This window comes from Cervus elaphus, chromosome 23 (genome assembly GCF_910594005.1).
Source record: "Cervus elaphus chromosome 23, mCerEla1.1, whole genome shotgun sequence".
In the NCBI taxonomy this organism is placed as follows: domain Eukaryota; kingdom Metazoa; phylum Chordata; class Mammalia; order Artiodactyla; family Cervidae; genus Cervus; species Cervus elaphus.
Window position 1 is genome coordinate 72996071 of NC_057837.1, and position 128819 is coordinate 73124889.

The following is a 128819-nucleotide window of genomic DNA, read 5'->3' on the forward strand; positions in this document are numbered from 1 at the left end:
TACATGAGAGATTCAACACTTTAGTATTAAATAGGCCTTGTGTTAGATGATTTTGACCAACTCTAGGCTAATGTAAGTGTTCTGAGTACATTTAAGGTGGGCTAGAATGGCATCGGAGAAGGCAATGGCACCCCACTCCACTACTCTTGCCTGGAAAATCCCATGGATGGAGGAGCCTGGTGGGCTGTAGTCCATGGGGTCGCGAAGAGTCGGACATGATTGAGCGACTTCACTTTTCACTTTCATGCTTTGGAGAAGGAAATGGCAACCCACTCTAGTGTTCTTGCCTGGAGAATCCCAGGGATGGGGAAGCCTAGTGGGCTGCCGTCTATGGGGTCGTACAGAGTCGGACATGACTGATGTGACTTAGCAGCAGCAGAATAGCATCAGGGCTTCCCAGCTGGCACTAGTAAAGAATCACCTACCAATGCATGAGACAGACGTAAGAGACGCAGGTTCGAACCCTGGAGGAGGAAATGGCAACCCACTCCAGTGTTCTTGCCTGAAGAATCCCATGGACAGAGGAGCCTGATGGGCTACAGTCTGTAGGGTCGCAGAATCGGACATGACTGAAGTGACTTAGCATGCATGCACACAGGATTGCATCACCGACTCAATGGACATGAATTTGAGCAAACTCCAGGGGACAGTGGACGTCAGAGGAACCTGGTATGCTTTAGTCCATGAGATTGCAAAGAGTCGGACACGATTTAGTAACTGAACAACAAAAGCTAAGCAAGTATGTTTTCCTTGTGGCTCAGCTGGTAAAGAATCCACTTGCAATGCGGGAGACCTGGATTCCATCCCTGGGTTGGAAAAATCCCCCGGAGAAAGAAAAAGCTACCCACTCCAGTATTCTGGCCTGGGATATTCCATGGACTATATAGTTCATGGGGCTGCAAAGAGTCGGACAAGACTGAGTGACTTTCGCTTGATAGGTTAGGTGAAATAAATACATTTTCAGCTTCAATTATTTTCAACTTATGATGGATTTATTGGGACATAGCCCCACTGTAGGTCAAGAAAGATGTGTATGTACATACACAATATGTATTATGCATACCTTCCCTTCTCCTCACACTAATTATGTGTATGTATTTTCAGAGGGGTCACCTTAAAATGAACAAATGCAGAGCTGACAGCGACTTTTCAGATAATGGCCAAGAAGTGTGAACACTAGTTGCGTGACTTTGTCTGGTTCAAGGCGCTTAACCCCTTTGTGCCTCGGCTTTCTCTTCTGTAAATGGGGAAAATAGGATGGTTTCATAAGATGTCGTGAGAAATAAGTGAACCAGTTTATACGGACTAGTCGTTGCCATTGTTATTTCAGAAGAACATTTTAAAAATTTCAAATATTTATTTTTATTTGTCTGTATAGGCTCTTATTTGTGGCATGTCGGAGCTTTTTTTGCGGCATGTGCAATCTAGTTCCCTAATCAGGAATGGACCTGGGCCCCCTGCATTGGGAACATGGAGTTTTAGCCACTGGACCACCAAGGAATTCCCCAGAAGCACTTTTAGAGACGATCCAAACACTGCAGGCTTCCTCCAATGTACAGATGAGGAGTTTGATGGTCCAGAGGAGGTAAGTGAGAGGGGCTTTCCTGGTGGCTCTGATAATAAAGAATCTTCCTGCGTTGCAGGAGACACGGGTTCGATCCTTGGCTTGGGAAGATCCCTGGAGAAGGGAATGGCTACCCACTCCATATTCTAGCCTGGATAACAGAGGAGGTAAGTGAACTTCCTGTATTTGTTTTCTCTGTTAGGTAACTAATTACCACAAACATAGCAGGTTGTAACCACACTTTTTATTGTCCCACAGTTTCCATGGGTCAGGAGTCCAAGCACAGCTTGGCTGGGTCGTCTACTGAAGGGCTCCCTAGGCTGTCATCAAGGGGTCAGTCCGGGCTGCAGTCTCTCCGAGGCACATGGTTGTTGGAAGAATCCATGTCCTCGTAGCTGTAGACCTCATGGCAGCTTGCTTGTTCAGGGCCAACAAGGGAGCATCACTCTCTTCAGGAAGGTTCCAGACCCTCCTTTACATATCTTCAACTGTTTTCCTTTAGCCACGGACTTTATTGTCTGAATATTTGCAACTATTATTCTACACACAAATTTAATTTCTTACAAAACTCTATGTTGCATATTGGTAGGTCACTTCACTCTGCATTTTATGCCACATTTCCATCAAGTATTTCCCTGAGTCAAAATCTGCCTGGTTGTGGTGGTTGTCGTTCAGTTGTTGTTTCCTCGCTCAGTTGTGTCCAACTCTTTGTGACCCCAAGGACTGTAGCCTGCTGGGCTCCTCTGTCCGTGGGATTTTTCAGGCAAGCATACTGGAGTGGGCTGCCGTTTCCTTCCCCAGGGGCTCTTTCCCACCCAGGGATGGGACCCACGTCTTCTACATTGGCAGGCGAATTCTTTAGCGCTGAGCCACCAGGGAAGCCCAACATGGGAACTCTGTGAGATATTTATGTTGCCATAAACTCCTAAGTTTAGGGTAATTTAACACAGCAATAAAAGATACAGGGTCTCTAGAGCCTAGAACCTACCTAACCCAAAAGAAGTGCTCGTAATGAGAATAAAGTGCCACTTATGGAGCGCTTCCTAGGTAGGTTCTGACCTACCACCCCAGAGGATGCTGGAGACCAAGACAATGGCTAATGAAGCTGAAATCCAAATCCTGGGGGGTCTGACCCAATCTCACACTATCCAACCTAGCCCTGCCACACTTGACATGTTCTATATCTACTCTATGGATAGATATAGCCACCAGCTACATGTGGCTCTTGAGTACTTGAAATGTGGCTGGTGCCATTGAGGAACTGAATTTTAATTAATTTTAACTTAAATAGTTGCATATGACAAATGACCACTGGATTGGATAACACAGATAAAACAGATGGGAGGGCTTCCTGCAGGATTCCAGTTGCAGACTTCCCTGGTAGTCCAGACTCTGAGCTTTCACCGCAGGAGGCATGGATTTGATCCCTGGTCAGGGAAGGTCCGCATACCACACAGTGCAGTCAATAAACAAATAACAGATTCCAGTTGCAAGTGCAGAGACCCACTCAAGCTTCATGGGCCTCAGGAGGGATCTGAAACCAGACTCCCTACTTCAAAGGGAGTGCAGCCTGAAGGGGCCCTGGGTGACATAAACTCTCTGATGGGCAGTGATGAGAAACTCCAGATCTTGACTTCAAATCCCGCCTGTACCGTTGGTAAGCTGTGTCTCTTTGGGCAAGTTATTTAACTTCTTAGCTGCAGTTTCCCTATCTAAAAGATGGAACTACTAATGGCACCTACTTTGTTGAATTATTGTGAAGATTGAATGGGTGCAGGTATAGAGGACAGAATGGGTTCCTGGCACGCACGTTTGTGATGTGAGGGTTTCCTTCTACTACCAATTCTTTGCATCCTTTCCTTGACCCCAGTGAACCACTGGGCCATGAAGCACCAAAGGAAGACCACTAAAATTCAAGCGTGACATGCACTTGGACTCGAAGTGCAAGTCCCGGCATGAAGGTTTACTTCTGCACAGACAAGCAAAGTTTGGGTTGCCCTCTTGGTAAAAAGGATCTTACCCACCTCAAAAGGGGCTTCCCTGGTGGCTCAGATGGTAAAGAATCTGCCTGCAATGTGGGAGACTTGGGTTTGATCCCTGTGTTGGGAAGATCCCCTGGAGAAGGGGATGGTAACCACTCCAGTATTCTTGACTGGAAAATTCCATGGACAGAGGAGCCTGGCAGGCTGCAGTCCAGGGGCTGGCAAAGAGTAGGACACGACTGAGCAACTAACACTTTACTTCTCAACCACCTCAGTGGGTTGTTATGAGGATCAAGAGAGGTGTCAATGCGATCTGTCCAGAGACCACCAGCTATGATGCCCAGAGGCCAAGGAGGTGACGTGGATAAAACAGATGGACAGACTGGCAAAGGAGAGAGCCTGCATCTAAGTGGGGACCCGCCCATATGCAACTCCCCATGGTTACTTGAGTTGCCAATTCTTGATTTCTTCCCTCCCACAAGAAAAACAGGGAATCTGGATTTTTATGGTAAACATCCTCACTTCCATAGTTGGCAAGGAATCCAAGGATTTCTGTGTTTGTTTTTTAAACATGGGGCCGCCTAAACAAATCTCCGAGGTAGGCAGGCCATGGCCGCAGGCCACGGTGTGCACGTTCTGACTTTCTTCCCTCCTTTCCCGGCCCTTTCTTGGCTTCTTATATATCTCTGCCTTCCGGGGTCTGGCAGCAATTATCTCAGGATCCGCTGAGATCAAGGGAAAGGATGACGTCTGACGAGCTTTGAAATGATGAAGGCAGGCGATCTAGAAAGTACCAGGTTTTATTATCTTTTTATCAAAAAATCAGTAACAGACAACAATGTGAGGTGCTCACTCCCAACATGGCCAGAGGAAAAGGGATATGGGGGGAGGAAGAGGACCCAGCCAGCTGGGACCCTGGGGTCACAGAAGGGGAGGGAAGCAAGGGGTCAGGAGATGTGGCCTGGCCAGCCTGAGCCACTAGGCCTCTCCTCTCTGGAGAGGATAAGCCCCAGAGCCAGGCCCTGATCAGCCCTCCCCATCCCACTTTGTCTAGAGGGACAAAGGTCATCCTAACCAGGCTGAGCCTGTGACTTATTAAACCAGTTTAGTTCTCGAGCTATGCTGTCAACAGATGCTAGTGGGCTCTACTTGTCTGTCTGGTACACCAGCCACCTGCCCCACGTGGCCCCTGAGCACTTGAAATGTGGATCAGTATAACTGAGGAATGAACTTTAACTTCCTATCATTTTAACTGATTTCAGTGTGGCCAGCACTTGCCATGTTGGATAGCACAGCTCTCCGATCTTCTCTTAAATTTGGAGATCGCCAATGAAGGTACCCCAGCTGGGCTCAGAGCAAAAGCTAGAGAGAAGGTTTCCAGCCCAGTCGGGAGAAGGCACCAAGAAACAGGACCAGAAAAAGAGGCAAAAATCCACTCAGCCCCGCAAACATTCACTCACCACTCAACCACCCAGCCAACTTCACACAGGAATATATCACACTATTTCCTGAAAAAATATATTTATCTATTTTTATAGAACCAAGGAAGAATAATAATATATTATATGAAAGAGACACAAATATCCCACCATCCCCTACATTATAGTTTGGGATCTGCTAAAAAAAAAAACTATTTCAGCAAAAGCTTCTTAGAGGAAGCAGCTTCAGAAAGGGCCAAGGGTCATAAGCAGGGAAGTAGGAAGAATTAAAAAAAAAAAGCATGGGGAAAAAAAGAAAAAAGGCAAAAGAGGGAAAGAAAGGCCCTGTCTGAAGCTATAAATAGTAGTAAAAAAATTAATAAAAATTATATCTCCAACTCTTCTCTCATTTTCGAGTAACAAAAACAAAAACACCATTAAATACAAACTTAGCAGGTACTGTGGAAAGGTGCAAGAGGGCAGAGAAAGCCTTGGCTTCTGTGTACTCTTGCCCACAGAGAGAGGCTCTGTACAAAGGAATGAACTATTAAAAAAAAAATACCCCACTAAAAATAGACTTAAGAATATTCTACAAATCTGATTCAGGATGAACTTTCAGCTCCTCCCCCCAGATAAAAAAGGTTGACTTCCAAAAGTCACTTGGAAGAGCCTAGAATGTCCCAAGGTGTACCAGACTCCCACAGTGTGGTTGCAGGTGCCTTTGATGGACACATCTCAAGGTGCAGATAGATGGTTCTGGTTCCTTCTCCCAGCTCCTGGCCGAGGGGCCAGGCTGTGGAAGGGGGACGGGGCAGGGGGGGCGGGGAAGGCTGGCAGGTGGGGGGCTGACCTACAGCAGGACTCGTACAATAGCTTAGAAAGACTCTGGATCAGACCTGTTCAGTACAGGCTCTAAGCTGGGCCTACCTAGATTCTAAATGGGAAGGTGAGGAAACAGATCCAACCCCAGACTTGCCTTGAGAAAAGCCAAGTTTAACCCCATTTTTCTGCTGGGACTGTGGAGGCCCAGAGAATCAAGAGGCAAGCAGGAACAGCAGAAGGTGATGTCTCTTCTGACACTGAAACTGTAATCGGAGCGGGAGAGGCTGATAGATCAGGACTGGGTTGCCCTCCCCCTCCCCGAACATCCACCCTTCAAAATCCTTCAGCGTCCCTTCCCCCTAAAGTCCAAGTAGGTGCTCCAGGGGAAACTTCAGGCGTAGAACTCATTGGTGGGGGCTTTTTTGTAGATGGGTTTCTTGCCCAGGTCGTAGCTTCCCTCATCCTTCTTCTTCATGCGGTACACGAGCAGCAGGACGAGGAAGATGGCAAAGAGGATGCCCACGACACCGCCCACGATCAGAGCTGCAGAGGAGAGAGGCGAGCAGCGAGGTGAGAGCTGGCTGCCCGTCAGGCCCTCAGGGTACATGGTCACTTCTGCTCGGTCGGTTCTCTGACCCCCGGACACCCTCACCATCACCCCCAGGGGCATACTCTGCTGATGCCTTACTGAATTTGATCCTCCCTTGCCACCTCATTCATGAGAAGGCAGTCACTGTAAAGCACTAAAAAAACCACAGAACCAGAGTGACAAAGGCATCCGTCCAACCCACATTGCTGGAGTCCAAAGCCAGGTTCTTTCCCAACACGAGGCCAACTCCCCAGCAACAGCTCAGCCCTGAGCCAGGAAGCAGAAAAATCGCAGGCTGTGGAAATCCCCCTAAGACCTACTTACCCCACAGTTCTTAGCATAGGGAGCTCTCCAGCTGACCTTGTATGCACACATCCCTGTGCAGACCTACACTTATGCCGATTGGGTGTACACACTCTGTACACACATGGGTATATGCTACTATACACAGTTATAACATGCGCATGTGTCCACACTCCTATGCTATAAAGAATTACCCATGTGGTTTGGGACTTTCTGATGGTCCTGTGGTTAAGACTCCCTGCTTCCAACGCAAGGGGCACAGGTTTGATCCCTGGTCAGGGAATTAAGATCCCACATGCCGATAAAGAACATTACAGCATACTAACACATATATATGGAATTTAGAAAGATGGTAACGATAACCCTATATGCAAAACAGAAAAAGAGACACAGAAATACAGAACAGACTTTTGAACTCTGTGGGAGAAGGTGAGGGTGGGATGTTTCAAAAGAACAGCATGTATACTATCTATGGTGAAACAGATCACCAGCCCAGGTGGGATGCATGAGACAAGTGCTCGGGCCTGGTACACTGGGAAGACCCAGAGGAATCGGGTGGAGAGGGAGGTGGGAGGGGGGATCGGGATGGGGAATAAGTGTAAATCTATGGCTGATTCATATCAATGTATGACAAAACCCACTGAAATGTTGTGAAGTAATTAGCCTCCAACTAATAAAAAAATTAAAAAAAAAAAAGATCCCACATGCCATGTGAAAATGAAACTGAAGTTGCTCAGTTGTGTCCGACTCTTTGCAACCCCATGGACTAATGTAGCCCACCAGGCTCCTCTGTCCATGGGATTCTCCAGGCAAGAATACTGGAGTGGTTTGCCATTTCCTTCTCCAGTGTGGTGCAGCAAAAAAAAAAAAATTATACACGTGGTTTATATCCCCACATACGAAGCTCTGTGCTTAAGGCTTACATTCTATTCTGTCTCTGCCACTTACTGGCAATAGGATCTAAATAATCAAGTTCCTTCATCTCTCTCATTGTAAAATGGAAACAATAGTACCTTTCTTATAGGTTTGTCCCTAGGTTGAAATAAATCAATCCCCTTAAGAGAGCTCAGAACAATGTATAGCATATGCTCAATATTCATTAGTTGTGACTTTCTGTGGTTTGTATCTGTGTCCCTGCCACCCTGAACTGTTCTGGCACAACAGTGGGTGCTTAATAAATGATTCCATTTGGCTCAGAGAGCAACACTGGCCAAGAGCAGATGCGGGTTTCTCACATCGTGTGAACATATGCTCTCTGTATGACCCCAGGCAGCCTGGAGGGCTCACTCCTGTTTGTTGAGGGGGCAGGGATGTCTCCTAGAATCCTCCCTGTGACAGATTGAGTCCCCTAATTCGGTCTTAGCCTAAGAAGATTAATTTTCCGCCCCTGCACACACTCCAAATCTACGCACAGAATGGGAACGGGGTGGCAGGGGAGCCAAGGAAGGTCCTCTCTTGGTTGAGACGACGAAAAAGCAGCAACACAGTGCCCCCAGGAAATACCAGAGAAAAGACACGGACCATCAGGTATCAACCCCCTCTTCCCATTTCTATCACCTCTCCCTCTGATGTCTGTTCTGTTAGACCCTTGGTCTGTGCTGGGAGTCCCCAGAAGCTCAAGGCTCAAGGACAGTCTCAGAAGCAACTGTGGTCCTAGGTTCCAATGCCAGGTTCACCACTTGTCTGGTCTTGTGCCTTTGGATAAGAGATAAGGCTTCTTGGAGCCTCATTTTCCTTATTTGTAAAGCATAGATAACCATACGTGTTGGATTGGGGTGTTGTGTGGACTCAATGAGGGGGCGTGTGAATCATACGGCACATGGCAAGCATTTGATAGACTCCCAGGTTCTAGGGTGGTTTTTCTTTTGGCTGTGCTGTGCAGCTTAAAGGATCTTAGATCTCCCACCAACGATAGCACCCATGACCCCTACAGCGGAAGTGCAGAGTCTTAACTGCTGGGCCACCAGGGAATTCCACCCCCCGCCACCAGGTACTGTTTTAAAAGCTACTGGAATGGAGGAGCTCACTCCAGCTATCTCAACAATGTAACTTTTCACATGAAGATCTCATACACGTGTCATTCTCCACTGGAAGTATTACGAGATGACCGGTTCTCACTTGCTATGTGACCTAAAGCAAGTGGCTTGCTTTCTCCAGGCCTGAATCGCCCATGTTATAAGAAACAATTACTTGGACTACCTCAGTGGTTTTTACATTTTTCTTTAAAAGCAGTAGAACCATTGTTTGGTGAAAGCAAAACCTTATGCTAATCCCACATCCACCAACTAAAAGTGAAACTCTGTGGGTGAAGAAAGATGGGCTGGGTTTTACCTCGAAAAGACTTCCACCAAATAGTTTGAAACTTACAAGACTCAAAGGTCTCCAAGGGCCCTCTAGTTTCCCCACCCCACCCACATCACACAGAAAGTTAAAAGAACACTGACTCAGGGACCTGGAAGCCAGAGTCAGGACTGAGCAGGGCCCACCGGGGGTTATAACCTGCAAGATGCAGGCAAGCTCCTTTATCTGTCCCGGAGGGAGGCAGGACCCAGGGCTCTTTCTTTGCACCTACAGCCTCAAAGCTGCTGGCCCAGCTGGTTGCCAGGAGACAGGAGTAAGCCAGCCTGCACCACGGTGCCCCCCCTCACTAGGCTGGTTCATCCAGACTGGCCCTTGACCTGTAAAAAACCTAGAAAGGGCTAGAAAGGGAGTCCCCTCTGAGAAAGTCCCCAACCCAGTTTTGGAGACCCCCAAAGCTGCCAGGGAAGAAGAGAAAGAGCCAGTTACCACCCCAGCCGAAGGCCCCATAGTCAGGCTAGACAGAGCCATCCTTGAAGTCTCACCCTGCGACACATCTTTCCCCACACAGCACATTAGTCAGGAAACCTGTGACTCCCACTTGAGGCCAAACATACTCTAAGTGTTGGTTTCTTAATCTGGCACAGGATGTTTCCCTGCGGGCCACCTACTACTTGCTATGCTATGCCATATACTATACTATACTATATACTATGGGGCTTCCCTGGTAGCTCAGCTGGTAAAGAATCCGCCTGCAATACAGGAGACCCCAGTTTGATTCCTGGGTCGGGAGGATCCCCTGGAGAAGGGATAGGCCACCCACTCCAGTATTCTGGCCTGAGAAATTCCATGAACAGAGGAGACTGGCTGGTTACGGTCCATGGGGTTGCAAAGGGTTGGACATGACTGAATGACTAACACACACACCATCTACCACTGGGAACCGTGCAAACGAACATTTTGCAGTCCTCGCCAAGTTATTTTAGATTCTATTTTTCACAAAAAGTTATTACAGCAACCGAAGGAAGTAGCACGGTGCCCGTTTGCAGATATGAAAACTGAGGCTGGACAGCATCTCAGCCAAGGTCACCAGGCTGCCAGGTGACAGCAGGCGGAGGGGAAGCCAGCCCAACTCAAAGGAGCCTCTGGGTTTAAAGGGGAAGTTTTCACGGGAAGTTTAACTTTTAATAATTAACATCCCAGGTGCCAAACCCAGGCTGGGAAAGTGCTTTGTAAATAGAAAAGGATTTACAGCAAGTGAAGAACTCAACATCTATTATTTTCTTAGCCTCTGATATGCAATTCTTGCTCTCGGTCCGCCAGGCTGCACACATAGTCAGAGCCACCTCTAAGGGGAAGGGTCATCCTTCAAGGCCCCAGGATGCCCAGTGGCTGCAAGGAAGGGGTACCAAATCACCTAATGGGCTAGAGCAGGGGTTCCCAACCCCTGGGCTGGTACTGGTCAGTGGCCTACTAGGAACCCAGCTGCATAGCAGGAGGCGAGCAGCAGGTGAGCAAGCGCAGTTTCATCTGCCCGTCCCCATCACCAGCATTACCACCTGAACCATCGTCAGCCCTACCCCATCCCGTCCGTGGAGAAACTGTCTTCCGTGAAACTGGTCCCTGGTGCCAAAAAGGTCAGGGACCACTGGGCCAGAGGCATCCAGTGCCTGCAGCACTGTCCCTGCCCAAGCCCTCTCCCCTTTTGAGGTATCTTGTGGGAAGCCTGGGGCCTTACCTGCCAGCACCTCTGTCCTCTCAAAGATGTTGCTGCCCTGGGCTGTGCTGGACATGGACACCTTGTTGGACACATCCTCGTCCCCATCAAAAGGGGAAGACCTCTTGGGGATAACTTCATTCTCCTCCAGTTCCTTGGGTTCGGTGGGAACTCGGCTCCCTGTCTTCTCAGGGATGTAGTTATCTATAGGGACCTGGATGGTGGAAAGGAGAAGAGACCAACAGTCAGTGTGGTTTGTGGGGAGGGGATCCAAGGCAGGGGGTAGGGACATTCAGCCGGGTGGGGAATGGGTTCTGCCTCTTGCTGGCCAAACCACGTGGTCCTAGCGCAGACATCAGCAACCACCCCTCAACAATCACGCTGTCAAATCCTTACCCTCAACCTTTCTTATGTGTGTTAATTGTTCAGTTGTGTCTGACTCTTTGCGACCCCATGGACTGTAGCCCACTAAGCTCTTCTGTCCATGGAATTCACCAGGCAAGAATACTGGAGTGGGTTGCCATTCCCTTCTCTAGGGGATCTTCCTGACCCAGGGATTGAACCTGGGTTTCCTGCATTGCAGGCAGATGCTTTACAATCAGAATCACCAGGGAAGCCCAACTGTTCCAGTAAATCTATCCCCAGTGGGGAATGAATAGTGTGACCAAGGGCACAGGGAAGCAGGTGTTCTAGAGTAATACCCCGGAGGGTAGTTTGGCAAAACTGTAGAAACAGTTTGCCCTTCAATGCGGCAGTTTGCCTCTGGGACTCCGTCCTAAGGAGCTAATGTGTAAAAGACGCTTGGTATACTGTTGTTGTAGGATGTCAAAAAATCATAAAACACTTTCCCATAGATAAGGGCGACTGGGTGAACTCTGATTATGAAGGTTATAAAAATGAATAGGAGAAACAGTGAGTTATGTGGGGAAATACTCATGGTCACTGTAAGTGAAAAATACAGTACATAGGACGGTATGTGTAACTTGATATTAATGTTGGGAAATACCTAGAAATGCACACAAAAATGAGGCTGGAAGGACTGCCTTGGTGGTCCAGTGGTTAAGATTCCGAGCTTCCAAGGCAGGGGGCCCCGAGTGTGACCCCTGGTCAGGGAGCTAGATCCCACCTACTGCAACTAAAGACCTCACATGATCCCAAGTGCCATAACCGGGATCCAGTGCAGTCAGATAAGTAAATGAAATAAAAATTAAAAAAGCTAAGAGACTGGCAACACATCCAAGTCTTTATCACTGAGTGATTATCCCTACAGAGAGGAAAGTCTACCTGTGACCCTTAGCTGTGTCTGTCCCAAGAGTTCAGGGCCACAGATAAAAGCCTTCTTGCAGAATGAGGTCAGACCCAAATTTATTCTGCTTGTCTCAACAGGTGCTGAGAGCTGGAGAGGCCAAAGTGCGGAGCTACTTACCAAGGGGTGCATCACTTCTGGGAAGATCCGGGTGTCCTCTGAGTCATCTGTAAGGTCAGAAAGGCCGTGTGAGTGTGAGGTCGGTCACCCCCAGGTCGATGACCCTTGCAGCCGTGGCTGGCGGGAGTTCTAATTCACAGTCGGCCCCCAAATGCTCAACAGGTGATGGGCATTTGTCCGGCATATGTCCGGCAAGTGGTCATTCCCACACCAGTCTCGGTCATCTCATCTGTAAAATGGAGCTCCTGAGACCTGCCTCCCTGGTTCTTTCATGGGAATGCTGAGTTGGTCACTGGGCAGATGTTCTGTCAGCTCCAAACCCTTGCTCCATATAGATCCCAGGACCAAGAACATCACCCAGGAGGGGTTGGAAATGCAGAATTTCAGGGGCCACTAAATCAAAATCTGGATTTTTACAAGATCCCCAGGGGATTCATTTGAGAAGACTCTAGATTGCAACAGTAAATATTAGAAATTCCAATATGAATGTATTTACTGAGAACGTGGTAAGTGCCCAGGGCTTTTAACTCAGTCTAATTTCCACAATGGTCATTTCTGTTCCCATGTTACAGATTAGGACACTGAGGCTCAGAGGTCACAGAGTGGCAGTTTGAACTCAGGATTATGTGATTCCAGAACTCAAACTTCAAATTGTTACACTACCCCACACAGAGGAGGGAGGCTTTTCAGTAGCTCTGTCTAGCCTGGCAGCCAGGGCCAAGAAGTGACCAAGAAAGACACGGGCCCCTGGCCCTGCCCCAGGAGGCCCGTTCACTGACTCCCAATCCCATCCTTGCAGAAGCAGGGGTTGGTTCTCGGTTCCCACCCGCCCTCCCCACCCTGCCCCCAGGCTCCTGCGCAGCTCTCTTGTTTTTTCAAAGGAAGGAAAACAGGCCACAGTTCAGTTCTCCTCCTAACGCCCACTCCCACCCAATCCTGTCCAAAGGCGGACAGGTTCGGACTGGTTTTCTACTACAAATGGACTCGGAGCAACAAACAACTCACCCGGAAAGGGTCTCAGGGATGGGTTGATCCAGTTACTTTTGTCCCCCCACCTTTTTTAATGGGGAGGGGGGGGACAATAGGAAAATTCAAGCCCCAAAGTGGGGTCACCCTTGTAAAAGACAGGTTCCCTGCAGCCTTGAGCCCCAGGCCGGCTCCCTACTTTCTCTGTACCTAGATCTCCAGAGCCAGACAGCTCAAAGTCATCGGATTCCTGCCCGGGCCCCCCGACGTCCTCGTCGTCTGGTAAGTCTCCGGAAAAGTATCGGCCTTCTAGGAGGTCTTGAGGGTCGATGACCTCAGTTTCTCGGATCTAGGGTGAAAACAGAAGACACATCAGCCAGTAGCCCCCCAGTGCTCTTTAGCAGCCCCCGAACCCTGCAAGGCAGTGAAGCGAGCTGGGAAGGGCAGCTGGGGTGCTGGAAGGGCATCAGGCCAGAGCCTGGAAACCTGGGTCCCTAACTTGCTGTGTGACCTTAGACAAAACCCTTTCCCATTCTGGGCTAATAAAAATAATGAAGGTGGCGTAATCAGAATATAAATATGCTAGGTACCCTATACTGAGCACTTGCTATAGGCCAGGACCTGCTCGTAATAACTCTAAAGACCAGTCTTCCACCTCTGTTTTACAACCGAGGAAAACTGGGCCCTGAAGACATTAAGTCATTTTCTTTGAGTGACTCGTGGGAGCAGACGGAGTGAAGACTGACTTCAGAGCCAGCGTTCCCCGTCCACGCTCCGGGGTGCTCTGATGCTGTCACTGCTGATTCACCCACGGCGGGGAGAGGGCTGCTGGCTCTGGTCTTGCCCTGACCCGGACATCTTTCCCAGCTGAGTCAGACCAGGCTGGGACAGGCAGTGCTGGCTCACTCACGTCCCAGGACAGCCTCGGGTCAGGGCGCTGCCCGGAACCTGGTGAGTCAAGCGTACGTGAGCACACTCGTGTCTTCAGCCTTCCAAACATCTCCCACGGAGCCATTCTGCAGCCGCGCGGTGCGGAGCCCCGTCCCTGCTCTCATGGACTCCCCACTCCAGCACCCCTAAGTACCCCTCCGCTGCCACGTATGGGGGCCCCAGCCGTCCCCAGCTAGAGTCTCAGATCCATCGCCACCGAGAAGCTTTCACAAGGAAAGTACGAAAGATCCAGGAAGGCAGAGAGCTTGCCCCAGGACCTGCAGAACATCAGCCACCCTGCTCCCAAACCCGCAAATTAAGCTGAGGGAAAACAAAGCTCCTTCTAGAGAGTCAGAAATACTTGGGATTTGCACCACCCTCCCAGCTAGCTTCTGGGCTGAGGCTTTGTCTGCCCACAAGAACAGCAGCCCTGGGGCAAAGTTCATTCTTTCACTAATGAACTCAAATATTCAAGTGACTACCATTTCCCGGAAGAGTCAGGGTGGCGAATAAGGTCAATACAAACCCCTTGCCCCAAACATTCTTCTTCCCCTCCAACCCCCTAATTGCCAGGCGTGTGGAGGCGGGCAGGGTCTGCTCAGAACCGCGGAACACCAGCTGGAGGCCAGGGAGGTCCTGCCCTCCCATTTCACAGAAAGGGAAAGAATCTAGGCCCTCCTACAGCGACTTGCCTAAGGTCACACGGTGAGTCAGCTACACACTCAGAGAGGAAAGAGGCCAGGCTCCGTGTCTGACTGCCCCACGCTGTCCTCCACCCAGCGGAGACCCGCCAGTGACAGAGCAGGCCTGGAAAGGAACATCCATCCCTAAGACAAGGTCACCCTCTGTGGGAGAGGCCCAGGCTTCCGGGGAGAGGTGGGTGGAACCGGACCTTTGGGTCTCCTTCCACCCTGTCTGTGTCTGTGTGGGGCAGCTGGATTCCCGGGAGGGAGGTCAGGCTGGGAGCGAGATTTCTCCCCTCCCACCACAGAAGGGAGAATCTCCGCTGAACGCTTGGTACACATGGGGGTGGGGAGCCAGAAGGGGTTAAACCCTGGTGAGGGATGACTTCATGACTCGGGAATCAGGAGCTGGGGAGCTGCTGGCGCTGGAATTCCAGCCCCCGCACAGCCCGTGCCTGTGGCTTTAGTTTGGCAGCTCCAGAAGATGGCTCCTCTGAGGTTGCGCAAGCTGCCTGCACCTAGGGCGGGGTCCCTGTGCTCCCATCCGCATCTCCTGCCGCAAATTCCCCCAGGGGTGGCGGTCGGGGGTTGGGGGGACGGCGGGCGGGTGGTGGTGGTGCAGAATCGGAAACGGCAGGATCTAGGCAGCTTACCAAACTAAGCACTTAACTTGAAGTAGGTCCTCCTCATAGCTCTTATTTGCTGAAACACTGGGGAGGGGGAAGGGGTTGGGGGGATGCTCAGAAAATTGAAGTCACTTGCTCAAGATCACCCAGGCAGAAAGTGGCCACTCTGGACCGGAACCCAGGCATAGGTCACCCGAGCCTTTAGCCACATACAGATCAACACACCTATAAACACACGGGTACACGGAGTGTCCGCCTACCTCGCCCAGGATGGAGCCTTGTCAAGTGGCAGTCAGACTCAGCCCAGGAGGAAAAGAAGGTAGTTTGGCCACTTGCATATGGAGCCTGGAGGCCAGTCAGAGCTCCACGTTCTCAAGATGGGGGCTGGGGTCCCGACACTGGGCTGTTTCAGGCTGGGCCCTTCCCCTACCTCCTCATCCCGGAGAGCCACGGCTGATTATTTATGGATCCTGCGTTTCTCTTAGTGGGTGAAAGTACTGAGGAGTGTTTCAAAACCACCCCTGGGATTAGCACGTTGATTGCTGCTAGTGGCTACCTCTGATTTACATCAGGGAATGAAGACCAAGTCACAACAAAGCTGAAACCTAGATCGATTCCCAGTTCAGCTGCCTTGGGAGTCACCGGGTCATCCCTAAGGTTCATTATTTTAAATCTGTTTTTTAATTGGAGGAAAACTGCTTCACACTGTTGTGCTGGTTTCTGCCATCCAACAATGCGAATCAGCCATAATTACACATATACCTTCTCCCTCGAACCTCCCTCCCCTCCCCAATTACAACCCTTTTATACCAGGTTCCTGGAGAGCATAAATGACTTTACTTAAGGTCACACCAGGAATGGTTCAGGTCTCGTCAGATCTAATCACACAAGGATTAGATCCTATCGGGTACCCATCTTGGCTCTGAAGGCACAGGGCTGGGGACCTCCCTGGTGGTCCACTGCAGGGGGCACCGGTTTGATCCTTGGTCAGGAAGAAAGGTCCTGCATGCCTCGCGGCTCGCTAATAAAATCCAATCCTTCTCCAACTCTAGAAGTGGTCCTGCTCTGCCCAAGACCCCTAACAAGAGAGAAATTCCCAAGAGGGCAGAAGTCCTAAGACTACACCAGCAAGGCAGAACCATGCTCCCTGGGACTGTGGGCAAGCATCCCTTTATGTGAGTGTGTATGTGTGTGCATGTGAGTGTGTGTGTGTGGAGGCCAGGTGCCAACAGCCCTCCCTTCCCCCACCCTCTTTTCAGACTAGGCCCATTCAGTCTGGGGTGACTTTGAAGAACCAGGCCACCCAGCAGCCAGGCCCCACCCTGACCAGAGAAGGACCCCACCCTGTTCTTAGCTCACCCCATCGTTACCTGGGGAGCGGGTGTCCACACGTGTGTGCACGCACAGGCACCCTCCCTGGGCCCTCGGGTCTCTCTGTATCCTTGTCCTGCTTGTGCACACACAAGAGCAGTCAAGAACCGAGTAAGCAGACCCTGGTGGGCACCTGGATGCTTCCTTAGACTCCCCATAGAGAAGAAGAAGGATAGGGATTTCCCTGGCGGTCCAGTGGCTAAGACTCCGAGCTCCCAATGCAGGGGGCTCAGGTTCAACCCCTGGTCAGGGAACTTTACGTCACAACTCAGAGTTGGCATGCCACAACTGAAGATCCCGCAGGACACAGCAAAGATTGAAGATCCCACATGCCACAACGAAGAGCGGGTGCAGCCAAATAAACAAAAGAAAGGGTAGGTGTATTTTGTGCTATTGAGACTAACGCCTACCAACAGAAGGTTGCTGAGGCCCTAGCCCAACCATCTCATTTTATTACACAGCAAACAGATTAAAAGATAAGCACCCTTGCCAAGGTCACCTAAACAGAACTGGACTTAGAACCTAGGTCTCTTTAAAAAATGTTAAAAGAACCTAGGTCTCTGGGCTTCTAGGCTGGATTTGTCTTCCTTTCCCACTTCTAGGTCTCCCCCAGTCTTCCCTAGAAGTCCTAGTCATGGATGCACAACAGAAATCAACATCTGAATAAGCAGGCACCTGGGGTTGGGGCTGTATCCTTTCTGCTAGAGGTTTCAGGGCATGGCAACCCACTCCAGTATTCTTGCCTGAAGAATCCCATGGACAGAGGAGCCTGGTGGGCTATAGTCCATGGGGTTGCAAAGAGTCTGACACAACTGAAGTGACTAATCACACACGCAGAGGTCTTAACAAATCCACGGCATCTGCTGCCACTCCAGCTGTAACCCCCATCCAGTCCTGAGGTGATGGGCATGAAGCTAGGAAAGTCGCCAACCCTATTGCAAAGTCTTGCAGCTTCAGTCCCCCGGGAAAAGCACAGGGGCTGGGGTGACCGCAGTATCCTCGACACGCTGGGCACCACGCTGGGTTTCCTCTGTCCAAGCTCATTTGATTGGCACAACAGCCTGGTGAGGTGCTCTACCCGTGTGGCCGGAAAGTGACTTCCCCTTGAGTCACTTGTGTGAAGTCACTCAGCTAGAAAGCGACAGAGCTGGGATTCAAACTGAGGAGACTGAGTCTTCGCCAGAGCCAGACTTCTCACTGCCTCCCACGTTACCCCTCTCCACCCCGTCACCACCATCCACAGCACCCGCTGCCAGGCCAGGGCTCCACGGCACCCCTTCCCTTGCCCAGGGAGTCAACAAAGGTAAAAGTGATACTGCTCACACAAAAGAAGAGAGACTTTGGCTGGGGCACTGGGGAGAAGTTCAGGGTCAGAACTTGCTTAACTGTGAACTGGTGGGAGGCAAAGAGGCGAGTCTCCCCCTGCCTGTCTCTTCCCCAGGGAAGGAAGTCACCCCCAGGGGTCAGGGACATGCTTCTTCCAGGGCGGGGATGGGGGGGAGGTGAGATGAGAAGGACAACTAGGCAAGTTAAATTCTGGAAGAAGTAGGAATGCTGAGGACCCTGGGCCCTAACTGCAGCAGAGGGGTCCTGGCAGGCCCCAGAAGGGGCCACTGATAAGGCACGGTGGTCCTCTCCCACCCTCCTTCAGGACGGTTAGATGTCCCCTGGAATGAGCAAAACCTGGCTGCCTCAATCTGGACTCAGCATCCTGGGAGAAATGGGAAGATCCACCACCAGCCTGACATTGACACTGAAGTTGCTCAGTCATGTCCAACTCTTTGTGACCCCATGGACTGTAGCCTACCAGGCTCCTCTGTCCATGGAATTTTCCAGGCAAGAGTACTGGAGTAGGTTGCCATTTCCTTCTCCAGGAGATCTTCCCAACCCAGGGATCAAACCGGGGTCTCCCGCATTGAAGGCAGATGCTTTACTGTCTTGAGCCACCAGGGAAGTCCCAGCCTGGGGACCTGTAAAAGCAGCTCCAATAGCAAACCACAGCCCTGCTGCTCCCTCACTATACCAGCCTGGGCATTTAATTTCACATCTTGAAGCCTCAGTTTCCTCTTTCTGTCACCAAGGCTAGTAAGTACCACCTTGCAGGAGGATGAGATGAAGTGAAATGCGTTAGGGGTATGCAAACGACCCAGCACATGGCCTGGTACACAGCAGGTGCTCAATGAATAGCAGCTATTATTAACCCCCATCTGCCTTCCTTCCAGCTGAGGGGATTAGCGCTCAAAGGGTCAGAGACTTGAGTGAAGTTGTAGAAGTAGTTGCATTGCTAGAAAGAGGGTGGTGGATGGACAGGGAGGTGCTTTGCAAACTGTGAAGGGACATGCCCTATAACATGTATTTCTTGTGCTTCTGAGACCAGAGACTTGTGAACAACCAATCAGGCCCCTTGAGAATGTGGAAGAGAGAACGGGCCAGATACGGGCAGAGACCTGTGCAAGCTCCCACAGCTTGAAGCACCTGCACTAAGCAGAGAGAGGCAGAGGAGAGAACATTGTACTTTTCCAAAAGAGAAAATGGCAGTGACCAGAGACACTTGAAACTCAGCTGAGCCTCTGAGTCCCCAGAGTATTTCCTGACCTGCCTTGAGGATGAAAAAAGTATCTAGGAGATTCGAAGATACCACCCACCACCAATACAGGATCTGGTGTGCTGGTCCGGGAAGGGTTAAGCCAGGTCTGGGGATGGGAGTGGGGGTGGGGCGGGGGCTCGAATGTCCGCCCTGCCCACTCCAAGGTCGGGTTACTCCAAACACAATCGCTCAGGAGAGAAGCCAGGCCTGGCACTGCCAGCGGCTTTTTCACCAATGTCCCCTCCCCCCCACTCCCAGGGCAGCCCATTCCCAGAGCCAGGGTTCCAGGACTGAGGGACGCCAGCTGCAGGTGGGAAGGGTAAGGGTCAGGGAAGCTTCTAGAGCCTCTGGACATCTCCCTGCCAGAGGTTGATGCCGTGGCATCCCTGTCACTAACAGCCAGATGATCTTGGGAGATTCCCTCTCGGGGCCTCGGTTTCCCCAAGACGGTTCTCAAAGAGACAAGCCTTCCTCTGTCTGCAGGCCTGGTAACCAAGCTGGGCACTGTTCCGATTACCGGTGGAGATGGCCGGGAGGGGGCCGGCTCCCTCAGGGGCCGAAGAGACAGAGGTGCATTGAGGCCGGGCTTGTAATCTAGCAGCGGATCCCAGGTCCCCGCTGGATCTGAGGGCGGCCCCGTAAACATAGCCTCCCGTGTTCTCTAGAGCCAAGCCGACATCTCCTCGTCTCGGCCAATTAGGTCCGCCCTGGGTGCTGGCTTTCTGCCCCTTCCCAGCCTCCCCACCGCCTCTCAGGGAAGCCACTGCTCCCATCAGGTCAGCCGGTCCCACAGACAGCTCCTGGCCAGGCTTCCCCAGGGCCAGGAGTGTCCCAGCCGTTGGCCACCTCTGCCCCCATGCCCCGAGGTGGAGTAGTACAGCCAGTCCCCACAGGCCGGGCCCCACCGAGTCACTCTTTCCACACATACCAGCCGATCCCTGCCTCCCCTTTCCATTACCCCAGGTGTCACCTGACTAGCAACCCCTGCCGCTGTGCCAGACAAAACTGGGGCAGCCGAGCTCGGGCCCGAAGCGGGGGGGCGGGGAGGTGCAGAGGGAGGCAGCGGGGAGCGGGTGCTGACCCGGGGCGGGCCCACGGAAGGCTGAGGCTGGAAAGATCTGATCAGATCACAGAGAGATCTTCTGGGGATGCCTGGAGTCCTAGGAGAGGGAGGAAAAGTTCTGGACCCTGAGAACCACAACCACTGGGTTCTCATTTTTCAACCTGCACCCAGACACCGCCTCTCCAAGCCGCCCAGGTTAAGAACCCTCATCTAGCCGCTAATAATAAACTAAACTTAAGCCAGATCTTTACACAGTTCGCCTAACGCCAGTGATGGCCCGGGAGTGACACACGTGTTTTCTAGACACTGGGGCTCACACTGGCCCAGCGACTTGTGTGTCGCGGGCTGAGCCGCAGAGCTGGGTTTCTGACTGAAACATACCCATTTTCCAGTCATCTTGCCTCCCGGGGACAGGGCCCGGAGGGGGCGCGCCCAAAGGTCACCCGTGAGTTAATAACAAACCCGCCCAAGAAGTCAGGTTTATTGAACTCAGGGTTAAATTAGGCTCCAACTGTTGACACATGCCTTCTCCGCGCTCCCTGGGCATCACGCGGTGAAAACATCTGAAAACTGGCTTTCCAGAACACTGTACCTTTTCTATCCACCATCGCATCCCCTCCCCCCACAAACACTATTTTTTTGCAATTCCCCTGGCCTCCGGACTGGAAACAACTCCGGCCCTCCTCTTACTGGACAAGGCTCCGCCAGGACAGAGGACAACTCCAGAAGTTCCCAGCCCCCTGTCCCTTCTCCCTCCTGGTTGAAAACTGCTCAACAGGGGGGTTCCCACTGATCCCTGCAGGAGGGGTGGGGCAATCAGGAACTGGTTCTTGTTTAAATATCAGCCCATCCAGTAATGAGCAAAGGGCCCACTTCTAAGACAAACAAATAGGAGATTTGGGCTCTGTTGGCCAGCCCCACCCTAGACTCCTCCCCACCCACCTTGCAGCTGTTGGGGGGAGGGGAGAGAGCTTTCCAGGGGGCCTCTGGGGGTGGGATCCTCAAAAGGAAAGGGCCATCTGGCATCAAGGCGGCCTGGGCAAAGCTGGGAACCGTAGCTAAGAAAGCCTCCCGTTTACCAGGCCAGATCTAAGAGCTTCAGTTGCAGCCTTGTCATCTTCAACAAGGCTCTCTACAATCCCGTTCTTACAGACCAGAGAGCTGAGGTCCCAAGCCATGGAGCTAGTAAGAGGGGGCCTTCACAGCTCTGGAGTCAGGTCTGCTTAACTCCAAATCGGTGTTCTAAAGCCCTCCGGCCAGCAGCCAATCCCAAGAAGCAAGAGGGCATCAGAGAATCCTGGGGTCAAGTCAAGTCTGGACTCTACTTTGCTCCATAAACTCAGACCAATTGCAACCTCAGTTTTAAGGCTGGGGGGCAGAGCGCTACACTCTCTGCAAAGGTCTCTCTCTATATATTGTTTTAAGTAATTTTTTAAAAATTGAAGTATAGTTGATTTACAGTGTATTAATTTCTGCTGTACAGAAAAGTGATTCAGTTAAATATATATATATATATATATATAATATTTTTTATGTTCTTTTCCATTATGATTTATCACAGGATGTTGAATATAGTTCCCTGTACCATACAGCAGGCTCTTATCATTCATCCATTCTATGTGTGATAGTTTGCACCTGCTAACCCCAAATTCCCAATCCATCCCTTCCCTCCTCCCTCTTTCCACCTTGGCAACCACAAGTCTTGCAGAGGACAGTTTGGAGAACTGGCTGAACTCTACCCTGTCAAAGTCCACAGCTGGGCAAGGCCCTGTGAGGGTCTGGGGCCTAGGGCTCGTATTTTCTGTATGTCTCTTCAATGCCCTGGACACTGGCTTGACTATCCTTAATAGCCCTTAAAGGGGGTGCCAATTCCAACATTCCCAGGAGGCCGAAAGGAAATGGGGGTGACTCAGGCACGCCAGCTACGGCTCTCCTCCAGTGACTCAGAGTCCTGTCCAGCCCCTTCCCCCAATTTTAAGTAGTCACTTGAAAATCACACCCACCAGTCCGGAAGGCCTAAGAGAGCTAGGAGCCAACTCCTCCCTACAGGGAACTGGGGCATGAAGCCCAGCCTGGCTCCCCCAGCCCCTCATTCAGGCCGGCTCAGCACTCCAAGTCCTTGGAAGAGCCTTCTGTTTCTAGGAGCTGGCGATGGCAGGAGCTGAATGTCTCCACCACCCGCCTCCCCAACGTCGCTTCTCCCATAGGCTCTTTACCAAGGAGGCTGAGACAGCGTTCCCTGTTCCCCACCAAAAAGGACCCATGAGAGGGTTTTGGTCCAACCTCCTCCTTCCAGAGTTGGGGACACTGAGACCCAGAGGGCATGGGTGCTCAAGGTCAACCAGCGATTCAGAAGGAGGGACCCAAGGCATCTGCCTTCAAAGCCAGCCAACTTCCTCATGTGCCATGTTCTCCGAGGACTGCAAATCAGACAGCCTGTGTGACCTGAAAGACCTGGTTCAGACCTTGGCAGGCCCCTCCATTCCTCTGAGCATCACTTTCCTGTCAAAGTGAAGCTAATGATACCTACCTCACAGTATCACGGGGAAGCATCCGTATCAGTAAGAAACAACCTCAGTGCGCCTTTTAGCATGAAGTTACAAGAACATATTTATTTATTCAGTCATACAGACATTTCCGGGCCAGGTATTTCACTGAAAATCCACATAGCAGGGTTCCTGTGTGCGTGGGTGGAAGGGGGGAGGGGATGAGGGCTCAGAATTTGATGGAGGATGTTAATGCTCCTCGTGAACTATAAGCCTCTTCAAGGGAGCGAATGCCTTAGATGTCTTTATGGTTCCCACCACCCTTTCAAAGTGTAGGTACTTAATTATTAATAGACTACCAAGCTGGAAAAGGCTGTCTATTCAGTTCAAATTCCATTTTACAGAGGGAGAAAGAGACCCAATCTCACACCCTTCAAAGTAAGACTCAAATATTTTCCTATCATAGCTCTCTGGGCTTCTAAGAATTCCAAAGTGCTCTCTCTGGCCACTCAAGGGTCCTAGACCCCCCTGGGCTTCCGTTCCTACCCCCACTTCTGTGCAATCAAGGAGAAAACTCTCAAGAAGACCAGAAAGGTCTCTTAGCTAAAGTACATGGGGTGGGTGGGGGGCACTTCCAGAAGTGACTGGGCCAGGTGCCACGTCTATGCCCCTGGGCAGCAACACCACTGGCAGGGGCGGGTGGTGGGGGTCCCATGGAGGCTCCCAAAACAAGGCTGCCTTTAATTGGCCAGGGAGGGAGTGGCAGGAAGGTAGATCAGGGGAATGCTTCCAGCTGGACAAGAAGAACTGGTTTAGGCCCGCAAGCCCCGCCAAACACTGAAGAGGCCCTGGCTCGGGCTGGGTTCCCTTCCCCAAACCTGTGGCACCGAGGGGGACATGGTGGGTGGCAGGGGGCAGACCCAAAATTTGCAAAGTGGTCCCAACGGCACTATTGGAGGGGGACGACAGGGCAGAGATTCTGATGGCCTGGGAGCTCTCTGCTACCCCAATACGGTACCACTTTACCACTTGTAAAGTAGGCATAATATAATCCCCACATGCTAGGCCTTTTATGAGACTAAAATGCACCAGGACTTGGTCTACGGAGAGCACTCCATAAATGACAACTGTTATCAGCCCCACCCTTCTCCCTGGGCCTCAGTTTTCTCTGCAAAAAAGGAAAGGGCTGACCACCAGATTATCTCTGTGGTCCAATCCAACCGTGACTAGGTCTGATTTTTCCATCTACAGCCCTGGGAGGAAAGGGACTGAGAGGGGAGATAAAAGGGGAAGCCCTGTGACCCAGTTCGAGGTGGAAGACCTTGTAACATTAGCCAGGAAGGGAGTGCTGAGGTCAGGGTGGGAGAGACGGACACCTCTCTCAGGAAGCAGCTGCCCAGGGCTCACTTCTCCTGCAGCTCAGGGGTCACCACCGGCCCTCCCCCAAACCACATCCTTCTGACCGCCCCCAGGGCACAGCTGCCTGCCTCTCTAGCCACACCCCCCGCCCCCCACCACCTGCAGGCTTGGCAACCCCTGAGCCAAGACTGACACGTGACTGTCCATGCAGTGACCTTTCAACCTCCAGGGTCTTTTCCTTTTTCCCCAGTCCACTCAGGCTGGTGGGACACGCCATGTCGTTCCTTCGGAAACCTCCACCGCTGTGACACCAACACATCCTTCAGGGCCTAGTTTGGAGCACTGCATGGGGGAGCAGCAGGCTTGGGTTCGAGTCCCGACTCAGCCACTCATCTTTTGACAAGTTTGCTCTTCTTAGTTTGGGGAGGTCATCACCTTACTTGGGGCCTCGGTTTCCTTTTCCCTCTGAATTCTCTGTGGCTAGCTGGCCCCAAATCTTTATCTTCTCTAAACTAGTTTTGAGGATGGCGCACAACTGCAGCCACTCAAAGTAGCATCAGACTACACATCAAGATAGGAGCAAAAGATTTAAGAAAGGGACTTGGAGGCCTGGCTGCCTAATTTGCATCTGACTCAGCCCCTTATCAGCTGTGTGACCTTGGGCAGGTTGGTTAACCTCTCTAGCCTCAGGACCAGTTTAAAACAGTAAACACAAGGGCTGAACTAAACTAGTTGACAGAGCCATTAGAACAGCTATCAGAATGCTATTAGAACAGTTCCATAAGCACTGAAGGCTTGCTCTCATCACTCAGGGCTGCAACTGTTATCTGGGGGGTGGCGAGGAAGGGGGTCCTGCATGGGGAGGGTAGGTATAGCTCAGGATCTCAAATGAAGCTTGCCAGGCAGAAAGGACTCATTCTAAGTCATCCCAGAGAAATGGGAGCCCCACTGAGAACTGATATTAAGATTAAATGCCACTTGCTCTTCCCAAAACGGAGGTTTAAGGGTACCAAAGAGGCCAGGCTTGGGGTGGGGGGGGTGGTCAGACAGCCTCTCTCGGAAATTTCTGTGGCCCAGTTTCCCAGAGGAGATGGCCTCCCTCCTTCCCAACTGACCGCTGGGGTGAATGGAGCTTCTGGTGGGCCCAGGGCTTTGGACACTATGACAGGGACCAGTAAGTGCAGTAAAGGACCAGTAAGGAGGTTACTCAAGGCTCACGGAGACCTTCTCTTCCCCCAGTCCCCCTTCACCCCACCCAAAGGTGAGTGCTTTGGGCTTCCCCAGCGGTCAGATCGGTGGAAATAAACGCTCTTCTAGCGGAAAGCAGAGGCTCAACTCCTGGTGAAGTTAGGAGCCTACACAGTCCCTCCAGTCTGCCCCGGAAAGATCAGAGTCCCAACTTTGTATCGACCCTATAGAAGCACTGCTCACCTCCCATCCCAGTCCCCCAGACGCTTTGGGACTCAGAAGAGGGCAGGGCCTTGCCCAAAGTCACAGGCCAGTGGCAGCGCTGCGGCCAGACCTGAGGTCAGGGCTCAGTCCTCTACCCCGGTGCGTGAAACAAGGCCCCTCAGAACGCTGCACCCCTCCCCCTTCCGAGTACACGCAGCCCCCCTTCATGTCGAGGCCATCTCGGATTCTGGAGGGCGCGGAGGGGGGGTCAGGGCGCGAGCCTGCCCTAGGATCACCGGGGAAGGGGCGAGAAGGTGAGGGAAGGCGAGGTGACACCAGCTTAGTCACGTCCGAGCCTGAAGCCAGCGGCGGGGCTGAGGCCAGGGGGAGGCGAGAGGCTCAACAGGCTGGGGAGGCACCGTGCGCAGAGGGGTCACCCACCCCTCCTCGCCCCGGAGCCTCCCTGGGGCCCCAGGGCAAAGTTTCCAAAAAAGTTTCCCTGGTCTAGTTGGGGACGGCGCACTACCCCGATTGCCCGCCCCTGGACCCCACCGCAGGATCCCAGAACAAAGAAGATACCGGTCCGCCCCCCGCCCCCCGGCCCACCTCGGGGATCTCCAAGCACCTACCGACTCGGCGGCGGCGGCGGGGACGCCCACGAGGAGCAGCAGCAGCGCGAGCAGGCGGGCGGGGGCCATCGTACCGCGGTCCGCAGAGGGCGCGCAGGCGGGTGGCCAGGCTGGCGCGCGTCCCTTCTTATAGGCGGTGATCGGCCCGCCCCCCGGCCCCGCCCCTGCCCGCCCCCACTGCCCGCACCCCGCCCGGAATTCCCCCGCGAAAGCTGGGCCTCCGGGGTGCTGCTCCTACCCGCCCCGTTGGAAACCCGAGGGACCCGCCCCGTGGGCGCGGGCAGCTCAGTCCATCCAGTCTCTGGCCTCTAGCAGCCCCGATCCCCGATTCCCTGCTAGGTAGGTGACCCGAGAGCGCTATACATAAACCCATTTTACAGTTGGGGAAACTGAGGCCCACAGACCGGAAGGAGTTGCCCAGGGCCGTGAATTTAGATCAGCGCCCTTCCAGATGGGTACATTCCCCTCCGAGAATGGGCAACAATCGCCGGCTGTTTCCAGACTGGAGTCAGCAGGCACTCTTCTGTAAAGAGGTAAATGTTTTAGGCCGGGATGGTCTCTGTCACAATTACTCAAACTCTAGCTTTGCAGCACAAAGGCAACCTTAGATACTTAAAGGAAAGAGAGTGGCTCTGTCCTGATTAAACTGGACTCTGAAATTTGAATTTCATATAATTTTCACGTGTCATGAGATAGGATTCTTCTTTTGATTTTTTTTTCTTTCCCAACCATTTAAATATGTAAAAGCATTCTTTAAAAAAAAATAAAGGTTTATTTTTTTTTATTTATTTATTTGCACACGCTGGGTCTTGGTTGCGGCTTTAGTTGTGACAAGCAAACTCTTACCTGCACCATGTGGGATCTAGTTCTCTGACCAGGGATGGAACCCAGGCCCCCTTCACTGGGAGGTCAGAGTCTTAGCCGCTGGACCACAGGGAGGTCCCTGTAAAAGCATTCTATGGGGGCTGAGCATAAACAAGCTAGGGGTGGGCTTGTTGGTCTTAGGGTGGCTGACCTCTGTTTTAAGGGATTTGTTTTCTTAATATTGAACGTCCTAAAAAGTTTGATCTCTTTGAGAGCTGTTTGGCAAGTTCATCTTTTTAAAAAAAATATTTATTTGCTTGGCTGTGCAAGGTCTTAGTTGTGGCATGAAAAATCTTTAGTTGTGGCATGTGAGCTCTTGTGTGCTACCTGCTCAGTTGTGTCCGGCTCTTTGGGACGCTACGGACTTAACTGAGGCGTATGGGATCTAGTTCCTGACCAGGGATCAAATCCAGCCTCCCTGCATTGGGAGCTTGGAGTCTTAGCCACTGGACCACCAGGAAAGCCTCTGGCAAGTTTATCTTAATTCTCAGATCCCACCTTTTGTATAAGACAGTTTCATGTTTATACTACCCCCTGCATATCCTCCTTACTTTCTGTGTGTGTGTATGTATGTGTGAGGAAGGGTTTAGTAAAATCCTCTGAGGTCCCAAGTACAAGTACTGTTGGAATTATTAGGGGGAAGTATCATATGACAATCAAAGTGCCAAGGGTGACATATACATACATACATATTTGTATACGTATATACACATATATATATGGCACATGGGACTTCCCAGGTGGCGCTAGTGGTAAAGAACCTGCCTGCCAATGTAAGAGACATAAGATACATGGGTTGGATCTCTGGGTGGGGAACATCCCCTGGAGGACGGCATGGCAACCCATTCCATTATTCTTGCCTGGAGAATCCCAAAGGGTCGCAAAGAGTAGGACACGACTAAAGCAACTTGGCAGGCACACCTATGGCATATATTTATATCTTTATGGCATATATATATATATATCTTGTAACGATATACATACATATAATACATATATATCTATCTTTCCAAGACTGAAGCATGGCTTCAGAAGCAGAGTATTTGGCCTCTGTTGGCATATAATGAATTCATATACTTTGTGGAGAGTTAGAAATAACTTCCTTTTTTCCATCCCTTAATTATTATCAAAGGATGAAAAATCTTTTTGAAGCAGAGAGTCTTGACAGTAAAGTAAGCTTCCAACGCAGACCATGTTTTTCTCTACAGATTTAAAGGCCAGCAATTATTTTCAGCTCTTCTCAATACTCTTCCTTAGGATTTGGAAATAGACCAGGAAAATAAATGACTTTTATGTCAGAATAAGAAATCCTTTTGCAAGTCAGATGGGTTTTGCAATCCTTGATTTCCACAGAATGGAAGGGTAAGGTCTAATCTAGTTGTCAGTAGATAGATCATTAAAAATAATTTTTTCACTATGCAATTTCAGTTACCTGTCATCGCATTGCTCTAACAACACTCCTTTTGTTCCCACCATCTTCATTAAGTTGAAGGTTTCTCAGCACTCACTGCCAGCCCTGTGCTGGTAAACGTGTAACAATACGTTGGGGGAGGTGGGAAGTGCTAACTTGCACCATTTGCCAATTTCTATGGTGTAAATACTCCCCCTGGGCTGATTTCAAGCAACCAAGGTGATATCACTGAGTTGGTGACAGATAAGCAGCTTTTCCACCACACAAATACAATAGAGGCAGATAATATCAAGAGCGTAGATAACAGTAAAATGTAGGGAAATAATTAGTAAGTGATGAGTGTGCTGAGTGCCTATTTCCTTTGTCTTTAACACAGATCATTTAATTGCAAGTTCATATAATTTAGTTTTTAGGAGTCATTATGTGAAACAACTACTCAAAAATTCCCCCAAACTGAACTGGTACAAGCTGGCTTCAGAACACCACTTTGACAGCAAAACAAAACAAAACAACATGGGAAAAAAAATTATTGCAAAAAATCTACCTCATTCTAGCGCAAGCAACATTCATCCAGGAATATGTGACTCATTGGCGGGGGTGGGGGGAACCTTCCTTTTTTATTTTTTCAGTTAAATAATTATTTATCTAAGTTTGTAGGAGTGGTTTCATGAGTGTATACATGTGTCAAACTGTGTGCTTTAAATATGTCATTTATTTTATGTCAATTATAGCACAATTAAGGGTTAAATTTTCTCCTCTTTTAAAAATGGAAATATGTGTACCTTTTTTTTTTGGCCGTGCCAGGCGGTATGTGGGATCTTAGTTCCCTGTGTGTGTGTGTCACTTCAGTCATGTCCTACCCTAGGGATTGGAGCCCACCAGGCTCCTCTGCCCATGGGATTCTCCAGGCAAGAATACTGGAGCAGGTTGCCTTGCCCACCTCCAGGGGATCTTCCCAACCCAGGGATCAAACCGGCATCTGGCTGCATCTCCTGCACTGCAGGTGGATTTCTTTACCCACTGAGCCACCTGGGAAGCCCTTAGCTCCCTGTCCAGAGATCAAACTCATGTCACCAGCACCAAGTGTAACCACTAGACTACCAGGGAAGTCTTTATATTGTTTTGATCAATTGCATTTATATGATAATTGTAATAATAGAAAAATTAGTGCCTAGTGTTAAAGTCACAGAAAGTAAATAATGATCCAATTTACATATAAGTAAATATATATGTGCAGAGAATTATGATAAAATTATCCATATGTCATTTAAACATAAAAAATACACTGTTGTAAAATATTGCGGGGGAACACGGAATAAAAATTTGAGTTCAAGTAGAAAAAGGAATGATGTAAAATTGCACTGTTAGAGAAGCTTGTTCAGTTTTTTTTTTTTTTTAATTTGCCTGTGCTGTGTCTTAGTTGTGGCACTCCAGATCTTAGATCTTTGTTGTGGCATGCAGGATTTTTAGTTGCATCATGCAGGATCTAGTTCCTTGACCAGGGATCAAACCAAGACCCCTTGCATTGGGAGCATGGAGTCTTGGCCACTGGACCACCTCGGAAGTCCCCACATATATATATATATATTTAATAGATGGTTGTAGCTATCAAATTGCTAGGGTACTTAACTGGATACACACACTTAAGAATGATATAACCATTTCTTTCTTAAGGTATGAATTTACAACATGTTGGAAATTACAACCTTTGTAACTATGCAAATTTTTGATGAACAAGGTTAGCTGTCAACTGAAAAATATGCCAGGAAGTACATAGCTTTTCCATTAGAAAGTAACTAGCAGAAGAGACTGAGGCATGCTAAGTTGAGACAGTTAATGGAAGCTCTTCTATAAATCTACCCTAATCTTCTGATATTAAGAAATTAATCTCTGCTTGCCCAAGTTCTTGAGAATCTCCCTGAAGGCATCCAACATGTGTGAATGTAGTAATTTGTGAATTTGTAGGATTTTAACTTGTGTTTCTTGGATTGGGGCTAAAAGTACATGGATGGTCCCTACTTCTGTTGAGTATGTGTCTCCGTGTAAAGTTTTCTGGGGCATGTAATTTCAGAGTTTCTCTTCAGATCCACAAAGAAGTCCTGACCCTCAAAGAGTTAAAAGCAACTTGCCCTGAGCCCCTTTAAAAAGCTCTAACAGGTTTTTTTTTTTTTTTTTCTTGGCTCCTATAAATCCAAATGAAGTAGTTTAAGGTTTGTAGGACCAAAGTTCCCAATTCCCTCTTCTAGACAGAGACATCAAGCTCAAGAAACTACAACCAATTAGGTCATTAATGGCCCACCTCAAATGCCTTCTCCTCCAGGAAGCCTTCTCAAATCCCTCACTCTTTCCTTCTAGCTCTCATCTCTCTTTCCCCTAAGACATCGTGTAGTCCATCTGTCTCTCTCCTTGAGCAGTCATCCCTTTCTCGCTCATGTTATAGTTAGAAATTAAGAGTCCAGGCTTCAGGCTCAGAAAGATCTGGGCTATAATCCTGGCTGTGTGACCTGGGGCGGGGCCTTTTACCTCTCTCTGTCCCAGCTTCCTCATTTGTAACCTGGGAGTCCTTGTGGTTTCTTATATCATGAGTGTTGAGAGTATAGTTCTTAGCACATACCCTGCATAGAGATGTTACCTGTTGTTATGACTACAGAGGTCTCCCTCTGAGAATCTCAAGTTGAAAAGTTCCCTCCCCAACAGCTCTTCACACACAGTAAATAACAGGGACTCATATCATTATTTTCAGACCATCTGAGAGAGTGAGCCCTGGGGCCTTGCCTCTCCCAGAATGGCACCAACCTTCCCTGGTCTTTGCTCCATGCAAATCTCCCTTCAGCTCCAGATAATGATGGCCTGGCGTTTCCAGAGGCTGCATGGAATGTCCAGCCACTGCCTTGCATAACCACAGAAACTGGGAACACTGGGTTCAGAAGGACCCTCCCAGTCCATTCATTCCAACAGCATCCCCATTGTGAGACAGGTGAACCAAGGCCGGAACAGTGAGTCAGCATTCACAAGTTATTTTAAAGACTTCTCAAAACAGCCCTCCCCTTTTTCAGTCCCTCTTTCTCCTTGCCTTCCTTTATTTTTTGTCGTAACACTTCCCTTACCGGACATCATATATTGATCCTTTTTCTTGTTTATCATCCACTTCAATGCCAGACATTGAGAGCAGGGAAGTTGTCTTGCCCACAGAGAGATGCCTAACCCCTCGCCCAGGATCTGGAACAAGTGGATGTCTGATGACACTGTGCTGTGTGGATAAAATGATGAATGCCATTTGGCTGTTTCTCTGTAGGGGCTCAGGCATAGAAATTCACTCATTTGGTCATTTGTCCAATAAACATCTGATGAACATCTTCTATGTGAGAGGCCTTTTGAAAAATCAAGAGATCCTGTCCCTGCTCTTAAGCAGCTCCCTGATTAGTGAACAGTAGCCACCAGGTGCTAAGAACCTACTGTATGCCAAGTTCAAGGCTGGCAACTTTATAGCCACCTTCTCCATGTTAGCACAATGCTTCTAAGTGCAAAGCACAATACTTTACTCAGGACTCCTTAAGAAAAAAAGGGCTTGGGGACTGTTAGAAGGATATAGGTGGGCTAAAAACTAAAACTAAAAGGAAGATATCAAAAGTGAGATGATTCCAAGAGCTGGCAGACTGATCTCCAGCTCTTGAAACCCACCCAGTATTTATTTGAGGGTATCTCTTCTTCCTGGAGTTATGCCGCTGTCTCTTTTACAGACTTACTGGCTCTGTCTTCTGTGCTGCATTTGGGGGACAGCCAGTCTGATTGGCTTGGCCAGTAGCTTTCATTGTCTCCTTCAGGTCAGACCACTTCTTGGATTACTAACTGGCCTAGAGGGTGAACACCATCTAGCGTCTATCGTATCCTAAGCAAAGGGTATGTTTAGTTAAAAGGGAGGTAGAACATCATCCTCACCCTGACCCTGTAAAGTAATATTACTTCTATTTTACAGAAGACAGGCTTAGAGAGGAGAAATGACAACAAAGATGTAGCAAAGCTGCCTTGGCTGACCTGCAAATCCAGCATTGAGAAATACATGCTATCGTGGATTGCCCCTGAGATTTGGTGGTTGATATGCAGTAACAGCTAACTAATACAGGATTGAAGTCAGGTTTCTTTGATTCTGTCTCACTGTGTTGTCCCACTGAGTTTTCAGCTCTCATTCCTGTTCTCCCCACAAAATCATCTTTGAAGTATCTTGTCTTCAAAGGAGCAGAGGGGAAGATGCTGGGAAAGAGATTGGGAGATTGGTGACTGGTCCCTGAGAATTTCCGGCATAATAAGTTTGTGCTTTTCCTGCAGTCCCCCACTCTGACAGCTGAAGAAAAGTACAGATATTAACAATTCCAACATTCACAAAAAGCTATGTAGTTCTTCAATGAGATTTCATCTTAGTTATTGCATCTATGGGCTTCCCTGGTAGCTCAGCTGGTAAAGAATTCACCTGCAATGCAGGAGACCTGGGTTGGAAAGATCCCCCAGAGGAGGGCACGGCAACCCGCTCCAGCATTCTTGCCTGGAGAATTCCATGGACAGAGGACCCCGGCAGGCTACAGTCCATGGGGTCGAAGAGTCAGACACAGCTGAGCGACTAAGCGTAGCACAGGACAGCACAACACATCTATAGGCTTTCCCTGGTGGCTCGGACAATAGAGAATCTGCCTGCAGTGCCGGAGACATGGGTTCGATCCCTGGGTTGGGAAGATCCACTGGAGAAGGAAATGGCAACACACTCTAGTATTCTTGCCTGAAAAATTCCATGGACAGAGGAGCCTGGTAGGCTACAGTCCATGGGGTCTCAAAGAGTCAGACACAACTTGAGAGCATCTATACACCACAACCTGTCCTAGAGGGTACCTATGGCTGGTGTTATTACAACCATTTAAAATAAGAACAAAAGCTCAAAGAGATGACGAGTTGCCCAGCTTGCAGAGCTTCATTGAACCCAGATCCTTTGGTTTCTAGCCCTGGGTTCTTTTCCATCACACCCTATTGCTTCTGAGTCCTTGGTAGAGAGCATCCTCTGGGCACTTAGATGTGGTTGGCACAGTGCTACATGATTCACACCCCATAGCGCCGAGGGCTGGAGTGTAGTGGAACAGGGTGCTTCCAACCTTAGCCTATCACTTCCCTTCACCTATCATTCAGCTCAGCTTTCCACTTTCTCCCATCTTTCATTATTCCCATGCGGTCCTTTCCCCCAGCCTCTAGCTACATCTGTTCAAGGCAGAGATAGCACAGTTATTTCCTAGATGCCACAGCAGTCAGAATCTGCTCTTTGCAAACAGCCAACGCTGTCGGTGCAACAGAAGGTTACAGGGCAGTGAGGTAAAGAACCTCTGGTTGAAACCTGGCTTGGCCACTTGATTTATCACATGGGCGATTTTTACATCCCATGTCTCAGGTCTGCTTTCTCCTTCAGTGAATGAGAATTAACGTGTGATGACACAGGGGCTGTAATAAATGTGCTGATGCATCCTTGTCCTGGCTAGCACCACTCATCTTTCAGGGCTACTCCTTTCATTCTACTTCCTCAAACAGACTTCCCCCGAGGCCAAATTATGTTCCTGCCCAAATTCTTTAAGTGACTTCCTTCATTATATTCACTGCAGTTTATATTTATTCAATTATGTCTTTTAAAAAATAATTTCATTTATTTATTTCTGGCTGCGCTGGGTCTTGGTTGCTGTGTGGGCTTTTCTCTAGTTGCAGAGAGCAGGGGGCTACTGTCCAGTTGTTCAGTTCAGTTCAGTCGCTCAGTCGTGTCTGACTCTTTGCGACCCCATGGCCTGCAGCACGCCAGGCCTCCCTGTCCATCACCAACTCCTGGAGCTTACTCAGACTCATGTCCATCGAGTTGGTGATGCCAACTCTCTAGTCGCGGTGCGTGTGCTTCTCATTGCCGTGGCTTCTCTTGTTGTGGAGAACGGGCTCTAGAGCACTTGGACTTCAGGAGCTGTGGCTCCTGGGCTCTAGAGCACAGACTCAATAGTTGTGGCATACGGGCTTGGTTTGCTCCACGGCATGCGGGATATTCCTTGATCAGGGATGGAACCCTAGTCTCCTGCACTGGCAGGCAGATTCTTCACCAATGAGCCACCAGGGAAGCCATATTCAATTACTTCTTGATTTTCCTGCTTTATTGTGTATCTCCCCTACTAGATCAGAAGCTTCCTGAAGAGAGGGACTGTCTATTTTAACCACTCGACCACAAGGGAAGACCCAACTATGTCTGTTTTAAATACCTAGAAACTGGAACTTCCCTGGTGGTCCAGTGGTTAAGAATCTGCACTTCCACGGCAGAAGGATGTGAGTTTAATTCCTGGTTGGGGAACTAAGATCCCACATGCCACAGCCAAAACAAAACAAAACAAAACAAAACGAAACGAAAACAAAAACCCAGAGGCTAGCACAGTGCCTGAAATATAGCAAGCACTCAATATTTGTGAATCTGTCCCCCTTTCCCCGTTCTTCCCACCTACCTCCACCAAGCAAACCTGCTCGCCTCCTGGGGGGTTGTAAAGTGAAAATAAACTGTAAGCCGGCGATCCTTGGGTGAGGGTGATGGTGTCCCCTCCGTCCCCACCTTTGTGCACTCTGATCCTGCTACACGGGTCTCTTTGCTCTCCTGTGAATATGCCAGTCTCATTCCTGCTTCAGTGCTTTGCACTTGAGTTCCCTCTATCTGGAATATTCTCCCCAGTTGGCTTCCTCCCTCGCTTCCATCAGATCTCTGCTTAAACGGCACCTCTTTGGAGCCGGCAGGAGCCTGGTGCGCACCACGCAGTGAGTTCAGCAACAGGTTCGAAGGAGTTCCTCTGTGACCAGGAGTACACTGATGACGAGAGCCTGCCAGAAAACCCTGCAGCCTTTAAAGAGAAATACACGGAGCCCGACCTGAACAATCAGGGCGAGACTGACCTGATGTCTTTAAAGAGGATGGATGGTGGAGAAGCTTGGGGTTCCCAAGACCCACCTGGAAATGAAGAGGATGACCTCAGAGGTGACAGGCGGGGTCGGCCACACCATCTCTTGCCGAGACTTTGTGAACATGATACTGTCATGATGCTTGAAGGAAAAACCAATGAGAGAAGCCCCAAGCCAGTTGGCCCCCCTCCAGAAAGAGACATTGCCAGTCTGCCCTGAGGACCCCTCCTGGACCTGCCTCCCCCTCCCCCGTCTCCTTCCTCCCGTCCCCATCTCACTGCTGTTCTTTACTCACTGTGATGTCTTATTCATTTTTTTTAATTTTAAAAATAAATGCCACCTCTTCCGGGAGGGCTTTGCTGACGGCCATTTCTGAAGCGATTGTTCTCACCCTCCATCCTCTACTATCTCTGTCCCCTGACCCCTGTTTTTCTTCAAAGTGCTTCTGACTGCTTGATGTTACATTTTATATTGTTGGTTGATTTGTTTATTGTCTGTCTCCTACATGAGAAAATAAATTCTGGGAGGTCACAGATCTTCTCCCTTTTTTTAAATGGGTACTTTTATTTATTTATTTATTTTTGCCTGTGCTGGGACTTTGTTGCTGGGTGGGCTTTTTGCGGTGCTTGGGAGCTACTCTCCAGGTGCCGTGCAAGGGCTGCTCATTGCGCTGGCTTCTCTTGTTGTGAAGCATGGGCTCTCGGGTACACAGGCGGCAGTAGTTGCAGCACATGGGCTCCATAGTTGTGGCTCCCGTGATCTAGAGCACAGGCTCAATAGCTGTGGTGCTCCAGTTTAGTTTCTCCGCAGCACGTGGGATCTTCCCGGATCAGGGATTGAACCTGTGTCTCCTGCATTGGGAGGAGGATTCTTTACCACTGGGCCACTGGGAAGCCCCCAGAACTTCTCCTTACTCATTTTGATCATTTCTATCTGTATACTCAAGAGTTTTTTTTTTTTGCACATAGTAAATGCTGAATGAAATTTTATTGAATAAAAACATCTTTCGTCCTTAAAGCCCTGTATCCTTCAAGGTCAGAGCAAGGAGCAATTTCTAGGGAGGGGCAGAGAGTATAGAACAGGGTGGGGTCAGAAAACCTGAAGGGCTGGGGTGACTGTTTCAGAAAATTTCAATTCTCTGCAGGGTGTCTTTGAACGGGGTAACCAATCCCTGGAAAAGAGCTCTTTAAAAAAAATTTTTTTTTATTGATGGATTGATTTTTGACTGTACTGGGTCTTCATTGTTGCTCAGGCTTTTCTCTAGTTGTAGTGAGCATGGGCTATTCTCTAGTTTCTCTGTTGGAGGTAGCTTCTCATTGCAGTAGCTTCTCTTGTTACGGCTCTGCTGCTGCTGCTAAGTCACTCCAGTCATGTCCGACTCTGTGTGATCCCATAGACGGCAGCCCACCAGGCTCCCCCATCCCTGGGATTCTCCAGGCAAGAACACTGGAGTGGGTTGCCATTTCCTTCTCCACGTCACGGCTCTAGGGCACAGTAATTACAGCGTATGGACTTAGTTGTTCTGTGGTGTGTGGGATCTTCCTGGACCAGGGATCGAAACCACGTCTCCCACATTGGCAGGCCGATTCTTTAACACTGAGCCACCAGGGAAAGCCCTGGAAAAGAGTTCTTGATTCAAGAGAAACAACACCCTCTGCTTGGAGGCCCAGTCACCCACTGGATTGCTTGACATGGTCCATCCTTCACAGAGAGGTGATCTGTACAAAGCACTGACTGCAGAGCACGAAACACAGAAAACCAGCTCCCCAGCTGCCTCTGAAGTAAAGAAGTGGAAGGCTGGAGTGGAAAGATGAGCACTCCAGAGGGTTCTTTACTCTGATCAGTCCAACTGACAAGACCAACCACATCCCAGCTGTGTACAGAGTTGTGTCGCTTCCTTCTCTGAGCCTCGGCTTCCTCATCTGTAAAATGGAGAAAATGTGTATACCTACCTCCCGCGGCTGTTGGGATAATGAGATCAAGTGAAAGCTCTACTGGTCCAGTGGTTAAGACTCGTGGTCTTAGTGGTTAAGACTACGCACTTCCAATGCAGGGGGCCTAGGTTCGATCCCTGGTCAGGGAACTAAGATCCCACATGCCGTGTGGTGCGGCCATAAATACACAAATAAAAATGAAAGCTCTACATAAACTGCAATGTTCAGTGCACTTTCTATTGTGCACTGGGAATAGGTGTGTGTGGAGTCAGCCTGAGCTGGGCTAGAGTTCGTGTTCTACTGTCACTGGCAGTGTGGTCTTGGGTAAACAGGGTCCTTTTTCTCAGCCTCAGGCTCTTCATCTGTTAAGCAGGACTACTCATTGTCTCTACAGTTCACAGGCCTGTTTTGGAAATCAAGCAAAGATTAAATGAGAAAATATAAGTGTCTGGCATACAGTAGGCGCTCAGCAAACATCCTTCCCCAGCAACAGAGGCACATGCAGCCCTTAAAACCCTGGAGGTAACAAGGCTTTCTCAAATCCAGAAGAAAAAACAAGCAGGTGGTGAACGAGCCCTCTCCGGTTTCTCTTCTAAGAGAGTGACTCACTGGCCAGAGTCCAGGTTGATCACTGAGGCAGAGGACAGACAGGCAAACACTAGCCTCCCACATGGAGTTTCCCAAATATGCAAGCGCAGAGTTGCATAACCTGAGACACTTGTCTCCCTGAAGTGTTTTCCCGCAAATCTTCCCTGAAAAAGATCACATGCTCAGGGGCTGTAGGGCAGCCTTGGGGAGGAAGAAGGGAGAAAAGGGGGGGGGCTTGGAGACCTCTGGGGTGGGGTGGGATTAGAAAGAGAAGGTATCACATTTACTGAGCTCCTACTGTATGCCAGGCACCGGTGCTCCCTCGGGGCTCACTCTGTCTGTTATCTACTTAGATCTTTGCCATAAATCTGGGAGAACAGCTTTTACCACTCCCACATTCCAAGGGAAGAAACAATAACAATAATTAATATCGCTGATGTTTACAGAACACTGACTACGTATCCGGCAGCGGGACACTGCCTGGCACACATCTGATTCTAAGGACAGCCCAGCACGTGAGTGCTATTCGGACTCCCATTTCACAGAGGAGGACACTGGGACTCAGAGAGATAACGTAACTTCCCCAAGGTCACCCAGCTAGACAGCAGGAGACCTAGTATTCAAAGACTACCAGAGTTTCAAGGTCCACAGACCTCTAGGAGGGCACTTCCCGAAGGACTGACAGAGGTGGGGCTGGAAAGTGGACCCCAGCAGGAGTCGTCCTTGGGTGCCCACAGTGGGGGCCCAGTGTGGGAGTGACATCAGTGACCAAGTGACCAGAGGCTCTCTCTTCCTCTGGGCCCAGAGGACAGTTTGTTCCAGCTCGTGGCTATTTGTCATTCTGCGTCTGACCGAAAAGTTTAACATTTCATTCATAAGTTTGGAAACTACAAACTTGGCAGTGTGGGAAAGGTCCTTGGAGATCAGCTATTTTAGTCCGTATTACAGACTTAACGGGGGGGGGGGGGGGGAACCCCTGAGGCCCAAAGGGAGCCATGGATAAGGCAAGGTCACAGCATAATTTTCTGTTAGCAGGAGAATTAGTTTGAGGTCAATGACAGATCATCTCGTTGTGTAATGATCAAATGTGAGTGTACCTCTGAATCACCTGGGGAGCTCTTAGAGGTTCTGGAGATTCAGACTTCCGTTGGCAGCAAGGCTTGGGGATCTGACTGTATGTGTCCCTCAGGTGACTCAGATGGCACAGGGCCATGGACTGTGTTTGGAAGTTGGGAGTCCAACATCCTCCTTTGATTTGACAGTTTGGGATACTAAGACTCAGCATGGGACTTGCCCAATGTCACGTGGCAAGTGAGCCGGGCCTTTGCACAGGCTATGCGGTCTGAATCCAAAGCTCATTCTCCTTTTCCAAGCCACCTATAGTCAAATTCTCAAAATGAGCCAGGAAGCCTGGCCAATAGTATGACTGTGGTTTTCCCCAGCTCTTGGTTTCCTTCTCATACCCAAATTACGACTTGGGAAGGTGCCCGTTTCCGGGGCTTGGAGAGGGAGGGATTCAAGAGCTGAGATTCTACAGGGAAAAGAAAACTGCAAGAGGCTGTTCAGCAGGTCCACGGGGGTTTCCCAATGGCGAGCTCCAGGACCCAAGGATGACTCAGACACCAGCTTCATTTTCCATTTCAGGAGAAAGGGGAGGGAACGCCTTCCCTCCATGGGAGGAGACAGAGTGGAGAAGGCCCAGTTGTCACTTGAGGGGGCCCGACTCAGGAAGAGCCACACCACCCAGCACTCAGAAGAAAGAGGAAGCTGCCTACCAAAACCAAGTTGAATCTCTCAGGCATTTTTCTGGTACCTCTGCTTCAATCTCTTTTTAACCCCACACCCCAGAACCACTTAAGCCTAGGGATTCACTGCTCCTTTTCCCCCTTCCTACCATCCCATCACATATTTCACGGTCTCCTTCCTTCCTCCCTTTTTATCGATTTATTCGTTTCACTTTATTTTTGGTTGCACTGGGTCTTTGGAGCTGTGCATGGGCTTCCTCTACTTGCTGTGAGTGTGGGTTACTCTTCGTTGAGGTGTGCAAGCTTCTTTTTATGGTGGCTTCTCTTGTGAAGCACAGGCTCTAGGGCTAGCCGGCTTCAGTCTTGCGGCACACAGGCTCACCAGTTGTGGCCAGTAGTTGTGGTTCACAGGCTTAGTTGCTCTGAGACACGTGGAATCTTCCCTGACCAGGGATCAAACCCGGGTCCCCTGTGTTGGCAGGAAGATTCTTATCCACTGTGCCAATAAAAAGGAAGTCCCCTTTCTTTCTCTTTTTCTTTTTTAAAAGTCTGGAATGGTATCTTGGTATTTGGAGTCAGATGTCCTGGATTTGAATCCCAGCTTGACCTCTTATGAGCTCTGACCTGGGTAGAGTCACGTCCCATCTTGGAACCTCAATTTCCTCACCTTTAAAGTGGGGGATAATATCTACCTTCTCTGATTATATTATTGTTGTTATTATTATTCTGACCATTGTGGGATCTGAGTTCCCTAACTGGGATTGAACTCAGGCCCTTGGCAGTCAAAGTGCAGAGTCCTAACCATTGGACTGCCAGGGAATTCCCATATCTTCTCTAATTATGAGGATAACACAAGATCATATGGATTCTTAATAAATAGAAGGTGTTTTCTCAGAAGCACTAGATCATGTGAGTCATTAATAGACCAGAGAGATTTGTTGAGCTGAAAAAGGTGCTTAAAAGAACAGCTGAGCTGGAAAGCACCTCAGAAATCTTTGAGCCTTAATGACTTCCAAACCAGAGTCCAAGGGAACTGTTTACAATATTTCCAAATGATAAGGGAAGTCACACGTCTACTTTTGATAGAGTCTCAAGTTTCTTTACCTCTGTCTGGAATTGGATCAAGTCAAGGTGATAACATGGTTATCACATGCTGTTCAGAAATTCTGATTGGCAAGTTACATGGGTCTTTGAAAAGTTTTTTTTTAATGTGAAAATAATTAGCAGAGGGTAGATTAAATGATGGAAAACATTAATCTTGTCTAACTCCTCATTTCATAAACAGGGAAGCTGAGGTTTAAAGAAGGACGTGACTTGCTAGTCACCCAGCTAGTATGGCAAGCTCTAGAAAACCTGAATTCTTTTCCTGGAACCAGTTACTTCCCTTCTTTCCATTCCAGAGGAGAACCTACGATCAAGAAAATCAAGGGGGATTGGTTGGCTGAGGCAGGAGTGAGATGACTCATCAACTTGCTGTTGCCCTTTCTCTATTCTTGACTTATTCAGCAAATATTTACTGAATGTCCACACTGTTTGGACTCAGAAGAGGTTATAGAGGAAACAGTTATGGCTGCAGACAGTGTCAGGATCTGCTTCCAGGTATGACTTCAGAACCTGGGCCTCCCCCCCCCCACCCCCACCCATTATAAATATAAATGGATAAACAGCTATAACTGAATATCTGCCTTATAAAACCCCCACTACTGTGTCTTCTAATATAGCTAAGTTGGGTCTGAGGACAAGGACGGTCTCATTTTAACATGTACAAATCTTCCTGACACTCAGTAGGGCATGAAATCGGTGCTGTGGTATTGGAAGCACCTGAATTTTATTTTATTTTTTTTGCTCCTGAATTTTAAAACAGGTTTTTTGTTTGTTTTATTTTGGCCATTTCATGTTTCATATGGGATCTTAGTTTCCGGGCCAGTGAACTCCTGCCCCTTGCATTGGAGGCCGGGAGTTTTAACCACTGGATGACCAGGGAAATCCCCACCTGAATTCTAACTGCCACTAACTCTATATCTTTGAGACAGTGATGTTGCTTTCCTTCTCTGGCCCTTAGTTTTAATTATCTATAAACCAGAAACAGTGGCAAAATCATGTGTGGACTTGCTGGCTCGTTCATTTCAAGCGAGAAAGATGATATTGGGAGTTTAGGCTGAAAACGGAATGGACGTTATCATTTCGTTAACTCCCAAACATCTTTACCTCTCCCTCGGCCACTCGTCAACCGTCTGCTTTCGTCGCCCTTTTTTTCACTTTTATTTCTCAACATTCTCCTCTAGAGGGCAAGCAAGCTCTACATTCTGTTGCCATACTTCCGTTCGCCTTCATTGTTTTCTTGCGCGCATGTGCGCACTTCATTTCCGGGCTGACCTACGTTCGTTTGGTACCACGCCTGCGCAATCTCAGCCCCGCCCCCCTCCACCCCGGAAACGCTTCCGCTACAGCCTCTGCAGCCGGTGGACCTTTGCCTCTCTAGGCCGGTAGGGCCTCTCCTCCATGGTCCTGACTGTCAGCACCGTTTCGGTAGCCAGTCGGTGCGGCTGGGCCGCGCTCGGACGCCTCGGATCCTCGAGACCGTAACCGGTGAGTGAACCCCACAGGAGCTCGAGGACGAGCGGGGCCCGAGCAAGCTGGAACGGGCAGGGTTTCCCCTCACGCTGGGAATGGGTCTGTCCGCCCCGTCCTCCCTCCCGCTCCCGGAATGGGCTCGCCGCCTCCATCCCAGTCCCTCCTCCCGGGCGGGGCGACGTTGTCATGGTGACGGCGGGCTGGCTGAGGCCAGGCGTGTGTCCTCGCAGGTGCAGGGGCGGCCCGGGGCCCATGGCGAGGCGGCGGCGCTGACCCGGGCCCGGGCAGCAGCCGGGCCCCGGGGGCCGGCATGGCGGGCCAGTTCCGCAGCTACGTGTGGGACCCGTTGCTGATCCTGTCGCAGATCGTCCTCATGCAGACCGTCTATTACGGCTCGCTGGGCCTGTGGCTGGCGCTGGTGGACGGGCTGGTGCACAGCAGCCCCTCGCTGGACCAGGTGTTCGACGCCGAGGTAGGATCCCCGGGCTGGCGTGGGCGGCGTTTCGGCCTCACCTGGTGGTCTGACACTACCAGGCTCTACACCTGGCTGGACCACCTGACACTGAGGAAGTGACTTCACTTCTCTAAGCCCCAGGATCTCGGGTGCCAAATTGCGGCGAGGGGAATGGGTAAAAGAACATTCGTGGAGGTATGGTGGGAACTGCCTGGACTTTGGAGTCAGGCCTCTGTTTAAGTTACACGTACTAGCTGTGTGACCTGGGGCAAGTATTGTTCTCTCTCTGAACATCACTTTTCCTGTCTGCAAAATCATGAGACCGCTAGCAGGGAGGCCGTGGATTGCAGTACACAGAGCCTGGCTTTGGATTCAGAAATGCTTAGTGTCCAGCCTTTCAGCTGTGGGACTTTGGGCAAGTTGCTTCATCTTTCTGAGCCTGTTTCCTCTTTCGGAATAAAATAATCCTCAGCAAAATGTTATGAGACCCAGAGGGGCCTGGGAATAAGAAAATGCTTTGCAACAGTGTAACGGAGGGCAGAGAAGTGTAAGCTTCACAGAGGCAGATGTGGTATGTAGTATTAAGCCCAGTTCTTGGAACCAGGAGATTTGGGATGGAATCTTTCCTCCTGCTTATCCTCTGTGTAGCCGTTGGGCAACTTATTATCCAAAAAGAGGTAATAGTAAGCGAGTTATTATCCAAAAAAGGTAATGACAACAATAATAATAATTTTATGAGGTTATTGTGAGGATACTATGAGATAATGAACATCACTCTTGCATGCTGAAAGAGTGTAGATGTTCGGTATTTGATAGTACTGTAACAATAGTGGTGGAAGCTGCACACCCACCAGTTGCCTAGTAGTATCCTCTTAGGAGCCTCTGTCCTCCTGAGAAGGAGATGTGGAAATCTGAGGCTTTGTTGAGGAGCTGTCTCAACACACTACCTGAATTCTAGACCGGTAGTTGACAGACCTTTTTGTAAAGGGCAAGATGATAAAGATTTTAGGTCACAGCTACTCAGTTCTGCCATCATAGCACAAAAGCAGCTCTGGACAATACTAAAGTGAATAGGTGTGACTGTGTTTCAATAAAACTTTATTTACAAAATAAGTGCCTGGCCCCTGGGGCCATAGTTTGCTGAGCACTGTTCCAACTTTTATGCCGTTTACTTACTGTGTCACTTTGGACAAGTTACTTAACTTCTTTGGATTTTTATTCCTTCTTTGTAAAATGAGGATGGTGATCCTTTCCTGGCTACTGTGAGGGGTCGGGTGAGATACAGTGATGGATGTCTGTAAAAGCAGCTTGTTAGAAATAGGCCACCATACAGACGAAGTGGCGTGTTAGCTTCTGTGGTCCCGGCATGATGTTTTTTCCTTGGAGGGGGGTCCTGGAGCCTGGGGCTCTGTCAGTTTTCTCCTCCAGCATATTTCCCTTTGTGATTTCCCCCTTAGATCCTGGGCTTTTCCACCCCTCCAGGCCGGCTCTCCACGATGTCCTTCGTCCTCAACGCCCTCACCTGGTGAGTATCACTTTTCCTATCCAGCTTTTGGGGTCTTAGCGCTGGAACTAACTTTCTAAATTCGGACCTGACACAGGCTGGCACTTGATCCTGGGTAGAGGTGGACTAATGTGGGTGGCAGAGACCAGTTCTGGGACTGGCTCCATCATAGGATTTCTTCCACCACTGTTCTGACTTAGCTGGAAAGTTCTTATGTCACTCTGTGCATGCTGCCCCGGGACAGCTTCCCTCTCAGATCACTTCCCTGATGTGGAATGAGGGGAGGATTGGACTGGGAGTCAGGAGCAATGGATTCTATTCTTGGCCCATGTGCCATTAGCCAGGTTCCTTCCCTTCTCTCTGGGCATCCGGTCCTCACTTGTACGCTGAGGACTTGGACTGAGAGGCAGTTTAAGCGAAGTGATTAAGAGCTTAGGCTCTAGAGGCTGACTCACTTGGCTTTGACTCTCAGCTCTACCATTAGTCTAGTGACTGTGGACAAGTTAATCTGTCTAAGCCCCAGTTTCTTTGCCAGTAAAATGAGGCTAATAATATTACCCACCTCATAATGGTAAGGGTTTCACGAGTTCATTCACGGGAGGTACTTAAAACAATGCCTTGCCTGTTGCTGTTCTTGACCTTTCGCTGGAGGGTGAAACTGGTGGGGTGACTGTGACCTGGATTTGGCTCCCAGATATGTTCTGTTTGACTTACCCAATTGTCAACCCATGCAGGGTGTTTAAGATTTTTTTTTCCACTTAATTGAAAATCAGGATATTTTATATTAAAAACCTAGATTTCTGGTGTCTCTTAAGAAAATGGGATGATCAGTTGATTCCAGGCCAGCCTTCTAGCCTGGGGTTTGTCTTGCTGCTGGCCCCACTTTAGATGGAACATGTCTGCTTCGTGGTGCCACAGCCCTCCCTGGTCTCTCGGAGCCCCTTGAGCGGCAGCTGCCCTGATCATCACGCTCATTCTTCTTCCTCCTCCCCCGCCTGACTCACTCTCAGCACTCCCCGCCGGGTTCCTCTGGGCATCTGACAATGTAACCCCTGCCTCGCACTTCTCTCGCTTGCTCCTGACCCCTGTGCTGACATCCTGTGTCCCCACACTCCCCCAGATAAGCTGATCGAAGGCCAGGACAACCCAGTGACAGCTCACTGCCGTCCTCTCCCCACAGTGCCCTGGGCTTGCTGTACTTCATCCGGCGAGGGAAGCAGTGTCTGGATTTCACGGTCACTGTCCATTTCTTTCACCTCCTGGGCTGCTGGCTCTACAGCTCCCGTTTCCCCTCGGCGCTGACCTGGTGGCTGGTCCAGGCTGTGTGCATTGCGCTCATGGCTGTCATCGGGGAGTACCTATGCATGCGGTCGGAGCTCAAGGAGATCCCCCTCAACTCAGCCCCGAAGTCCAGTGTGTAGTGTCGGGTCCTTTGGACACCCTGCTGGGCACTTGACCACCCTTCCAACCCCTTGGGCTGCTCGGACCACCAGATGAGGTCCAGCCCAGGCCTGAGAGGAACCCGGGAAATGTGAAGTCTTGGTTGGTGTTGGGGAGAGAGTGAGGCCCCCGTCAAGAAGGTGGGTAGCGGGCAGGATGAGAGCTGCAAGAACCACTTCTGTCCACAGAAGCCTTGGTGTCTGGGAGGTCAGCGTGGGCACCTCTTTCAGGGTCATAGCAGAATTGGAACCATGTCATTCTTGAGCCACCATACCTGTCACCAGCCTGTTATTTTAAAAAGGAAAAAAAAAATCAAAGATATCTGATCAGAGCAAACCACTCTTCTAGCCATCTGTCTTACCTCCTGGGACAGCCATTACATACCTTTGCCACGTTGCCCTGACTGCAGCTGTTCAGTTGGAACAACCCTTGGTTTCTGGATCCAGAGCCACAGAAAGAGATGTAGGTGCCCAGTAAGTAGCAGGCTGCTGTCAGGCAGAGAATGGCAGGTGGAGGCATCAAGCAGGAAAAAAAAAAAACCCCCAAAACGCACAGCCGGTGTCCTGCTGCACACACACGCGCACACACCCCTGAACCCGTGACTGTCTTCCGGTTCTCTCTGCTGGGTCCCCACGCTGCTGCCGGCTTTCCACATAGCGGGCGGAGGACCCAGAGAAGAATCCCAGCATCGCTGTCCGTCTCGTGTTTGACCTGGCGTCACAGCCTGTTCTCTAGGAATGACCGGGCTTTCCGGCTCCCACAGACCTCCGTTCTGGCGGTACTTCCGTCTTCCCGCCTTATTTGGAATCCCACAGTGGGAGGGAACCGTGAGCGCCCAGACCCAGGGAGCCCAGCCTTGCAGCTTGAGGTGTACTTGATTGTACCATAGGAGATAGGAATTTGCTACCAAGCTGTTTCTTAGAGGTGGAGTGTCCTCTGTGAGGGGGCTTGCAGCTGCCCTTCCTGTGTACATAAATACAGTATTTTCCACGGTTCTGCCTGTGCTTTATTTTATAATGCCATGCTTGGGACTGGGAGGGGTCAGCACAGTCAGACATTCATGAGAGCCAGGAGCTAGAAAGAATTATTAGGCCACCTTTTTTTTTTTTTTCCTTCTTGAGCCCAAGTGTTCCTCCAGTTGGTTAAAACATGGAGTGCGGGGAACTCCTGTGTCCCAGCCCCACCTGTAGCCTTCTCCGCTTCACCTTGGTGAACCACCATGACTCGGGATGCCTTTCCCACTTGCCAGTGATTTCTGACTGTGCCCAGTGAAACTTCCTCACGGAAACCTAACTGCTGCTCCCCGCGGGCCCTCCGCAGCCTCCCTGAGCGAGCTGACGAAGTTCCTCTTTCAGATTTAGGGCTACAGATGGAAACTTGTGCTGTCTCCCCCAGAAGCCTTTCCAGCCTCCTGGCTGCCAGTCCTGCAGGATAGGCTGGAGGCTGACAGGATGAAAGCTGAAGCGTGAACATGCCCAGGCAGAAGCTGGGCAAAGGCTTGGGTGAAGCGCCTAAGGCACAGGGCGCCCTGGCCAAGCGGGGAGGGAATGGGTTGTTAATGGGCCTCTAATCCTGGCTGCAGAGTCCACGAGGTGAGACCGGGCTGAGATGGCTTCCCCTGCATCGGTAGGTTTCCCCCAGACACCAGAGACTACAGGCAGGTGACTCCCTTCAGCGGAAAGCCTCAGAGCCCTCACATCACGTGGCCGGCTGTGGTGGCACCCGTCTTTGGGACTTTCCCACAGGGCTTGTGATGCCGCACGTCTTCTCTGATGACAGGTCTCTGCCCCCAGAGTGTCAGTTGAATCTTTTTTGGAAACTGCCCGAAGTCAGGGGAGCCAATGTGTTTTTTTTTTTTTTTAAATAATATATGAGTAAGCTGCAACTTGACTAAGATGTTGATGAATTCTAAAGTGACAAAGCAGTGTCTAGAGGCAAGTTCCAGAGAGGAAGTAATAGCATCCCCTGAGTACAGGAGATGTCCAACAGTAGACTAAGTCTGTACGTCTCCTTGCTCACTTAATCTCCCCAGCAACCCTCAGAAGTAGGAAGTATTCTGACTTTCCCTGACGGTCCTGTAGTTAAGACTCTGCACTCTCAGTGCAGAGGGCACGGGTTTGATCCCTGGTTGGGGAACTAGGGTCCCATATGCTGCTTGGTGTGACCGACAAAAAAAGAAGAAGTAGGAAAAACCATCTGTGTCTTACAGATGAGGAAACTAAGGAACTTGCCCAAGGTTATGTTAGGGGCTGGCCGACCAGGATTTGGGTTTCGGTATTAATTAATAAACTCATTCTGAAGACATTAATAGTCAAGAATGTTTACATTCTTATTGGTTAAACAATCTGTACTTTGTACTTTCTCATCCTACTGTATTGTTGTAAATACTAAGGATGTAAAATGCATTGTAAATATTACTTGTTTTCCAAGAAAAACTAATAGGCAGTACATTAAACACGGCCACAGATTTTCAAGTGAACATGAGGATGTCGGAAATGTTTTTATTTCCAAAGGATAAAGAAGAATACCTAGATCAGAAAGTTACCTCCACCCCCCACTGAGTCGGTGTAGCTCTTGACTTTGTAGGGGTGTGATGGCTAGACACCCCGTTCTTCTCCCCGTTCACTACTCAACTCCAGCTGTTTGGAGAGAGAAGTGGAAGGTAGGACATAGTGGCGCTCACAGACTGGTTTATGACCCGAAAGAAGGGTGGTAGGGGAGACAGGGGTGTCTGACTCCGAGGCTGCCGCCAACCCCTCGTTCTGGGTAGGCCTGTCCAGATCAGAGCCAAACGGGGGCCAGAATGGCATGGGGGGGAGAGGGGGCAGGGAAGCTCCAGGTCCCCTTGAGTCTTATGGGAGGGACAATTTAGACAGGTTAGCTTCCCCTGGAAGGTGAGTCTGACACTGTCTTCAGTGACTCCCCGGATCAGGGTAGCTTCCTCCTGGCATCCCCAGAGGGCAGTTGGCATGTAGCCCAGGGACCAGAGAGCCTTAGGGGCCAGGGGAGTAGGGGCCAATTCTGGGCCCAAAAGAGAGGGGCCTTGTGGAGGGGGAATTCAAAGCTGCTGCCTTGGGGGGCTTCCCTGGTGGTTCGTGACTGAGACTCCATGCTCCCAAGGCAGGGGGCTCAGGTTTGGTCCCTGGTGGAGGAGCTAGATCCCACATGCTGCTAAAGACCTGGCTCGGCCAAATTAAAAGTGCATATGTATTTTTTAAAAGCTACTGTCTTGCTTGAGGTTTTCTGTAGGAAAGTAGCAAAGGGTGATGAAACAGCCCTGAGACAAGGGGGTAGAGAGAGCGAGCTGAGAGCTTTAATCCTTGTCCTGCCTACCTGGCCAAGCCAGGGAGAATTCTAGGGGCCTGATGTTAGAAGACTTTAGAGAGCGGCTGTGGAGTGCCCGGTTAAGTCCTGGAGTCCCATTGCTACCTGTGAGACCTTGGACAAGCTACTTAACCTTCCCTGGGTTGAACTTCGTGGGTTTTTGTGAGGGTTCAGCGAGATGTCATATGTAAAGCACTGTGCCTGTGTAAGAAGTGATTCATGAATCTGAACAGTTAGGATTAAGGCACCACGACCCCTTCCCATTTTACAGAGGAGACCCCTTTCTTCGGAGCCTTGGCTGTTAGATGGGGGACAGGCCTGTGCCCATAAGTACAGCAACAAAGCACTGAGCTGCTATGTGCCGTGGGCTGTAAAGTGACACATTTCTAACTTAATCCAGTGACGTTGGCACCATTGTTTTCCCCATTTTGCAGACAATGAAACTGAGGCTTAGGAATAAATAGCTTTCCTCAGCATCAAACAGCTGATGAGAAGCCAGGCCTGTCTGCCTCAGCAACCTCGTCCCCATTTCATATTCCAATCATGTTTAAATAGTTCATGGCCCACATTGGGAGAAGGGCAGCCTCCAGGATCCAGATGCTATTTTAGCAAAAGGTTGTGAACTTGAACATAAGGTTGGCTTTTTAAACAAGCAGCTGGTTCCCTAAAGGTGGGCAGTTAGCCAACTGCCCATAAGTGAGAAACAGGGCCAGTACTGGCCTTGGGGCTTTATTATGGCACGGAGGCATGGAAAAAAGGCCAAACGTTCAACATCCCGCAAGCTAATTTCAGCTATATCAAGCCTGATTTGCTCAGAGCCCTCTGGAATGGCTCTTAGTATTCCTCTTTTTATAAACAGATGAAATAGGCTCTGAGAGATCATGTGACTTGTTACAAATTCAGACACTTAACATTTTCCCCTAGTTAACTGTTGGGTAGCCGTTTCTCCTATAGTCAGTTTATCTCCGAGATCATTTGCAGCATCCTGCCCAAATCAGGATCAGGATCTAACTGATCCCTGAAGAGGAGCCTCAGGTTGAGGTCGTTAAAGAAAAGGAGAATGGTAGTGGGGAGACCCTGGTTCTGGGATCATGGGAGGCGGGTTGCCTGAGCCTAAATGCCAGCAGGTAGAAGGGATAAGGCTCCAAGGAGCGAACTGCTGGGAGTTATTCACATGCACGAGGCCTGCATCCTGCCTCCCCCTGCAGCACACTGGCCACACTGGGTCCCAGCCAGCCTAGGCACACAGGCTCCTGTCTGCTCACTCGATGGCCTCTCCATGGGCCAGTCAGGCCCAGCTCTAGCTCCCAGTTGGGCAAAGCAGGAGTTGCCAATCTTCCTTAGGCTCAGGGCTTTTCATCCCCTACGTGGGGCTCCCTGGGGGAAGATTGGAATGAAGATTAGCATAGCCCCCCTTGCCCCCAGGGTTGGTTGGTTGATTTGGGAGCTTGTTGCTCTGATTGCTTGCTGATAGCCCACTGGACAGAAGGTTACTTGAAGTTTGACAGAATGGAAGGCACTTGGGAGGAAAGGTTGAGTAGAAGGTTGATGGGATTGATGATGCTGGGCAAGGGAGTCGAAATGGGGAGTACCCAGGAGTCAGGCTGGATTGTGGGCTGAGTGGGTGTATAGCTTGAGGTGGGGGTTGCAGGAATGGAAGGTGCATGGAGGGAGAGGGGCGGGATGCCCGGGACGGGAACTCTGCACCTGGTGACCACAGGTGGAGGGCAGTGAGGTACAGAGTGGTCCCATGCCAGGCTGTCTGCGGTGGCTTGGTTTCTGCTGATGCCCACCCCAGGGATACTCAGTCATGGTGCTGGGCCCCAGTGGGGAGGAGGGGTGTGAACCTGTGGATTCAGTGGGAGCCTCTCCTGTCCTTCCCCCTCCCTCCCAATCTGAGGGTCTCCATCACTGCCCTGACTCCCTGGGGGTGGGGTTGGAGGCTCTGCGCCCCTCGGTGGCCCTGCTGCTTTCCCGAGGGCGCCTGCCTGCCTCCAGGGGCAGATAGGGGATGACGGTCTTCATCCAGAGAAAGCCTGGGCCCCCTCGGTTTTCCTCTCCCTAATGGCACATTCAGGGCCCTGTGGCTCCTACAGACAGCGGGGGTGACTCCGACCAGATGTGGGGTTGGAGGATGGATGTGCTGTGTCTGTTACATGGGAGCAGTGAGACAAAAAACCAATTCCCAGCCTGACTGGTGCTTCCCGTGACCCAGGAGGGGCACAGTTGGCATTTCCAGCTGACATCTACTGACATCCGGCTGTGTGATATTCAGGGCATAACGCACGTGTTTGACGGGCTGGATGCTGTGTTGTCCCTTTTCCCCTTCGGGAGGTGGAATGGGGAGCAGCCAGGAGATCTGGTTTAGAGGTCTTACTGTGCCACTTCCCAGGACCGTCTTGGAGCCGCAGTGGTTTCCTCCTCTCCTAGCCTCACAGGGTCATTGTGAGGCACCCGCCAGCCAGGAAGCACGCAAACGTTCCCCTTCTATGACTTCATGGAGTGCCAGCTCAGGAGGCCGGCTTGCGGAGTGGGGGAGGGGAACAGCCCACTGGCTTCTTTGTTCCGGGTTCTACACTGACGTCAGGGACCTGGGGATAGACTGAGATTACCCTGAAGTAGTGGTTCACACCCCCACCCCCAGCCCTTACCTTGTTGGAGAGACTTTCCTCCATCCTGTCCAGCCCCAGAAAAACAGGCAGAGCCAGTGGCATATAGGAGATTTTATTTGTAGACTCACGAATTCTCCCGCCCTTCCCTCCCGGTCCATGATTGTGCCATCTCCCGCACACCTCGGGCTCCCGGGCTCCCGTCCAAGGTCACACCTGCGAGCAGAGACCTCAGCGTCAGTCGGGAGTTAAGACCGCCCCCAGGGGGCGCTGCGGGCCAGGGAGAGGGCTCGGGGCCCGGGGCGCTGCGGTGTCGGGCCCATAGGAGATGCCAGCTTTGCTGATGGGGCAGCCTCCTTTCAGCTGGACTCCCAGGCCCCTCACCCTCTTCCTTTCTTGGAAACTCAGCGAAGGGGCTGAAGTATTTCTTTTGTTAAGGAACTTTTTGTTCAGAGTAAATCCTATTTGTGGTTGGTGGTGGTGCTGGTGGTGCTTTAGTCCCTAAGTGGTGTCTGACTCTTTAGGACCTCATAGCCCACCATGCTCCTCTGTCCATGGTCTTTCCCAGGCAAGAATACTGGAGTGGGTTGCCATTTCCTCCTCCAGGGGATCCTCCCGACCCGGGGATTGAACCCAGGCCTCCTGCATTGGCAGGGGACTCTTTACCGTCAAGCTACCAGGGAAGTCCAAGTCTTATTTGAGGCATGAATAAATACAATAGAGTGTAGATCAAAGAGGGGATGGGATGCAGCAGAGCCCTACTTGACCTCTCCCTCTCCCCTCTTCCCCCCACATTTGGAAATCCTTGGACTCATTTCTCAATGAGATTCTGAACCACAGCAATTTGGTCCCTCCCAGGCCTCTAGGCAACGGATACCCCGCCTCAGGACCACGTTCCCAGTGTCGTCCTCCTCCAGAGTCCCTGCTTGGGTCCTGAGAGGCCCACTGCCCTGCTGCATGGCTTTGGTCAACGGCTTCCGCCTCTCTGGGCTTCCCTCTCTGGGCGGAAGATCGGGCCTCCCAGCACCGCCAGCCACAGCCCCCAAGACTCTGGACCCTACGTCCTGGCTCTGGGCCCAGCTCGGGGCCAGCGTTCCACCCTGGCCTGGCGGTGGTGGTGTCACACCTTGTACAGATGGACCATCGGCAGCTCCAATGATGCCGAGCAGAAGCGGGTGCAGCAGCGCTTGACCCAGCGCAAGGCGGAGGATCTGCACATCACCCGGGGCCCCGGGAGGTGGACTCGTGTGGGCAGCCCCTCAAACCAGACCCGCTGGTTCGCTCTTTCCGGCTGTTTGGCACCCTCTGTGGGAGTTCTGCCCTGGGGGGTCTTCAGGAAGATGACTCGGGGGTCCCCAGTGGGTGGCTGCCCTGTCTGGGCTCCGGGACCGGTGGTCAGGCTGTGACCCTGCGATGCCATCGGGGCCTCAGGCTCCATCTGCTCCTCTTTCTGTGGCATAGCTTCCTGTGCCCTGGGCCTCGGCCCCTCAGGTTCCTCAGGCTCCTCAGGCTCCTCAGGCTCTCCTGTGGGCTTTAAGTTCTTGGAGTCCAGTTTCTGGTAGGAACACCCAGCCTCCTCCTGGAGCGCTTTGTTATTTTGTTCCACTTCATCACAGACATTGTCGTACCTGGCCGGGAGAGGAACAGTGGTCAGCAGCATAGGACCAAGGCTCTGGTCCTCCACTAGCCCCGAGACACCTGCGCTGCCGCCGCCTCAGGGGGCCGGTCAGGAAAGCCACGGAGAACCCGGAAAGAAGCTTCTCCAGCACTCAGAGGCCTTTGCCTGGGGGCAGGGGACGCGGTGACAAACGCTGGCAGAAGGGACGTGAAAGGCTAGAAAAGCCTTTGGCGACGGCTAGTAGTTAGGACACTAGAAACGCGTCTTACCTGCATCGGCCCCTAGATTAGGGCTCTGCCTGTCTGGATTTCAGTTGACAGAGTGGACTGGTCCAGTTTTTTTTTTTTTCTTCTTTTTAATTGTTTTCTTGTTCCAAGACATCTTAGAAAGTAGCTCCAGTGACCCCCCCCCCGCCCCCCATCCCACCTCACTTCTGGAGGGGAAGGATAGCTTCCTCTCAACAACACAGTTGGGGCTTGGGGCCAGTTAGGGCTGGCTCTGTAAAAAGGGTTGAAAAACTCTGGGCCTGATGATCCTGACCCTTTGGACTCGGTGTTTCCTGATCTCCTGTATCGAGGGAGGAACTTGGAGGAAACCAGAGTGGGGAGTTCACCAGAGGTGTTAGACTTTCCAAAAGGGTATCTGTCACAGACTGAAGTCCTCTGCAACCGTGGCCGCCCCGTCCTAGCTGAGCACGGTGTGGGGAGGGAGAGGCCTCACGCTCAAGGTTAGACAATACTGAGGATAGTCACGGCCACCACTGTTCGGGGGCCCACCTGGTGTCAGGCCCAGGACCCTCACCACAGTCCTGCAAGGCAGAAGGCGGCTTGGAAGACACAGGCTTTGGAGACACACTGCGGTTCAGACTTGCTTCTGCCTCTTACCGTCTGTGTCATTTGGGGCAAGAAAGGTGTCCTGTCAGAGCCTTAGTTCCCTCATCTGAAAACTGAGATATTTCTGTCTACCTAGTAGGGTTTTTATGGAGAGTAGATTAGGTGGGGAAATGCTCTGCAGGGTACCTGGCCCTTGAGGAGTGAAAGTGAAAGTCGCTCCGTCGTGTCCGACTCTTTGTGACCCCATGGTCTATACAGTCCATGGAATTCTCCAGGCCAGAATACTGGAGTGAGTAGCCTTTCCCTTCTCCAGGGGATCTTCCCAACCCAGGAATAGAATCCAGGTCTCTTGCCTTGCAGGCAGATTCTTTATCAACTGAGCTATCAGGGAAGCCCTTAGCAGGTGCCTTATAAACGTCAGCTTTCTTAGCATCCATGTGAAGTGGGAGGGAGCTTGGCCTCAGCAGGATGACTAGTCTGTGGGTGGTGATGACTTGGGAGGGGCAGGAGGAGGGCCCGCTTGCTCAGAGCCCCAGGTGGTAGTACCATGACTGGATGATTATGACCATGCTTATGACAACAGCTCTGATTTCAGCTGGGAACAGTTTCAAATCCTAGCTCTGCCACTTAGCAGTTCAGTTAATGGAACAAGTTACAGCATCTCTTGAGCCCCAACTACCCATCATTAAAACAGGGCTACTAAATGACTCCCTTTCTCCCAGAGCCTTGTCAAAATGAGGGTTTCTAAACTCCTTAGCTCAGTGCCTGTTCCTAGTAAAGACGGCTATTGGGCCCATGATGGGGGCCATGGGCAGGCCAAGCTCACCCAGAGGAGATCCCCAGGATCTTTGGAACCCTGAGCAGTGAATTCCAACACCTTCTGGCCAGGTTATACAGTTCTTGGATCCGAGGGTTCGAGCTTTTGAGCAGCTTCAAGAGCGACAAGTGTTTTAATACCTGCCAGGATGAAGAACCAGAAAAAAAAAAACAAACCAAACAAACATGGAAGCTTCAGCTTTCTTGGGATAGCCTCCCAACCCCCACCTGGAGCTTGGCTCAGCTCAGCTCAGGGCGAGGCCGGTTGAGTCCTTCCGGCTCCCTTGTGGCAGCCCCGAGCAGCAGAGTGTGGGGGCTCAGGCTCTCTTTATGGGCACCCAAACGAGGCGTCTCACCATTTTAAGTCGGTTCCGCTCGATTACTTTGCTGACAGGCTGATGTATCTTGTCCTGTGGTTCCTTAGCTTGCATCTGACAGAGAGAGGGAAGGAGCCGGGTGGGGGGAAGTGCTAACACAGGATGAGCCCCTGAACGCCCAGTAATGCCTCTCCACTGGGCTTGGGTAGACTGCGATTTTTGTCACCTTGGTTTGGGGTGGAAATGGGGAGCCCGTTCTGACTCTCCTGACCCCCCTTCACCTTTCCCCCTCCCCCTAGATGGAAAGGCCCCCACCCTGGGCATGGTTGGACACTTTGTTGAGACCTCCACTAGATCCAGTCCCAAGTCCAACCTTGGAAACCTTATTCTTGGGCCTCTTCTTTGTCGATGGACGCATGCTGGAGCTGTGGCACATCCCGGCCCTGCCTGCGCCCTGTCTGCCCCCCGCTCAGCCCACACTCAGGCGGGGCGTCAGGATGCTTGTGCTGGTGCTCCCAGGGCGGGGGGCTGTGACATCACTGAAATGTGTGACAGTGGCGGGGCTGGGTCTCCAAGGAGTGTGTGTGTGGCAGGGGCGGAGGGTGAGAGGGTGACTCCTGTCTGTCCAGATACCTGGTGGGTGCCAGGCAGAGGCATATGCTGTTACCCTCTCCCTGCAACGTAGGAAGATTCCCCCACCACCTTTTTTAAATGACGAAATCAGGGTTCAAAGAAATTAAATAATTTACTCAAGGCCAACACAGCTGGAGAATGGTGGAGCTGGGAACATAAGATCTGACAATCAGCCCATGAAACCTGGTTGTCAACTGTGCTCATCTGTTCATTCATGTCATACATGCTCGTTCATGTGTATCTGCTGTGTGTCCGGTGTGTTCTAAGTGCTGGAATAAAAAAAATTCTGCCATCAAGGAACTTACATTCTAGTGGAAAAGAGACAGTATGTGTTCTTGTAAAGATTCAATAATGGGCTGTCTGAAACAATGTATATGTGTGTGTGAATGTGTGTTTATCATAAATTTTACCAAAAGAAATATAAAATAATAAAATTCTACAAATACTCTATTGTGAATCCCGTAGGGCCAGTTTACTCTTAGAGTAAACTTTTCTCAAATTTTGCCTAACTCTTTCATCCACAGCCAACCTATGGTTGTAATTGATGGACAGATGTCATTCCAATATGAATGTTGACGTTTTCGTTCATACTAAAGAGTAAGAAGAAAGTGAAAAAGTGGAAGAACGAAGATGTTGGAATCCATTTCTCAATGATCTGATCGACTTGCTTACTGTCACTGTTTTCAAATACTGGGAGTATATTTGCTCAGCATCTTTTGGTTGTGTCTGGCTATTTACAGTGTACAGGCATACCTCAGAGAGATGGCGAGTTCAATTTCAGACCACTGCAATAAAGTGAATTACCAGAGTCTTTTGGTTTCCCAGTGTATATAAAAGTTATACTATACTATAGGCTATTAAATGCGCAATAATAGCACTATGTCTAAAAAATGTGCATACCTTAATTTAAAAATACTTAATTGATTAAAAAAACCCTTATCATCATCTGAGCCTTCAGTGAGATGTAGGAGTAACATCAAAGATCGCAAGTCACCATAACAAGTAGAATAGTGAAAAGGTTTGGAACATTGCGAAAATTACCAAACTGAGGCACAGAGACATGAAATGAGCAAATGCTGGTGGGAAAATGGCACCGACAGGCTTGCTGACCACAGGGTTTCCACATCCCTTCAGTTTGTAACAACCTCACTCTCTGTGAAGTGCAGTAGAGTGAAATAACTTGAGATCTGCCTGTAACAGCTACAGACAGGACACATTTACCTTTAATCCACATTGTTAACATTTCCTCCATGTGCTTTGGCCACCTGATGTGCAAAGTCGACTCACTGGAAATGACCCTGATGCTGGGAAAAGATTGAAGGCAGGAGGAGAAGGAGGTGACAGAGGAATAGATGGTTGGATGGCATCACCAACTCAGCGGACATGAGTTTGAGCAAACTCAGGGAGATAGTGAAGGACAGGGAAGCCTGGCATGCTGCAGCCCATGGGGTTGCAAAGAATCGGACATGACTAAGTGACTTAACACCACCAATGAACATTTCCTCCATGGTGTTCTAGACCAGAGGTTGGCAATTTCTTCTTTAAGAAGCAAGATAGTGAATATGTTAAATTTTGCAGGCCATGTAGTTGCAACTGCTCAACTGCTCTTGGAATGTGAAAGCAACCACAGATAAGGAAATGAGTGGGCCTGACTGTGTTGCAATAAAATTTATTTACAAAAATAGTGGGCCGGATTTGGTCCAGGACCAACTCCTGGCCTAGACAATCAGTAAGATAATAAACCAAAACCTGATTTGTTACATTTACTTATTTCTGTGGTGTGAATACTTCAGCCTACCAGCGTGATGTCACTGAATGCAGATTTGAACAGAAAGGCAGTCACCTCCGTTATATATTACATATTTCTACCATATTTCTACAGTTTTAAGATTCCCAGGATCATAGATAGTAGCAAAAGGTAGTAAGAAACTAGGAAGTGTTGAGTTTGAGCACTTTCCATCTTTGTTTTTAATATCATTAACTCAATGAAGTTAGTATGATTTAAGTTTTAATGATCATGTTGCATAACAACCAGCCAGTTGAGTTCCTAAAAACGTCATATGCCTCTGTGAGCCCTCACGAGTCAGCTCCAGCATGCTCCTGTGAGCGTTAGATGGGAAGAAGTGCGTGGGGAGGAGTAAACAGGTGGACGGGAAATGGAGAACAAAGGTGGAAAGTTTGCTGTATTGAAAGGGATGGGGCTTCCCTGGTGGCTCGGTGGTGAAGAATCTGCCAGCCAACGCTGGGGCACGGGTTCGATCCCTGATCTGGGAAGATCCCACGCGCCTCAGATCCCGTGCAGCACAACTCCTTTACCTGTGCTCTGGAGCCTGTGAGCCACAACTACTGAAGCCGGCACGCCCTAGAGCCCACGCTTCACCACAAGAGAAGCCGCTGCAATGAGAAGCTTGTGCACCGCAAGTAGAAAACTCGCCACAACTAGAGAAATGCCGGTGCAGCAACGAGGACCCAACACAACCGAAAGGAAGAAGGAAAAAGAAAAAAGGATGAACACTGCTATATTTGAAATGGGTAACCAACAAGGTCCTACTGTACAGCCCAGGGAACTCTGCTCAATGTTACGTGGCAGCCTGGATGGGAGGGAGTTCGGAGAATGGATACATGTGTGTGTATGGCTGAGTCCCTTCGCTGCTCACCTGAAACTGTCACAACATTGCTAATCATCTATACTGCAATACAAAATAAAAAGCTTTTTAAAGAATGGAATAGGACCCTTTCACTGACAAGGTGAGATGTGAGGAGAGACCCGAAGGAGGTGAGGGAAGTGGGGAGAGGTAGTGGCAGAAGGTGAGGGCAGAGAAAGTCCTGGTGGAGGGGCTGGGACAGATTGTGGGAGATTCGAACAACTCAGGCTGCTCTGAGTAATCTGCCCACCTGGCTGCATCTGAATAATCGGAAGAGCTTGTGACGTACAGCTTCTCCCTCACCACCCACTCAGTCGGCCAGTTTGAAACCCAGCAAGTGTGGGAACCAAATCCACAGCATACCCAGATGGAGGGGTGTATATGCACGTGGGGTGCTCACCTCTGCCTTTTAGGGGAGGTGGACCAAGACCGGACTACTGCATAGCTTCTTTTTTTTTTTCGGTTGTCAAATAATCCTTTATTTTTCTTTTCCCTTTGCAGTTCTTAACTAGCTGGGCACTCCACAGCATCACTGTTGATGTCATCTATGATGTCATGAGGGTGGCGGCCATCAACATTGCAGCCCACAGACTGGGTGATCTCTTTAATGGTTCCAGAGAGTTCTCTAGCTAGAGACTGATGCCACATCTGCTGGGCAATGTTGACGATCTCATCAAAAGTGATGGTTCTACTGTGCTTAATGTTTTTCTGCTTCTTTCTGTCTCTTGGTGGTTCCTTGAGGGCTTTGATGATCAGGGCAGAAGCAGAAGGTACCACCTCAATCTGGGCCTGTCTGTTCTGAATCAGTTTCACTGTAATACTCAGACCCTTCCAATCACCAGTTGCCTTGGTAATGTCATCACCAACCGTTTTTGGAGACAGACCCAGGGGGCCAATCTTGGGGGCCAGGGCAGATGTGGCGCTGACTTCCCCACCAGTGCACCTCAGGTACACGACTTTGATCTCGTTGGGGTCACACTTTGGCAGCATGGTGAAGGCTGCTGAACCCGGATTCGGGACAATTGAAGAAAGTTGCACCTTTGCCTCCTCTGAGCCGAAAGCGGAAAGCTGCACAACTTCTTATATGGCCATGCCCTTTCTTATTAGGGTGGAGATGAGTGGGTGGTAAAAACAAAAAAAAGATGCTGTGGACCAGAGAAGACACGAGGAGGCGACTTTGGAGGGAAGGCAAGGCGAACACCCCACCCCACCTCTGTCTGCCTCAGCCCTCTCCCGGCTCCTCTGCCTGCTCGGGCTTCCTTCTCCCTGTCAGCACAGTCTCATCTCTTCCTGGACTCTGGTGGGCTCTGGTGGGCTCTGGTGGACTCTGGTGGGCTCTGGTGGGCCGCATCAGGATCCTCTGCATCTGCCACCTGGGCACCAACAGCTGGGGCCCTGCTGTCCACTGAGCTGGGGGAACGGTCCCTCCAGAACATGGGCTCCTCAAGGGCAGGGATTTGGGGCTCTTCTCTTTATTGCTAACCCCCCAGAGCCTTAGAAGAGTGCCTGGCTGACAAGAGGTACCCACTAAGTATTTTGTGAAAAAGTGAAAATAAATGGCATTCTTTATGATAAGGGTAGTGGTGAGCGGACTGCTGGAACACTAAGGAGCAGCGTGGGGAGGCCAGGGAAGTCTTCATAGAGATGGTGACAGATAACAAAGGCAGAATAGGGTCGCCAGGCAAAAGGCCGTGGGGCTCGTGGATTTGCAAATTACAGGTGTGGGAGGGAACTCGGAAGCAGGGCATGTGCTGGAATAGAAGGTAGGAGCCAAGAGGGGCGGTGGCCAAATCTAGGGGAGTGAGCCAGCTCCCCTAGGCTGGCTCCATTACAGGCTGAGAGGCTTGGAGCTGGTCCTGAGGGTCAGGGCCTTGGGAGTGTTCCCAGGCGACGGGGCTCGAGTGGGCCCTGGCGGCTGGCCCGGCTGCCTCTGCATTCTGTTCCAGCCGGTTCTTTTCACCGTCACTCCCTTTCCTCCCTTTGGAAGCTTGGGGGTGCATCCCCAGGGGGGCAGGAGTTTTTCTCCGTGACCAGATGTCGTACCCAAACAACGTCTCCTAAAGCAGCACCCCATATTCAGTCTTGTTCATCTCTTCTATTTGCTTGGTAAAAACCATTTATGGGCAGAGCGATACCCAAGGACACGCAGCTGGTCAGCCTTCTGGATCACATCCAAGGCACTTCAGTGAGAAACCACCACTCTCTTTTTTCTCTTAGTTGTGGTAAAATACACATAACATTGACCATTAATCATTTTAAGTGGGCAGTTCAGTAGTGTCCAGTACTTTCACATTATTATGCAACTATCACCACCATCCGGCTCCCAGACTCTTTTCATCCCACAAAATGGAAATTCAACACCCGTTAAACAACAGCTCTCCATTCCCCAGCCCCCTCAGCCCCGGCAAGCAGCATTCTACTTTCTGTCTCTATGAATTTGCTCCAGGTACCTCATGTGAATGGAATCACACACCATGTGTCTTGCTGTGATGGCCTATTTCATTCAGCATAATGTCCTCAAGGTTCATCATGTTACAGCTTGTGCCAGAATTCCCTTCCTTTAGGGCTGGATACTATCCTCTTGCAAGTATAGACCATATTTTATCTGCTCACCCATTGGTGGGCACTTGGGTTGCATCCACCTTTTTGGCTTCCGTGAATAATGCTGCTGTGAACGTGGGTGTCCAAATATCTCTCTTCTAGACCCTGCTTTAAATTCTTTTGAGTATAAACTCACAAATAGAATTGCTGGACCATATGGTAATTCTAATTTTAATTTCTTGAGGACCCACCATAACTTTTTCTATAGTGGCTGCACTATTTTACATTCCCACCAACATTTCAATTTCACCACATCCTCACTAAGAGTTGTTATTTTTCATTCTTCCTTCCCTCCTCCTTTTCCTCTTTTCTTCCTTCCTCCCTCCCTCCCTCTCTTTCCTTCTCTCCTTCTTTCTTTCTACAACAGCTCTACTAGTGGCTGTGGATCTAGTCTTTTTTGTGGTGGTTTTGTTTCACAGAGTGTGTTAGTTGTTCAGTTGTATCCGACTCTTTGCGACCCCGTGGACTGTAACCTGCCAGGCTCCTCTGTCCATGGAATTCTCCAGGCAAGAATACTGGAGTGGGTAGCCATTCCCTTCTCAAGGGAATCTTCCCCACCCAGGGATCAAACCCAGATTTCCTGCATTGCAGGCAGATTCTTTACTGTCTGAGACACCAGGGAAGCACCTATATATGGTAAAATTCACCCTTTTTAGTGTACAGTTCTATGGTAAGTGCATGTTATTGTACAAACACCACAGTCAATGTGTAGAACGGTTTCATAACCTCCCTAAATTCTCTTGTATAATTTATTTGTAGTTAACTCCTTGTCCCACCCACAACCCTGGCAGCAACGGATGTATTTTCAGTCCCTGTAGCTTTACCTTTTCCAGAACATTATATAAATGGAATCCTATAGCTTGTAGACTTTTGAATAGAATTCATTCACTTAACACAATGCATTTAAGATTTACACATGTTGGGTATATCAGCGCAATATCTCAGCCAGGAAATTGATGTAAATACAATAGACAGACCTAACTCAGATTTTGTCAGTTTTACACGCGTTCATTTGTGTGTGTGTGTTCCATCACCGTGAACATCTCTCTTGTGTTAATCTGCCCCTCTCCCCACAATCTCATGCCTCATCCCTAGAAATCACTGATCATTCTCCATTTCTGCAATTTTGTTGTTTCAAGAATGTTATGTGAGTAGGATCCCACAGTATGTAACCTTTTGAGATGGACTTTTTTCGTTCAGGATAATGCTGTGGAGACTCATCCAAGTTGTTGCAGGTGTAACAGTTCCTTTTATAAAAAGAAAAAAAAATTACAGATTCACAGAAAATTCCCCAAAAATATAATAGAGGTCCTGTATCTCGTTCTCTCATTCCCCACCCATGAAGGGTAACATCTCGAATAACTGTATTCCAATGTCAGAACCACTTGTAGATCCATGTAACCCCCACCACAATCAAGATACAGAAGTGTTCCATCATCCCAGGCTCACAAATGCTGTTTATAGCCACGCCCACACCCTCTTTCCTCTGACCCCTAACCCCTGGCAACCCATCTCCATTTCTATATTTTTGTTATTTCAACAGCATTATACTATATAAATGGAATCATACAGTATGTAACATTTCAAGCCTGGTGCTTCCCCCCCCCCCCGACTCAAAAGAATGCTCTTGATATCCATCCAGTTGTGTGTATCAATAATTTGTTCCTTTTTGGCTGAGTATTATTCCACAGTATGAATGTGCCGTGATTTGTTTAACCATTCACCCACTGAAGAACATTTGGGTTGTTTCTCTTTTAGGGCTGTTACAAATAAAGCTGGCAGGAGCACTCATGTACAGGTTTTACAGGGACATAGTTTAATTTCTCTGTAATAAATGTCAAGGAGGATGATTGCTAGATCATATGGTAAGTATGTGTTTAGTTTTTCTAAGGAACCGCTGATCTATTTTCCAGAGGGACTATATCGTTTTACATTCCCATCAGCAAGGTTTGAACGGTCTAGCTTCTCTGCATCCTGACCTGCTTTTAGTATGGTCACTAACTTTTAATTAACTGGTATAAAATGGATGCACAGTGCTTTTAATTTGCATTTCCCTACTGGCTATTGATGTGGAGCATATTTTAATTGTTGCCATCTCTGTATGCTCTGTGGTGAAATGTCTGTTCAAATCTTTTGCTCATTTTCAACTGGACTGTTTGTTTTTTCACTGTTGAGTTTTGAGTGTTCTTTATACAGACTAGATGAGTCCCTTTGTAAGATGTGTGATTTGCAGATATTTTCTTCCCACATCGGTTTACTTCAAACAAACAAACAAACCTGTTTTCCCCTTGTGATGAGAACTCTTAGGATTGACCTCCTCTCTTGTATTTATTTGAGTGTGCCGGCTCTCCATTGTGGTACATGGGATCTTTTATTGGCGGCACGTGGGGTAAAGTGGAAGGCAGAAAACATGCCTGGGATCTAGCTAAAGATATTCCCAAATCATGTGTTAAAGGTGCAACTTGCTGTCTTCTTGCTGCTTATAGTAAAACACAAGAGGTGGTAGGGAAATGGCAGCAGTTCTCAAGTGAGCATGATGGAGCCTCCCGGGGAGACCTTTGTCAATGTCTGGAGACATTTCTGGTTGTCAGACCTGGAGAGGTTGCCACTGGCATCTAGTTAGTAGAGGCTGGGGATGCTGTTGAATGTTCTATAATGGGCAAACCCCTCTCAACACCACCTCCTCCCTCCTGGGACTTCCCTGGTGGTACAGTGGACAAGAATGCGCCACCAATGCAGGGGACATGAGTTCCATCCCTGGTCTGGGAAGATTCCGCATGTCATGAAGCAACTAAGCCCATGGACCACAACTTCTGAGCCCGAGCTCTAGAGCCAGGGGGCCGCAGCTACTGAGCCAGAGTGCTGCAGCTACTGGAGCCCACACATCTAGAGCCCATACTCCAAAACAAGAGGAGCCACGGCAAGGAGAAGCTTGTGCACTGAACTGGAGAGTATCCCCTACTCACTGCAATTAGAGAAAGCCTGCAGGAAGCAATGAAGACCCTGCACAACCAACAAATAAATAAAAAGAATTATCCTGCCTGAGATGTCAATAGTGCTGAGGTTGAGAAATCCTGAGCTAAAAGGAAGAACTGTTAAACATGAAGGAGCCAGGACTTTGTGGTCGAAAATTCTCAGCCCCTCTACCTGGCAAATGATAGTAAAGCTAAAGAATGGTTTCCCAGCAAAGCTCAAATCCACAGCAGCACCAGAAAAACACAGTCAAAGGAAAGTGAGAATGTAACTATCAAATCTTTTGTGTGCATCTCGGGAAGATTTCAGGCAATGCAGCAGAGTAGTCTTCAGTCAGATAAAAGACCTCAAAAGAAATGATGGTTGTGCCTCACAGATGCTCTGAATCAAGCAAGAGGAATCCTAGAAAGCTCAAGGGTGTTGACTGTCAGCCAATTCAGCAGAAGCCTAAGAGAGAAAGGCTTATCTCAGAGGAATCACAGGCATAGCTTTTGTCTAATGGCGTGGACCTGAATAAGACTCACAGTGACCCACAAGATCTTAAAAGGATTCTATATCCAGAAGTATTCTCACTCGGACTTACAGGGTTAAAGAGAACATAAAATAAGGATTTCTGGTTCTGAACAAGATGAAGTAGATGTATTCCTCTCCACCCACCGCCCCCCGCCCCCCATTGAGTGTGCACATGCTGTCATGTCCGACTCTTTGCGACCCCATGGACTGTAGCCTGCCAGGCACCGGTGTCCTTGGATTCTCCAGGCAAGCATCCTGGAGTGGGTTGCCATTTCCAACTCCAGGGGATCTTCCTGACCCAGGGATGGAACCCAGGTCTCCTGCATTGGCAGGTGGATACTTTACCACTGAGCCACCAGGGAAGCCCCACCTCTCTCACTAAATGCAGTTTAAAATGCTGGGCAGGCTATATGTGAGACAGCAAAAGAGACACAGATGTAAAGAACAGTCTTTTGTACTCTGTGGGAGAAGGCGAGGGTGGGATGATTTGAGAGAATAGCACTGAAACATGTATGTTACCATATGTGAAATAGATCACCAGTCCAGGTTCGATGCATGAGACAGGTGCTCAGGGCTGGTGCACTGGAATAACCCTGAGGATGGGATGGGGAGGGAGGTGGGAGGGGGACTCAGGATGGGGGACACATGTACACTCATGGGTGACTCATGTCAGTGTATGGCAAAAACCACTACAATATTGTAAAGTAATTAGCCTCCAATTAAAATAAATAAGTTAATTAAAAAAAATGCTGGGCGGGGACTTCCCTGATGGTCCAGTGGGTAAGACTTCGCCCTCCCAGTGCAGGAGGCCCGGGTTCGAGGCTTCTATTCGCAGCCTTTTCAAAGCATGTTGAGCTTTCGGCACACTCTTCCTGAGTCTAGGTCGGTCCACTGCTACTCCCACACTTCAGAGTGCTGTTACAATACCCAAATCCCCAATACCCAAATCCCCACACGTGTGAATTTAGCAGTTCAAAACAAGAAGCACTTATCATCCCAAAGGTTCTGGCATCAGGAATCCAGGACGGCTCCAGCTGGGTGGTTCTGCCTCAGTCACTGCTGAAGTTGCCGCCAAGCTACTGGCCAAGGCTCCAGTCATCTTAAGGCTCCGCTGGGGCCAGTGAGTCAGTTTCCATGATCACTCATGGATTGCTGGCTGGCCTCTGTCCTTCACTGGCTGTTGGCTGGAGCTTCAGTTTCTTGCCTTGTGGGCCTCTCCATAGGGCTGTTGAAAATATAATAGTTGGCTTCCCCCAGAGTGAGTGATCCAAACAACAGAGAGAATACACACCCATGATGGAAGTTGTGGTCTTTAAAAATTTTTTTATGGACATGATGTACCATCTGCCGTGTTTTATTGGTCACATAGAATAACTTTGATAGCGTGCAGAAGGAAGCTATACAAAAGTATGAATAAACAGAAGGCAAGGAACATTGGGAGCTTTTTTGGTGGCTGGTTGCAACATCTCAATTTTATTCAATCAAGATATTTTTCTAATTTCCTTTTGGACTTTATCTTTGACTCGTTAAAGGTTATTTGGAAGTCTTGTGTTTTATTTCAAGTATTGGGGTGTTTCCCAGATCTCTTTCTGTTGTTATTTATATTTTCATTCTTTTATAGTCACGAGATATGTTTTTTATGATTTAAATTTTTTAATTTGTTGAGGTTTGTTTTATGGCCCAGAAGATGATGTATCTTGGTGAATGTTTTTGTGCAGTTGAAAAGAATGTTTACTCTGCTGGTAAAGTGCTATAAAAATGTCAATCAGAACAGCTAGTTAATAGTGTTCCGGATTTCTGTATTCTTACTTTTTCTTTCTGTCTACTTGTTTCACTGATTACTGAGAGAGAAGCTTTGAATCCTCTAACTGTATTATGGATTTTTCTTTCTTATTTTAGGTCTATTTTTAGCTCATGCTTTTGAAGCTCTGTTACTAGATGTACACATACACATTTATGATTGCTAAGTCTTCTTGCTGAAATGAACAACCTTTTATCATTAGGTAATGTTCCTCTTCATCCTTGGTAACAATCCTTCTTTTGAAGTCTGCTTTTTAAAATTGTTATTTATTTATTTATTATTTTTGGCTGTGCTGGGTTTTAGCTGCTGTAAGCGGGCTTTCTCTTGTTGCGGTGTGCAGGCTTTTCATTGCAGTGGTGTCTCTTGCTTCGGAGCACAGGCTCCAGGTGCGTGGGCTTCAGGAGTTGCAACACGCGGCTCAGTAGTTCTGGCCCATGGACTTAGGTGCTCGGTAGCATGTGGACTCTTCCCACACCAGGGATCGGAACTTTAGTGTGCCCTGCATTAGCAGGTGGGTTCCTATCCACTGCACCACCAGGGAAGTCCTCTCTACTGGTATTTAATATTTTTTTGGATTCTGTGCATTTCTTGGCTCTGTGGTCCTTTCATTATTTTTGGAAAATTATTGACCATTATTTCTATTAATAGTGTGTGTGTGTGTGTGTGTGTGTGTGGGTGGGTGGGATTCAAATTATGCTGGTGTTAGCTTTGGATCTTCCAGGCTTTTCAAAATACTTATTTGCCTGCACCAGGTCTTACTTGTGGCACTCAGGATCTTTGATCTTTATTGTGGCATTCGAGATCTTTAGTTGCAGCATTCAAACTCTTAGTTGCAACAAGTGGGATCTAGTTCCCAGACCAGGGACTGAATCCAGGCCCCCTACATTGGGAGTGCAGAGTCTTAGCCACTGGACCACCTGGGAAATCCCTCTTTTGGGTTTGTTTTGTTCCACTCTTTCCTGTTTCCATTTGGGTAGTCTCTCTTGACCTATCTTAAAGTTTACTGATTCTTTCCTCAGCTGTGTTGAGTTTACTGATAAGGCCTACAAGGGCATTCTTTGAATCTGTTACATGTTTTAAAAATTTCTAGAATTTTCCATATGACTCCTTTTTATACTCCTCTCTGCTAACAATCCCCTTCTGTTTTTGTAGGTTGTCCATATTTTCCAACACAGTCTTTCACATCCTGTTTTAGTTGTTTAAATGTTCTGGCAGATAACTCCAGAGAGTTATCTAAGTCTGGAGTCTGGTTCTGTTGATTGCTTTGTCTCTTGACAAACAGGGTTTTGTTTTGTTTTGTTTTTGTTATGTTCCTTTTCATGTGTGTGTTATAACTTTTTTATTTCTGAACATAATGTGTAGAACAGCAGAGACTGAGCTCAGTATTAAGATTGCTTGGAAATCTTTATATCTCTTCTTCTTAGGCTGTTAGTGTAGAGAATTGAGTCAATCTTGTCAGGAGTCGAACAAAATTTGGTTTTGGTTTGTTTTATTTGTTTCTATGATTACTTTTAGTGTCTGTGACTCCCATAGATTCTATCCTCTCATAGCTGCACCGGGCCTTTAGCAATAAAACTTGTAGTTGAACTCTTCTTACCTGTTTGCATGGAGACATTGCTTTTCTCCAACTTCATAGGTGTGCCAGTGCCTGTATCCTACTTCTTGGAGGTGACTGCCCTTCTTTGGAATAATTCAGGTTAATCAGTTGCTTGGCAATCTCAGCTCACTGATGGGGTCAACAAAACTAATAATTTTACAATTACCTAACAATTAAAAAAATTGTTTTTAGTGTGGTAGGATGCTCTTCCCAGCTTTCAGCATCCTAGATGGAAGCCAGAAGTATAAGCCATCTACTCTCTCACTGCTCCTTTCAACTCCTGCCGTCCACCCTTAGGTCTGCTGCCTGGGCCTTCCTTGCGACTTATTCCCTTTCAGCTTCAGTTCAGTTGCTCAGTCATGTCCGACTCTTTGTGACCCCATGAACCGCAGCACGCTAGGCCTCCCTGTCCATCACTAACTCCCAGAGTTTACTCAAACTCATGTCCATTGAGTCAGTGATGCCATCCAACCAACTCATCTGTCGTCCCCTTCTCCTCCTGCCTTCAGTCTTTCCCAGCATCAGGGTCTTTTCAAATGAGTCAGTTCTTCGAATCAGGTGGCCAAAGTATTGGAGTTTCAGCTTCAGCTTCAGTCCTTCCAATGAATATTCAGGACTGATTTCCTTTAGGATGGATTGATCTCCTTGCAGTCCAAGGGACTCTTAAGAGTCTTCTCCAACACCACAGTTCAAAAGCATCAATTCTTCAGCGCTTAGCTTTCTTTATAGTCCAACTCTCACATCCAGACATGATTGCTGGAAAAACCATAGCTTTGACTAGTCGGACCTGATTGGACCTTTGTTGGCAAAGGCCCTTCCAGCTTAGCCCCTAAATTATTTCTAACCTGGATGTTTCCCCCGCCTCCACCCTTTTATGTGGCAAATACCTGGCAAACAGAAGGGACAGAGAGGTTCCTGATCTGTTACCATGCTGGGGGTAGCTCAGAATAATCCATGCATTCCTGTTCTCAAGGATAGGCCTGAAAAGGGGGAACTGAGCTCTTAGCCACTGTACTTTTGACTTGGCCTCATTCCTCTGTGCTCGAAACTGGGACCAAGTATCTACTCCATCCATTAATGAGTGAAACTGACCAAAATATTTCTTGGAAGATGAAAACTGCGACAGGATCAAAGGGGGACAGACTGCGAGTCGGGGTTTTAAGCACAGGCTGTGGAGCCCTGTGCTGTGCTGTGCTGAGTCGTGTTCGACCCTTTGCGACCCCTTGTACTGTAGCCCCCCAGGCTCCTCTGTCCATGGGATTTCCCAGGCAAGGATACTGGAGCAGGTGACCATCTCCTTCTCCATGGGATCCTCCCCCAGGGATTTAGAACTCATGTCTCTTGGGTCTCCTTCACTGCAGACGAATTCTTTGCTGCTGAGCCACCCTGGCTTTGAATTCCTGCTCCATCACTCAGTTGGACAAGTCCCTTCACCTTTCTATGTCTCAGTTTCTGTACCTGTAAAATGGAAGTGAAAAACAGCATTTACCTCTTATTATTAAGAGGTTTAAAAGAGTTAATACATGCAAAGCACTTAGAACAGTGACAGGCACATAATAAGCTCTGTAGAAGATTGAGCATACTTCCTATAATTTCAGAAATTCGTGGAAGAAAGCAGTTGCCTCTGTTTCTCAGGAGCGATTACAATCAAAACAGCTAATGTTTACTGAGCATCTCCAGAGTGCCGAGCCCTGCACTTAGCATTTTTTATGAATTATCTCACAGGAGGTAGGGATTAATTATTCCTACCTAATAGGCAAAGAAAGCAAGGATCAGAGAAATTGTTTACACAGCTGGCTAGACACCAGAGCTAGGTTTACAACTCAAGAGGGCCTGGTTCCCAGGCCTGTGCTCCTGACTACTGCACTTGTTGCTGGCCACAAACTAGTTTCCTTGCTTGTAAAATAATGGGAAAGTTGCCTGCTGTATTTATTTCCCAGGATGGTTTGGAGATCTCAGTACAATAGGAGAGGCAGAACTTTAGGTATTTGTACAGAGTGCTGGCCCCCTGACAGAGAAGCCTGAATGGGTCACAACTCTTCACACCCGCCACCACCCCCACCGTTCCGCTCCAGCCTACTGTATGCCCTTCCCCCTCTTCTCCGCCAGTTGAACTCATTTAAGACTCAGCTCAGACACCAGCACCTGCATTTCGTTCTGACAAAGGAGGGATTTAAGCTTAGATATCAGCACCCGGATTTCATTCTCACAAAGGGTGGCGCAGCAGACCTGTGTGTTTCTTAAACATTTATTTATTTTAAATTGAAGGATAATTGCTTTACGATATTGTGTTGGTTTCCGCCAAACATCAACATGAACCAGCCATAGGTATACATATGTCCCCTCCCTCTTGACTCCCCCCTCCCTCCCCACTTCACCCCTCTCAGACCTGCGTGTTGAAATGACCGTGTGGGTCATTGGTTAGTGCTCTGGACTCTATAGTGATGACTCACTGCTGCGGGGGACGGAGCGTAGCGGACCAGAGAGAAAACCAGAGAGAATGGAGCCGCGCGAGGGTTGGTGGTGGAAACGGAGACGAACGGTGTATTGCGAAGATTATTTGGGAAAGAGAATCGACAGTTAATGGAGATGTATTTTAATGTAGGCAGCGGAGGACAGGGAGAAGGCAGGGATGACTCCTAGTTTCTGGCTTGCTCGTGGATGTTTGCTGAATGAAGGATCGAGTAACCCCACGGCAGAAGCATCTCTGACCGACGGCCCCGCACCCCGAATCGGGAGGTTTCTGGATCTACATGCGGGCGCCGGGTGGAAGGGAGGAGGAGAACGAGAATGAACAGAGAGCCTCGGTCCAGGAGGAGCGTCTGGCCCTAGTCTGAGCCGGGAGGCACCGCGAGAGGGGCAAGCCTTTCCCCTCTGGGCCCACGGTTTCCGTCTCACTCCTCCACCCGCGCCGGCCGGGACGTGCAGCGCCCCTCTCGGCACTCTGGAGGAGTTGGCTCCCCGCCGGCGTCTGGGGGCGCGGCGCAGCGGCCCACCCCTCCACCCCCGACCCGCCCTGTCCCGGCGCCCACCCCGCCCAGTGCTCTGGAAAGCTGGGCGGCGGCTCTGATCGTCCCGGAGCCAGGAACCGTGGGCTGTGGGGGTGAGTCCCAGGGGCAGGGGGCCCCTGCCGCTGTGCACCTGCCTTGATGGGCGGCCGCGGGTCCCCAGACCCTCTTCCCGCGCGAGCGCCTTCTCGAAGGGTGCGCGCCTCAAAGTGCGGAGCGTGGCCGAGGGTGCCGGGGAGTCCGGGTGGCGGCGCGCGGAGGTTGCGTCGGGGCCCCCCGGGGGGGGTCGGGGAGCGGCGGGGTGCGGGGGGGCCGTGTCCCCGCGGGCCGGCGGGGCGCAGCAAGTGTCCGGGAGCGCGCGGAGCCGGGCGGAGCATCCAGGGGGCCCGGCGAGTGGCGGGGCGGAACGCGTGCCTGGAACTTTTTGCCCGCCCTGGAACTGCGAGCGCCCGCGCCCGTGGGGGCTCCCGGCGGCCGCCCGGCACCCGGCGAGGAGCGCGTGTGCCCGCCGCCGCCCCTCCCCCACTTCCGCCCGCCACCGCTTCCTCGTTCCCGGCTCCCGGGGCCCGTCCGTCCCCGGGGAGACCCGGCGGCGCAGCCCCACCCCGGTCGGCACGGCCCGCTCCCACGCCCCCGCCGCCGCCGCCGCGCCGGAGCGGACAGCCTGAGTCAGCGGGGGCGCCGGGCGCGGCAGGTAGGGGCTCCGCGGGGCGGGCGCAGGTGCCGCGAGAGGCCGGGGGTCGCGGGGGGGAGGCGAGCGCGAGTGCAGCCCCCGGAGGCCCCCCTCCCTCTTCCCCGCTTCCCCCAGGGTCGCGGCGTGTCCCCTTTTAGGGAATTCTTTCGCTCGCTCTGACTCCACTTTGGGTGGGGCAGGACCGAGAGGGAGCTCTCTGCACCACGGGCCGGGCCTCTGGCCGCCTTCGACCCCCCAAATCTTTTCAGCTCCCTCCACCCCTCTCTCCTGCACCTTCAGTTACGTAAACAACCCCCTTCCCTTCCCCGGCGCTTAGCTCCGCGGCGCCCCAGGCGGGCAGCCCCCTCCAGTCTCCGGGGATTGAGGGGGCGAGAGGGAAAGAGAGGGGGGCGTCCCGGAGCCCGTGGTCCCCTCCGGTTCCCCAACCCTCTGGCTCGCCCTTCCCCTCCCCCGCACCCCCGCCGGAGCAGACAGCCCCAGGGGCCCTGGGTATTTTTAGCGTTGTGACCTGGGCGGCAGCACTAAGAGCCTTTCCCAGGAATCAGCGTCAGTGTCTCCCTCCTCCGCTGCCAGCTCTGGCCGCATGGTCTCCCTCCACTTCCTTGGCCCTGCCTGGCCCCTCTGGGGGTTTGGATCGCTCGTGGCCCACCCTTAGCGCCCAGTGGACTGGCCAGGATCTCGGACATGCCGAGTCCAGATGAGGCGGGGAAGGCAATCTGCGGAGGATGACGATCTGGTCCTCCAGCTAGCTACTGCCTTGCCTCCGGTGATGGGCTCAGGAAGTGATGCGGAGCGAATCGGAGTGAAGGGGGTTCTGGAAAGCTCTCAGCACGGGGGGCTAGAGGGCCTGGGCTGAATCGCACCCTTCCAGTTGCTGCTCGCTGACTAGTGGGGAGATCGGCCAGTGAGATGTGTCAGAGGAGAGGAGCGCAAATAAAGAGCTGTGGGAGGCAGAGAAGGATGATGTCCTCTAAATAGCTGGGGACCGCAGAAGGTTTTTACAGAACACCCTCAGGAGCTGTGCCTTGTGTTTAGAGGCAGGTAGGAGGACGATGCCATTTTCCGATGCGGAGACTGAGGCTAGAAAGATGTCTTCCTTAAGAACAGAGCCAAGTCTAGAAGTCAAGTCTGTGACTTAAGAGCAGGGTTTGGAGGGGATGCAGGTGATAGTGTGTGTATGTGTAGAGAGAGAGAGAGGAGGGGGATGCTTTAGCTTTTGTCTGGGTTTTAAAGGATGGCGGGGGAGGGGGGGAACCGGAGTCGCAGCACTGGAGGAAGGGACCGTCCTCTCTGAGATCTCTATTCTGTCCTCTCTCCCCGCCTTCCGAGGAGAGGCTGGGTCCATTAAGTGGAAAAAATGCCTCCCCCATTTGAGCTGAGCCAGCCCCTCCAGCCCCTTTCCGAAGGGCATGATCCTGAGACGTGGCCATTGGCTGTGTTCCCTGAATACAGAGGAGCCTCTCTTGCTGTGCCTGGAACTAACATCCCCTTTGTGGAGCTAGGGTCAGCCCTGCCTCTGCGTGAGACTTGAACTTTGTGGTAGTGGATTTTGTTTCAGGGAAGGGAAAGAGGGAGTCGAGTCCAGGAGTGTCCAGGCTGCAGCCAGAGGCCCCACTGCTGGGATCCTGGCTGCAGGGGGGCTCCCCAAGCCCAGGCCCCCAACGGAGTCCCCTCTCCGATTCACAGCTCTCCTTGCTATTCCAGGAGCTGACATGGACCCAAATCCGCGGGCAGCCTTGGAGCGCCAGCAGCTCCGGCTTCGGGAGCGGCAGAAATTCTTCGAGGACATTTTACAGCCCGAGACGGAGTTTGTCTTCCCCCTGTCCCACCTGCATCTTGAGTCACACAGACGTGAGTTCTGAGTCCTGGGAAAAGGGACTGGGACGGGGCAGGGAGGAAGTCCTATAGTCCTGGACCTTGGTCCCTCCCCGATGGTTTTCTGGGCCATTTAAACATCTATCTCCAGACCTGACAGATGTCTCTGACCATCTGATCAGTGTTGGCCTGGCTCCTCCCAACTTGCCCCCTTCTTGATCTGCAGCCCCCATAGGTAGTATCTCATCCATGGAGGTGAATGTGGACACACTTGAGCAAGTGGAGCTTATCGACCTGGGGGATCAAGATGGAGCAGACGTGTTCTTGCCATGTGAAGACCCTCCACCAACCCCCCAGACATCTGGTATGCCCCTCTGCTTTGGGCCCGTGGGCACTGGTTGGTCAGAGCTGGATGTCAAAGCTGGGTGGGGGAGTCTGCACGGAGGGGCTGGCGTGGGCTCTTCCACCCACGAAGCAGCTGCTTGTCCTGATTTTAGGGAAGCTGACCTTGGGGGAAGCTGGGTTACAGATTCCTAATCCAAACCTCTCAGCAGGCCCAACTAACTGCCTTAGTCTTTGTCAATTTTTTAATTTGTGAAATCAATGTAATTAGTTAACATAATTAATAAATAATGTAAAAATATGATCTTTAGACACCTGAAGCAGTTTTAGTCATCTTCATATTTATTTAGCACTTTATTAGGTTTCTAATACCATGCTAAAGAATTTTACATGTATTATCTCAATCCTTACTATGTCCTATTAGGGCTGGTGGGATTATTCCCATGTTATAAAGAAAGACATTAGAGGGACTTCCCCGGTGATCCAGTGGTTAAGACTCTGTGCGTTCCACCACAGGGGGCATGGATTTGAACCCTGGTTGGGGAACTAAGATCTCACATGTCATACTATATATATATATATGTATATTTATATATACATGAAAGAAGGATTTTAGACTCAGAGAAATTGTCACAGAGCCAGAAAGTGGAAAAGCTGGATTCGAACCGTGGCTGTCTTGATTCCAAAGCCCACATGCTTAACGTGTAAGATATTAGTGGATACTGTCTTACTTAAAAGTGCTGCTATTATTGATGGCATATTATGTGCCAGACATTTTTTTGTGTGTGCGTGCCAGACATTTTATAAGCATTCTCACATTTTGTCCTGAGAACCCCTCTGGAATGTTGGCGCCCCTATTTTACAGAGGAGGAGCAGAGTCCTTGAGAGGGGAAGTGACTTGCCCAAAGCTTCTCAGTAGCATGGAAGTGAAGTGACGTATCTAGAACTTGAACTTGCAACTTGATTGATTCCACTCTAGAGCTTAGTGAAGTGAGGGGAACTGGGAGCCAGGAGACTGGCGGGGTGACTGGCCAACTCCCTGAGCCTCAGTGTCTCCTGGCCACATCCTCTCCGAGAGTCCTCTGAACCCCTGTTCGTGGCCATGACCGGCTCTTCTCTCTGGGCAGGGGCGGACGACTGTCCTGAGGAGCCGAGCCTGCCAGTGCCCACGCCAGACCGGACGACATCTCGTACTTCCTCCTCGTCCTCCGACTCCTCCACCAACCCGCACAGCCCCGATGCCAGTGACGGCGGAGCAGACACGCCCCTGGCACAGTCTGACGAGGAGGAGGATGGAGGCCATGACGGCGGGGCAGAGCCTGGAGCCTGCAGCTAGCAGTGGGCCCCCACCTACAGACTGTGTGAGCTGCCTCGTCTCCACTGGAGACCCCAGGCCCGGCCAGAGCCCTTCGGAGAAGACCAGACTCTTTACGGCAGTAGGCACCAGGGGGAGGAAAGGAGGGTGGGATGGTGTGCCTTCCTGGGAATTAACCCGCTCCTGCTTTACTGCTAACCTTCCCCTGCTGCATCCTTCCGCTATTCGTTAGAATATTTGGAATTAGCTGGGCATATGGAATATAGTTTTGAACAAGACAGGCGCCCTGCCTTCATGGAGGAGAAAAAAAATCAAGAAAATACGATGGTTTTGGTTTACTCCTGAAGTAGGGCCCACGAGTGAGGAGATGGAAGATGAGATAGGGTGAGATGCCACTGCTTTTCTTAGCACTCTTCCCTCCTCCAGACTGTCCTGAGTCTCCTAAACCAGTGTCTCTAAGAGGACGTGAACTCCTTAACACTCCCAGGGAGATGGTCCTGCAGCCATCCTGCTTCCTTCCATCCTTTTTGGAACAGGGCACGGTGTGAATAATAAACAGATAACAATATACCAACCATTCCCATTCATCTTTCACATTGGACAGATATCAAACCCAATATATTTCTTTAGCTCTCTGGTGGTGGTTTAGTCTCTAAGTCTTGTCTGACTCTTTGTGACCTCATGGAGTGTAGCCCACCAGGCTCCCCTGTCCATGGGACTTTCCAGGCAAGAATACAGGAGTGGGTGCCATTCCCTTCTCCAGCAGATCTTCCCCACCCAGGGATTGAACCGGGTCCCCTGCATTGGAGGGCTGATTCTTTACCGACTGAGCCACCAGGAAAGCCCATATTCCCATCATTCACTTGCTCTGTTTATTCCAGAAGGAGTTATTTGGAATTAGCTGGACATTTGGAATACAGTTTCGAACACGATAGGCTTCCTGCTTTCAGGGAGGAGAAAATCAAGAAAATACCACAGTTCTGAGCATAATGAGTAGCATGATGAGGAACTCTTCTGTTACCAGAAAAGAGGAGCATCTTAATCTAGCTCACGTGGTCACTGGAGAGCTGGTTTTCAGGCTGGGATCCAAAGGATAAGAAGGAGTTAGCTGGAGGGGGTGTGTGTGGTGTGGGGGGGCGCTGTAATCCAGGCAGAAAGAGCAGCTTGGAATAACTTTAAATGGAGAGAAATATTCTTGAGGAACTGAAAAACATTCAGCATAGCTGAATTGTTAAATTTGAGTAGGAGATTAGGGAGGATTAAGATCTGACAAAGGTCAGATGAGGAAATACTTTAAAGCCAGTATCAAGTTTCAGTTTAACTGCTAGGAAAATATCAGTGACTTAAGATATAAATTTTGTTTCCTCACATAAAAGAAGTCCAAAGTTCTACAGTTATTGGACACCAAGGTCCTTTTTGGCTGTTTTTACTCAGCCATCTAAGGCACATGGCTGGAATTCTCATTGATACCTCATGTCTTTAGAATGGCTGTTGAGTCCCCAGTCCTTGAAACTGGTGGAAAGCAGGCGAAGAAATTAAGGAGGGGCAAAAGAGGCACGGGTCGCTGTCTGTTCCCACTTTGAGAACCTTATTTGGAAGTTCGAACCAGTAGCATCCATTTTCATCTCATTGGCAGAACTTGGTAACATGAGTAATATTTCATTTACAGGTATTTTATAGGGACACAGCATTATCTAGAAGAAAGGAAATCCTGGCCTTTGGAAAGATAATAACCCTTCAAGTTTTAATTACCAATGTGTCTGATTTCTATACTTCCTGTCAAACCTCTCAGAAGCCCCCTTTTAGTAGGGCCCCCTGCTGTCTTGTTAAAATCAGGGTTATGTTACTAAGAAATAAGAGGACAGTCATCATTGGGTAGATAACTAGCAGTTTACACATTACAAATTTGAACTTTACTGGGAGTAATGAAGAATTACAAGTGATTGACACTTCTTGTTAAAAAGATAATTCTGGCTGAAGTGTAGAAAACATACTGGAAGAGGGCGTGCTCTGGACAGACAGACATAACACAATAATCCATGCAAGAGATAAAGTAAAGTAAAGTGAAGTTGCTCAGTCGTGTCCGACTCTTGCGACCCCGTGGACTGTAGCCTACCAGGCTCCTCTGTCCATGGGATTTTCCAGGCAAGAGTACTGGAGTGGGTTGCCATTTCCTTCTCCAGGGGATCTTCCTGACCCAGGGGTCAAACCCAGGTCTCCTGCACTGCAGGCAGATGCTTTACCCTCTGAGCCACCAGGGAAGCCCCAGAGATAACAGTGGACCAAAAGACAGTGGTGATGATTAGTTTAACTGGGTTGAGGGTGAGTATAAACAAATGACATTCACTCAATAAGTATTAAATGTCTGCGTTTAACATGTGTAAGACACTGAGTTTGGTCTTGGGGGTGTGGTAGTAGCACACCCACAGACACACACACACAAAAGACCCAGTCTTATGCTTAGGGAGTTCAGGGTGTACTGGGGCCCAAATGTAAAACTGCAACTAGGACTCGTTTGAGGAAGGAGTTAATATCCTATTAAGAAAGGTCACGAGGTATTTGCCTGGAGGAAGTGGTTCTGAGCTGAAATCTGAAGGCGGGGTAGGAGTAGTTGAGGGGAAGAATGGCTGGAAGGACTCCTTGTAGAGATGTACTGATTGGAGGGGACCAGAGTGGATGTCTGGAAACCAGGAGATGGTTGCAACCATCCAGATAAAAATGGGACAGGGTGGAGGTGGGGGATGTAGAAAAGTGGAAGGAATGAAGAGATGTTGGGGAGGCAAATTTCGAAATATTTATAGATAGGTGGGTGTGAGCGAGGACTGGTTGAAGGGCGTCACCATTGCCTCTGCCTTGTGCGGCGGAATGGTTCGGAGTTTTTCTTCATCCATATGGAGAATTTAGGAGAGGGCCAGATTTGAGAAGTGGGTCATGAATTGGGTTTTGGACATGTTGAGTTTGAGGTGCTTTGGAGACCAAGAGGACATTTTGAGTAAGCGTTTGGACCTGTGAGTGTGGGATTTAGAAGAAACGATTGGGTTGGAAGATCAATACATGAGTTATCAGTGTATAGGTGATGAGCGTGCCATGGGTGTCAGTGAGCTTACCCAGGGAAAGATGGAATGAAGGGAGGGTTATAGGACCTAACCTTAAGGAACATCAAGTCATTTTTCATCTTAGGAAAAATAAATCATCCCACCTCCCTTCATACATCAAACCATCCATGGGATCAGTGACCTTTAGCCTAAATCTCAAACCTCTCTGTGCAGTTCAGGCTGAGTGACAGGGCTGCAGGCTTCCAAATAGCCCCATTTTGCTTCCATCCCTGCAGGGGGCCGCTGTAAGTGACAGTTCTTAAGTGCTTTTCCTAGTACTACTGAAAAACTGGTGGGAGTTCTGTGCGTCTTTTGTCTAAAAGTCTGTGTCCAAGTTGAGATCATCCACTAAGCTGGGCCAGGGCCCAGCCTCATGTTAAATTTTGTGGCTTTTCTGGGTTGCCAGTGACTTCACTGCACACAGAAGACATGGTCTTCTCAACCTCCTGACTTCAGCGGCTGAGCCTTCTCCTGGGCTGTACCCCATGATATCTGCAGCTCAGCTCAGGGTTTCTCAGTTCCTGGTATCCCCCCACTCCCCATCCAGGGTGAATGGTGGGAAGCTAGCCTGACCAGTTTGCTATCCACATGTCAACAACCCTGGGCATACAGTGCTAATGGGGGTAGGGAGCCTGGCTGGGGAGAGAGATCTACAGCACTCCGGAGGGGTGGAATTGTTTGTGAGTCTATGGGGAGCCTTCAGTTCAGCTGCTATGAGCCCCAGCCCTGCCTGGGAAAATCTAGGGTCAGCTGAGACCCCAGGACCACTTCCTGTTTGGACAATGATCTCTTCTTCTGCCAAACCACAGGGCCTTGGCTGGCCCTCAGAGCCAGCATCTCCGGCCGACTGTTTTTTTGAGGCCACAGAGGGCCCTTGGAGATGGGGGTGATGACTTGGTGCCAACTCCGAGGCAAGCAGCCCAGCTTTCAGCCTCTAAACCACAGTGTGGCATCTTCTGTCTGTGGCACAGGCTTGTCATAGACCCTGAAGCAGAGGGAAGAAGACAGCCTCCTCCTATAGAATCCTGTGCTGTGGAGGGGCCACATCTCAGTGGAAGATTCCCTGGACGACTCACACTGCAGCCGTCCCCAGAAGTGCACAAGACTTGATACTGTGAACAGCACAACGATGTGGGGACAACGTGGAATGGTTGTCAAGTTTGTTTGTTCATTCGGACATTACTGAGCCCCCACTCTGTGCTAGCTTCCTTGCTTAGGCAACAGAAATACTAATGTGGCCAAGAGTTCTTCCAGGAAGGGACATGGTCACAGATAATGGAAATATAAAGTGGGCTGTAGCACCAGAGAGGGAGAAGGTAAGTCTTCTCTGGGGGTGGCTGGATCTTGAGTGATGGGGACAGGCAATTTCAAAAGAAAACAAAGCATAGAAGTACAAAGTAATCATTATCGTAATTGCAACTACCTTAACATTTTTTTTGAAGTTGGTAGTGTGGACTCGAGTTCTGACTCATTGTGATCTTAGGCAGTTATCTCGGTTTATGTACCTCAGTTTACTCATCTGTAAAATGGATATAATAGTACCTTCTTCATAGAGTGGGCTTCCCTGGTGGCTCAGCAGTAGAGAATCTGCCTACAATGTAGAAACTGCAAGAGATGCAGGTTCAGTCCCTGGGTCAGGAAGATCCTCTGAAGGAGGGCATGGCAACCCACTCCAGTGTTTTTGCCTGGAGAATCCCATGGACAGAGGAGCATGGCAGGTTACAGCCCATAGGGTTGCAAAGAGTCAGGCACAGCTGAAGCGACTTAGCATGCACACACAGGTATGCACCTCATAGAGGTTTTTTTTTTTTTTTTTTTGAGTAATGGCTTGCAGAAGTTACTAAGGACTTACTCCATTCCAGATTCTACATGCACCTAATTTCTGATCCTTACAATAACCCTGAAAGTATGTTCATCCATATACAGAGCAGGAAGAGTGGCACTCAGATTGCTAATGCTCATGGACTAAAGGCTGGGGTGGGGATTTGAACCCACATCTGTCTCACATCTGAACTCAAAGCCTTCCTTCTGTTCTGTGTCTAGTGGGGCAGGAACACTGGATGTAGGTAGAATGAGGGTATACTGAGATAAAGACATCTTTTTGACTCTTCCTGTCTGGTTGCCTAAGGGTATATCTAGACCTGGCGGACACCAAATTTGGCTCTTCAGAGCCAAAATGGTTGTGAGTTTTACCAAGAGACTACAAAGCCCATCATGAATGTGCACCTGATTAGGCAGGTGGAAAAACCAAAGCAAGAATTGTTTGGAGCCCCTCCAACTCAAGCCAGCACAGAAGGGGAGAGGTAGAAAAAGATTTTAAACAGATCCTTTGCAAAAGAAAATATACGAATGACCAACAAATACATGAAAAGATGTTCAACATCACTAGGTACTAAGGAAATGCAAATTAAAACCACAGTGAGATACCACTACATACACACCTACGTGGTAAAAACTAAAAAGACCCCCAAGTTAAATGTTCACTGGGATGTGGAGCAATAGGAATTCTCATACATTGTTGATACAAGTATGAAATGATACCTTCTGGAGAAAGATCTAGCAGTTTCTTATAAAATTAAACATATGTTCTCTTTCATCATTTGTAAATATTTATCCAAAAGAAATGTTACGCTTATTCCTACAAAGTAACTTGTATAGCAGCCTAGCTCATAAGAACTAAAAACTTGAAAGAGCTCAGGTGTACGTGGACAGAAGAGATAAACTATGGCATATTCAGACAATGTATGAATGCTATATAGCAATGAAACAAACTGCTGATGCATGCAAGAATGTGAATGATTCAACAAAACATTATTCCCATGAAAGAAGTCTTTTACAAAAAAGTGTACATGGTATATGATGATTTCATTTATACGGAGCTCTAGAACAGATTAATCCATTTTGTGGAGAAAAATCACAACAGTGGTTGCATCTGGAAGGCAGGGGGCACAGGGGTCGACTGGCAAGGGGCATTAGCCAACTTTCAGGGGTTTTACGAACATATCTTGATAGGAGTTACACCAGTGTATCCATTTGTTGGATTCAATGGATGTGCACTTCGGAGTTGAACAGTCGTGTTTGTAAATTTTACACCAAAAGAAAAATGTTAACAGGTATTGAACTCTAGATAATGATGTGCATGCTAAACTATTTAAAGAGAAGTGTCTTTATGTTTGAAATCTCTTTGAAATGCATCAAAACATAAGATGAATTGTGGGAGGTAGACTAATAATGCGATAAGACAAGTATAGTAAAATGATAACGGTGGAATCTAGGTGATGGGGAAACAGGTGTTCATTGTAACAGGTATTCATCCTTTCACCTTTGTTGTATGTTTGAAATTTTTCATAATGAACGGGCGGGTTATTTGAGGGTTTTGTGGGGAAGTTTTGCACCGTAAGAGCTGGCTACGCTTAGGACCGAGCAAAGAGAGTCAAGAGGCTCCTGGAGGCAGGGGCCCGGCTGTGGGACCTCGCAGAAGAAATAACCTTTTTCAGTCTGCCTCTTCAGCTATCACGGAGGCACAATGGCAGTGGTGGCTAAGCACTTTATCGTAGGGAAAGGGGTCCACCATCCAGACCCCAATCGGTCGTGCCCTGTCAGCGCCCCTTTACACACACACCATCCTGAAGGGCCTATCCAGGCTTTCGTTCTGATATCCGCACCCCGACTTCCGGGACAGAACCGGAAGTCACTCCTCTTCCGCTCTTCCTATTGGAGGCCGGCCTTTCGCAGGGGTGGGGCCACTGGGAACTGGAAGCAGCCGCAGGCATGGCGGCGGCCGTGCGGATAGTTTTGCTGGTGCTGCTGCTTCTGGGACCGGGCGTCTGGGGTCAGGCGGAGCCCCCACGCGACAGCCTGCGGGAGGAGCTAGTCATCACCCCGCTGCCTTCAGGGGACGTAGCCGCCACCTTCCAGTTCCGCACGCGCTGGGATTCGGAGCTGCAGCGGGAAGGAGGTGAGGAGGGGAGACTGATGGGAGAACCCTGTGGCACCTGCTGGGAGTTGGGTGGAGGCCAGCCTTGGGGGCAGGGACTGACCCCACGGTGAGGTTCTGGTCCCGGGGCGTGGGTCCTTGGCGGAAGGGTGGGGCAGTTTTTGAGGAATCACATTGTACCAGTGAGGAAACTGGGGCCCGGGGAGGGCTGACTTCTAGTGCGGTGGTCTCTCCGCAGCTTCACGCTACCATCCTAAACCTTTAGTTAGCACCTTCCGTGGACAGCACTGATAAGGATGCTGTTGACGATTACCGTTTATCTTGGGTGCTGGGCACGGTGCTGAGTTGAGTGAATAGTTACAGGGAAGAAATTGGAGGTATAGAGAGATAAAGGCACCGGTCCAAGATCACATTGCTTAGTCAGTGACTGACTGGTCAGGAATTTAGATTCCTCTGACCCCAGAGCTGGGATGTATTTATTGTTTCTTTGGGGTGGCTGACAGCCTTCCCTCCAAGATCATCACTCCCCTGCTGTCTCTTCTCCAGTGTCTCACTATAGGCTCTTCCCCAAAGCCTTGGGGCAGTTGATCTCCAAGTATTCTCTCCGGGAACTGCACCTATCCTTAACCCAAGGCTTCTGGAGGACTCGCTACTGGGGGACACCCTTCTTGCAGGCCCCATCGGGGGCAGAGCTGTGGGCTTGGTTCCAAGACACCGTCACCGAGTGAGTGCCCACCTTGAGGCCTGTGGCAGGCCATGGCGGGAATGTGGCATGGCAAGTGGTGTCATCCTACCACTGCCCTTTGGGGGAAGCATTTCCATGGGGGTAAAGCTGCACTGGCAGTAAGAAGTATTATGGCCTGGTGGCATTCTTGACTTTGCTTATGTTTCCTTCCACTGATATATCCAGACCTGTGGTCGCATGTATCTACGGAGATAGATAGCAGTTATCTGAAGCCTACTTGGATGTAAGGCACTAGAAAGCTGTGGCAAGCTGGACAACCTTTTAAAGACATTCATTCACATAATAATAAAATGCCACAAGGGCCAAATAAAATATATGTGGGCTAAAACTGGCCTGCAAGACATCATATCTCTGTATTCGAGAAATGACTGTTTTTTAGGGGAGGGATGGGTTAGGTACTATGATTGGACCAGGTGCATGTGTGCTCACTCACTCAGTTGTATCAGACTCTTTGCAACCCCATGGGCTGTAGCCTGCCAGGCTCCTCTGCCCATGGAATTTTCCAGGCAAGAATACTGGAATGGGTTGTCGTTTCCTACTCCAGGAGATCTTCATGACCCAGGGATGGAACTTGCATCTCTTGCATCTCCTGCATTGGCAGGTGGATTCTTTACCATTGCCCCACCTGGGAAGCCCAAATTCTCTTAATCTCACTATGGGAAATCAGCGCATATGTATAATTAAAAAAAATTTAGGGGGACTTCCATGGTGGTCCAGTGGTTAAGACTTTACCTTCCAATGCAAGGGGTATGGGTTCCATCCCTAGTTGGGGAGCTAAGAACCCACATGCCTCATGGCCAAAAAAACCAAAACGTAAAACAGAAACAATACTATAACAAATTCAATAAAGACTTTAAAAGTGGTCCATATTAAAAAAAAAAAAAAAACCAAAAAGCCTTAAAAAAAAATTTAGGGCCTTACCTGTGGCGGGCTGGAGAGCTTGGGAGGACAGCCACCTCTCAGCCCCAATGGATTGTTGTCATGTGGGAACAGAGACCTACTGTGGTCAAATACTCTCATTTTTCCCAGAAATCTGGATTTTAATGTGAAAATTGGCAAGCTTAAATATCAGCAAGTAACTTAAAAATTTAAGAAATACCTATGGGTTAATGTTGTGCACAGCAAATGGAACATGGCTATGGTTTGGGTAGCGTTTTCAGGCTTCCAGTTTGCAGTCTTTATTTGAGGCATAAAGATTGGAGCAGTTGGAAAGCTCTGAACACAGGGCTGTTGAAAAACCCCAGGCTAGCTCTATGGTGGTATCAAATGAAGAGCAAGCCCCTACACTGGCCAGGGCTTCTGCTCTTGCCTGAACTCTGGCTTCTTTGCCTTTTATCCCAACCACTCTGCTGTCACTGACTCCCCTCATCATTGCCTGTAGTGTGGAGGTGATGTTCAGAAATCTACTTTTATTCTATTAGTTCTATAAAGAGCAAATCTATTTTGCTGTTTCTGTAAAGAAAAAAAAAACACCTAATTTAATTCGATGTTTCTCTGGGGTCCTAGGATGCTTATTTTCCCTTGTTCCATGAACCTTTGTCGATGTAAGACTTGCCATCCTGAGGGTAGAACCAGGACTCACCAGAGTGTTCACAGGGAAGTAGGTGGTCTTGCCCTGCTGAGCACACCTCAGGGTGGATCAGGGAGCCGATCTCGGCCCCTGGGGCCTGGGGCACTTTGTATCGCGTTGTGGACTGTGAGTGGGTGACCCAGCCTTGCTCCCTGTCCTCAGGTTGCTCTCAGCCTAGTCGAGGAGAAAAGATGCTTACAGCAAGGTACTGTTGCCACCCAGCCATTTCCCAGGAGGGCCCTGGTGAGAGGCATGGACGGTCAGAATGGCAATAGTGCGGGAGGAAACTGTGGTTGAGGAGGGCCGGAACGCTGCCTGGAGGAGGGAGCACCGGAAGGGGAGCGTAAGGAGTGAGGCGGCACCACGAGGTGCGACGACGAGCCACCTAAGCAGAGGCCGGCGGGGATGCAGGGGTGTTCAGAGGAGAGCGAGGACGAAGGGGCTGATGGGGGAGACCCGGGCCGCAGGCCCAGCTGGGGCAGTTGCGGCTCCAGCAGCTGGCCGGCCTCATGGCTTGGCAGCCAGCTGCGGGCTCTGAGCGAGGGGGCAGACGCAGCCCCGGGACAGTGAGCGGCTTTGTGTCTCCATCCAGCGTGGATGAGTCGTGGAAGGAGCTCAGTAACGTCCTCTCGGGCATCTTCTGCGCCTCTCTCAACTTCATCGACTCCACCAACACAGTCACGCCCACCGCCTCCTTCAAACCCTTGGGGCTGGCCAACGGTGAGACCGCCGCATCCTGTCCTTCTTCCTGAGACCTCTCATCCTGGCCTTTGCCTCCTTTCCCCTCTGCTTCCTTCTCCGTCTGCGGGACCAGGTCATAAATCCCCAGGGTGGACACCCTCCCCAGGAAGACTGTCTCTGCATTGCTTTCTCCTGAAGGGACGAGGCTGTTCCGCACTCCTCCCCTGGCCGAGACTGTGGGGGCGGTGGTGCTGGAGAGTGTGTGCGGGTCCTGAGGAGCGGGGCCCTAGGGCCCTCCCCAGCCAGGCTCCTGTCTCCCCCAGGCACGGACCACTCCTTCCTGCGCTATGCGGTACTGCCGCGGGAGGTCGTCTGCACCGAGAACCTCACCCCGTGGAAGAAGCTCTTGCCCTGCAGCTCCAAGGTGAGGCCCGAGGGGCCTGAATGCGGGTGGGAGTCCCAGAGAGTGGATGGCGTGGGCTGATGCCCCCTCCCTGCCCGACAGATTACCTCGGCCCCACGCCCTGGCGCATCACCATGCAGGGCACTGACCTTTCCTCTCACGCCGCCTCCTCCAGGCAGGCCTCTCGGTGCTGCTGAAGGCTGATCGCCTGTTCCACACGAGCTACCACTCCCAGGCAGTGCATATCCGCCCTATTTGCAGAGTAAGTCTTGGGGAACGGGAGACAGGGGCCATCCCGGGGCTGTGAGAGAAGGTGCAGGTAAAGCACATGGCCCAGTGTCTGTCGAGGGCTGAGCCAGTGGCCGGTGGGAGACGTGATGATGGCGATTCAGGGGTTTGGTCACGCACCAAGGAAGCCGACTGGTTGCCTGGCAAGCCGCCACTTAACCTCCGTCGTGGGGCCTGGCAGTCATGAGCCGTAGCCGCGTGGGTACACCTGCTAGCTCAGCCACTTTCCAGCTGACTTGACCTTGAGTGGGTCACTTTATTTCCCTGGTTTTCTCATCCGTCAAGTGAGAATAATAGTATCAGTTCATGCAGTTGTTGGCAACGGTTCATCCCACTGATGCGCAGGGTGCTGCTGGCACAGGGTCACGTGCTCAGTAGGGAGCGGTAGCAAACTGATGGGCGGGGAGATACGGAATAGAGGAGGGGTTGCGTCCAGGTTGCAGTCCCTGGGGCTGTGAGGTTGGGGGAGAGGTAGGTCCTCACTGCTGCCGTCTGGCCCTCGTAGAATGCACGCTGTACCAGCGTCTCCTGGGAGCTGAGGCAGACCCTTTCTGTTGTATTTGATGCCTTCATCACGGGACAGGGGAAGAAGGGTAAGCTCCCTTGCTCTGGCATCTCTACCCACCCATCGCCAGCCCCGCCCCATCTGTGCGGAGCAGGCCTAGTCCTGCCTCAGCTCATCCCCGCCCTCTGCTCCCCAGACTGGTCCCTCTTCCGGATGTTCTCCCGAACTCTCACCGAGCCCTGCCCCTTGGCTTCGGAGAGCCGAGTCTATGTGGACATCACCAGCTCCGGCCAGGTACTGAGGTTTCCAGCCACACACGCCAGCCCCTTCCCTCCAAGGCCAGCCTGCCCCTCTGCTCACTTCTCAGCCCTGTCCTTGTGTCCCCAGGACAACGAGACGTTGGAGGTGTACCCACCCCCCCTCACCACATACCAAGACGTCATCCTGGGCACCCGCAAGACCTACGCCGTCTACGACCTGCTGGATGCAGCTGTGGTCAGCAACTCGCGCAGCCTCAATATCCAGCTGAAGTGGAAGAGGCCCCTGGAGAATGGTGGGTGGAGGGTGGGCCGCCACGGCCACCATGGGCTACCGCGATTTCATCTTGTGGGGGACCACTCACAGTCCCATCTCTTCACCAGGAGACAACAGGCTTATGTTTAGATCCAGATATCTGGAGTCAGACGTCCTGGTTCTAACACCACCTTTTCTAAGCTCTATGACCTTGAGGGTTCCTAACTTCACTGTCTCATGCTGAAAATGGGGACAGTAATACCTAATAGGTTAGATGAGATAATTAATGGAAAACATGGAAGTCATTCATGCATTTGTTCATTTAATTAACAAAAAATTTTTTTGACACAAATACCCTGATTTTGAGAAACATTAACATATAATAGTTGAAGCAGGCCTCAAACAATTAGTTGCAATCATGTTCAGTGTTACCAAGGAAAAGCGTGAAATATTGTGAGAACACTTGGTTTGGGTTGGAACCGGCAGAAAGCTCAGGCCTTGTTAGTATTCAGTAAAGAACAGTAATTCTGTTGTCATTGCTGTGAGTTAGGGAAGACAGGGATTATTCCAGAATGCAGGTTTCCCAGTTCTGGCAAAGCCTCTCCCATTCCCCTTCCTGGCTTTGGGACTCTGAACCTGGCCCAGGGAGTGGATTTGGGGAGTGACCCCCCTTCTTCTTTTCTTTAAAGGAGTGGTTAACTGTGGGCTTTTCTCTGAGCAGAGGCCCCCCCGGCGCCCTTCCTGTATGCGCAGCGGTATGTGAGCGGCTACGGGCTGCAGGGCGGGGAGCTGAGCACGCTGCTCTACAACACCCACCCGTACCGGGCCTTCCCCGTGCTGCTGCTGGACGCCGTGCCCTGGTATCTGCGGCTGTACGTGCACACGCTCTCCATCACCTCCAAGGGCAAGGAGAACAAACCAAGTGAGCGCCGAGGCCCCAGCCAGCCCCGCACCCCCACCCCACCCCTCGCCCTCCACGTCCCCCAACACCTCAGTTCTCAGGGAATTCCACAAGTACCTCGCCGTCTGCACAGGCATCAGGAGTCGTTTGAGACATTGATGACCTCACCAATGCCCGATCTGCAAGGGTTTGTAAAGTCAAAGTAGGTAAACCACATAGTCCTGGTGATCTTCGTAGGATGTGATAAGGGCAGGTGTTTCCTTATCTTTCTCACTTGCTTCCTCCTCTTTCCTGGAGCTCTATTTTGTTTCAGATGATTCCTAGACTCTTTGAGGTGGAGAAGGGGCTAGCCAGAAAAACAGAGTATTGGATACAAAGAAGGTGACAGAGCTGGAGTAGGTGGTTTTTGCTTCCTTGGGTGGGGTAAAGAGGTGCAGCTTTAAAAATTTGTTTTTTCTATTATTTTTCTGAGGAGGAGTTAATATTTACTGAGTGCTGTGAGATGCCAGGCATAGCACAAAAGCACTTGTTTTCCTTTGGAGTGGAGGGAGACTAAGGAACACTTCTTAGGAAGACGTTACAGTACAACCCCGACAGTTAGACTTATAATCTTTTCTAAACCTCTTTGTGGTTTCCCATATTTTCAAACCCATGGTTAATAGTTTTACTTATTTTCAATGATGCACTGAGTCATCATTGCTGAGCACAGGCTTTCTTCAGTTGTGGCGAACGGGGGCTCATCTTGAGGTGCTCGGGCTTCGTGGTGTGGTGGCTTCCCTGGTGCAGAGCGCAAGCTCTCGGCGCGAGGGCTCGGTGGTTGCGGCATGTGGCCTTCAGTAGGTGTGGGTCGTGGGCTCTCCAGCACTCAGGCTCAGTAGTTCTGGCGCACCGGCTTAGTTGTTCTGTGGCATGTGGAGTCTTCCCAGGTCAGAGATTGAACCTGTGTCCCCTATATTTCCAGGCGGATCTTAACCACTGAACCACCAGGGAAGTTCCTGTTTTGTTTTATCTTTGCTCTGGCAAATTTGAAATACATACCCAAATGGAACAGAGTAATGAACTCCCGTGTATGCATTACCCAGCTTCGGCAGTCTCCAGCTTCATATCCCATTTTTTGTTTGTTGTTGATTTTTTTTCTAATTTCATTGAGATAAAATTGACATATAGCACAAGATAAGTTCAAGGTGTTCAGCATGCTCATTTGACTTATATCTATCATGATAGATAAAAGTAAGTTTAATGAACATCCATCATCTCATACAGATACAAAATTAAATAGAAAAAAATTTTTCCCTTGTGATGAGAACTCTAAGGGTTTACTCTCCCAACAGCTTTCATGTGTAATGTACAACATTAACATATTTATTATGTTCTACATTACATTTCCAATTCTTGTCTTAGAACTGGAAGATTGTACCTTTTGACTGCCTTCATCCAGTTCCCCTTCTCCCTACAGCTTACCTCTAGTAGCAACAAATGTGATCTCTTTTCTATGACTTTGTTTATTTTGGAAGTATAATTGATCTGTAACACTATGCTAGTTCCTGGTAATAGCAAAGTGATTCAGTGTTTCTGTACTTTTCAAAATGATCATCATGATAAGTCTAGTTACCATCTGTCACCATAAAATATAAGACATACTTACTGACTATATTCCCCACACTGTACATTTCGTACCTGTGACTCATTTATTTTGCAACTGAAAGTTTGTTCCTCTTACCCTCCCTCATCTATTCCTCTCCTCCTCCCACCCCTCTCTCCTCAGGCAGTCACCTGTTTATCCTCTGTGTCTATGACTACTTCTGTTTGGTTATATTTGTTCTTTTTTCTTTTTTTTTTTGATTCCTAGCCTAAGTGATATCTTACAGTATTTGTCTTTGACTTATCTCACTTAGCCTAAGGTTTTCTAGCTCATCCATGTTGTTGCAAATGTCAAAATTTCCTTCTTTTTTATAGCTGAGTAATATTCTTCATCTTCTTTATCCGTTCATCCATTGATGGGCACTTATACTGTTTTCTTAGCTATTGTAAATAATGCTTTGGTGAACATTGGGGTGCCTGTATCTTTTCAAATTAATGTTTTTGTTTTCTTTGAATAAATACCCAGGAGTGGAATTGCTGGATTGTATGGTAGTTCTGCTTTTAAATTTTGAGGAATCTCCCTACAGGTTTTGATAGTGGCTGCACCAATTTACATTCCCAACACAGTGCACAAGGGCTCCCTTTTCTCTGTATACTCACCAACACTTGTTATTTGCTGTCTTTTTGATGATCCCGAGAGGTGTGAGGTGATATCTTATTGTGGTTTTGATTTGCCTTTCCGTGACGATTAGTGATGTTGAACTATTTTTTCATCTGCCTGTTGGCCAATCTGTATGTCTTCTCTAGAAAAATGTCTATTCAGGTCCTCTGCCCATTTTTTAAAACAATTTTTTCTTTTTTGACATTGAGTTGTGTAAGTACTTTGTATATTTTGTGTATTAACCCCTTATGATATCATTTGCAAATACCTTCTCCCTTTCAATAGTCTGTCTTTTCATTTTTCTGGTAGTTTCTTTCACTGTGCAAAAGCTTTTTAGTTTGATGTAACCACATTTGTTTATTTTTACTTTCGTTTTTCTTGCCTGAGGAGATATATCCAAAAAAACATTGCTAGGTCAAAAGGCACACTGCCTATATTTTTTTCTGGAAGTTTCATTGTTTCAGGTTTTACATTTAAGTCTTTAAGCCATTTTGAGTTTATTTTTGTATTTGGTATAAGAAAGTAATCCAAGTTGATTCTTTTGCATATAGCTGTCTTGTTTTCCCAACACCATTTATTGAAAGGGCTGTCTTTTCCTCATTGTGTTTTTTTGTCTCCTTTGACATAGATTAATTGCTGATATAAATGTGGGTTCATTTCTAGGCTCTCTGTTCTGTTCCACAGCTTCCCATCATTTTTGTTTCATCTTTCCCTTTATTTATTTATTTGGTTTGGTTACTTTTTTGCTGGAGTATCTTAAAAGAAATCCTAGATATCATGTCAGTTCACCTTTAAACATCTCTAACAGGTAAGGGGCTTAAAAATATGTATAACCTATTGTTATCACTCCTGTTTCCCCCAGTGGTCTTGAAAATAACTTTATAATTGATTTAAACTGGGTAAAAATCAGGTGCTCACAGTATATTTGCTTGATATACTCTTAAGTTTCTCTTTCTGTCTTTTTAGATTAATAGACTTACTTTTCTAAGAGTAGTTTTAAGTTTACAGAAAAGTTGAGCAGAAAGTATGGGGTTCCCATATACACTTCCCTTCTCCCCCATCTCCCCTGCTATTCCCGCCTTGATTGGTGTGGTCCTCTTACATCTCCTTTAATCTGTAAAACAGTTCCAGTGGTTTTTTAAAAATTGATTTGTTGGCAAAACTGGGTCATTTGTTGTATAGGATGTTCTACATTCTGGTTGGCCCATGTTTAACATGTTCCTCGATCCTCTGTGTATTCCTGAGTATCAGTGCTTAGTTTTAGAAACTTAATTAGATTCAGGTCTCATATTTTTGGCAAGAAACCTTCCCAGGTGGTTCTCTGGACTCCCTGTTGCATCACGGGAGGCACTGGACGTCTGGTGGCCCAGTTTTCGTGATGTGAAGATGGATTAGGTTGAGCATGTCCTGGAGCAGCTGCCCTGGAAACACCTTTTCCCTTCCCTGCCCTCCTCCTCCCCCCCGGGGGCCTCCCTGCCTTCCGTGATCCCGATTCCTCCTCCTTGGCTCCCCAGTCCCAGCCCCAAGGCTGGACAGGTAGGGACAAGCGGTGCAGGTGGGCTGAACCCTGGAAAGAGCTCTGGGTGCCCTGTCGGTCCCCAGGTTACATCCACTATCAGCCTGCCCAGGACCGGATGCAGCCCCACCTCCTGGAGATGCTGATTCAGCTGCCGGCCAACTCCATCACCAAGGTCTCCATCCAGTTTGAGCGGGCGCTGCTTAAGTGGACTGAGTACACCCCGGACCCCAACCACGGCTTCTATGTCAGGTGGGGGCCCGTCACCTGCCGCCCCCGCCCTCTTGGGGGAGGAGTGTGGGGAGCAGAGCTCACGGAGTGTCTGTCTGCTTCACCACGCTCCCTGGGGGAGGAGTGTGGGGAGCACAGCTCACGGAGTGTCTGTCTGCTTCACCTCGCTCCCTGGGGGAGGAGTGTGGGGAGCACAGCTCACGGAGTGTCTGTCTGCTTCACCTCGCTCCCTGGGGGAGGAGTGTGGGGAGCACAGCTCATGGAGTGTCTGTTTGCTTCACCACGCTCCCTGGGGGAGGAGTGTGGGGAGCACGGCTCACAGTGTCTGTCTGCTTCTCTGCAGCCCATCTGTGCTCAGCGCGCTCGTGCCCAGTGTGGTGGCAGCCAAACCTGGGGACTGGGAAGAGAGCCCCCTCTTCAACAGCCTGTAAGTGTGAGCCTGGCTGCTGGTGTCCGGGTGGCACCTGCACAGAGGATCAGGCTCCTGTGGGCTGGCCTGGGGTTAGAGGTTGTGCTTGCAAAGTAATGAGTAGATTGGCCCTATCCTAATTCAAACCCCAGTGGTCTGTACTATTAGTATAGTCTTTATGAAATGATCCTAAAGAGCTGCTAGGAGATCAGAAGGTGAGAAGTGCAGGACGTTTACTCATCGGTTCTCTTACAAATGTGGAACTGAGCACTTATCAGATGCTGGGTACTTCAGAGAGCACCACGTGGACAGCACTAGACAAAATGGACTTGCCCCTCCCTGCTCATGGGCACAGTCCAGAGAGGAACTGCTGGGGAGTAATCTGGTGGGTAATCCAGGAAGGCTGCGTGGAGGAGATGACCTTTAGGCCGAGACCAGACGGCTTAGGAAGAGGCAGCCCAGTGAAGGCAGGGTCCCTTTCCTCTCCCTCAACGTAGCTCTCCTTTGATCAGATGTCTGTATTGAGCTTTAAAAGGCTATGAGGCTAAGAAAGCTTTGAAAATGCTTCCCACTGACATTGTCCTGCGTGGCCAAAGAGAGAGGATGAGGATGGGTGGGGTGAGATGTGGGGAAGCGGCCATCCTGCCTCACCGCCCACTCCCGACCCCCAGCTTCCCAGCCTCTGACAGCTCCAGCTACTTTGTGCGGCTCTACACGGAGCCACTGCTGGTGAGCCTGCCCACCCCGGACTTCAGCATGCCCTACAACGTCGTCTGCCTCACCTGCACCGTGGTGGCCGTGTGCTACGGCTCCTTCTACAACCTCCTCACCCGCACCTTCCAGATCGAGGAGCCCAGGAAGGGCGGCCTGGTCAAGCGGCTGGCCAACCTCATCCGGCGCGCCCGAGGCGTCCCCCCGCTCTGAGGCGAGCCCTGCTCACAGTTGGGCTGCAGTTTTTCTTGAGAGGGGTGTGGTGGCTGAATCCCCCAGCCCCCGCCGCGCCCCCAAGGCTCTTCCTGCCATTTGCCCTCCCCTGCGGCGGCTTTTGAACCAAGCTGTGTTGTGAATTGGGCCAGGGCCTAGAGCTGCAATGTTCAGGACAGTAGCCATGAGTCAGAAGTGGCTTTTGAATTTAATTTAAATTGAAAATGCATTTCCTTATCCATACTGAGTGCATTTCAAGTGCTCAGTAACCAGAAGTGGTTATTGGCTGCGGTACTGGGCATCATGGGGACGGATGTTCACCACTGCAGAAAATTCTGTTGGACACTGCCCGCCTGGGTAACAGGATGTGCTCAAATATTCGTACCACTGTGTGGTAGGTGGAGATTACTGGTTGTGGAATAAAAAGTATCTAATTCCATGGTTGTTTGTCTCCTGTCCTTGAGGCCTGGGGAGAGTTGGGGCCTTGGGAGTGTTTGGCAGGTACCGGAACTGGATCTCCTGTCCAATCCCCTCCCCTGCCAAAAAAACAACCAACCAACCAACCAAAGGCCCCTGCCTCCTCCCACCCCTGCCAGAAATTCCTTCTCATCTCCTGCCTCCCTCCTCCCCCAGCATCCTCCTCTGACTGGTTCCCAGAACTCCCTGGGTTTGACGGGGAGTGTTTATGTCAACATCTCCACGACCGTGAAAGTGAATCATCCTGTGCCTTTTAGGAACCCTGAGAGCCAGTCCCCTATCACCAGGGGTCGTGCTGGAGAGACGCTGGGGACACAGAAGAGCTTTGGGTGAGCATTTTCCAACCAGATTCTGCACTGCAGCCATTTGGGGCTCTTGTGAAATGATGCAGGTTCCTGGGATCCAGACCCTGTGAATTCAGTCAGTTTGGGTGGAGCCAGGCCTTTCAGTTTTTATCTGGCTCCTCAGGAGCCTGTGTTCTGGGTGGTCCTCAGACCACCCACAGGCTTTGAAGCCCTTGGATTGAAGCCTGCCCCTGCCCACGTCCTGGCTGTATAACCCCAGATTCCTGAGAAACAAGTCCTCTGGCAAATGTCTGCCCTGCCCCCACCTTCATTCTCTTCCTCTGACATTTGTCACGTGTGTACATTACTCGTGGGCTGCCCCTCCCTCTCCCAGTTCTCCCAGCCTAGTCTTATGATCGATTGCCCATCAAACAGAATACCCTACTCTGCTAACCACTGTGTTCCCCTCAGCTGCCAGGTTCACTCTGACTGACGAAACTGGGTGAGATGTTGCTTCCTCCAGGAAGTCTTCCCTGACACTGAACTGCTGTGGGTGCCCTCCCTGGACAGCCTTCATAGTCCTTAGCTCCCTGGCTGTTACTGTCCTTTAACTTCCACTAGACTAGGAGCTTCTTGGAGGCCCAGGGGCTGTCCTCCACCTGAATGCGTCTGCACTCAGGACAAGTCAGTGCTCAGTCAACAAACGTGGTTGTGTGAGTGGGTGTGGGCTACTGTGACTTGGGGCCTGGGGGCTAGAGGTAGGGATGAGTAAGGTGAGGGGGGACCCACTCTAGAAACCCCACCAGTATGCGTGCAGGGTCTTTAATACAGTGCATGCATCCAGTGTACCGCTAACAGAGATGGGGCTGTTCAGGTTACCTCTGAAGGTTTTCCCAGAGCTTCTAGAATGTACAAGTGATGTGTGTGCATGTGTAGGACAAGAGGTGGCATAAGTGAGCTAGTCCAGACCATGGGCAAGAGCAACTGGGTCAAGAGGCTTTTACTCAAGTTTACTTCAAGCAGTAAACACACCGGCTATGACATAAGAAGGCAGGTGAACATGGTGACTTCCCTGGTGGTCCAGTGGCTAAGACTGCAGGCTCTCAATGCAATGGGCTCAGATAGGATATCTCAAGGCTCAGATAGGATCCCTGGGCAGGGAACTAGACTCTTTGACTCCCCTGCTGGAGCCAAAGGTCCCGCAGGCTGCAATGAAGACCAAAGATCCCACGTATTGCAATAAGGCCTGGTGCAGTCAAATAAATAAAATTAAAAAAAAAAAGGAATGCAGGTGGGTAGATTATCTGAAGCTAAGTGGTCCTGGCAGCCTGCATGTAGTGGGGTGTTTGCTAAGTCAGAACAGTAGAGTTTATACCTGCAGCCAAGTCAGCACCTAGAAATGCCGTCGACTACTATGTCTTGTATAATTTATAGACAGATGACACCCCATAGCTTAGGTCCCCTCCTCCCTGAATTCCACACTCATTTACCCAGCTGCCTACTTGCCATCTCCGCTTGGATGTTAAAGGCATCTCAAATTCAGTTATCTCCCAAACTTCTGATCATCTCCACCCCGACCCTAAACATACTCACCCTTTGTCAGCTCATCTCTGCAAATGACGGCTCTCATCTCCCCAGAAACCTTGGACTCATTTTTTATCCTTCTCCTTACTCTCCAGTATGCCCTGTCAAGAAAGCTGTTTGCTCTACCTTCAACCTAACTGAAGAATCCCAACTCTTCTTCACCACCTCCACCATCAAGTTATCAAGAGGTCTCCCTGGCTACCCTGGTCATAAATTGCTTCTCCAGTTTCCAGCTCGCCGCTTGCCTGCCTTGTTTTCCTCAGTAGCCCTCACCACCATCTAACGTGCTGTGTAGCTTCCATATCCTGCTTATTAATAATTAGGATACATATGGGCCAGAATTTTGTCTTTTGTAGCTACAGTGTCTGGACCAGTGCCTGCTTAAGGCGACCCTCACTCTGTCTTCCAGAGCTCAGTCTCTGAGTAGCTGATCAGAACATGAAAGGGAGTAGAGAGACTTCCCCGCTCTGTGGTTAAGACTGTGATTCCCCTGCAGGGGGCGCAGGTTCCATTCCTGGTCAGGAAACTAAGTTCCTATATGCCATGCAGTGGGCCAAAAAAATAGAAATAAAAAAGAAAAAAAATGCTCTCTCAAATATATACCTATTCATGTATAATTAAGCATTTCTGCCCTTGGATAAAGCCCAAGGGTCCATTCAGCTTTGGGTCCCCTTTGGGTCAGCTTCAGGCCAGGCTGGCTATTCAGTATGTTCTTGCTGATGTGATATCACGCGGTCTAGATTGGCTCCTGGGCAGCAGGACATGTGAAGGGGGTGGGGTGGGAAGGGCACACCAAGGTCCTCATGACATCGCCAGGACAGGGACCTGCCTGGTCTGCAAACTCCAGGTTCTGGCTTCTAGTATTGCTGCTTGACTGTGGGCAGCATTTTCCCTTCCAGCAAGAGGAAGTGGTTAGATCAGATGTAGGACACGAGGAGAGAGTTATTGGGAGTGGTGGGCAGGGTGGTCAGGGCAGACCCCGCCCGATATCCAAAATGTACCTAACAGTGGTATATTATTTAGTCTTTAAACAGAAGGAGATTTTGGGACTTCCCTGGTGGTCCAGTGGCTAGGACCCCGAGCTTCCTTTGCAAGGGGGCACAGGTTTGATCCCTGGTCAGGGAACTAAGATCCCAGAGCAGCCAAAACAAACAAACAAAAAAATGGACAGAAATTTTGATACAGGCTACAACATGAATAAACTTTGAGGACATGGTACTAAGTCAAACAAACCAGTTACGAGAGGAAAAATACTGTATGATTCTACTCTATGAGGTTCCTGAAGCAGTTAAATTCTTAGAGACAGAAATTAGAGTGGTAGTGTCCAGGGTAGGGAGAAAAAGGAGTTAATTTTTAAGGGATATAAAGTTTCAGTTTGAGAAGATGAAAAAGTTCTGGAGGTGGGTGGTGGTCATGGTGTATATATACATACAACAGTGTATGTATATGTAATACCAATAAATAGTACATTTAGAAATGGTTAAAATGGTCAATTTTGTGTTGTATATAGTTTACCACAATTTAAAAAAATTTGTAACAATCTTTTTCCAGTATTCCTCTTGGTGGAGAGAGAGGGCAGTCACCCTAGCTGGCCAAGATTGCCTGAATTTCTACCCCCTCCACATCAGGCCATGGTTCCTGCTGGACAGGAAGAACATTCTGGCTCATCATGCAGCCCTGGGTAAGAAAGAGCAGCAGGCCAGGATCCAGGGACAGACATCCAAGGTCCCCAGATTTCCATTTAGTCTGGCTTCCTTGATGATTGATGACCCGCTGGTGAAAGGGGAACTTTTGTCCTTGTCCTGTCTTCATTCTGGGAACACAGGACAGTGAGGGCCTGGAGGGCTGGGGGTGGGGTGATGCAGGTTTGATCACCCCTGTGACTGTGAGCAATTTTTGAGGACAAGCCCAGGGCCCTTGTAGGAAGGCTTCAGGCCACGTCAACTTTGAACAGTTTATTGACCCAGTCCCAGAGGGATACAGGATGGGCTCAGAACAGGGCCTTCAATCAGGAAGGGCCGCCGAGGCAGCTTTTGGTCAAAGCCTGGGAACGTGCAGGTGTCTCCGTCAGCGGCTCTTGTCCCTGGTCTCTGTGATGGAGATGACAGTCAGCTCCCTTCTTGGCTGGCCCGTTGACATCCTAGAGCCAGAGCCCTCAAATTGGACTCCTTACCCAACCCCTTCAACCCTTCAACATCCACCAGCCTGGGGACCTCCTCATTCTACTGTCTCCCACCATGACCACGGCTACAACCACATTCATCACCTCTGCCAACAGGATCCCCCATAAAGGTTACACTGCTGTCTTCACCTCTGCCAGCCCCACCAGGTGCTTCATGGCTGCACCGGGTCTTAGGTGTGCCACAGGAGATCTTTTACTTGTGGCATGTGGGATCTAGTTCCCTGACCAGGGATCAAACCCCAGCCCCTGCACTGGGAGGGTAGAATCTTAGTCACTGGACCACCAGGGAAGACCCCCCCCCCCCCCACCTCGCATGATGTATTTTAAAAGGGCTTGCTACAATAACCAGCCCACCTTTCATCTTTATTATCAGTGCCACCATCCACCACTGCCTTGCTGTCTACACTGCCAGCACCCTCATTACTGCTCCTCCCAGGCATCAGTGACAGGTATCTCATTCCCCTTATTCTCATCATCACTAACTCCCATATTAACATCGTCACCTGCATCACACCCAGCATCCTATCACCTCCATTCCTCCTCCTGGGTCTATCAGAGGACTCACCAGGGGCTTTGCAGATCCTCAAACACATCTCTGCGGTCTCAAAATTGTTGTCGTTGCCCTGACAACCTCCATAGGTAAAGCGCTCACAAGCATTGGATGTAGAGTTATAGAAGTACCGGTGCAAAGCAGCTTTGCAGGGGCCCCTCGCTTCGGGGAGCTGGCACAGGTCAGGGGGCATTTGGAACAAGTCCTGGGAAGCCTCTTGTTTGAGATTGTCTGCAAAGGTAAGAAAGAACAGAATTGTCATGGATGTGTCCTCTTAATGAACTGATTTTTTTCCCCAGCACCTACTCTACACCAAGCGCCCTCCTAGGTGTTCACTATTCTTGCTATTACTCAAATAATCAAATGGGAAGTGTAACTGTCCCCACTTCACAAATGGAGAAACTGAGGCTTGGAGAGGTTTGCTAATTTTTTCAAAATCATAAAGCCTGTAAGTTGAGAGAGGCTTGGGATTTAAACCCAGATCCAATTTCAAATCCCAAGTGCTGTATCTTACAACCTCTCATAACTTGACATCAAGATGTTGGCTGGAGCTTTTTTTATAAAGGGAAAAATTTATAATTTGGAAAAAATGTAAACGTTCACCAATGGGGGATCAGTGGGCCAACACTAAAGCATAGTGTGGATGATATATATCAACATGAAGAGAGGTTCATAACTTTTGCTGAATGTAAAATGCATTTACAATATATGAGGTCTGGTGTGATTCTGTGGATATTATATATACATACAAGCCCAGAGAATGATGACATGAAGGTTATTCTTCCATATATTTGGAGCAGTTATCTCTGGGTAGTGGAATTTCAAGTGATTTTTTTTCCTGAAAATCCTTTTTAGTATCATTTGAGTGCCAATGAACAAGTATCATTTTTTTTATATCTAGGGAAAAGATATTTAGATATTTACATTGAATAATTTTTAATATCCATGGGCAATCAGCAAATAAAGAAACTGGCCTCTTTTACTGAATCGCTTGTTATTTTACCTCCTTTCACATCTGGCTCTGGGTATCACACAAAATGATTTATCAAACATGCACACACACACACACACACACCCTCCCTCAACCATCTGCCGTGGACATTCAGGACCTCAGTGTCTCTTTTTATGGATGTAGCACACAGCACTTTGAGAACGACACTTTCCCTAATAAGGACAGCATCCCTCAAACAAATAAGCACATGAGTCAACTCAGCTCCACGGAACCCTTATGTAAATCCTCAAGTTTGTGACCTTGACTATGTTGGATTTATTGGAAGACGCTTAACCTAGAATAGGGAAGAGGCCATTATAGGAAGAAATTTGAGACCTTCTATTTGGACAGCAAATTCTCAATCTTGGTTAGAATATTAGAACCTCTTGGGTAACTTGGAAAAAAAAAAGTCCCAATGCCCAGGCTTTGTCCCAGATCCATTAAATCAGAATTTCTGAGTGTGAGACCCAGAGGTCCCAGATCCATTAAATCAGAATTTCTGAGTGTGAGACCCAGAGAGACCTCAGGGGAATTCTGTGCACAGCCAAGTTTGAGAATCTGGCCTCCTGTTCAAAGCACTGTCAACGTTTCTTTTCTTGCTTAAGAATTCTAGGGAGCAGGAATCTGGAGAGCAGAATTGTTGGGGCTGTGTGAAATAGGGGACCAGTTTTTTAAACTTCACACGTTTACATATAGTTTGTCTTTTTAAAACAAATATATGTATTGCTTTTTAAGAAAAATTAAAATTTGGTGATGATGTCAAAGAAACACCTGGGAGATCTGGCCCCAGATTTTCCTGAGACTGGATGCTGACCTCAGGGGAACCTTTTCCCATATCTAGGTCCCTCTTTCCTCCTGAGGTGGAAGTGACCAGATGATGTGTTGGATCCATCATCCCCCCCTCCCCATAGGCGATGATCTCAGGGCCCCTGTTCCTGACCCCTCAGCTCACCTGAGGTCTTTCCTGAGTTCGCCAAGCCCAGCAGGCAGAGGGTGAGGCAAAGGGCAAGTAAGTGGCTGAGCTTCATGGTGTGAGTAGCTGCGTGTTCTGGGCTGAGGCCGGGAGACTGGAACTTATAGTTGCAGCTGAAGGAGAAGGGGTCCTATTCCCCAGGGCTGAGGGAAGTATCTTGATTCTTGTTACTTGGAATAGGAAGCACCTTGGGCCAGGGGTGTGGGCTGCAAGAACTGGAGGCCATGCCAATTGGCTTTGGATGGGTTCTTCAAGGCCTTTGGGCAAGTCCCCTAAGATGGTGCTTCTGTAGCGTCAGGACTGTAGACTCAGCCCCAACTACTGCAGACTTGAGTCCCTTGGACTGAGAAGGAACCTTTCGGGACCTCCGTTTCCCTATCTGTAAAACAGGTGGGCTGGACCATGTGGTCCCTGAAAGCCCAGCACAGCTCTTCTCCATTCTGTTACTATTGGTTCCCATCCAGAGCCTCCCAGCTAGTGTCTCAGCATTCCAGGAGAGAGAACACAGCTCTTTGTTCATTGGTTCTTTTATTGAATTTTGGGATAATGAGTTTATTGTTTCATATAAATCATCATATTTCTTTTTAAAGATCAAGCTATAGTGAATAGCATAAACAAAAGGCAAAATCACTTCTCCCAAATTCTACCCTAGTGTTATGAAGTAGAAATATAATGCAAACCACAAAGAAATTTTTATAGTTTTCTAGTAACTGCATTTTTTTTTTTTAGCTGTGGGGCACATGAAATCTTAGTTCCTCACCCAGTGATGGAAACGGTTCCTGCTAGCAGTGAAAGCACCAAGTGTCTTAACCATTGTTCTGCCAGGAAATTCCCAGAATTTTTTTTTTTTAGTAGCAGTATTTTTTTAAAGAGGAAAAAGAAAGAAGTACAACTAGTTTTATTAATAGCTTGTTTAACTCAATAGATCCAAAATAGTATAATTTCAACATATAAGCAACATGTAGTAAAGAGTAATATGATAGTTTACTTTTCTTCGTACTGTCTTGGGGATCTCACTTAAGGCATAGTCGTATTTCCTGTGCTTGGTAGTCAGACGTGGCTGATGGCTATCATCGTGGACACTGAAATTCCACCACGTGAAGTAAATATCTTTACAAGGTATCCTCATAAACATTTGGTTGGATAGATAATTCTAAAAAAACAAGGGGTTTACACGTTTTATTTCCCTGGAGTTTTGCATATTACCTGTAACTTCAAGGACAATCATGGGATAAAAACCTCTGGATCAGACTTTCTTTCCCCAGAACAACTGTGGCCCTGGCCCCACTGAATTCTGCCATGGAGTGTCCCCATTAAGTGTCCTGAATGTTTTTCTGCCTTAGAGATGACTTTACTTCCTACTCGAAAGCCTAAAGACCTCTTTGTTTATCCTTTAGATGGAACATGAAATGCTTTTTCAATCTACAGATTTTTAAAGGGAAATTTTCTTGAATTGGGTTGGCCTGAAAGTTTGTTCGGCTTTCTCCATAACGTAATGTGGAAAAACCTGAATGAATTTTCTGGCCAATCTAATATTATAACAAAATAAATTTTCTTTTCCATTTCTTGAGTTTTCTATATGAGACATCAGTGATGTTAGATTATCTTCACTTGTGCTTCAGTAGTTGTTGAAAGCCTCATCAGTGGAGCTAGAGGAATTTAAATTCCAGCTTTGCTATTCCCTATCTGTGTGACCTCAGACAAGTTATTTACCTTCTGTGGGTGTACTTTCTATTTGCAGATAATAAAAGAAACTGTTGCTGAAAACCCGGCATATGTTCACCTGTACCAAACAGAAAACGCAGAGACAGAGCTTTGCAGGAGTAGAAAGAAGTGGCTTTATCACCTTACCAGGCAAAGGGTGCCTCAGTAGGTTAACGCTTGCAACACTGTGCCCCACTTCTGGAAATTAGGAAGGGGTCTTACAGTTTCAGGTTAGAAAACGGGGCTGTAGATAAGGATGGAGCTGAGGTAGTCTTGCATTCTTCTTCCCTCCTGGAGACCTGGAGATTGTTAAGGCTGGTGTCAGGTGGCTCTGAAACAGGTGCTGGTTGTTCTCAAGGTTATCACTCTGAGACCTTCTTTCTGGATGGAGAATGCTCACAAAGGGGAGGAGTGTTAGGGGGTGTTGTCCTGGAGAAGTAAACATCAGGTACATAGTTTAACCTTAGCTGGAAGGCAATCATTTTCAGCATGCAATTAAGCAAGAAAGAGAGGGCGGGAGGTAAAAGCCATCTGTAAGAGCCCAGTTGAATGAGCGGAAGGAGTAACGACTGAATAAGGGCTAACACGATGCGGGGGCCTTGACTAGTTTCTGCTGCAGCACAGCTACTTGTGTTTGGAGTCCTGAAGGCCACACTGTAGGCTTAAAAAATACTCTCAATCTAAGAGTTGAGAATTATGTTCCTCAGTGGGAATTTTTAGGACTTAATCCCCAAGGCAGCCTCTCAAGTAACCCCGAGATAACTGCTCCGAGGAGGCGAGGGTGCAGCCAGGTTATATAGAAGTACAATTTTCCTGCAACAAAGGGCAGGTAGTATGAACGCTGGGCTTCCCCGGTGGCTCAGTGGTAGAGAATCTGCCTGCAGTGCGGGAGACCTGGGTTTGATCCTTGGGTTGAGAAGATCCCCTGGAGGAGGGCATGGCAACCCACTCCAGTATTTTTGCCTGGAGAATCCCTTGAGCAGAAGAGCCTGGTGGGCTATATAGTCCATAGGGTCGCAAAGAGATGGACACGACTAAAGCAATTGTGCACGCATGCATGCATGCAAGCAGTCTGAATGTCAGAAGATTATTGTTAATTAAAGAAAGTCAGATATGGCTGATTCATGTTGGTATACGGTAAAAACCAACACAATATTGTAAAGCAATCATCCTCCAATTAAAATTTAAAAAAAAGAGAAACATTCAAGAGGCCCATGACAACGAGCCCTTAGAGGAGCATATTCAAAAATTCTGAATTAGTGGGGGTCCTGTCATTCTCTGAAGTTGACAGAGAAACAGGGTCAGTCAACTAATCACTCTACCCTCATTTTTCTCCACTTTTATTGAGATATGGTAGTCATACAACACTGTATTAGTTTAAGGTGTACATAATGATTTAACATAGGTATATATTGTAAAATGATTACACCACCCCTCATTTTTATGAGCATCTCAGGACCATGGTGAGGAGTTATTCAGTTATTGTTTCAAGCAGTACACAGAAACAAAAGATATTTCTTAAAATATAAAAGTTTTATGAATTAAAAAAAAAAAAAGAAAGCCAGATATTCCAAGTTAAGGAGTTGAGTACTGTTCTGTGTATGGGAAGATGCAAGAGTTTGGGTTCTGAAATCTTTTAATATCTTTCTTATCAAATAGTGGGTTTTTTATCTGATTCATGACTAAGTTTAGAAAATGAAGCTAGATCTCTTGTCGTGTCTGTATGAATATATGTACGTCTCAGTATGTGTCTTTCTCTGTCTTTGAATAGTATTGCTGAGCTTAACTTGTAAATGAGCTCTAATTTAATTGGCCTAAAGAAAAACAAGCACTTATAAATCAAATAATTCCAAATGCGAGACGCTAGTTAGATGAATGTCAAGTTCATATGAACTGGGAAATATTCAATATTAAATTAGTACCTGGTATTAATGCTTAAATTTGTTGATCTAATTAATATAGACATGTTTTAGAGTCATCAATATAACAATCAGTATAATGCTTTCTTTGTGCCTAGGTTTAATATAAGCTAAATAAGACCTTATTATACCTATTGCAGATTTTTCAGCAAGGAAAGTGACTCAATGTGAAGAAAGTTTTAAGGAGAGAAAATCTAAGTGAGATAAGAGCTTTAGATAAACTCTTAAGAATAATTATGCTTTGGAAATGTCTATTTTAGTCTCTCTAGATTTTGGTGAATTGAATTTCTAGGGTTGTGCTAAATTAAATGATGGAAGTTTATTGAACAGTTGTCTAGGTCACTCTCAAATAAAATCAAACACTGAAACATTAATTATGGGACACTGGCTTCCTCTTACACAGAAACTCACGATACTAATGAATATGTTTGGTGCCATCCTGAGATGTTCTCTATGAGAAAGGAAATGTTTTTAGAAATTATCACTGGTATTTATGTTCACCAACCTGCAGATGGCTAATATAAAAGTCAATTCATGGTTGCTTAAGGAAAGTAGGATGTGTGTATTCAGTAAAGAAGGCATGAGGAATGGAATTGCATTTATTAACAAAAAGAGGGGCTTCCTTGGTGGCTCAGTGGTAAAGAATCCACCTTCCAATGCAGGAGACACGGGTTCTATCCCTGATCTGGGAAGATCCGACTTCCCAAGGAGCAGCTAAGCTCATGGGCCACAACTACTCAACCTGTGCTCTAGAGCCCAGAAACTGCAACTACTGAAGCCTGCGTGCCCTACGGCTTGTGCTCCACGAAAAGAGAAACCACCACAACGAGAAACCTGTGCACCGCAACCATAGAGCCGCCCCTGCTCGCCACAGCTAGAGAAGACCCAGCAGAGCAAAAAATAAATAAACAAATATAAATAATAAAAAAATTAAAAGAAAAAGAAAGTAGGTCTTGACTTACAAGTGACTCTTTTTGGATGGGCAAATTAAATGATGGCTACAGAAAGCTTTGTGGAAAGCGGGCCTCGAGGAAAGAATTCTGTGCATTGTACAGGTTTAAAAAAAATGTTTTTCATTTATTTATATTAGTTGGAGGCTAATTACACAAGTTTTTTTAAAATGTTGAACTGCCTTTGATAACAGATTTTGAGTTCTTTATTTTAAGTGATCTGCTCTGTATTTGCCTTTGAAATCTTTTTTTCCCCAAAATTATTTATTTTTTAATTGAAGGATAATTGCTTTAAAGACTTTTGTTGTTTTCTGTCAAACCTCAACATGAATCAGCCATAGGTATGCATATATCCCTTCCCTTTTGAATTCTTCTGTGGTTACTTTGGTTAAGTGAATAACTAGTTTCACAGTGATCTATGATCCTATCTGAGTGTTCTAAACCCTTTTGATATTCTTTGACAAAACTTCCTTAATGAAATTCTAGTGAAGTCCTTTTGACCTTAATCTATTTGGGATGCTTCAAAGGGTCCCTGAAACATCGCAAAGAGAGATATTAAACTAATTAGGTTCATTTGGTATGTTAAATTACATGGGAAGTATTGTCAAATGAGTAATTAATCTTTTCAGGTTATATTATATGATAAATATTACTAATATAGACATTCTAAAATTTATATGGAGTTTCTAAAATTCTGACATGTCCTGGTCAAATGTTACATTGTAATTATAGTTATTATCTGCAAGTATTTCTAGCAATGTGGGACAAAACGGTCATGAAATGCCTCCCAAATTATGGCTGAATTTATGACCATCATGAGATGAAATTAAAAGACGCTTGCTCCTTGGAAGAAAAGCTACAACAAATCTAGTGTAAGTGTCAGTCATGCAGTTGTGTCCAACTCTTTGCAACCCCATGGACTGCAGCCCACAGGCTCCTCTGTCCATGACATTTTCCAGGCAAGGATACTGGAGTGGGTTGCCATTTCCTTCTCCAGCAGATTTTCCTGATTCAGGTATCAAAGCCCGGTCTCCTGCACTGCAGGCAGATTCTTTACAGACTGAGCTACAGGGGAAGCCCCAACAGAATATTAAAAAGCAGAGACATCACTTTGCCAACAAAGGTCCATATAGTCAAAGCTATGGTTTTTCCAGTAGTCTGGTATGGATGTGAAAGTTGGACCATAAAGAAGGCTGAACGCTGAAGAATTGATGATTTTGAATTGTGGTGCTTGAGAAGACTCTTGAGAGTCCCTTGGACTGCAAGGAGATCAAACCAGTCCACCCTAAAGGAAATCAATCCTGAATGTTCATTGGAAGGACTGATGCTGAAGCTGAAGCTCCAACATTTTGGCTGCCTGATGTGAAGAGCTGACTCATTGGAAAAGACCCTGATGCTGGGAAAGATTGAGGGCAGGAAGAGAAGGGGGCGACAGAGGATGAGATGGTTGGATGGCATCACCGACTCAATGGACATGAGTTTGAGCCAACTCCAGGAGACAGGGAAGGATAGAGAAGCCTGGTGTGCTGTAGTCCACAGGGTCACAAAGAGTCAGACGTGACTTAACCACTGAACAACATGACCATGAGGGGGCACGGTCAGCTACAAATTGGCAGTTGCCATGGTGCTTGCCAACTACCTTTGTATGGATTAAATCCTGTGCTGTTGTAGCTGCTGACATTCAACATTCCCTGAAGCAGTTCAGTGAATGGTCAGTGAATGGAGAGCAGAAATGAGGGACTCTGTGCTCAGGAAAAAGGTGGCAGGACAGGCATTCAGATGGTTAGATATTTCAGGAGCTGATTTTATGAGCCCAATTCTGTATCTCCTCATATCTAGAAAAGCACTAAAACCTTCATGGTGACAACTGTTTCTCATGACTAGCAACTAGCAGAAACTTTCTACAAAAAATATGTGCTTGACTGCATGTGTTCTCCCTTTACCAAAATTACATACATGCTGTCCTGCCCAATGTCTTTGGAGGAGTTTCTCAGAGTTATCTGAGATGCCGTCTTCTGGGCTGCAATCCTCATTTTGCCCCCAGTAAAACTTAACTGGCAACGCTCACATTGTGGATTGTTTTTAAGTCAGCAGCTTGCTGAAATCATTCCTATGATACGCACCTCAGCTGTCTGGGACCAGTATCCTGTGTTTTCACATCTGAGTTCCCTCGGGGCTTGCCATGGGGAGTGGCTGCAGTCTGATGGCTGCTAGATAGCAGGTGTTCTTTCCTATCTGAATTCCCTCAGGGCTCACCAGCTTACATTCCATGGTGGCTGCAATTGTAGGTGACTGTCATATCTGTTTTTAACTGATATGGCAGAAAATATTCCATTACTCAACACTCAGGTTTAATTCATAAAAGGACTTACGGGACACAAAGTTATACTTAAGTTTATAGCAAATGCATGCAGAGTAGAATCAATAGAGGGAGAAAATGCATGTGGGAAAGCTGGAGGAACACAGGCACAAGCCTCTGCTTGGTTCCTTCAACCCAACATGTCCAAGGTGTTGCCAACTAGAAAAGCTCACTCCTGTCTGGGAGTCTTGGGTTTTTACTGTGGTCAGGCACATGGGCATATACTTTCTGCACTGCTGACCTCAGTTAGATATGCCTTAGACCCCAGAGGTAAAGAGGTAATACCCACATTAACACTCCATGAAGTGGGCAGTCTCCACCCCCAAGGCTCCAAAGGACTGTGGGCCATTTATAAATTCACATTATAAATTCACAGAATAAAGTTTAAGGTTGCTAAACTTAGCAACCCCCCAGACATCTTGGGTCTAGATTTTTATTTCAATACAGGCCTGGGATCTGATCCAGACATTCTTACTGGGAGTTGGGGGTCACATTGATGATTTTAAGAGGAGCCCTGAAATCTTGGAGCATTTACCACCCAGGGCCACAGAGCTGAGCATTTGCTCTTCATTGGTCACATGTGTTCACAGCATCCTGAATAAATGAGGTTGATTTTTATAAACAGTCTCACTTTACAGATGAAGGCACCAAGGCCCTGGAACACTAAGTAATTTGCAAACTCAGGTCCTCCTAATGTTGTAAGGGAGGAAATATTTCCCTATTTCCCTTCTAGATTCCTTGGCTAATTTGGTAATAAAATCAACATAAGACAGATAAACAGGAGAAAAACAAGTTTCATCTGTAGAGCATCACCAAAGACATGGGACTTGGAGACTGGCAGGCAATTGAGGCTTATCTGCCATCCTGAGTGAAGGAGAAGAGAATGGGGGTCTCATCAGTCATTTCATCCTTGAGGGATGGAAGAAGACCCTTCATTTTTGCAAAATAAGTTCAGTGACTTGTACTTATCATATGCACTTATCATATAGGATGTGACTGTTCCAAAGAAGTAGGGTAAAGGTAAGGAATTAGGAAGAGGTGCCAGTTAGTGGGCTTTTCTGAGTCAGCTCTTCCTGACCTTGGCTCCTCTTTCACTTTCCCAAGGTGTGTGTGGAAGGCAGCTTTTCTCTGCCTTAGACCCCAGAGGTAAAGAGGCAATGCCCACATTAAAAATGATTACCGATGACAGTTTCTCTTCCAGCCTGGTGAGGGCTCCTCCAGGCTTGCTTTCAAAGCATGGTTTTATGGATCATTTAATAGGAGAGGAAATGGACTGGGGACACCCCTATAACAGGGAGTCTGTTAGGAATGTAGCTTTTCAGGCCTCATCCAGACCTGGGGAATCAGAATGTGTTTTTATTTCCACAAGACTCACAAGCGGAGTCAAGTTTGAGAAGCGCTGTTACTGGGCATTTTCCCCAGCAGATATAAGCAGGAATTCTGGTTGTGTGGGGAGATTTCACACTGGACAAGTCTGACCCCAGATCCTCCCCTTCCTTACTCCCCTCCCTGTCGCCTGTACCCACCTCTCAGTAGGGGTGTGAGAAGCTCTGTCAGCCCCCCGCATCTGCAGAAGCCCTCTGCAAGGCCACTGGGATGAACCAGCTCTGCCTTTCTGCAGCCCTTCTCGTTGTCATCATGGGCACCCCAGTGGCCCGCACCCCAGGGGGTGAAACCAGCATCCAGGCCCAGGATAAGTCCCAGATCACCTCTCCTCTACAGGCGGAGTTGGGGGGGATGGGGGGAATGAAGGGATCAGTTGTCCGCTGGGGGGAAAAAAGATGCAACCTCAAAGTTGAGAGTTGTTTCATTTGGCGGAAATTTTTAGGACTTCAAGCCTGGGAGACATCATCTCAGTTAACCCTGAGAGAACTGCTCTGAGGAGGCAAGTGGGTTAAGGGGAGGGAGCCAGGTTATATAGAAGTTTTGCAACAAATGGCAGGTAATCTGAATGTCAAAAGGTTACTGAAAATTGAAGAAAACCAGATATCCCAAATGAAGGAATTTAGCACTTTTCTATTTATGGGGAGATGGGAGAATCTGGGCTCATTGAAATCATTCTTATGGCATGCACCTCAGCTCTCTGGGCCAAGTATCTATGTTTTCACATCCTGAGTTTCCTCAGGGCTCACCAGCTCACATTCCCTGATAGCTCCAATTGCTGATGACTGTGATATCCTTTGTTCACTGATCTGGCTGGAAGTAGTCCATTTTCAGAGTCCCTCAGACTGCAAGGAGATCAAGCCAGTCAATCCTAAAGGAAACCAGTCCTGAATATTCATTAGAAGGACTGATGCTGAATTTGAAGCTCCAATACTTTGGCCACCTGATGCAAAGAACTGACTCATTAGAAAAGACCCTGATGCTGGGCAAGATTGAAGGCGGGAGGAGATGGGGATGACAGAGGATGAGATGGTTGGGTAGCATCACCAACTTGATGGACTTGCGTTTGAGCAAGCTCCGGGAGTTGATGATGGACAGGGAAGCCTATCATGCTGCAGTCCATGGGGTCGCAAAGAGTCAGACACAACTGAGAGACTGAATTGATTCCATTTCTCATCATGGAAGGGACTGGGGAGCAGGGATGGGTTGGGTGCTGCCAACCCATCTCAGAATTTTCTGGATAGTTGGGCAGTTTTAACTCTAGGAATGTTTCTTAACTCTTGAAAGGAATCATTATGTGTTCAGTTTAAAAAAAAAACAACAAAACATCCCATCTCATTCTACCAGATCAGGGACCCCATTTCTGAGACTATTCTTGGTCACTGCCTTATTCCTGAACTTCACTGTAGTGGAATCAAAAGATCAATTTTTGATTGTTGCCCTGATTCATGTAACAGCCTCTGGAAGCTCTTGGAATTTACTTTTATATGGCAATGAGATGACTGTAAGAGAAGTCTATACATAGCTTCAGGATCACACTGAAAAACTAATCAGTTGATTATAAGGTTAGAACATTCAACTTTACTGACCTCTGGGGAGAGGGAAAGGTACTGAGATGGAATGTAGTCACTAATGGCTGATAATTCAATCAACTTCAGGCCCTAGTGAAACCTCAATAGAAACCCCTAAATACTGGGATTTTGGAGAGCTTCTGGAGAAGTGAACATATCGAGGTGCTGTAACGGCGGCATTTCCTGAGAGGGGATGGTACTCTGTACCCCGAAAAGCCCCCCACTCTACACATTGCCTCCACTGTTAGTCGCTCACTTGTGTCTCATTCTTTGCGACCCCTTTGTCTGTCCATGGAATTCTCTAGGCAAGAATACTGGAGTGGATTGCCATTCCCGTCTTCAGGGGATCTTCCCAACCCAGGTCTCTTGCATTGGCAGGGGGATTCCTTACAGCCTAAGCTACCAGGGAAGCCCACATTCTATCTGTGATCAGCATTTCCTAAACATGTGAATGGATGAATCAATGTCTCCTCAACATCTTCCCATACATACTCTACAGGTGCCTTGGACTCAACTTTGACCAAACCATCCTCTCTTCCCTGGGACTCGCTTTTCTGCTCTTCTCTTGTAAAGGTGTCTGTGCATGTCTTGGTCTCTGGTTGCAGCTCCATTAGGCAGAGCAGAAGCTCTGCTCAACTGTTCCAGGACTTTCTGATTAATTTTGATAATGGAGAAATAGCATTAGTCTTTGACAGACAAATATTTTTACTAGGAGAATGATTGTTACAGGGTAGAATAGAATCCCTGACTACATGCTGGATCTGTTTTTTTTACCTTCACCTTTGTTTCTCATTGCGTCTGTTCACTAAAAGGATGCTGTCTGTACATAATTGCCTGCCTTGGGGAACCCTGCCCCTCTGTCTGAATGTTAAACCAAAGTGCCTCTGTTCGGGGCACTGAACACCTGACCCTGTCTGACTATGAATATCCCCAAGAAAAAAGTAATGAACGTTCCCTCCCTGAGGCTGGTCATTCCAGGAGATACTTGTAAGACTTATGGTGTTTTTACTTTACTTCCTTACCTCCTCCCATTCTCTTTTGTAATAAAGATCCTGACATCCAGATGCCGTAAGATGGTTAATTTGAGACAATAACCTGCCATCTTCTTCTTGGTCTGCCCAGTTTCTCCACACCTCATCTCCTGATTTATTGACCTGTTGTGCAGTGAACAGAGAGAGCTTAGACTTGGTAAAAGCATCTTGGTGGAAATGGATATCTTGGCCATAAAATGTGTAAATAAACTCTTTCTATGGTGATAGGTAATCCCTTCCCAGAATCTGCATGGCAGATGTCACATATTTCCACATGGGAAAATTGCAGATTAATGAGCGGCCCTCGGTCACTTAGTAAGTGAGCAGCTCTCGGTCACTTACCACTTGAGTGGTAAGTTCAAGTCAAGATACTATTCTGTCAAAATCCACTAGATGGAGTGCCTGATATCTGCAAGAACTGTTAAAATGCAGATATTGGGTAATAGTTTCTGGATGCATGGCCCCACATCATCACTCTCCTGTGCCTAAGCCTCATCTCAGCCACTGAAGCCCAGAGATGAGTGGCCCTGGGTTTTTTCCCAGACACCAAATTCTTGATGTTCCTACCAACACCAGCCAGTTCTCCGACACCAACTGGCCATCTCCCAGTCAGTTCCCTTCTGATAAAATCTCCAGAGTTAGAGCAGACCTCATAGGTGGAAGACGAGGTCCCACAAGACTGCCCTACTTCAAAGGCCGGCCACCAACCCTCCCTGTCCTCTCAGCTCATCTCTCAGCTCTGAGCCTGCCTGATATTTGTCTGGGCATATTCTTGGAGCTTCTAGACAGTGAGCCTGGCTTCCTTCTTTCTGACCCTGAAAGTGGAGCATGGTATGTGTGTGTGTGTGTGTGTGTGTGTGTGTGTATGTGTGTAATTGCCTAGAAGACTGGGCTCTGTCTTTGTTTTATTTTTACTTTATTTTTACTTGTGGTCTTGTTTTTACTGCCAACCAGCAGTTTGGTGTTGGGTGATGCCTTCGCCTCTCTTTGGTTCATTTTTTCTCTCTCTGTGATAGGTGGCAAGGCAGAAATATCCCCTAGAGAGGAGAGATTTGATGTGAGCATTAAAGGGGATAAAGTTTTCCACAAAGGGAATTGTGTAACCTCTTGGCCCTGTTCGTGTGTATGTATGTGTCAGTGGGAAGATGCTTGTCTGTGTGTGGATGAGTCAGCGTGTATGGGAGAGCCTTGTTGCACACGGCTATAATGGGGAGTGAATAGATGGGAGGAGTGAAGGGGGAGGGTGTGTAAACCCTCACACGTGCACCGCACTTTATACCTTACAAAGCAGCAGAGTGCATGGTGCACAGACTCTGGATGCAGCCAGTTTTCTGGGTTCAAGTCCTGTCTACCCCATATGACCTTAGTCAAATGGTGAATTTCTTGTTGCCTCAAATTTCTCATCTGTATTGTTAGAAAATATGAAGATTTCCTCACCCTCTCTTTTAGGATTATCCTGAGGATTAGATGAGATAATGTACATCAAATGCTTAGGACAATGCCTGCACATAGAAGGAACTAAGTGTTAACTGCTGTCGTTACTCATTGTAATTATTATTACAAAGGACTTTGACTTTTCAGGGAGAAGGAATGTCTGTCTGTTGTCTACATTGCTTCCCCAGCAAACTCGTGATGAGGGCATGACTCATCTGACACCTGAAGACACGGGGCTCTGGGAGATTTCTGGCCCCAGGTCACAAAGTAAGAAGGAGGCAGAGCAGGGATTAAGACTGAGGTGCTCTGATCACAAAACCACTGAGGAGAGAGCAGAGAGAAGAAGTGGCTGCAGGCTATCTTCTAAGCCCCCCACAAATCCAAATCCAGTCCTGGGGTCCAGTCAGACAGACAGATTTCCTGTGGCTAAAACCAGGTGAGGGACGGCAAGTGATCATGCTGCCAAGACGTGTTCGGCTCCCTGCTTCCCCTCTGCCCCCTCCCCTACTCCTTTCTGTCCCCAGAAAAGGAGGATCTTTGCCCCCCACCCTCCCACCTCCCAGGAGAACATTGCCTTCCCCCAGCTCAGCTACTGCCTGGGCCTCTGCAGGTGAACTGCAATTTCTATCGGTTTGAGATGTTACCACAAGGGGTGCAGGAAGGTGCCTATGTCACAGCTGCCTCCTGAGGTAGGTGAGGTGGGAGGGCGGGGGAAGGGCATTGATGCCCAGATGTGATAACACCTGCAGAAGGCTGAAATGGAGGACCAGAGCTCACACACTGCTGATTGCTTATCTGTCCTTTGATCGGCTCTCATCCACTCACTGATGTCCATCAATGCCAAGCCCTAGGTGCTGGGGTGCTTCCTGAGTGACCACATTGGACACAGTTCCACCAGTCTGATCACAATCCATGTTTCTGTGAGACCCACAGGCATCATCAAGTCTGAGAAGTGCTGTTATTGGGCATTTGGCCCCTGCATGCAGAAATGGGAACCCTGGTTAGGTGGGGGAGATTACACAATAAACAGGACTGGCCCAGCTCCTCCCCTTGCCCACTCCCCTCCTCATCACCTGACCCCACCCCTCAGCCAGGATAGTGAAAGCCCAGTCCCTCCCCAGCATCCTCAGGAGCCCTCCTGTAAGGCCACAAAGATGAGCCGGCTCTGCCTCTCCGCAGCCCTTCTCCTGGGCACCCTGATGACCAGCACCCCAGTGGGTGACATCAGCTGCAAGGACAATGGGAAGTCCTGGCTCATCTCTCCTCTACAGACTGGGAGTGGGATGATGAGGGGAGTCCATGGAAGGGGATGGGGAACAGGGATGGGGTGGACGCTGCCAACCCTCTTTGGATTTCTCCTGAGAAATTGGGCAGTTTTAACTCCAGGGACGTTTGCTGGCTCTCAGAAAAAAATCGTCATGTTTCCAGCATAAAAAATGTTTCCTGCCCAACTATATGACATCAGGGACCTCATCTCTGAGACTCTCTGTTCCTAGTATCTGCCTTGTCCTCGAACCTCACTGTAGTGTTATGAAAAGATCAGTACTTGATCCTTGACCTGGTTCCTGGCCCAGATATCCTGTTTGGGATTGATTGTCTTTTGTAAGGTAATGTGATGAACCAAAGAAAGGGACCCACAGTAGTTTCAGGATGAGGCTTGTCTCCAAAAAAATCTCATCAGGTGATCAGAGAATTAGAACTCTAAACCCCTAGTACTTCTGGGGAGAGGGGAGGGTAGGTACTGGGACTGAGTGCAATCACCAGTGACCAATGATTCAATCAATTTGCCTACCTACTGAAGCCTCAGTAAAACTGCCTAACGCTGCAGTTCAGTGTCAAGTGAACTGACTTGTGGGATGCCGAGTGGAAATGCCCAACCATTTCAGAACTGGTTGGTGTAGGTAGGGACACCAGGTATTTGCTGTCAGGGACAAAACCCAGACTCAGTCTTCCCTGTGATTGGGTGACCGCGGCTCAGGAGCCAGGGGTGTACTTAGTGTGGGTCTGTGCTCCCAGCAATGATTATCAATTATCTACTTTATAAGAACTCCTTGGCAGAATCAGGTACTCTATCAAATGAGATGTGACGTGATTATATTATAGTGACTTTAGTAGTTACATGTTGTGTGTCCTGGGGCAAGTCATCTCTGATTTCCTCACTTGAATCGGGGGCAGGGTTACCTGTTACACAAGGTTCTTTTAAGGGATGACCAGTCATGAATATTGAGAGTTTAATCACATTTCATGGGCTTTCCAAGTGGCGCAAGTGTTAAAGAACCTGCCTGCCAATCCAGGAAACATGAGAGATATGGGATTGATCCCTGGGTTGGGAAGATCCCCTGGAGGAGGGTACGGCAACCCACTCCAGTATTCTTGTCTGGAGAATCTCATGCACAGAGAAGCCTGGCAGGCTACAGTCCATGGGGTCGCCAAGACTCGGACATGACTGAAGTGACTTATCACTCACAATCGCATTTCATAACCAGTGATGTCCATTTTCCACCAGCATGTCTTCATCTGGAAGATCTGGAAGACTTTCTCTACCTACCTTTCCCTTCCTTGCTCCAAATATCTTGGTATCAAATAATGACTATTTCTCTATCATTAAAATTAACTAGAAAGGTGGGGGAGGGGACAGGCAGCCGAGTCTCTGCTCTGCCTGAGACAACTGCAGGGAGAGCCAGGTTCTCCTGTGGGGCCAAGGCTACTTTTTCCAGAGTGGAACAATGTTAATCAAAACTCAAGTTCCTTCCTTTTGTCCCTATGTCTATTATTTTATTGTCTTCTCAAGATAGAGAATGTTAGTGCTGGATTCATAGTTATGTTGACTTGCCTCATTGTCAAACAGCAATATCTATTTATGCTTTATTGACTCTGCCAAAGCCTGTGACTGTGTGGATCACAATAAACTGTGGAAAATTCTGAAAGAGATGGGAATACCAGACCACCTGACCTGCCTCTTAAGAAGCCTGTATGCAGGTCAGGAAGCAACAGTTAGAACTGGACATGGAACAACAGACTGGTTCCAAATAGGAAAATGAGTATGTCAGGGCTGTATATTGTCACCTTGCTTATTTAACTTCTATGCAGAGTACATCATGAGAAACGCTGGGCTGGAAGAAGCACAAGCTGGAATCAAGATTGCCGGGAGAAATATCAATAACCTCAGATATGCAGGTGACACCACCCTTATGGCAGAGAGTGAAGAGGAACTAAAAAGCCTCTTGATGAAAGTGAAAGAGGAGAGTGAAAAAGTTAGCTTAAAGCTCAACATTCAGAAAACTAAGATCTTGGCATCTGGTCCCATCACTTCATGGCAAATAGATATGGAAACAGTGGAAACAGTGGCTGGCTTTATTTTTCTGGGCTCCCAAATCACTGCAGATGGTGATTGCAGCGATGAAATTAAAAGACGCTTACTCCTTGGAAGTAAAGTTATGACCAACCTAGACAGCATATTAAAAAGCAGGGACATTACTTTGTCAACAAGGTCCATCTAGTCAAGGCTGTGGTTTTTCCAGTGGTCATGTATGGATGTGAGAGTTGGATTATAAAGAGGGCTTAGTGAAGAAGAATTGATGTGTGGTGTTGGAGAAGACTCTTGAGAGTCCCTGGACTGCAAGGAGATCCAACCAGTCCATCCTAAAGGAGGTCAGTCCTTAGTGTTCATTGGAAGGACTGATGTTGAAGCTGAAACTCCAACGCTTTGGCCACCTGATGCGAAGAGCTGACTCGTTGGAAAAGACCCTGATGTTGGGAAAGATCTCCCCCTGCCGGAGGAGAAGGGGACGACAGAGGATGAGATGATTAGATGGCATCACCGACTCAGTGGACATGAGTTTGGGTAAACTCCGGGAGTTGATGATGGACAGGGAGGCCTGGCGTGCTGCAGTCCATGGGGTCACACAGAGTCAGACACAACTGAGCGATTGAACTGAACTGAACTGATTCTATTCAACGGCTGTGTTCTTGGTGTTAATGGAATGGGAAGTTGATTCCTTTAACAAATACCTCTCAAGTCCTTAAAAGCATTGTTCTTAATGTAGGGAAACAGTTGTTCACAAAATAGCAAAATAAGTCGCCTCCTTGAAAGTGAAAGTTGTTTAGTCGTGTCTGCCTCTTTGTGACCCCATGGACTATATGGTCCATGGAATTCTCCAGGCCAGAATACTGGAGTCCGTAGCCTTTCTCGTCTCCAGGGGATCTTTCCAACCCAGGGATAGAACCCAGGTCTCCCGCATTGCAGGTAGATTCTTTACCAGCTGAGCCACAAGGGAAGCCTAACTTGCCTTCTTGGAGGGAGACATCATAGAGGGAAAAGTCCTCTGCCAGGCGGCAATGAGCGATGTGAAGAAAAAGAGTGAGGGGGATAAAGGAGGCTGTACTAATTCTGTAGGGGGTCAGGTAAGCCCTCTGTTAGAAGGAGGCAACGGCTGCCAAAAAATGAGCCTGGTGTGTTTGCGTAGCAGCCCGGACCAGGGTGGCTGGAGCTGAGGGTGTGAGGGGAGGGGAGTGGGAGGGGATGAGGGAGAGATGCCAGGGCGGCAGGTCATGAGGAAACTTGTAGGACTTTATAAGAATCCGAATTTGACTCTCAGAGAAATGGGGAGTCACTGAGGGACTGGTCATGGGAGCAGTGGGATAGGGCTCGATAATAATGGGGTCCCTGAGGCTGCAGAGCAGAGAGTGGCTCTTGGGGGCGAAGGGCAGGGACAGAGGTCTGGGGAGCAAGACGCTGCAGTGACCCAGGTGAGCAGTGATGGAGTAGGTACCTGTGTTGTTTGCTGGGTGCATCTCAGTTCTCTTGAAGGACATGAATGACTTGCTCTGTTGAGGGTTTGATGGAGGCTTCATTACCTAGTCATGATGCGTTAAATCATTAGCCATTGGTGATCGTTCAATCTCCAGCTCCTGTCTCCTCCCTGAGCTGGGCCGGGGGAGGTCATGGAGGAGGGGAGCAATGGAAGTTCCAACCCTCTCTCTGGTCAGGCAGTACCCGATCTTGGGTCACCCAGGGGCTCTCCAGTGGTCACCCCCTTCCCATAACAAAAGACAACTTTAGAATTCCAGGGTTTTAGGAACTCTGTGCCAGGAATGGCACAAAGAACAAATATTTATCATAAATTGCAATGTCAATATTCCATTATTCCAGTCTCCAGGAGATGATTAATACACTGGTTTATTTTCTTCCATGACTTTTTCCATCACAGCATGATTCCTTCACACCTTCTTCTTTTTTTTGTTACTTCTCCACTGTTTCTTTCCATTTATCATTTTCTTTTTAATTAATTTATTTTTTAGTTGAAGGATAATTGCTTTACAGAATTTTGTTGTTTTCTGTCAAATCTCAACATGAATCAGTATACATAGATCCCTCCCTCTTGAACCTTCCTCCCATTTTCCTCCTCATCCCACCCTTCTAGGTTAATACAGAGCCCCTGTTTGAGTTTCCTGAGACATACAGCAAATTACCATTGGCTATCTATTTATCTATTTTATAAAGGAGATAAGTCCTGGGTGTTCATTGGAAGGACTGATGCTGAAGCTGAAACTCCAGTACTTTGGCCACCTCATGCGAAGAGTTGGCTCGTTGGAAAAGACCCTGATGCTGGGAGGGATTGGGGGCAGGAGGAGAAGGGGACGACAGAGGATGAGATGGCTGGATGGCATCACTGACTCGATGGGCATGAGTTTGAGTAAATTCTGGGAGTTGGTGATGGACAGGGAGGCCTGGCGTGCTGTGGTCCATGGGGTCGCAAAGAATCGGACATGACTGAGTGACTGAACTGAACTGAACTGAATGTAAGTTTCCATGTTACTCTCTCCACACATCTCACCCTCTCCTCCCCTCTCCTCGTGTCCATAAGTCTAGTCTCCATGTCTGTTTCTCCACTGCTGCCTTGCAAACAAATTCTTCAGTACCATTTTTCTAGATTGCATATATATGTGTTTGTATATGATATTTATCTTTCACTTTCTGACTTACTTCACTCTGTATAATAGGCTCTAGGTTCATCCACCTCATTAGAACTGATTCAAATGCATTCCTTTTTATGGCTGAGTAATATTCCATTGTGTATGTATACCACATCTTCTTTATCCATTCATCTGTTGATGGACATCTAGGTTGCTTCCATGTTCTAGCTATTGTAAATAGTGCTGCAGTGAACAATGGGATACATGTGTCTTTTTCATTTTTGGTTTCCTCAGGGTATATGCCTAGGAGTGGGATTGCTGGGTCATATAGTGGTTTATTCCTAGTTTTTCAAAGAATCTCCATACCGTCTTCCCTAGTGGCTATATTAATTTACATTCCCACCAACAGTGCAAGAGCGTTCCCCTTTCTCCACATCTTCTCCAGCATTTATTGTTTGTAGAATTTTTGACGATGGCCATTCTGACTGGTGCCTTCACACCTTCTTTGTCGGCTGCACACACAGAGATGTACAAGTACAAATACATGGCACATACGTACTTTTCTGAGTGTGTGTGTGTGTGTGTGTGTGTGTGTGTGTGTGTGTGTGTGTGTGTGATCTTAGTTCCCCAACTAGGGATCGAACCTCTGCCCCCTGCAGTTGTAATTTGGAATCCTGACCAGGGGACTATCAGGGAAGTCCCTTCACACTTTTTTTTTTTTAAACAGTGGAAACGTTCAACCTTTCACTTAAGTACAGAGAATAGTATTATAAAATCCATTTATTCATCATTCAGCTTAAACAGTTACCGACATGTGGAGAATATTATGGATGTAGGTCCTCTTATTTTTCATGAATTGTTTTGAAGTTAATCTGAGGCATCGTGCCAATTAGTCCATATATACTTCATGAAGGAGATATAATTTTTTACAGATGACCATGACACAACATTAACAGGAGCATGCATGGCCTTTTAATTCTTCACAACCCATGCCCCACCAGTCTATTGCAGACAAGCTGATTGTTGCAGGTGTTGACCTCATAACCAAGCTGTAATGACCATCTGCATAACTGACCCAGGGCCCCTCCCATCCTTGCAGTCCTGCAGCCTCACTTCTGCCTGGAGCCTCCATTCAGGGGTCCCTGCAAAGGTGTGGACATCAGGTACTTCTTCAATGCCAGCTCCAAGTTCTGGGAGCCCTTTATATATGGTGGGTGTGACGCCAAGGGGAACAACTTCCTGAGGGCAGCGGACTGCAAGAGGACTGCGGTGGCTCTACTGGCCGCTGAGGTAAGACAGGGGCAGGCGGGGGGAGGGAAGGGCTGGGGTAAGAGCTCAGGGGGCCACACAGAACCTCAGAACCTCACAGTCACTTTTCCCCTCCCTGCCGCCCAGGAGAAGAGGCTGCCGTGTCTCGTGAAACATATACTGAGCACGTCCTTCAGGGGCCAGCCTGGCAGAGGGTCACTGTTACAAACCCATCATGATAATCTGAGCCTACTCGCATGCTCCCCTTTCTCAGATGGGAACAGAGTCAGCACCCCATGGAGAGGGTCCACAGTGCTAGGCTTTTCCAGCTAGGCTTGGAAAACTCTCTTCTTGTTGGTCACCCTGGTCCTAGGGATTGCTCATCTCTGCGGTGGTCGAGGATGTGTCAGGATGAACGGTGTCCAGGTCTGGGGCTTCAGAATTGTTAATTAGCCAGTTCCTTTCTTTTTTGCAGAGACCCTGTGAACCGTGCTCTCCTGAGATGCTGACGTCCAAGGAGGACCCACGCAGGGCTGGGTTCTGGCTGCTTCTGAAAGAATTCGGCCTTTTCCTCTTCCTTCTCAACCCTGCCCTCCTCAGCAGAAATCCACCTCGTTGCTTCCTCCCATAGCTCTACTTGCTTTGGTTCTGTCTCCTCCAGTCAGCTCTAAGGACCAGGAGAGCCAGTCTTCATTGTGTGTCTAGCACTTAGCACAGTTCCTGGAACAAAGCAGGCAGTCCATCGATATCTGAGGTACGAAAGAGGAATGCTGATGAGACAGAAGCAAATATTCTAGTCCTACCCCTCATCCTCACTGCAACCTAACCTTCACCCTCCTCCCCTACCATAACTTTTCTCCTTGTGGGTGTTGGGATACTATTGGGAATTTTCAGTTCAGTTCAGTTCAGTTTAGTCCCTAAGTTGTATCTGACTCTTTGCTATCCATAGACTGCAGCACACCAGGCCTCCCTGTCCATCACCAGCTCCCGGAGTTTACTCAAACTCATGTCCATTGAGTCGGTGATGCCATCCAACCATCTCATCCTCTGTCGTCCCCTTCTCCTCCTGCCTCAATCTTTCCCACATCAGGGTCTTTTCCAATGAGTCAGTTCTTCACATCAGCTGGCCAAAGTATTGGAGTTTCAGCTTCAGCATCAGTCCTTTCAATGAATATTCAGGACTGATTTCCTTTAGGATGGACTGGTTGGATCTCCTTGCAGTCCAAGGGACTCTCAAGAGTCTTCTCCAACACCATAGTTCAAAAGCATCAATTCTTCAGCGCTCAGCTTTCTTTATAGTCCAACTCTCACATCCATACGTGAACTACTGGAAAAATCATAGCTTTCACTAGACGGACCTTTGTTGGCAAAGTAATGTCTCTGCATTTTAATGTGCTGTCTAGGTTGGTCATAGCTTTTCTTTCAAGGAGCAAGTGTCTTTTAATTTCATGGCTGTAGTCATCATCTGCAGTGATTTTGGAGCCCCCCCAAATAAAGTCTGTCACTGTTTCCATTGTTTCTGCATCTGTTTGCCATGAAGTGGTGGAATTGGGTGCCATGATCTTAGTTTTTTGAAAGCTGAGTTTTAAGGCAGCTTTTACACTCTCCTCTTTCACTTTCATCAAGAGGCTCTTTAGTTCTTCTTTGCTTTCTGCCATAAGGGTGGTGTCATCTGCATATCTGAGGTTATTGATATTTCTCCTGGCAATCTTGATTCCAGTTGTACTTCATCCAGCCCAGCATTTCACATAATGTACTCTGTATATTAGTTAAATAAGCAGGGTGACAATATATAACCTTGATTTATTCCTTTCCCAATTTGGAACCAGTCTGTTGTTCCATGTCCAGTTCTAAGTGTTGCTTCTTGACCTGTATACAGATTTCTCAAGAGGCAGGTGAGGTGGTCTGGTATTCCCATCTCTTGAAGAATTTTCCACAGTTTGTTGTGATCCACACAGTCAAAGGCTTTGGCATAGTCAATAAAGTGGAAATAGATGTTTTTTTTCTGGAACTCTCTTGCTTTTTTGATGATCCAGTGGATGTTGGCAATTTGATCTCTGGTTCCTCTGCCTTTTTAAAACCCAGCTTGAACATCTGGAAGTTCACAGTTCATGTACTGTTGAAGCCTATGATTTTGAACATTACTTTGCTAGCATGTGAGATGAGTGCATTGTGTGGTAGTCTGAACATTCTTTGCTATTATTTTTATTTTGTATTGGAATGAAAATGGACCTTTTCCAGTCCTATGGCCACTGCTGAGTTTTCCAAATTTGCTGGCATACTGAGTGCAGCACTTTAACAGCCTCACCTTTTAGGATTTGAAATAGCTCAACTGGAATTCCATCACCTCCACTAGCTTTGCTTGTAGTGATGCTTTCTAAGGCCCACATGACTTCACACTCCAGGATGTCTGGCTCTAGGTGAATCACACCATCATGGTAATCTGGGTCATGAAGATCTTTTTTGTATAGTACTTCTGTGTATTCCTGTCACCTCTTCTTAATATCTTCTGCTTCTGTTAGGTCCATACCATTTCTGTCCTTTATTGTGCCCATCTTTGCATAAAATGTTCCCTTGGTATCTCTAATTTTCTTGAAGAGATCTCTAGTCTTTCCCATTCTACTGTTTCCCTCTATTTCTTTGCATTGATCACTGAGGATGGCTTTCTTATCTCTTCTTGCTATTCTTTGAAACCCTGCATTCAAATGGTTATAACTTTCCTTTTCTCCTTTGCCTTTAGCTTCTCTTCTTTCCTCAGATATTGTAAGGCCTCCTCAGACAACCATTTTGCCTTTTTACATTTCTTTTTCTTGGGGATGGTCTTGATTACTGACTCCTGTATGTCACAAACCTCCATCCATATTTCCTGATGTACTCGATCAGATCTAATCCCTTGAATCTACTTGCATTTATTGCATTTATTTAACCCCTTAAATCTATTTTCATTTATTAAGTCCCTGCAAAGCAGTGTTCTCAGTAGCCACAATATGGCAAAATATCTTGCCTTCTTGGAGGGAGACAGAAAATAGCAAAGAAGGGGGGAAACTCTATGGTAGGTTATGAGGTTTTTGAAGGTAGAGAGTGATGGGGAGAAAGGATGTTGTGCTCTTTCTGTAAGGGTCAGAGAAACTCTCTGTGATAAGGAGAGATTTGAGCAGGGGCTTTGGTCCAAGTGCCTGGTGTGTTTGAACAGTAGCCAGGACCACGGCTGCTGGAGCTGAGGGAGTGGAATGGAGGGGAGTGGAAGGGAAGGAGGCAGAGAGGCCATGGGGCCAAGTTATGCTTGTGAGACTTTATGAGTCAGAATTTGACTCAGAACAATGGGGAGTCATGAGGATTTGGTAATGGGAGCCATGGGATAGAACTGGGATCTTCGAGACTGCAGTTCAGAGACTGCCCTCTAGAGGGCGAAGGAGAGAGACAGAGGCCCGTGAGCAGGCTGCTGTGATCCAGGTGAGTCATGATGGAGCCTGTACCTGTGCTGTTTTCTGGATCGATGTCAGTTCTTTGGAGACAGGAATGACTTCTCTTTGAGGTTGTTATGGAAGCTTCTTTACCCACTCACAATGCATTCAATCATTAGCCATTGGTGATTGTTCAATCTACAGAGTCAAAGGGTTTTATTAGCAAGATGAAGATTTTATTGTGCTGTATACTTTTATTTTTTAAATATCTCATTATTGGGATTTTACCAGAAAAAAAAAAGTATGTGTATGAAAGAAGTACCAAGATTTAGGAACTCTTCCAGGAAAAGGATGAAAAACCAATACAATATTTCTTGTTATAAATCACAGTATGAATATAGTGTACCCAGCTGAATAATTACTGACATGTGGTGAATATTTTTAACCTGTGCTGTACTGTGTGTTTCTTGGTAGAGTGTTTTGAAGCTAATCAAAGGAATCATACCAATTAATCTTAAAGTACTTCGTGAAGGAGATATAAATTTGTACATGATTGCCATATCATGGTCACAACTAGCAACATGAAAATTAGGTCCCAGGAAGCAGACTGTCAAGTGACTTTTCAACTTGACCATCCCCACCACCCTGACATTCTCTACTGCAAACCACCTGGTGGTTTCAGTTGTTGACCTTGTAGATCGAGCTGTGATGACCATCCTCATGTCTGACCCACGGCCTCTCCCATTCCAGAGGCTTCTCAGATGGTCTTCTGTCATGAGGCCCTGCAAGGACTGGAAGATCGAGTATTTCTGCAATGCCAAGACTGGACACTGGGGACCTTTACATATGGTGGCTGTCTGGGGAATCAGAACAACTTCCACACATCACAGGACTGCGTGAAGTCCTGCTGACATGTGTCCCAGAGGTGAGGGAAACGGCAGGGCAGTTTGAGAGGGGAAGGGCTGGGGGAAGAGGTGGAGCTCCGGGCACCACACACCATTCACGCCTACGTGCTGTCTTTCCTCCTCGCGGTGTCCCAGGAGAAGTGGCTGAATTGTCCTGTGAAACCTCACACCGAGCATGTCCTTCAGGGGCCAGCTTGGCAGAAGCTTATCCCCTGGAAGGTCCATCATGATAACCAGAGCCTACTCACACGCTCCCCCTTCCAAGATGGGAACACTGAGTCAGCGGCTCTAGGAAGCCTGTCTGTTGTGCTTCTGTGTACCCAACCTAGGCTTGGAAAACTCACTTCCTTCTTGTTGGTCATCCTGGCCCCGAGAAGACTGCGCATGCACATTTCTGGGAAAGTTTAGAATCTGTCACAATGAAAGGTGTCCAGGTCTGGGGCTTCAGTGGTGTCCATCAACAAGTTCCTTTCTTTTGGCAGAGGACCTGTGATCTGTGCTCTCTCCAACAAGGATCCACGTAGAGCTGGACTGTGGCTGCTTCTGAAACAGTCAGTCTCCTCCAAGTCCAGCTCAAGGCTACACTCCTCAGCAGAACTTTGCCTCTTTCCTTCTACCCGGGGGACTATATGCCTTGTCTCATTCACTTGGCTCCAAGCTCCATGAGAGCAAGTCTTCACTTTATCCTAGCCCTTAGCACAGTTCCTGGCACAAAGAAGACTGTTCATAATTATCTGAGGAAGGAAGGGGTGAATGTAGGAACACATCATTCAAACCTAAAAACTGTAGAGCCTATGGTTTTTGCCAGGAGTTTTGTCTTCATCCCCATTCTCACTCCATCTCACCTTCATCCCCCTCCCCACCATCACTTCTCTTCTTGTGGATGGCCAAGGTAGAATCTCTGGTATCCAGTTCTTGGTGTAAGTGTTGGGATAGACCTTTTCAGAAAAGAAGCCACCACCCCCCACAATGATGTTGCATTTTCTTTTCTGGATGTTCAAACTGTCTAACTTATATTTTAATAAATTCATATGCAAATTAAACTAACTGGAGTGGAGTCTGTTGTTTGCAACCACAAACCATAACCAACAGGGTCCATGGAAATGGTGGTCCTTCTCACGGTTCTGCAGAGCAGTGCACATCTCCCCTGTTGTCCTCAGACGAGACTCTGTCAGGTATAGAAAGGCAATCCATTATAGCACCATCCAAGCTACACAAAAACTCGGGAGATGGACACATCAAAATGAAGGTTTTGTTCTTCTTCTTGGGCTAGGTCACATTTGGTTGCAGGGTGTCCTCCTGGACTCTCAGGAGTAAGGACATGAGGCTTAGTTGCCCACTTTTCTGAGGAGTCCCTCTCCTGAGGGCATGCCTGGGGACGGGGCTTCTTACCTCAGGTAGACAAAGGCAACGACCTTTTTTGTGTCCCAGGCTCTGTGCTGGCATGTTGCCTGTGTTATTGTATTCACCATCCTAGGAATCCTTCCGGGGGGGAAATGTTAGGCTTCCTAAGGTTGCAGGTCCCCACTCCCCCAGGTAGAGGGACTTTGATGATGCTTTTCTGCTCCTACCTCTGGGAAGATGTAGGATGGAGGCACCTTTGGAGGACAGAGAGTATCCGTTTCATGACAGATGAGTAAAGTGAAGCACGCGGACCACACCAAGCAGAGTATTTCGATAAACAAGGGCACTGCCGGTGCCGGTGTTGTTACTCACTTCCTTGTAGACTTGGGCAAATTTCTCAGCCTCTCAGAGCATTCATTTCTTTAGTTATAAAGTAAGGACAATGCTTCTGCTTGTTAATGTTTCTAGCCAGAGACCACTAGAAACGCTTCTGTTCCTAGTTGAACTAGTTAGGTTTATTATTCGCAGCAAGAAGGAACAGGAGTCACCTTGGAAAGCAATATGTTCTCTCATTAAGAGAATGTTAGAAAGAACTTATGGATGTGGGCTTGTGTTAGGTGATTTTGGGGAGAGTTCCTGGAGCTCTCCTCTGGATGGATGGTGTTAGGAACGGGGCAGTTCTCTGATTGGGTATCTTAATCTTAACTCTAAGAAGGGAAGAGTAGATGGAGTTTAGCGTTGTACTTGGTAAGTCAGCATCTGTCATTCATACGGGGCAGGAGAGGGGGTTTTTGGTTATTTTTGGTGGCTTCTATAATTTAGCCGTTTGTGTTTAAACACAAACGGTAGTGTAGAGTGTAGAGTATCCTATTTTTGTCATGACATATCATGATCACAGAAAACCCTTGTTTGATGTTGATGTCTTGTGAAATATTTACATTCAGCAGGAGAATTTAAGGCCAGTGGTGGTGCCAAGTCTGCTCCTGGAATCAGAGGTTGCTTTTCTCTTTCTCTGTGAAACTCAGAGCATTATGATGAGAAGTAACAGGATGTGATATTTGTAAAATGCTTTGCACAAGTGTTGAAACTAAGCCCTCAGTGAATGACTGGCTTGATAACACTAATAGGAGCAAATAAAGCACAAATTATTAATAATAATTTGTTTAATTAATAATCATTAATAAGTAATAATTAAAAATATTAGCTATTATTTTATAACAGTTTAATGTTACAGAGTCATTACTAATTAGATGGGTTTGGCTTTCAGTAGGTTTGGATGTTGCTGTGTGATCTTGGGCAAGTCCTTTCACTTCTCTGAGCCAAAGTTTCTTTCTTTGCAAAATAAGGTGCTGGCATCTATTTTAAGAAAAACAAGTACTCTGCTATTTTGAGAGTTACGCTGATTTTGGTGTAAAGTTCTTTGAACTCCTCAGACCAACACACTTTTAAAAGAACATGGAGCATTATTTTCCTTTGTTCCCAGTTTTTAACATGTGCGGTCCACTGCATTTAAAAAAGGGACAAATAAGCATTTTGGGGGGGATGTCATATTTCATATCCCCTCAGAAAGTTCCCCACTGTCCAAAGCATCACTGTGTCCTGAAATGGTCCCTTTCTTCTAAAACACCTTTCCTTCAGCGACAGGCCTCACTCAGTTTGAGTCCCTTGCCCACCCCATGCTGCCCTTTATTTGACCTTCTGGTATCTCGAAAATGTAGGTGGGTTTGGGGGTTTCTGCTGGTTCTCTTTGGGATCAAGTCACCTGTTCCTTGGGGCTTCCAAGGTGGCTCAGCTGTAAAGAATCCGCCTGCCAATGCAGGAGATTCAGGAGACTAGGGTCGATCCCTGGGTCGAGAAGATCCCCTGGAGAAGAAAAATGACAACCCACTCCAGTATTCTTGCCTGGAGAATCCCACGGCCAGAGGAGCCCGGAGGGCTATAGTCTGTAGGGGTGACATGACTTAACACAAATATCGCCAGAAACCGCTCTATACGGCCCTCTGGTGGCTGCCTGAGGAAGTGCGATCTCCGCCTGAAGCTGCGCACGCTTCCTCCGTTAGGCCGAAATATTGAAGTCTTTTGGTAGCTGCCTTTAAAGGTTGTAGTTGTTGTTGCTAGATTCTGGCCTGGGGGCTGTCTGTGTGCCAGAGAAAGCTGTGAACTGCAGCTCACGAGGCTGAAGGGTTGCTGGGTTGGCACTTGGCAGCTGGGTTGCTGTTGTTCAGTCGCTCGGTCGTGTCCTACTCTTTGCGACCCCATAGACCGCAGCATGCCAGGCCTCCCTGTCCATCACCAGCTCCCGGTGCTTACTCAAACTCATATCCATGGAGTCAGTGATGCCGTCCAACCATCTCTTCCTCTGTCGTCCCCTTCTCCTCCTGCCTTCAGTCTTTCCCAGCATCAGGGTCTTTTTCAGTGAGTTGGCTGTTTGCATCAAATGGCCAAAGTACTGAAACTTCAGCTTTAGCATCAGTCCTTCCAATGAATATTCAAGGTTGATTTCCTTTAGGATTGACTGGTTTGATCTCCTTGCTGCCAAGCGACTCTCAAGAATCCTCTCCAACACCACAGTCTGAAAGCATCAATTTGTTGGCACCCAGCCTTCTTTATGGTCCAACTGTCACATCCATACATAACTACTGGAAAAACCATAGCTTTCACTAGATAGACCTGTGTTGGCAAAGTAATATCTCTGCTTTTTAATATGCTGTCTAGGTTTGTCGTAGCTTTTCTTCCAAGGAGCAAGTGTTTTTTAATTTCATGGCCACAGCCACCATCTGCAGTGATTTTGGAGCCCAAGAAACTAAAGTCTTTCACTGTTTCCATTGTTTCCCCATCAATCTGCCATCAAGTGATGGGACTGGATGTGATGATCTTTGTTTTCTGAATGTTGAGTTTTAAGCCAACTTTTTCACTCTCCTCTTTCACTTTCATCAAGAGGCTCGTTAGTTCCTCTTCACTTTCTGCTGTTAAGTGTGGTGTCATCTGCATATCTGAGGTTATTGATATTTCTTCCAACAGTCTTGATTCCAGCTTGAGCTCCATCCAGCCCAGCATTTCGCATGATGTACTCTGCATATAAGTTAAATAAGCAGGGTGACAATATACAGCCTTGATGTATTCCTTTCCCAATTCGGAAGCAGTCTGTTGTTCCATGTCTGGTTCTAACTGTTGCTTCTTGACCTCCATATACGTTTCACAGGAGGCAGGTCAGGTGGTCTGGTATTCCCATCTCTTGAAGAATTTTCCACAGTTTGTTGTGATCCATATAGTCAAAGGGTTTAGCATAGTCAATGGAGCAGAAGTAAATGTTTCTCTGGAATTCTCTTGCTTTTTCTATGATCCACTGGATGTTAGCAGTTTGATCTCTGGTTCCTCTGCCTTCTCTAAATCCAGCTTGAACATCTGGACGGTCTTGGTTCATGTATTGTTGAAGACTGGCTTGAAGGATTTTGAGCATTAGCTTGCTAGCATGTGAAATGAATGCAGTTGGCTGCAAAGTTTGAATATTGTTTGGTAT

At 48.5% G+C, this 128819-nt stretch overlaps 7 protein-coding genes and 1 long non-coding RNA gene across 13 annotated transcripts; 4 read left to right on the forward strand and 4 right to left on the reverse strand.

The window, feature by feature from the left end:
- Positions 1-4330: 4330 nt before the first annotated feature.
- SDC4 (syndecan 4) lies at positions 4331-26367 on the reverse strand. Its single transcript, XM_043884045.1, has 5 exons — positions 26212-26367; positions 13296-13434; positions 12120-12166; positions 10715-10907; positions 4331-6329 (listed from the first exon to the last, which is right to left on the reverse strand). The coding sequence occupies exons 1-5, from the start codon at positions 26278-26280 to the stop codon at positions 6178-6180; spliced, it is 600 nt and encodes a 199-aa protein (XP_043739980.1). The 5' UTR covers positions 26281-26367; the 3' UTR covers positions 4331-6177.
- Positions 26368-42131: 15764 nt separating this feature from the next.
- SYS1 (SYS1 golgi trafficking protein) lies at positions 42132-73494 on the forward strand. Of its 6 annotated transcripts, none has more exons than XM_043882758.1 (4): positions 42132-42293; positions 42509-42750; positions 44190-44257; positions 56351-56635. In XM_043882758.1, exons 2-4 carry the CDS (start codon positions 42589-42591, stop codon positions 56400-56402), a joined length of 282 nt encoding a protein of 93 aa, XP_043738693.1. In that variant the 5' UTR covers positions 42132-42293; positions 42509-42588; the 3' UTR covers positions 56403-56635. The 6 variants fall into 6 exon arrangements, with proteins under 6 accessions (XP_043738693.1, XP_043738695.1, XP_043738694.1 ...); XM_043882760.1 differs by lacking the exon at positions 56351-56635 and adding an exon at positions 73363-73494 and having other exon boundaries at positions 42134-42293; XM_043882759.1 differs by lacking the exon at positions 56351-56635 and adding an exon at positions 58973-59162 and having other exon boundaries at positions 42134-42293.
- Positions 51736-55629, reverse strand: TP53TG5 (TP53 target 5). The gene is made up of 5 exons (XM_043884174.1): positions 55567-55629; positions 55233-55307; positions 54887-55017; positions 52736-53237; positions 51736-51825 (listed from the first exon to the last, which is right to left on the reverse strand). Exons 1-5 carry the CDS (start codon positions 55627-55629, stop codon positions 51820-51822), a joined length of 777 nt encoding a protein of 258 aa, XP_043740109.1. The 3' UTR covers positions 51736-51819.
- On the reverse strand, positions 58976-59782 carry LOC122681043 (60S ribosomal protein L12-like). Its single transcript, XM_043882755.1, has one exon. The coding sequence runs from the start codon at positions 59459-59461 to the stop codon at positions 58976-58978; it is 486 nt and encodes a 161-aa protein (XP_043738690.1). The 5' UTR covers positions 59462-59782.
- Positions 73371-75700, forward strand: DBNDD2 (dysbindin domain containing 2). Its single transcript, XM_043882754.1, has 3 exons — positions 73371-73509; positions 73700-73837; positions 74943-75700. The coding sequence occupies exons 1-3, from the start codon at positions 73371-73373 to the stop codon at positions 75149-75151; spliced, it is 486 nt and encodes a 161-aa protein (XP_043738689.1). The 3' UTR covers positions 75152-75700.
- A 6249-nt stretch (positions 75701-81949) lies between these two features.
- Positions 81950-93527, forward strand: PIGT (phosphatidylinositol glycan anchor biosynthesis class T). Its single transcript, XM_043882763.1, has 12 exons — positions 81950-82183; positions 82709-82886; positions 85070-85197; positions 85482-85582; positions 85737-85823; positions 86355-86442; positions 86551-86648; positions 86742-86907; positions 87589-87789; positions 91613-91778; positions 92101-92184; positions 92838-93527. The coding sequence occupies exons 1-12, from the start codon at positions 81997-81999 to the stop codon at positions 93088-93090; spliced, it is 1737 nt and encodes a 578-aa protein (XP_043738698.1). The 5' UTR covers positions 81950-81996; the 3' UTR covers positions 93091-93527.
- A 156-nt stretch (positions 93528-93683) lies between these two features.
- Positions 93684-104723, forward strand: LOC122681047. Its single transcript, XR_006336878.1, has 5 exons — positions 93684-93896; positions 96987-97116; positions 97991-98066; positions 98257-98406; positions 104417-104723. It is a non-coding gene; the product is annotated as an uncharacterized LOC122681047 (long non-coding RNA).
- LOC122681046 (colostrum trypsin inhibitor-like) lies at positions 97382-100440 on the reverse strand. Its single transcript, XM_043882764.1, has 3 exons — positions 100111-100440; positions 98183-98398; positions 97382-97525 (listed from the first exon to the last, which is right to left on the reverse strand). The coding sequence occupies exons 1-3, from the start codon at positions 100184-100186 to the stop codon at positions 97503-97505; spliced, it is 315 nt and encodes a 104-aa protein (XP_043738699.1). The 5' UTR covers positions 100187-100440; the 3' UTR covers positions 97382-97502.
- Positions 104724-128819: the final 24096 nt, after the last annotated feature.

Excerpts from the sequence above, each read along its gene's own strand:
- SDC4 (XM_043884045.1), bottom strand. The coding sequence starts at position 26,280 with ATGGCCCCCGCCCGCCTGCTCGCGCTGCTGCTGCTCCTCGTGGGCGTC. Across the intron at positions 12,167-13,295 it reads GTCTGGCTCTGGAGATCTAG|ATGACTCAGAGGACACCCGG; the intron begins GTACAGAGAAAG and ends CTGACCTTACAG. Across the intron at positions 6,330-10,714 it reads GAGGACAGAGGTGCTGGCAG|CTCTGATCGTGGGCGGTGTC; the intron begins GTAAGGCCCCAG and ends TCTCCTCTGCAG.
- SYS1 (XM_043882756.1), top strand. The coding sequence starts at position 42,589 with ATGGCGGGCCAGTTCCGCAGCTACGTGTGGGACCCGTTGCTGATCCTG. Across the intron at positions 42,751-44,189 it reads ACCAGGTGTTCGACGCCGAG|ATCCTGGGCTTTTCCACCCC; the intron begins GTAGGATCCCCG and ends TTTCCCCCTTAG. Across the intron at positions 44,258-45,416 it reads GTCCTCAACGCCCTCACCTG|TGCCCTGGGCTTGCTGTACT; the intron begins GTGAGTATCACT and ends CTCTCCCCACAG.
- TP53TG5 (XM_043884174.1), bottom strand. The coding sequence starts at position 55,629 with ATGTGCCACAGCTCCAGCATGCGTCCATCGACAAAGAAGAGGCCCAAG. Across the intron at positions 55,308-55,566 it reads CCAAGAATAAGGTTTCCAAG|ATGCAAGCTAAGGAACCACA; the intron begins GTTGGACTTGGG and ends TCTCTCTGTCAG. Across the intron at positions 55,018-55,232 it reads AGCGGAACCGACTTAAAATG|GTATTAAAACACTTGTCGCT; the intron begins GTGAGACGCCTC and ends TCATCCTGGCAG.
- LOC122681043 (XM_043882755.1), bottom strand. The coding sequence starts at position 59,461 with ATGCTGCCAAAGTGTGACCCCAACGAGATCAAAGTCGTGTACCTGAGG.
- DBNDD2 (XM_043882754.1), top strand. The coding sequence starts at position 73,371 with ATGGACCCAAATCCGCGGGCAGCCTTGGAGCGCCAGCAGCTCCGGCTT. Across the intron at positions 73,510-73,699 it reads GCATCTTGAGTCACACAGAC|CCCCCATAGGTAGTATCTCA; the intron begins GTGAGTTCTGAG and ends CTTGATCTGCAG. Across the intron at positions 73,838-74,942 it reads ACCAACCCCCCAGACATCTG|GGGCGGACGACTGTCCTGAG; the intron begins GTATGCCCCTCT and ends CTCTCTGGGCAG.
- PIGT (XM_043882763.1), top strand. The coding sequence starts at position 81,997 with ATGGCGGCGGCCGTGCGGATAGTTTTGCTGGTGCTGCTGCTTCTGGGA. Across the intron at positions 82,184-82,708 it reads GGAGCTGCAGCGGGAAGGAG|TGTCTCACTATAGGCTCTTC; the intron begins GTGAGGAGGGGA and ends TCTCTTCTCCAG. Across the intron at positions 85,583-85,736 it reads TCTTGCCCTGCAGCTCCAAG|GCAGGCCTCTCGGTGCTGCT; the intron begins GTGAGGCCCGAG and ends CGCCTCCTCCAG.
- LOC122681046 (XM_043882764.1), bottom strand. The coding sequence starts at position 100,186 with ATGAAGCTCAGCCACTTACTTGCCCTTTGCCTCACCCTCTGCCTGCTG. Across the intron at positions 98,399-100,110 it reads GAACTCAGGAAAGACCTCAG|ACAATCTCAAACAAGAGGCT; the intron begins GTGAGCTGAGGG and ends TTACCTTTGCAG. Across the intron at positions 97,526-98,182 it reads GAGGATCTGCAAAGCCCCTG|AGACCAGGGACAAGAGCCGC; the intron begins GTGAGTCCTCTG and ends TCTCCATCACAG.